This window comes from Alosa pseudoharengus, unplaced genomic scaffold (genome assembly GCF_046254945.1).
Source record: "Alosa pseudoharengus isolate Yale_2024_CS ecotype anadromous, Long Island Sound unplaced genomic scaffold, YU_APseudo_1.1 YU_APseudo_1.1_scf_1, whole genome shotgun sequence".
Lineage (NCBI taxonomy): Eukaryota > Metazoa > Chordata > Actinopteri > Clupeiformes > Clupeidae > Alosa > Alosa pseudoharengus.
Window position 1 is genome coordinate 56,213,030 of NW_027468564.1, and position 144,179 is coordinate 56,357,208.

Here is a 144,179-nt window from a genome sequence, read left to right on the forward strand (position 1 = left end):
TTTATTTATTTTACTTTGTTTTATTTTATTTATAGGCCTAGACCTATACCTATACTTTTTTTCTCTCTCTTTTTACATTTTGTTACTTCATTGTTTCTGTAATCTTGGCTTCATTGAAAATGAGGGCTTCCCTCAATGACCCTCCGAGAATAAATAAAGGTTGAATGAATGAATGAATGAATAATTTACTTTCATCAAAGAACTTTAGACCACTCAGCAGCAGTCCAGTCCTTTTTGTCTTTAGCCCAGGCGAGACGCTTCTGACGCTGTCTCTTGTTCAAGGGTGACTTGACACAATGTGACAGCTGAAACCCATGTCTGGCATACGTCTGTGCGTGGTGGTTCTTGAAGCACTGACTCCAGCTGCAGTCCACTCTTTGTGAATCTCCCCCACATTTTTGTTTCACAATCCTGTCCAGGGGCCCGTTGCACAAAACTAGGATAAGGGATTAAGCCGGGATATCTTGGTTATCCTGGCTCAATTTATCCGTGATCCAGTTGCACAAACGCGGGATAGGGGGCAGCAGGATATGTTATGGTATAAGTTACTATGGCGATATATTCTGTGGAGCTAGCCTGCTCCAGACCAGGCTAAGTTCCAGGATCTATTTAATCTCATCCCTTAACTCAGTCAGCAGTCACCACAAACGGAAACCAATAATTTTTCCACTGCCCACTACACATTGTTATCACATATACCTAGACCCATTGTCAATATATGAAAAAATAAAAACGTTTGTGATCATTAAATAACTTTTACATAACCGACATTCCCGACCTGTCATGCAACAATGTGACGTCACGGGAGTGCCTAACCACTTTGCGCGTGGTGGTCGCGGCACTAGTTGCAATATTCTCCTAAACAGAGGTGTTGCTGTTTGTTACTGTTGTGAAAAGGCTATCGCTACCTACTTCACACCGTAGATGAAGCCGCTCTAGTTGCCATGGTGAATCAGTGAATCTGTGATCGGTGGCAGGGTTGTGGCTAGATGGGATACAGCTAAGAACGGAAGTCACGTAACAGATAGTGAAATCTCCAGTGAAATATCCATAGAAATAAACAGTATCAGGACAGGAAGTCGCCTAACTAAACCCTAACCCTAACCTTAACCCTTAGCTGTATCCCTTCTAGCCACCACCCGGTGGGGCAGGGTCTATTTGAGGGAGCCATGAGCGCGCACTTATAGTCCAGTCATTTTAAGCGAAAATAGGGGTCAAGGTTGAACAAATTGCAACACAAGCAAACTTAACTGATTTTGAATCCTCAATATGTCCTGAGTAAGGGAAAAAAAGCCCCGAAGAATCCCGATAGGGGAAAGTTTTGAAAAAGACCCAAATATACCCTATTCATGCGCCTATTCAGTATTTTTCTCACGTGAATAGGGGAAAAAAATTAACCTTCACATATCACCATGAAAATTACTGAGTTGATTACTTACATCAAGACAAACAAAAAATGTATTATAAGTTTTTTGAAATTGTTTGTTAACATGGGCAAACAGGGCATAATGTAATTACGTATAGTTAATTTGTATAAATACCACAACGGAGCTAATAGTCCAGGCAAAGGTCTAACCCAAAACTAATTGCAACAGAATTTATTTTCACATTTTTATATTTCAATTGGTGATCTTTACACCATAGTAAAAGACCATGAAAATCCAGTTGGTGGAAATATGTTAAAATGAGGGTTGTTTTATGCATTATTCTTCAGCAAATACTGACAAAACTGTAATTAGAATGTTGTAGAATACACATTCTAAAGAATATCTGACCCCATCTAACATTACATGGCATTTTAGAATCTTGCATTGTTGAGGAACATTCTTTTATTTTCAAAGAGTGAATTTCTTTGGCTTATTTCAGACTGGTTTGTTGCAGAATTGGTGTCTATTTTTACATTGTGGCCCTTTGAATCAATGGAAATGGTTGTTGAATCTTTAAATAGAGCCAAGTGTGTTTTTGCATGTAAGTGTTCCACATTGTGTAATCTGTACAAACACATAGTTAAGCATTATTCAGCCTAGGAAAGTGGTTTTGGTGTTTACGTAATCTGATTTAGAGGTCGCTGAAACATACAGTATATCACACTAAAGTATCAGTCCATCATTTTGCAAGTCTTATAGTAATTGACCTCTTGCCCAGGGGTTGACTGATATACTGTCTGTCCAATCAGAGGGGCCTGTATGATGCCCCTTTACTTTGCACAATTTTTGTCTAAAACAATAATCGGACAGCACAGTATGTTTATGTTAGTGAATGCAGGAAAATTGTGAAGGCAAAGTTGAAGATGGACATGATCATGTCCTAATTCGACAGAAGGGTGCAGATGGGATAACTGCAGTTAGCCTCCAAGTGACTCTATTGTTGTGACATCTGGCAAAAATGCTATACTAATAAATATAGTTTAAGATTAATAATTAACAATGCATGCCTATGCATGGGTCATGGTTTTACCAAAGTCATAGAACAGTCAAAACTATACATATTCTAAAAGTATATGCACTGTACATGAAATATAGCATCAATCAACTTATGTCCCATCTTCCTCCATACCATGCATAACACATACTCCTCTATTCTGTATAGGCGAATCAAGTGAACAGCTGATACATTTTGGCCTGCACTATTAAGGGAAACAAATTAAACACCCTAAACTATATATTTTCTGAAAGCATATACCCTCCAGAGGAGATATAACACCATTTAAGACATTTCCCATCTTCCTCCATGCCATGCACAATACACTGCCCTCTATTCTGTAAAGGCGAATCTAGTGTAAAGTGGATACATTTTGGCCTATACTGTCCAGGGAAAACAAATTAAACACCATAAACTATATATTTTCTGAAAGCATATACCCTCCGGAGGAGATATAACACCATTTAAGACATTTCCCATCTTCCTCTATGCCATGCACAATACATTGCCCTCTATTCTGTAAAGGTGAATCTAGTGTAAAGTGGATACATTTTGGCCTATACTGTCCAGGGAAAACAAATTAAACACCATAAACTATATATTTTCTATAAGAATATACCCTCTAGATGAGATATAATACCAGTTAAGACATGTATTATCTTCCTCCATGCCTTGGACAATTTGTTTGTCAAATGTTGCAATTAGTTTTGGGTCACTAGCTTTACATAATTACATTATGCCCTGTTTGCCCATGTTAACAAACAATTTCAAAAAACTTATAATACATTTTTTGTTTGACTTGATGTAAGTAATCAACTCAGTAATTTTCATGGTGATATGTGAAGGTAAATTTTTTTCCCCTATTTGCGTGAGAAAAATTCTGAATAGGCGCATGAATAGGGTATATTTAGGTCTTTTTCTAAACTTTCCCCTATTGGGATTCTTCGGGGCTTTTTTTCCCTTACTCAGAACATATTGAGGATACAAAATCAGTTACGTTTGCTTGTGTTGCAATTTGTTCAACCCTTTCTCCTAAAATGACTGGACTATTATCCGGGATAGGTTTCACCTGGCTTGATGGATCCATGTCCATGCTCATCCTGGCTTGCTCGTTGTGCAACCAATTAAGCCTGTACGCTCTTGTTTTGGATTCATTGAGCGCAGCTCAGTAACTTATCCCGGATGTCTTAATTCTGCTTTTGTGCAATAGGCCCCAGGGTGTGGTTATCCCTATTGCTTGTACACATTTTTCTACCACATCTTTTCCTTCCCTTCACCTCTCTATTAATGTGCTTGGACACAGAGCTATGTGAACAGCCAGCCACTTTAGCAATGACCTTTTGTGTCTTGTCCTCCTTGTGCAAGGTGTCAATGGTCGTCTTTTGGACAGCTGTACAGTCAGCAGTCTTCCCCATGATTGTGTAGCCTACAGAACTAGACTGAGAGACCATTTAAAGGCCTTTGCAGGTGTTTTGATTTAATTAGCTGATTAGAGTGTGGCACCAGGTGTCTTCAATATTGAACCTTTTCACAATATTCTAATTTTCTGAGATACTGAATTTGGGGTTTTAATTAGTTGTCAGTTATAATCATCAAAATTAAAAGAAATAAACACTTGAAATATATCAGTCTGTGTGGAATGAATGTATACATTATACAAGTTTCACTTTTTGAACGGAACAACTGAAATAAATTAACTGTTTCATGATATTCTAATTATATGACCAGCACCTGTATGTGTGCTTCTCTGTGTGTGTGTTTTCGCTTGTGAGTGTGTGGGGGGGTAATGGTAATATGTGTGTGTGTGTGTCTGCTTGCTCTCATGTATGTGTGTGTTTTATGTGTGTGTGGTGTGTGTGTGTTCACTTGTAAGTGGGTGTGTGGTGGTAATGGTGTGTGTGTGTGTGTGCGTGTTTGTGGGTGTGGGTGTATTTGTGCATGTGTTCGTGTACGTGTTTGTGTTTAGGTGTGTGTATGTGTGTGCATGTGAGTGTTTTTTCATCATTTTTTTTTTAAACGTTTTTGTGTTAATGATTTCCCGGACTAAAAGACCAGGGTGCACAAAACTTGGTGGGCATGTACCATTGTTTTTCGGTTTGATATATCAACCCCCCCCCCCCCCCCCTCCCACCATGCCGGACTGGACCCCCCGTAAGGAGGTTAGGGCGGACACAGTGAGAACCGTTGGGCCTAGGATGACCATTTTTTTCAACCCATCCCATATCCACTCATTTGAAGTATAGCGCCACCTAGTTAAAAATGAAAAAGCTAAAACGAGGCATTGTAATCACAGGTTCAAAACTGCACGGAATTTGAAATGTAGAATCATTATGACACCCTCTGAATGCATGCCAAGTTTCGTGGAATTCCGTTCATGAGGGACCAATACAATAAATGAATATATATCCCCCCAAGCTCACTTCAGTCCCTGATCCCCCATATTTCTGCGCCCAAGGGGGCTCCCATAAAAGCTGGCCTATGTTTTCTAGCCTACCACAGAGGACTGGAGTGTGAGACGGTGGGCCAGGATTCCACACGGGGCACCCTTCCATTCTCCATCCGGTCACACCTCATGTGGCTGTTCATCCCAATTAACTCCAAAATGGACTGGGGTGGGGTCAAAAGCTCCGGACTTGTGCTGCCATCCCAGGCTTGGTAGCATTTGTGGCTTGTAGAGTCCAGCAACATTCCCAGTTGGCCTCCAAAAGCTTTGTTTCCACGGTCCGTGGCTCAGCCGCTGTGGGCGACACGTCCTGTCCCCATCCAGGCCTCTCTTGCACTGAAGGCCTATGGTTTAAAAACCCAAGCCCACACCACACAGGTTTATTTGCGTTTATTTGATAAAAGTGTGGATTGTGTGGATGAAAAGAGTGACTTACGAAGAAACATCCAATCTCACTCTCCGAACTGATGATGTTTCGATGCCAATCCCAATAAGAACATCACCATGGTGACACACCATTGACTATCCTACGAATTGATATGGTGGTGCTTCCCTATAGATTACATGCACCAGGCTTGTTTTGGTGTGATGGAAAAAACTCCTCCACCTCTGGACTAAAGGAGACCGGTCAGTGAGAGTCTCTGTCAAGCAGATGTTGCCATGTGTTGCCATATTCTGATCTGCCCCAATCTTGTTAAGAACTGCATATGCAAGAGAAATCCTTAAATTCTTCGTAGAACAGGGACAGAACATTTATGGTGAGGAATTTCTAGTATACGATACTCACACACAATGGTACACATTACTGACGATGCAAATTATTTTTTTTATTTTTTAGGTGAAATGGAAGGGGGGACACAATATATATATATATATTTTTTTTTTTAATTTACGACTGTAATATTTTGAATAAGTTCATTTTCATTAAAGAAACCGCACAGAAAAAAAAGAAGAAGAAAGAGAACAACTCTCACAGCACAGTTCCCCCCACATCTAGGCCCACTCCTTGACCAGCTCCTACAACCAACCATGGTAACATCAAGCTAATTAATGGGTAGATAGGTAGAAAAATGTAGGCTTCCAGTTTCTTACCAAACATACTGTATATGAAACCAGAAACCACCAATGCACATCAAACAGGAATAAAAAGCAAATTCTGGAATAATTAGTTTAATCTCTTGTATGTTCTGTCCAATGCCAAAGCAGTGACCTCAGAGCGGGTGATTCTACAATCTGTCCCAGGCCTTTCAAGATGTCTATTGCAACACCAACATCTAGGCCAGCTCCTATGAACAACCACAGCAATGGTAACATCAAGCTTGCTAATGGATAGATATGGTTGAAATGGAAAATGTAAGCTTCCAGTTTCATACAAAATATACTGTACATACAAAACCAGAAACCACCAGTGCACTAAGGTGGGTATTGTCAGTTTTGTCAAATCACCACTCAATGTGATGTTATTGTATTTGTTTTAATTTGGTAGACAATCCATTCGAATCACCACTGTCTCCAGTCGGCTACAATCAACCGTTCAGGCCAACATGGACAACATGTAGAACCAAAAATGACTGGCTGACCAAACCAAACTGGTGTGTATCTATACAGAAAGAAATGTCGGAAATACCTACATAACTTGGAAGACAATGGGAGCAAAAACTACACTGCACTGTTGCTGTTGGTAATCAGTAGGCCTACTCACTTGTGCATACCATCTAACTACACTATAATTATGGCTAACTATAATAACTATTCAAATCATTATGTACCACTGCCATTCAGTCAAACCACAATTTTCTGTGAAACTTTCAGACTGTTCTTTCTATCGTTTAGCCTAATTGACACAATACTTTGCAGATCCATCACTTAAGCCTAATTGGAGGGGAAAACCCTGGTGAAAAAACTCGGCGTGTATTGAGGGCAGTGGCTACGTGAGGTCAGGAAGACGTTCAGTCTCAAGGGAAAGAAGGGGAAGACACCCCTCATTAACACAAAAACCATATGTCTCATCAAACGGGAGTTCACAAAAAAAACATGTTAACATAAAGTCTATAAAGCTGTATCTCTACATGTTGTTTTACGTGCCTCCACCTACAGTAATTACTGTTTACACTACTACACTACTGTTTACACTAGTAACTGGATTCTGGACTTTCCAACCAATAGATCCAGTCTGTTAGGTTAGATAACCACACCTCCCCCCATCACCGGTGTACCACATGGCTGTGTGCGCTGAACCATCTTCTTTACTACCTCTTCACCTACGACTGTACACCTGTACATGGCTCTAACACCATTGCCAAGCAGACGACACCAAAGTCCTTTTAGGCAAGTCCCTCCACTCGGCGGCCATATTGTAACGCTTTTTGGGCACTTATTGGGCATCTATTTCAGCAGAAATGCTCGTGCACAAGGCTTCACGACACCAACCTTGCTCCTGCGGTGAGATCACAACACATGATTCGCACGATGTATTCACAATCAGGGGCGGACTGGCCATCTGGCACACCGGACATTCTCCCGGTGGGTCGACACACCTTTTGGGCCGACTCAAAGGCTAGGCTATATAATTTAATTACAGAGCTGAGGGACAGAGCAGGTGGTGAGTGGAGCCTAGTTGAGGCTACATGCAACAAGAAGTCAGTGATGGAGCAGGTAGGCTATGTGTGACATGCCATGCTGACGATGATGATTAATTGCGATAATGTAATTACATGGTAATGATAACATAGTAAGGCCGTGCTGTGTTCATAATAACAAAATAGTGCAACTTCAGTTTTCTAAATTAATGATTTACAATTACCTCTGATCAATAGTGTGCTACACAGAGGACAAAAGGTCAATATTGTACTCTGTGGAGAAGGCCCATTCTAAACAAAGCAAGAGAAACGTTAGCCTGTCCAACAGCTATTAATTCCTCATAACTCAGGTTGTTCTAACCTCTGTCAGTCAGCTCTTTATTTTGCTGATTGCAGTCTGCCAGCTGAAGAATAGGGCAGTTGCGGACAGTTATTGGGGTGTGACCCAATATGTATATTTGGTTAAGCAAAGTAAGAGGGCAAGCGGTTATCTGATGAAAAGTCATGCCAACACCCAAAAACGCTTTGTAAGGTGGATTGATGTCATATTCCTTAATTGGTTTGCCAAGATGTCAGTCATCTACTGAGAACGTGAACACCAAATTTTGATTGGATTGTTGCATATAAGAAATAGGAGGAACTTTTGACCCATTTGTGAGGATAAAGGATGGTGCACAGCTGCTCCAGCCTCAGATTTTGCACAGATCTCATATTGGGTTAAATATTCATTCAGAATATACATTCACTCGACTGCTCAGTGTTGCATTGGCTTAGACTTAGTCAGGCTGTGTCACTTTGTTGTGATACAATACTTTGTAGTATTGCATTACAAACTAACCCCATGCATTTCTATGGAGGATTTTTGCTGTGTCTCCTCATTAGAAAGTCTCTGACGACACTACAGTGATTGGTACAATGGCAGCGATGAGACAGCCTACACGGAGGAGGTTCAGCACCTAACATCGTGGTGCACCGACAACAACCTGTCTCTCAACATCAAGAAGACCAAAGAGCTCATTGTGGACAGTTCGAATTATGGGGGTGTTTGGGGGGGGGGGACCCCCCTGATTAGGACCTGGACCTCCCCAAAAGAGATAAACACAACAGTCTGGAGAGGATTGCAATATTCAATATATTCTTATGTAATGTAAATTACACTTCTGTCCTTCCCAAACTACGTTAAAATGGTGTGTTTAGTGTTTAGTGCCCTACAAAGCCAAAGTGCAGTATCTACGAAAATTCCAAACTGAGAAAAACAGCATTGTTGTTTGTCTTTCACACTGTATTCTAGCAGATACTGTAAAATAAAAACCCTATATCTTCAGGAAATGTTTCAGTAGATTAATGAGATTTTGATAGATTGAACGGAGGATATGGCGGCCCACCATTAGTTCTCTTACTGCTAAATCTTGTCAGTGTAACTGTCTACTGTAGGCTATTCATCCTCTATTGATGTACATGCATACCTCAGTATATGTTGATGTGTGTAGACTCATGGTGCTAGATTTGAAACACGGTAGGTAAGTTATATTACGTTAGCTAGACCTCGGGAATGTTTAGGTTTGCGGTTGTGTATAGTGGCGGCGTTAGTGTTAGCAGCTAAGTAATAATTAGCTTCACACTCAAATTGTTAGCCACCTTTCCTAGGGCTAGCTGCCCGGACGAGGGAAATGCTTCTATGGCAAACAGTAACTGGCTGAAACTTAGCCTTTGTTTTGAACTACGTTTGTATGAGTGGTAGGTTGTGGCGTAAAATAACTTGATTGTATGCTTAGCTAGTTTGTTGTTCAGTTGAACATACTTATCTAACAACTGTCTCTTTTTTCCTTCTATTTCTGTTAGGTGCCACTTCACTCTGCTACTGGATGGTGGAGGATCAGGCTGACTGCAACTGGGTGGTCTATGGATGTGGATGTCAGGGAAGCACAGCACATGTCAATGATCAAAGATTTAACGTTGACAAAGTAATGTGGATTTAACATAGATTCAATGACTAATTGTTATCTGGGTGCAGAATGAGCAGCCATCAACACCAACTGAAAGCCCCATTTTGCAGATAGCCTATTGCATTGCATACAATTAGGCTTTCTCTGAACTACATTTTCCAAAGGCCAGCTTTTGTGCTTGTGTCACAACTTCAGAACGGCTTGACGTACATGCTTCAAATTTGGTATGAACACTTGTATGGACTCAATGATGAAGTCAAATGTCAAGGTCAAACCCACCTTAAGTGTGATATCTCAAGAACGCCTGACACACAAGGTTTTTTGTATGAGGGTTTGTATTAACTCAAAGATTAAGTGATTCAATGTTTTTTTTTTTTAGGAATCTCCCCACCAACATTAAGCCAGCAGCTTTCCATCCACTATTGTAATTCCTCTGGCATTGTATTTCTAGTTTGTATAAAATTCCGAGAGTCAGTCAATCAAAACAATCTCAATGCCTTATCCTGCTTTCTCTTTTCCCTCCATCCTATTCCTTTAAAGAAGACCGTTTCTCTGAAATCCCACAGGCCCTCAACTAACAAAAGTGAAAGTGCACAGAATTGCACACAATATCCTGCTTCACACAAGCGGTCAAAAGATGAAGCTGTTGTGTTGGTTTCACTCTTATAACTGGCAATGTGACAGCGTGGAGAGGTAGCCTATGCTTAATGTTAATACAAATGGCATAGGCTACTGGCCAAGGATGGGCAAAACATACATTACAATGTATTTTGATATAAGATGAAAATAAAATATAAAATACAGTAATCAATACATAATCAAATAAATGATAACAAAGAACCATGGTACAGTATTCCGTATATAAAAAAAATACAAAAAATATATTTGATATTTTTTTTTATATATCATCATATCACAAACCTCCACTATAGGCATACTTTATTATTCAATCACATTGGAGTTTAAGTTAAACAAGGCATGTTACAAATCTGTTTTGAGAAAAGAAGCACTGTATCATAATGCAGATCCAAATCAGCTAGGTGACCATATGTCAAGAAGGTTAAAAATGTGTTGTGATTTAATCAGAGGTTAAAAATGTGTTGTGATTTAATCAGAGGTTAAAATGTGTTGTGATTTAATCAGAGGTTAAAATGTGTTGTAATTTAATCAGACAGTGCTTCAAGCAATTTGTGCACTCAAGGACTATTTTGATAATACAGACTGGTCTGTTTTTAAAGAATCATGGCATGATCTTAATGAATTTGCTTAGGTGGTTAATGTTAAACTTTGCTGAACATGTGTGTGTGCCTACTAAGTATGTGACTGTGTACAGTAATAATAAGCCATGGTTTAGCAGAGATTAAACATCTATGGAAAAACAAACAAAACGCCAAACTGACTGCAGGCACAAGCTGCAGAGCACACTTGAGGCCAATGCTAATAGAGGGCTATGGGAGGGTTATGGGAACGCCTGAGGCAAATTGTCAACTACACAAGCACAGTGTCAGTGACAATCCTAAACTGTCTGACAGTCTCAATGAGTTTTACTGTCACTCTGATAGAAAGCATGTCGGCGCCATCACACAACCGATGAGCATCAACACCCCCAGCACTTTTGTAATAGAGGAGGGTGGGGTTAGACTCCTAAAAAAGAATTGCAGGAAAGTTGCAGGTCCTGACCTCATATCCTCCGCCACTATTAAGCATTGTGCAGATGAACTGGTCTCAGTTCTCACAGACATATTTAACTGGTCTCTGAGGGAATGCAGAGTCCCTGCATGTTTTAAGTCTGCTGTCATAATTTCCATCCAAGAAACCCAGCATTAGTTGCCTGAATGATTACAAACCTGTAGCATTAACATCTGTAATGATGAAAATATTTGAGCGAATATTATGTGAACTGTTCCGAGTGGTCAGGCTAGACCCTTTCCAGTTTGAACACAGGGCAAACAGGTCAGCCGAGGATGCTGTGTCCCTATGTCTCTACTCCATTCTACAGCACCAGGAGGCCCCAGGCAACTATGCAAAGGTCCTCTTTATAGATTACAGCTCAGATTTGAATATAAAGTTGCCTATTTTTTCATAAACTTCAACAAATGGGTGTCCATAACTCCTTATGTCACTGGATTTTGGATTTCCTACGGCAGAGAACACAAGTGACCAAAATCAATATAAAGATCTCTAAGGTCACATTAACACTGGTCAGGGTGTTTAGATAGATAGATACTGTAGATAGATAGATAGATAGATACTTTATTGATCCCCAAGGGGAAATTCAAGGTCTCAGTAGCATACAGACATCACACACAACATTCACCAACAGCAGAAAAAGTAATAAAAGTATATAATATAAAAAAACACAACTAAGCAATAAGGACACAGTAGAAGATAAAGAATATACTAAAAAACAAATTATGAATACCACTAAATCTAAATCAAGTCTAAAACAGTATCCACATAGTGTGCTTAGGGGTGATTAAGCATGAGGTGCTTGCAATGACTGAGACAGGGAGTGAGCCTGTGATTCTCTGTGCATATAGTTTCATATTCGCTGTACAGAAACTGCACGTCACACATCTAACTCTTTACATGTGTGGATGACACAACACTGCTGGGGCTTATTCCTGATGCTGCCAATAGAAACGAGGTCCTTTCACTGATGAAATGAAATTCGGGGTTCTCTTAATGGGCCTGTATCATTTTCACATCTCTTTACACTACTTTTACAGAACTCTGGTATTTTTTATGCTACTCATACCAGTATGTTTATCTATTTATTGTACTGTATGTGGATTTGCACTATCACTCTGCATACCTGCACCATGTCACTACTTGACATCTGTCACTTTAGCCTCCTGAACTGCCATCCTGGTTGAAGTATGTTTATGTCATGAGGGTGTTACGCAGATGCTCCTATAGCATTAATATTGCGTTGCCTATTTGCGCTGTGGCGCGTGGGTTGTCTTGTCTTGTTTCTGTCTCCCTCTCTAGGTCATCCCGAGTGTGGGCCGATTGCGGGGCGGGGCAGGGCCTATATAAGACGGCCGCGTCCTAGAAGGAGGTCTCTTTTCGCTCCTCGCTCTCGCCTCTCTCAGAGCGGAAACTGCTGGCAGCGTCGCACTGCGTCGTCCTCTGGCCTCGCCATTTTCCCTTTGTTTGAAACCTACGTTCGTTAAGTTAGCACTCACGTATACAGGCTATTTGTAAAGCACTTGTACTTTATTTATAGTTATCTGAGCGGGTGGTGTTTGGTGGCGGGTTATTGCACGTTATTAAAAACAAACCCTGTGACTGACTGACTCAAAAGAAAACCAAGCTGACTCCCGACTGTAAACAAAAGACAATAAGGATCGGTGAGTCTTCTCGAGTCTGCTTCACTCCCTGGGCCTGTTTCTAATAACGTGCAATAACCCGCCACCAAACACCACCCGCTCAGATAACTATAAATAAAGTACAAGTGCTTTACAAATAGCCTGTATACGTGAGTGCTAACTTAACGAACGTAGGTTTCAAACAAAGGGAAAATGGCGAGGCCAGAGGACGACGCAGTGCGACGCTGCCAGCAGTTTCCGCTCTGAGAGAGGCGAGAGCGAGGAGCGAAAAGAGACCTCCTTCTAGGACGCGGCCGTCTTATATAGGCCCTGCCCCGCCCCGCAATCGGCCCACACTCGGGATGACCTAGAGAGGGAGACAGAAACAAGACAAGACAACCCACGCGCCACAGCGCAAATAGGCAACGCAATATTAATGCTATAGGAGCATCTGCGTAACAAGGGGTATGCCTTCTTTTCTGCCTGTGTCAAGTGTGAGTCTGTGTGGGATACTGTACGGAAGCGGCATGAAGATGTTTTAAGTCTTTTTGTATCTTTGTTGATCATGACCTGTCACATGCTCTCTAATTAGGAGTTAAGAGTGCAACTCATGGAGTGGGAACCCATCAGTGAAATATACTGATAAAGCCAAGATTCGATACAAAGTACAACGATGCAGAACAAGAGGCCAAAGCTGAGTGGTATGACCAGCTACAACATGTCATTTCCCCCAGCAGTGTACTCCTCATCATGGGAGATCTAACTGCAAAAGTGGGAAGTGATAACAACGGATAAAAGTGGCTGCAAGGTGACAGGGTTGTAGGGTTGTAACATCAACAACAATTTGCCTTATTCATGCGATGGCCATTGTGTAAACCAAAAAGAAGCTATGGGGTACACTGACTATATCATTCATGTGTTTTTGCCACTTACTGGCGATTGCATAGAGGACAACAATCCTATGGTTTGTGTGTCTCGTTTTGGTTTATGATGGCCGCCAAGTGAATAAGGCGAATGGTGAAAGGCTGGTAGACTTCTGCTTGTATAACAGCTGTGTGATTGGTGGAACAATTTGCCCCCAAAGTCATTCTCGAGGAAGCGAAAAGCAATTTGCAGTAATGCTACTCCTATTTGTTGGCAAAATTGCGGTGCCCCCTCTGTCACTTGGTGCCCAACACATAGTGCATGATGCGTGTGGTGGGAGAGGCAGCACTGCTTCAGGGACAGGAGGGGTGTAGTTGGGCTCTTGAAGTCAAATATCAACCAGAGTCAAAGATAATCCTACATCACCTCATGTCATGTCATGCCAAAAGGCAATAGCATAAAATGAATGCTGTATTATTTACTTTGAAACAGAGTTAGTTACATGTCATGTCAACTCATTGCAATTAAGATACTTTCTCTCTCTGTCTCAGCTTTTCTCAATTCAATTCCATTCAATTCAATTCAGTTTCATTTGAATTAGCTTTATTGGCAGTTTTAAAGCAATGTTTTGTGATGCCCAACTACACACAATTCTGTAAGATCCTTTAAAACACACAAAAATCTTAGATATAAAAATGCTGTATATGGCATATAATTGCCATGTGTAGGCCTAAATGTAATTCCATTTAGGTATTGCATTGTAAACTCAAACAGTACAACTAACTTGAAATTATTTAACAGGTATTCCAACTCAAACAGTACAACTAACTTGAAATTATTTAACGTAACTTAATCACAAAAAATGACCCTAACTCATGACTATTATTTTTCTCCAACTCAAAAATACATAGTTTAAAGAGCAACCTAACGCCCATGATCGTTTGCAACAACATTAAAATCATCACACTTTTTATGTTTTGCTGATGCAGTTGCACTACAATTTCCATATAGTTTGGTTTAGGCTGTGTGTTGACATGTAAACTTTACTCCCACCATAGGTGAGTCACATTAGTAACACAGTCAACATGAAAGATTTCAGCCAACAGATTTGTTTGGTAAGAATGTGATATGTGTGTATTGTCTGCTCTAATATACTGATACAATGTTGGACAGTATTGTGTCTTTTTAGTGAACTTTGTCATAAGCGAATGGATAGACGCTGTTACCGGTAAATGCTGGTGAATGCTGGTAAATAGTGTATGGTCAGGGTAACAGGTAATTGTGCAGCCTTTGTGCACACTGTCTCTAACTCCATGAATTTAATGTATTAATGTCCTCAACCAGCACATATCCATTTATGGAGTAATCCAACGATCTCCAATTTAGGTAATTACCCAGGGTGTAGCTCACAAAATCATTCTCCATATAATTCTGGATTTCGGATGGTGAGTTGACATAGTCCCAAACATGCACATCAGTGATATGTCCCATGAATGAAGTCCAATTTGGTCCAAGTATTACACTGTTGTTTGCAGCAAGGGAACCTCCAGCATTGGCAAGTTTCCTGACACTGGGCGTCTTATTGACGATCATCTGAGACATCCCAGTGTTCCCATCCCAGGTTGTACATAGTGAGTTCCACTTATTCAAGTTGTACTGTAGGCCAAAGAAAAGGAGACTCTTGTCCTCAATGCGCAATTCATAGTGTGGTTGTTGACTGAAATGCCCAAATATTGTGAGAGCAGCTGGTTGTCCGGTTATGTCTAGCAAAAAGAGAACATTGTCATTTGATAATTGGTCTGTGTAAAAGCGTAAGCAGAAAGTGGCAGAGGAGAGGGCCTTTGAGACTAACGGTGTAAGTCTCACATAAGAGCTGACATATCCCTCTGGAAAAGACAATACTTGTCCTCCGAGACCTCTTTTATCTGTGGGACAACAAAAACAATGCAACACATTACTGTTACTCTCAGGCCTGCTTTCTGCACTCTGCTTGAATGACATTTGTACAGTTACAAATTTGATTGGATTTGTCACTTTGTTAAAAGCATCAGCTGTTGTATTATAAGAGCCATTTTGAGAGTTGTGAATGCAAATAAAGATGTTGCCCCTGATTATTTAAAAAGGGTATGAATAATTTTGGACATGCCATTTTTCATAACATTTTTTAAAAAAGATGAAAATACTTCTTTTTAATTCCATGTTTGTCCCACATTGTCTTAGCCTGACGAGCCAGACCCACATCAAGATGTAGGGACTGGGAACTCACCATTTACAGTGCTCAATCCGAGGGGTGGGATAAACAGTTGTCAAATTCCCTCTGCACCCAATAGGATATCGCTACAACTCGTGTCCCATGCGTTTTCCCACCATCGGAGCTAGTTGGCTAGTTGATCAAACTCTTGCCAACTTAAAAAAAGCTTAAGCTTAAGCTATCCTATTGGGTGCAGAGGGAATTTGAAAGACAACTGTTTATCCCGCCCCTCGGATTGAGCACTGTAAATGGTGAGTTCCCAGACCCTACATCTTGATGTGGGTCTGGCTCGTCAGGCTAAGACAATGTGGGACAAACATGGAATTAAAAAAAGTATTTTCATCTTTTTTAAAAAATTTTATGAAAAATGGCATGACCAAAATTATTCATACCCTTTTTAAATAATCAGTGGCAAGTGCCTTTAGAATAATCAGTGGCAATAGCAGTGCCTTTAGAAAAATGAGTAAATGTCAAAATTCTTCAAACAAATTGTACTTTCATGAACACAGATGCATTGGGGACACAGTACATTCTATTCCAAAGCAAAACAATTGGGCAAAGTCATCAAAACTTAAATAATAATAATGATATTTCATAGAAAGTCAGAAATGCCATGTTCAAAGAAATAGCAGCGTTGCCATCTTTCCTTGGAAACTCAAAAATGTACTGTACAAGCTAAGAAATTCTTGATAAGTGAACTTGGCTGAGTATCCTAAACTAATATTTTGTTGCAAAACCACGGTTTCTGATAACTGCTTCACATCTGTGGTGCATGGAGTCAACCAACTTCTGGCATCGTTCAACAGGTATTGCAGCCCAGGTTAATTGTACTGCATTCCACAATTCCTCTTTGTTTCTTTTTGCCTCATGCACTGCACTTTTTATGTCAGCCCACAAGTTTTCTATGGTATTAAGGTCCGGGGATTGTGCTGGCCACTCCATCAGTTGAATCCTGTTCATCTGGAACCATGCTTTTGCTCGCTTGCTGGTGTGTTTCGGGTCATTATCTTGTTGAAAGGTCCACCTCAAAGGCATTTCCTCTTCAGCATATGGCAGCATGACCATGGCAACGCTGCTATTTCTTTGAACGTGGCATTTCTGACTTTCTATGAAATATCATTATTATTATTTAAGTTTTGATGACTTTGCCCAATTGTTTTGCTTTGGAATAGAATGTACTGTGTCCCCAATGCATCTGTGTTCATGAAAGTACAATTTGTTTGAAGAATTTTGTCATTTACTCATTTTTCTAAAGGCACTGCTATTTTTTGAGCACAACTGTACGTATATGACTCTTCATATCAGCGGATAGGGTACTGGCACTTTTTTGGTCCAATTCAAGCACTGTTTATACGTGTCAAAAGAAAAAAAAGCTTACCTATATCTAATCTGGCATCTCCTTTACTTATCCCCCTGTTAGTGACCACGATGCATGAATAGTTGCCCTCATCTGAGATTTTGGTGTCCTTCACAAGTAAGGATACATCATAGCTGTTCATCCAGTTGGTGTCTGCAAACTGAAATCGTTCATCCTCTGTTTGCATACCACCATCGAATTTCATCACAAGGTCACCATCTTTCCTCCAGAAGACCTGCATTATTTTAAATTCCCGTTGTGCTTTCACCACACAGTTCAGCTTCGAGGACTGGCCAGGGTGACCAGTGCTGCTCTGACACTCCATAGTCACAAAATCTGATATGGGAAGAAACAAGAGCCAGAAATGAAACATATTAAACACACACAAGATATTTGTAATTTCAACTGCTATGAACAATTGCACAAGACCAACATTTTTGTTTTTGCACTAGCAATTTAAAGGCATCTGGTGCAGTTTTGGGTTCCAGGCCTCCCCCTAGACTCGCAGAGTATTTATATTAGTTTACCATGGCAGTATAGATACTCCTCACAGCTTGAGATCTTCCCCCAGACACCGGTACATATGGACATTTGTTTTGGAGCCGAAGGAGTAACATGCGCAGACAATCTCCGAAGATATAGGCCTACTGACCAGGTAATGTTCCACAATTCTCGTGAGGTCACTGGAGCGCCGACAGCCCAATGACAAAAGGGTGGTTTTTCACCTGCATTGCAGCTATACTAGGTGCGCAACAGATCCTGAAGTTGCCTACAAAAAGGATCCAAAGCTTCCATCTTTGCCCATAAAAGAGGTTCAGGTTAACTGAAGCTAACTGCCTATTCCCATAGGAAAAATCGCAAGATACCTTATATGGGCAAAGCTCGTAGCTTTTTTGTAAGCGAACTTCAGAGGTCTATTCTCTCTGTTAGAAGTTTGCTTACCATCAAAATTACACTTAATCTGTTAAGGTAAAAAACTGGCATAGGATGCCTTTAACCATGTTTGTAACCACTGCTGGTGGCCAAAGTCTTTAAAACTCACCAGCAGTTGATGGGACAGTTACAGTGAAAATCCCCATAAGCAGAATTCCAATTGCTGAAGCCATAATCTGAGGATAAACAAATAAACATGAAGTTGATGATAGGAAATAGTTGACCATGCAAGACATGATATGGCACACACTAAAACATGTCCTTTGTAAAATGAAGTCTGATACAGTCTGATCCTGGCTAGATAACACCTCAATTACACATCTGACACCTTAACCATCAGCACAGGCGCCACCCAGGGCTGTGTTTTGAGTCCTCTGCTGTATAACATCTACACTAGCCTATAGAACTGGAATGGCATGTCAACAATATGGCCACGGTGGTGTTTGCGAATAAGCCCAATACAGTCATAACAGAACCTCAGTCAGATCGTGGCCTATTGGTGAATGGAACGCTTTCATTCTGCACTTGGCCAACAGCAGAGGGTGCTTTGCACATAATACAAGTCACAGCACAGTGGGAGCCATGTCTTGACACACAAGCTGGAAGCCAGCACAATTGTTTCTTGTTTGTTTCATTGTTAGTTTCTGCATTGCTAGTTTTATCCTAGAAGTATCATTTACGCCCGTTTGCGTCTCCTCCTATCATATAGGCAACTATATTTTAACAGCCCAATTGAAATATGTTATTTAACATACTTTAATACTATTTGACACACTTCTGTAGGCTACTCATTTCACAATTATTATAACTGATGAAAATCACAAAATTATTGTTCTAGCCTACTTCAAGCCCGACCATTTCTGCTATTATCAGCTCGGCCTGGCTGGAGAGTCGGCATGAGGCTAATAATAATGAAATCGTGTGCATTAAGCCTATTGTCTAATGCATTGAACGGACTATCCGGAATTATTGCCATGTCATTGAGTAATTATTTAAATAGGCTAGCTATGTTTTGCATAGCCTGCTTTGATCTCTATTAAGTTAACGTCCCTTGAATGTTGTTTTTTCTGTGCTTCTGCACTGTCGACCAGCAAATGTATAGCCTTTTGCATGGCGCTTGATATCCTTGTTTTTTAGCTGATGTTAAGCCATCTCCGTCTGAATCACCAGAGATTAACACATTAACTTTGCAAAATGCGCACATTTCATAAAAATGATCAACTCTCATCTCCGTAGCATAACCTTCGCATAACACCAACACCAATTTATTGCACCATCTGTTGGTTGCAGCTAGGCCTACACCAAAAAAAGTTTGGACAATGCATTTGGCTCTTAATGGACAAATACGAATAGTTTCTTGTATACTTGTTAACATACCTCTGGAAAGCTTTTGAGATGATATGGGCTTAAGCACTAGCGGTCGCCAAGTCGCAGTAACACTTTCAGTTTCGTAATGACGACTGTTTATCATAGAGAACCACCGACAGACCCGTTGCAGATTGAAGATAGGCGGTCCCCCAAATAAAGTGGTCTTACGGCTCAGCCATCTGAGAAAACAGCCAGTCCTATGAAGAAGCCTACTGTATCACAATATATTTTTAACTATCAATAACACAATCAGCCATCTGAGAAAACAGCCAGTCCTATGAAGAAGCCTACTGTATCACAATATATTTTTAACTATCATTAACACAATTATAATAAATACAATTAAAGACAATCTTTGATACATATGGCCCTCCATCCCAGTTCCACTGGATATGAACCGATTTCTGTTTCCTGTGATTTCTGCTTGATTTTTGCAGTCAAAATAAATCAGGTGAAATACACAAACTAAAAATATCACTTTTTTTTTTACTTTTTGCAGCATTGTTTTAACCCTCTATGAGTGGACAGCGTAAAGGTCAATGTTTATTACCATTTTTGTCTTTGATACATGTCTGTGTTTCGTTTGAGAAGGTAGACTTACATATAATAAAAACAAAGTCTCATTGTCATATCAATACTTTTAATGTTTTTAGAAATACAGCACGCATAATTGAGTTTTTTGTTTTCCCATTTCCACTGGTAGGGGGGTATGGGAGGGGTGGAGTGGAGTGAGGAGGAACTGAACCTGGACGCCTTGACCAGCAGGCCTGGCACATTACAGCTCAACACAGAACCAGTGAGTGTACAGTACATAAAGTGCTTCGGTCAAAAAAAAAAGTATAAAATTAAGAAAGGCATATCAAAACAATGATGACCAGAGGACAGGGGTTGGGGATGGGGTTTGAGACTCACAAAGACTGAGGATAGGGTGAGGATGGCAGCATCTTTTCATATCTCAATATCATTACAAAAACAACAGAACAAATAAAAGAGAAAATGGAGGCATTTCTGGAGAGGGGACCGGGGGAATGGCACTCAGCCCAGGATGAGGCTGGACTTGCCCCCAGGGGGGTTCCTGCGGCCAGAGGGCACTCCGGCTGCCTGGGTGGAGCCTCCACCAGAGGGCGCTGTCTCCTCCCTCGGCTCACGGGCCTCTGGCTCCTCTGTGCTCTCTGCTGGTCAGAGAGAGAGACGGTCAGATTCTGGCTCAACTGTCCAATAACAATTCCACATCTGTACACAAAATGTTACCATCATCGCTTTTTCACTTGACCCAGTTAGTCACCTCACTCACATCAAGACCTTCTGAAATGTCTAGCTTGCCCACACAAAAGCATACAATGCATTCAGATTACAAATGAACAGAAACATTCATTGCAAGTATGAACGCCCTCATTCCACTCTAGAATATTTTGAAAAAGGGGCAAACAACTTTAACAAGACAGTTCTTTGTAAATTATACCGAGCCATAACCAAAACCTGATATTTAACTGAGCACATATTGGCAGATACTGCGTAAGATATATTAATAAAGATATAATGAAATATAGGTTACCCATTCTTAGAACAGTGTACAACTAACCTGCATTCATCGTGTCATGGTCAACATCCTGAGAGGGGAAAAAAAGTAATGTTAAAAGTTAATAGTAAAGTAGATGTTGATTAATAGAACAGTAAATCAAAATGATTTGTTTCAGTTCTCCAGACAGTAAGCTATCAGGTGCACAGAGAGGTTTATTATGAAAACAGATTAGTGGTATGTTGTGGCTAAAGCCAGAAATGTGTTACAACATGGAAAAAGGCAAATGTGAGAAACAAGCTTTTTTAACTTGTATGCACCTAAAATCTTGCTGAATTGTCCAAGATGATCAAGTGCTATGTTTGTGATTGGTAATGTTCCCACCCATCATGGCATATAATGGCCTTTACTGACCCTGCACTACGTGGCAAGATATTCTTCCTTCTTTTGGAAACATTGGAGCAAACCTCTGCACCAACAGCTTCATACACCAGGCTGTTAGGATGCTGAACTCTCTCCCCCCTCTCCCCCCTCAGCTACATAACATCCTGGACTTGGACCCACAATGGCTGCCTTGCACTACTCCACTTGCACTACTCCAATTGTACACTTGCACACTTTGCAACTTGTTGTTGTTGTCCTGTTGTCCTGAAAACACAACACTTCTGCTGCTCTTACATAACTTGCACCACTATGCCACTTGCTTACTTAGGTCAAACAGAACTACCTCAGCCATTTATTGGCCTGACTTTGCACTATAATATTGACTGTCTATGCACAATTTCAACCCAATTTTGCTGCTCTTATTTCTTCATTGTATGTGCCTTCTTATTTACTTTTTATTGTTGACTTGAATGTTATGTTTGTCTGTGTACTTAATTGGTAAAATATGTCTTGTCTTCACCGTGGGATAGTGAGAAACGTACAGTAATTTCAATCTCTTGGCATGTGAAGAAATTGACAATAAAGCAGACTTTGACTTTTAATCACTGTGGTCATTTATATGTCTATGTATGTAATCTTCACTTTGTGTTGAGTGTGTTTTTTCAATCTGGACTTGTGACTGTGTGTGTGTGTGTGTGTGTCTTCCTATGGATGGACATAATGAAATAACATGCAGAAAGTGAAGTTCTTGGAGTGGTGTGTGGGGAGCATTCCGTTGCTCACCTCAGCAGAGTTCACCTCAGCTGGGCCGTCCTGGTCCAGGTTGTCCTGGCTGGAATGCTGGTTCTGGCATCTCCGCAGGGGAGCCGAAGGTTCCCCACAAAGCACACCAGTTGGCTTCCCACCTGCCAGCACAGCACAGCACAGCACAGTGGATTAAAGTCTGAATCTTTACATCTTAATACATCAGTACATCCAAGACTACTGACAGAAAAAGAAAGTGCTGCAATGCCAAACTGGTTGAGCAACCCATCAAATATCTGAGTTTGATCGTAATTTTCTCAGTGGATTTGTCTGTATTTTTTCAACGAACAATACAGAGCCAACATTGTAGGAGTGGGAAGTACTGACACAAGCTGTTATATGCCAACAATACGGTCATAACAGAACCTCAGTCAGATCGTGTGGCCTATTGGTGAATGGAACGCTTTTATTCTGCACTTGGCCAACAGCACAGGGTGCTTCAGCACATAATACAAGTCACAGCACAGTAGGTGCCATGTCTTGACACACAAGCTGGAAGCCAGCATTGTTTCAATGAACTTGCACATGCTGAGAGCCTCAGAATAAAGGGGCTTACACATAGGAACTACACTGCGCTGGCCACTTGGTTGATCTACTGACCCAAAGATTTGTTTATTGTGCTTGCCGCCAGGCTCAGTGTAAAATGGCTGTGATATACAGTGCGTCATAAAGCTTAGCTCGGCGCAGTGGCAAACCGTTCTTGAAACCGTTCTTGAAAATAATGGCTTTCAGAGCACAGCGGTGCCGTTGCCTAAGGCCTGTCTTTGGCTGGGATCAGATCTGAGGAGCGGTCCACGAAATGGGGTCCACAAAAACCACTCAAAGTCAGACGACTTCTTGGTCACTGCAAATTATTCAAAATCCCCATATTATTTTCCCATAGGACAAATCTCTCTCTATGGCCAAAAATGGCAGTATTTTAAATAGGGATACTGCAACAGTGGTCGGCCTACCGCAGAGCTTTCATCTGTAACATCTTCAGCAGAAGGGCCCCTTTAGCTTGGCCCCTAACTTCATACTACCTTCTTGGTGACACAGCTGAGGGGGCTGCTCTGGGTTCTGTGAGTGTGCTGAGTGTACATGAGTGCTGTTAAGGTGTGTTGCCTGAAGGGGTTGAACAGTACACTTCTATGTACAGTGGGTCCCCGTTAAGTTTGGACGGGTTCCTTCATGAATCACGCACCCCATTTTCTCAGCAGAAATGGCACAAACTGCAGTTGACACAAACAACCACAAGGTGTCACTTGGGTGCCACTACTATTTTTGATGCGACTGACTTACTGCTTCCATGACGCAGCAGTGGCATGGGAACTTAAATTGATCACGGTAGTTTAAGCTTACACTTGACAAAACATTCTAATATGAAAATGTAGATGCAATTGTTGTAAAATGGTGCAGCTCCTTTAAGAAAGCACCGTGTGCAGGGATGGAGAGTAGTGCTGCCGCGATTAGTCGACTTAGTCGACCTAATCGACCATGAAAATTAGTCGACGGCAATTTTTTTAGTCGAAGAATCGTTTTACTGTTGACCGCCTATTTAGTTTTGGTCTCACACGGCTGTAATGTTATATTAACTCTATGTTATTAACTCTTGAAAAGTACAATGTCTTTGGATGTTAAACAGGCTACTAAGACTTTGGCATGTTTTAAACCCCACTATGCACGCAAGTGTTAACGCCAGCAGCAAAGCTGCGTGCCTGCCTGCTTTCAGCGCAATTAATTATTAGGCAGAGCTAAGTGGGGGGAGCTAAGCTAGTAGGTTACGCTAGTCCAGACTCTGACTAATATAGTAGCCTATTGTGGAAATTGAAATAAATGAAGTGAAGTGTCTCACGTTGACAACGCAACGGCGTGTCATTACTGTAATTCATTCATACAAAAAACGTTAAACCGAACATGCCGCCGCCCGTGATATCAACAATCAAGGTGCGCATCATTTCCCATGGTCAATAAGTCACGACGCATATTTTTTTTGCGTTCAAGCCAACTGATAAAGTGAAGTAACCTATGTGGTAAGACGCGCAAAGTGCCTGTAGCCTACTTGTTTTGAACATGCTGATGTTAGGCTCATTTGCAAAGTCCTCAACTCCTGTCGCCTTTCAAAGTCCAGCGTTTCTCAAACTATGGACCAGCACCGGCCGTAACGTGGACATTGCTGGTCCGGAGCCGCGGAGTGAAATTATTCCCGGGGCTTTGTCTGATAATTTGCTGCGCAATTGATCAAGGAACCGCGGACCGACAGAAAAAGAAAACAAACTTTTCTGCAATCCGTATGAATTACTTGCTAATTTGGTGTCATCAAACATAGAGGCATACAATTAAATGGTGGTATGAGCGTTCATTCAATGCGCGAGAGAAACTGAAACCACTTGATAACGTTGGTAGCAAATCTCCAATTCAACCTATTGGAAAGCTATTTAATTATGAAACTACATTTAATAGAATAATGTGGATTTATGCAACTTCCATAAAAACAGAGCACAGACTATAATACACTATCTAGAGTATTGTATAGTCAAATTTGAATAACGTGGCCAAAAGCTTGTGGCATAATTAAATATGTAAATATTCTTTCCATTTGCCTACCAGTATATGATGCTTGCATGAGGGAAACATCCCAAAACGATGACACCCATATAATTGCTGTTGTTTTGAGAAGTATTTATCATGCAACCATGCAAAAGCAATGGAACTATTCTAATTATATTTTACATTAGTAAAGCAGTCCTCTGATGTGCATGTTTTCAAACTTTTTGTGAACAATGTTAGCACTTTAAACACTGGCTGCTTTGAAGTGCATGTATAACAATATGGTTATGGTTATGGTTATGGATTTAGCAGACGCCTTTGTCCAAAGCGACATATAAATACAAAACAACATAATAATATTTAAAAATGAACAGGGAACAGATTAAAATCTAGGTCAAATATAGTAAGGAGAATAGTTGTAGTACACAATAATATCAATTCAATCAATAGCCTAATAAAAAAGCAATGTAAAAAAGGGGAAAGGCAATAATAAAAACAATAATGTCAATTCAATCAATAATATGGTTATGGTTATGGTTATGGTTATGGATTTAGCAGACGCCTTTGTCCAAAGCGACATATAAATACAAAACAACGACATAATATTTAAAAATGAACAGGGAACAGATTAAAATCTAGGTCAAATATAGTAAGGAGAATAGTTGTAGTACACAATAATATCAATTAAATCAATAGCCTAATAAAAAAGCAATGTAAAAAAGGGGAAAGGCAATAATAAAAACAATAATGTCAATTCAATCAATAATATAAAACAATAACATGCTAAGACTACATTAAGGAGAATATCAATAATAAACAATAATGTCAAATTAATTAACAGCCCAATTAAAATAAAACAACATTATATAAACCATAACACATAAGCGCTTAAACAACTAAGTATATGTTGAATAGGAATGTCTTTAGACCCCTCTTAAACGACCCAAAACTACCACAGGAACGGAGACCACTGGGCAGTTCATTCCACCAACATGGAACCACTGAAGAAAAGAGTCTGGAATTAGACCCAGTTTTTATGACTGGTCGACACAACATACGCTCACCAGAAGACCGCAGTGGGCGGTTGGGGATGTAAGGCTTGATTATTGAATTAAAATAACTAGGAGCAGATCTAGTTAGTGTCCTATAGGCCAAAGTGAGAGATTTAAATTTAATTCTGGCTACTATAGGGAGCCAATGGAGAGTAACTAGGAGAGGAGTTACATGTGTCCTCTTTGGCTGATTGAAGACCAGGCGTGCTCCAGCATTTTGAATCAGCTGTAATGATCTTGTTACACAAGCGGGTAAGCCAGCTAACAGTGAATTACAATAGTCCAGCTTAGAGATGACCATGGTCTGAACAAGAAGTTGTGTGGAATCTTGTGTCAGATAAGGTCTGATCTTCCTAATGTTGTAAAGCATAAACCGGCATGATTTTGCAATAGAAGCTATATGCTCAGAGAAGTTAAGTCGGTCATCAATTACAACGCCCAAGTTTCGTGCCGATCTAGTTGGGGTCAGTGAAGTTGAGTCAAGCTGGATGTTAATCTGTTGGGGAATAGCTGTTTTAGCTGGAAATACCAAAAACTCTGTTTTTGAGAGATTAAGCTGAAGGTGCCGATCTTTCATCCAGGCTGAAATATCCTTAAGGCATGCAGAAATCCGGTGGGAAACACTAGAGTCATCAGGTGGGAAAGACAGGTAAAGTTGAGTGTCGTCTGCATAACAGTGATGGTCAAATCCATGGGAGCGAATAGTATCACCTAAGGAAGTGGTGTAAATAGAGAAAAGCAAGGGTCCTAATACTGATCCCTGAGGCACACCTGTGGTGAGGGCATGAGACTTAGATACTTGTCCCTGCCAAGACACGTTGAAAGAACGCCCTTTAAGGTAAGATTCAAACCAGTCAAGAGCTTTTCCAGAAATTCCCAGTTCAGATAGTATAGATAGGAGAATGTCATGGTTAACAGTATCAAAGGCTGCAGATAAATCTAGTAGAATTAATACTGATGACTGAGCAGAGGACTTAGCTACTCTCAATGCTTCAGTCACAGACAGAAGAGCAGTTTCAGTAGAATGACCACTCTTGAAACCAGACTGCATAGGGTCTAGTAGATTATTCTGATGAAGAAAGTCACAAACTTGCTTGAAGACCACTTTCTCCAAAACCTTTGACAAGAAAGGAAGAAGGGAGACAGGTCTGTAGTTCTTCACCTCAGTTGGATTAAGTGTACTTTTCTTTAGCAGAGGTGTAACCCTAGCCTGTTTAAAAGAATAAGGAACTATTCCAGAACTGAGTGAAGCATTAAATACATGTGTGACTGCTGGTAGAACAGCGGGTGAGATAGACTGTAGAAGAGTGGACGGGACAGGATCTAATGGGCATGTTGTTGGACGACATTGCTGAAGCAATTGAGAGACTGCTTCCTCATCAAGAGGAGAGAAAGAGTCAAATGATGGGGTCATACTAACACAAGGCAAAGCCCTCCTTATAGGAGCATCAAACTGAGCACTTATTTTAGCAACTTTTTCAGTGAAAAATGTTGCAAAGTCATTTGCTGACAGTGAAGTAGTTGATGGTGGTGGTGGAGGATTGAGGAGAGATTTGAAAGTAGAAAAAAGTTGTCTACTGTCAGTGGCGCTCTCAATCTTGCTTTGATAGAATGCCTTTTTTGCAAGTGTAACAGTGGATGAAAAGGATGACAGCAAAGACTGGTAGTTACTAAGATCATTTCCATCTCTGGATTTACGCCATTTCCTCTCAGCAGCTCTAAGTTCCTTTCGTACTGAGACTATACTGTTCGTCAGCCATGGATGGCGAGGTTTAGAACGAGTAGGTCTTGAGGAAAGAGGACATGCTGCATTCAGACAAGATGCCAGTGTAGAGCAGAGAGTCTCTGTAGCGTCATTAACCTCAAGTGTCAAGAATGAGCTAGGAGTAGCAATATAGCATAACAATAATAATTGTGATGTGATATAATGATAATTTGATGGGGGGTGGGTTCATATAGGTGGGCCCTATGACCCCAAAGTATGCCATGACCGGGCCTCAGGTCAAAGAAGTTGTCTATGTCGATGGCAACACTGGCATACAAATAAAGTCTATCAAAGGTCTGACATTACTGTAGATCTGAAGGTAGCATTTTAAATGGGTGGGTTTTTTTTTAATACATAATGTTTTTGAACAGTTTACTTACAGTAATACAACAAAAGTAGGGTGATATATATTTTACGTTTTCCCTTTAGTTGAGTTCAAAATAAAACGTACACAACAAAATAACAAACACTTGATTTTAAAAAAAAAATAGTCGTTTAGATTAGTCGACTAATCGAAAAATTAGTCGAAAGATTAGTCGTTAGAAAATGAGTCGTTAGTGGCAGCACTAATGGAGAGAGAGAAAGCGAGAGGGGATATGTGTGTTAGAACTTAGCGTGTGGAAAAAGTACGTGCTGTTGAGACTGGAGTGAGTCATATTCAAAATAATGCAAGAAAAGCAAATTATCCTCATTCATTGCAACCAAAGTATGCCTGCTTGCCGACATTCAAACGAAAAATATATCAAAGCACCTTTGGCGTTTGAATGTAGCACGACATTTTTTTTAAACAGCTGGACAAATTTAGCTAATTGATTATATATCCTGTACACCAGCAATTGTTGAACATTTACTTGTACAAGTACATTGACAGTAGCCCAGCCTAACAGCATGTTGTAGGCCTACTGTAGAAATGTCACTTAAATTTCACACAAATGTTCACTTAAAGTGTTCGCCTTTGTTACACTATTTGGTTTCGTGATGTAGCCTATGATAAACACCATATGGCCAAATATGTGACTCAGCTAATGTTATAGGCTATACAATTGAATTTCCCCTCTTAAAGGCAAGCTGGTGTAGCTTATTAGACTAGGCTACTATTAAAATACACCGACGGTAGCCTTGGCTATGTGTAAAGTAAGCTATCGCATGATTTCATGCACTTAAGTGAAAAGGGCCTTGCATCTGTCAAGTTCGCACAGGCCGCATCCCCTTGCGACGGCCCTGCAGCTCCTCCTAAGACAGCGAGGAAAAAGTTAAAATACGCGATAAACCCGGGAAAAGTTGACAGGTTTGTTTCGGTCCCGGTGATTATTTGTGAAATTGTGCAAACGACAGCCTTTTCAAGGCATTTTAAGGAAGGAGTCGTAGCATGCAAGCTCCCAAATTGACCCAGTAGCCTAAGGCATCAATAAATTGTTGGGACTGGGGAGGGTCATGCGTTTTTTCTCAATCACTTTGGAGGGTCATAGAAAAAATTCTTGCTGGCGAGGGAGGGTCACGTCTTTTTTGACTAACGCTCCCAAAACTCCTCCGGTAGCCCCTTAATTAAATAAATAACGAACAGTCCCTAATTGATTAATAGCCTAGGCCTACACCAGCAATTGTTGAACATTGACCTGTACAGGACATTGACGTTAGCCCAGCCTAACAAGCAAATGTTGCAAAATACATCAAAAGACGCAATTAATTAGAAATAAATAATGTAATCTTCATCGCTTTATTTAACAAACTGCAAGCAACAAGAGCATCGAGTTCGCTGTAAGGCCAAACCCAAGAGCAAAGCCCATCTGTTAAGGCAGTCGATAGGCTATATAACGAGCTGTGTGCCTGGAAAGACGATAGATGACGGCTCTAGTCATCCCATACCCTCCCCCCACTTCCTGTAGCCTACAATTATGAAGGCCTGTAGCCTAAAACGACTCGTTGCCGTTTTGTGACATTAAGCTTTTTCACGTTAAGCCCCCCTCCCCCATCCCCTTCTTCAGGGGCGTCACTAGCTATTTAAAACAGTCGGGGCTAGAGCCCAGAAGTTCGAGACCTTTTTGGTCGGGGGGTTCGGGGGTTTCTCCCCCGAGAGATTTTTAAAATTGGGCTGATGAACATGCAATTTTAAACTACTTTGAGAATGAAAAGGAAGGCCAATTGTAGTGACTCACGTCACGGCATTCTGAATATTTTGATGTTTAAAGACCGTGTAAGGAGAACGTCTCTTCTGCCAAAGTGCACCACATACAACACCCAAAATATGACATTAAAATAGCCTGTAGAATAAACATCGTCATGCACCTCTGTCAAGTGCACAGGTGTGAGCGTTCGTCTCGGGATAAACATTTGGACTTCATCCCCTTCAATTAATGGGCTATGGGTGCCTTGTAAGCAATGCATTTGGGTTGTGCATCACGAACTTTTGCCCCCAAAAAAATTCCATTCTGTCAAAATCAAGCCCAACATGCATTGCTTGGAAGCCCCCTCAAACGAGGTCAGGTTTACTATATTTACTGCTTATGTGATTCAATAATAAATCACGATATATTGAAACTGAGCTGATCGAAATGTCCTCCTGGGTTGCGGGAGATGATGACACACTGTTAGTTTCCACTTTTTGTCCCTGCTCTGCCCTTTTTTTCTCTAAAGAAACTTTTAATATCCATTTGTCCTTCTGTACACTTATTTCGCTAAGGCTAGTTAGTAGAAGAACGAAACAGCAATGTGTAATAGCGTAGAGGAGAATTGAAATTGCAACATTTTGCAACAAATAATTCTAAACCTGCCCAGATCACGTCAGATTTTCTTGCGCTGCTGTTAATGCACACAATGGACACAAAACACAAAAGTCTCTTCTACGGGGCTATTTATTTCATTCACGATTAGAGTTTTTGTTGTTGTTGTTGTTGACGGCCCATAGATCCGGGGCTATAGCCCCGAATGCCCAGGTCTAACGACGCCACTGCCCTTCTTTCACAAGCAGTGGGGGAGCGCGGGGCACAAAGTAACACTTTTATGATTTCATTGCTGAGTTTGCGGCAAAGCAAGATATGGCGAGTCAGTGTCATTTATTTGTCCATGTTAGCCTACAGACCAGTTTCCATAGTGCACCTTATCAACAGTTTGAATGTCGTGTGGGTTTCTGCTCATTGACAAATACCGTTCAGCACAATGATTCATGCCCAATTAATTTCCCCTGTTAAAGTGTTCGCCTTTGTTACACTATTTGGTTTCGTGATGTAGCCTATGATAAACACCATATGGCCAAATATGTGACTCAGCTAATGTTATAGGCTATACAATATCCCCTCTTAAAGACAAGCTGGTGTAGCTTATTAGACTAGGCTACTATTAAAATGCACCGACGGTAGCCTTGGCTATGTGTAAAGTAAGCTATCGCATGATGTCATGCACGTAACTTCATGCAGCTGTCAAGTTCGCACAGGGTCTCGCACCCCCTTGCGACTGCCCTGCAGCTCCTCCTAAGATAGCGAGGAAAAAGTTAAAATACGCGATAAACCCGGGAAAAGTTGACAGGTTTGTTTCGGTCCCGGTGATTATTTGTGAAATTGTGCAAACGACAGCCTTTTCAAGGCATTTCAAGGAAGGAGTCGTAGCATGCAAGCTCCCAAATTGATCCAGTAGCCTACAGAAGACATCAATAGCCTAAATTGTTGGGACTGGGGAGGGTCATGCGTTTTTTCTCAATCACTTTGGAGGGTCAGATTCCAAAAATAATTCTGTGGAAATGCATGGATTACAGTTTCTTCCAGTAGCAGCAACTGGAATCCATGCATTTCCACGGAATTATTTTTGGAATCTGATCCCTTATCATACCTGTTCATTCTTACTCGTCGCTCGACTTATCGTGACTAAATTCAAGATGGCTGCAAACGCTAAACTTCGTGAAGATACTGTCTGTATAAATCGTCTTGTAAGTGAACTACCAGTGCTTTTTCAAAGTTCTCAATGTCTCGTTTTAAATGTCAGGGCCCTCAGAAGTCTACCAATGAAGTGTGGAGATACATTGAGCCTCGTAAATGGTGTAAAACAGTGATTTATTTGCATGGCTATGCCGATGCCGAGGCACCACCATTGACCGCCTTGTTGGTAGCATCGGCTAACTAGCGCCAGATTTCTGAGTGCAGGGGACAAGCCGAGATGGGCTATGAGACATACGTTCACACTCGGTATCATGTTTCAAAACACTTTAGGTCAAAATCACACCGGAATTCTCCTTTAACATTATGTACAAAGCTTAGGCTACAGTGGACTAGCATGTTGCAGGGGCTGCTAAAAACACAGAGAAACGCACTGAAAACTCGGCCAATCACAGCCCTTGCTGTCGAATGCGCCGTCTGGTTCGACCGTGGAATGCCACAGCGGACTATGCTACCCCCAAGCGGCTGCAGTTGTACTTACATTTCACCAATCACCATGATCGCGAATGAAGTGTCAATTTTTAACTGGGTCCCACTGTACAAACCTCATCCACAAGGGGGCATCAGCTTGGTTCTGGCCTATCTAAAGCCAGATTCAGCTTGGCGAGTGGAAGAGAAATATGCTTCTCATTCATTGCTTGACTATTGATGGTTAATGAGTCACAAAATCCAAGACCCTGTGCTTGGATTTCCTTGATATCCCTATTTTGATTTCACTTTGAGTTTGCCACATTTTGTTTACTTTTTTGTTTTGTTATGTGGTATATAATGATCACTATGGTTTGTAGACATCATGATGAGAGAACGAGTTTGAAACTGTAAAGCATGTATTTATATAACCTCAACCATATTCAAGACATACATTGAAGTTATTCATTGAGTGCCAAAAACGGAATATTACGTTTTTAGCTTTTTTTTAAATTACGAAACTAGACACTCTAACACACCTTATATGTGATTTTGGGAACTCTGTGATTAATGGAAATAAAATATATGACAATCGAAAACGCACAATCTGGACATTTTATCATAACTCGGTTGCCGCTTTGGGTCGAATCAGTGACGCATGCACGTCAGGTCAAAACCAGGCCATTTTCGTGGGTCTATCACTAGGTGGCAGTCTCGCTGATCACTTCCCGGAAAGTTTACACAAGTAAGTAACAGGCAACACTTCATATTTCATGAAAGACGTTATATCTCAGAGGCGTGTAGAAATACACGGTTTGCACCCACCGAGAGCTTAAAGTCTCACCTTTTAAACGAGCCATTGTATGTTCATAGCTATAACACAGAATATGCTATGGCTGTACAAAAATCATCAACAATGGTCTAGATTGCTGGCACTCTAGAACAAAGCTCCCGAAAACAGCTTGGCATTCAATGAGTTAACATACTGAAGCTATTCTACCAGAATTCCCCCTATGTTCACTCTGTATCCCTATGTCTTTCTTTGTCATTTTGTGTCTCACTGTGGATGGGTGAAGCCCGTTTGAAAAAAAGCATGCTTGGCCATTCAGCTGCGGAGATAAAGACGTGACCTGTGATGACTGTATAAACCCCTGAACTTTGTGTAAACCTCTGAACTTGTGCTACGGTGAAAAGTTGGTACCCTTGGCAGCAATAGTGCCGACTTGCGGAGATAAGACCGAACAACGATCCTTTCATAACGCCACCTGTGGGTTCGAAGTTGCCAAATGTTGTGTCAGCATCTAAGAAGGGGTATAAATGTTGGTATTCAACAATTGTTCGAGAGTGCGATCCACTCAGGCTTTGCGCTATGTAGTCATTAAAGGAATTTTGCACGGAACTCTGCCGGACTTTTGCGCCTTCTTTTTGGGATAGGTTTTTGACTTCAGCACTTATAATAGCGTATTTTTGTTATGTTGTAGACAAGATATTTGGACTTAATTTCTGGCCCGAGTCTGAATATCTGATAAGAGCGTTACTGGATTTCCCCAGTTAGTGAAAATGGCTGGGAGATAAGCTCCAAATTTGAGCTCTTTGTCAGATAGACATACCTGCTTCAGTAGGCCTAGTGCTTGGAAGTACACATTTATCACACACATTAAGATCAGGGACTATCGGTTTGGACAACTTAAATCCTCTAGACCAGTGTATCTCAAAGTGTGGTCTGCAAGCTATCCCAAGTGGTCCGCGAGCAGACATGGTAAAATATAATATAGATGAGTTGTTTGCAATACTGAACCAACTTGTATGTAAATCCAAACAGTTCTGCAACACTGTCTATGCAAGACATGGCAGTTTAAATCATATGAATCCTCTGACACAATAAGCAAAGTGCAAAGACAATAAGCAAGGTGGTTCTATAAAGAACCTAGAGCCTATAGCCTTTGTTGATGTATATGTAGCCTAAGCAGGAAGTTAATTTGCCGGTATAAGCATATCTGGAATTGTGACATGCAGTGTATAACAAGGAAACACAGAAAACCAAACTAAGGGTTTGTTTCTGTGGTGTGCTGCCGCCATGATGCTTGATGATGCTCAGGGGGGTATTCCAAGTACGTGGTTTAGTGACAAACCTGGGTAAGTTAACTCAGAGTAAGTGGTAAACCTAATAGAAGAGCTGTATGGCTTCATTCTCCTAACAAAACAATGCCATAGGACTCTTGTTGTAGAATGTTAACTACAACTTAACTACAAGTTAACTTAACCAGGTTTGTCACTAACCCACGTACTTGGAATACCCCCCAGGAATAGCATGAAAGTGTCGTTACCAGGCGGGTTGTTCCTCCTGTGAGCATGGGGGTCTTCAGGTTCAGCAAAGATGCTGGAGGCCATTTTGTTCTTGCGGGTGGACTTTTCCTCATCTGCACCAAAGGAGATATTGGAGGCGCCACCTGGAGGACGCAACACCCTGCAATGGACAATACGGTGATCCCACTTAGAAGATACCGAAACATGCACATATGGATTGAGTATGCTAATACTTTACATTTGGAATACTGGCACTGGATACTGACACTATAGATTTAAATCCCAATGAAGAACAGTAGGCTACCTTAACACAATGGTCCTTCCACACCTGACACCACTAACACTTTTAAGCCTTTTCACCAGTAACTAATTTAAAGGCCCCATCTTCATTGTCACTGCTTAATGGACCATCCTCAGTCTGGACCAATCTCATGAAAATAAACAACAAATCTTAAGAGATGACCCATTAAAATTGGGGCCAGTCATTACTCAAGTTGACAAGTGAAATGGCTCGTCTTAACCGCGCACAGAAATGGGAAAGGGAGCCTTTTGGTGCTGTCTGGTTGGTACTCCCACTGTCAGGATCGTTGTGGAGCACCGTCCACAACTACTTATCCATGCCTGTGCCCCGCCTCTTTCTATTTCACGCTATAGAAATACCAGTCTGAATAACCAGCTGACTCGTAATAAGCGGTTTGGTTGAAGCTTCAACAACAACATTACTATAGCCGATCAGAAATAAAGAGGCGATGATTAATGGCCCAAATTTCGAGAACGAGTGAACGGTCTTTCAGCAACCGCAGCGGAGCAGGAGGTGCCTAGTCTGGGAGCGGGTTTTAGAATCCACTACAAAGCGTGGACCGCACCCAACCACAACTAACATACACTGCACACAGCAGTACAAGTCTAACGTTAATGCGCTTCTAAATTCAGACAGTCGACTATGTCGAAGGCATGACTGCTTACTACACCCACAACGACAGCGTTGCATGCCATTGTCGGATATGACAACCATCTGACAGAGTAGCGGTAGCTGCAAAGGGCCAGCAGGTGTATATGCCGCATATAAACTTTGGAGCTAAGATTACAGTACGGGTTTATGGAATAACGTCAACGTTACAAGAATCAAATCACTTAGCAGACATGGTTTATGGATAATGCACATCAGCCTATTCCATAGTAGGGATGTCAAAACATTAATGACCCGGTATGAAGAATGGTAATTCATAGGTTATTCCCTTAAAACCTTTTCGCTCCACCACTACATCAAGGTTGTGTTTGAAACGTTTGGGATTCAACTAGCTTGATAGCATGCTACCCACGTGCTTTCAATTATAGATGTCAGCGAACGTTAGTCCAATAGAAGACATTACATCCAATTCAGATCAGATTATCCAAACCCGTTATCTGAACAAACACTTAGATAGAAGAGGATGGGTCTACTTTTCACATAGCTAACATAAGCTCACCGATCATAGTTTTGCTCCATCACCAGATATTAATATTAACGTTAGCCGCCAAGCGTATATGCTAGAGAAGGGGTTTCCATACCTGCAACGAGCAGGATGAGAGACCCTATCCCCACTCAATAAGAATAACGTTTAGAAACGGTATAAAATGTCCATGGGGTAATAGCGTGATGGCAACAAACACTTTGAGCATGAAATAACGTTATACAACTTTAACAGTAGCAGCTATGCATTAAAAAAGCAGATGATCTCGCAAAAATGGTCAAGAAGATGGGTGTGGAGATGACTGCCACTCCCAACGATTTTAGGACAGCTGTGCAGCTCATAATAATGTTTATTTGAAAACCCTTCAGTGCATTTAATTAAGAGTCCAACCAAACGATAACAATGTTTGATGAACCGCACAATGCATAAAGCAATGACACGACATGAATGTCACATTTATCATAGATTACCACCTGAGGTGGAGATCTGCCATTGTTCAACGTAAGGTGTCGGTGGGTTGTACAGTATGCAGCCCGACGTTACAAAGGGTTATTGTATCGACTGTGCCAAAACGAAATCAGGAATCAAATAACAAAATGGGCATGCTGGCAGCAACATCGACCGTTATTTTAAAACATCGCTCATATGATTTCATAATAAATAACCATATTTCTTTTGTTTGTTAGCATTGTAGCCATCACGCCAAATTCTTGGCAGAACGCTAGCTAGCTAGCTGTTAGCTAGCGTTGCCTCGCTAGCTGAATTACACTATTCATTCAAACCTGAACTTGCTTATTTGTACCTGGAACTGCTTTTGGATCCTGGCTCCAATCCTTTAAATGTGGTTGTCGTCGTCATTTTGTTACTGTCGAAGGGTTGGTGAATGGTCAAGTATTAAATCGCAGATTTTCTTGCCAGCCTTATCCTCTTGATTTCACCGCCTCATACTCGATTCGACTCGGCCCGTACTAAATTGATCAATCTGCTGCTAAATAGTGAGGATGGCATTTGACCATCCGGTTCCCACCCACAAGACCAAACCCGTTTTGATTGGACGAGTATTTGTCAGTTTGAACGGTGATTGGTCCTTTCAGAGGAAATGACAGTTCTAAAAAGGTGCAGCCTCATCATTTAATGCAGATTCGCTAATGAAATTGCTTACCTTTTTGTGCTTGTGATGAGCTCAAGATATCTGCAAATTATACTTTTGTATTTTGTCGCAGTTTGCTGTAGTGCAACAAGCCTTACATTGAGGCATTATTTTTTTCCTCAGAATATGTGGCTGACTTTAAAAGCCCTCGACCAGGCCTGTCAAATACAGCTCCCTGCTCCAGAATTGAGGTCGTTAATTGACTGGAGAAATGTATTGCTCCGACTGGGACTTTTGTGTGTTATCCATTTAGTGCCAGCTGAAGAACAGGATAATTTGCTAAACTTGACCAAATGTGCAGGAAAGACATCAACCTTTCAGACAGTCGATAGTTTCAACTCTGTAATGCTAATGAATAACATAAAGCCTTGACACCACTCTTCTCTTAAGCTCATGTGGAGCTCACCAAGACTAAGGTTTGACAAATGACAAAGATTAACAAGATGGCCTAGAAATCTTCTATTTGATTTTGTCCTAATCAAATGATGTTTAATCTAAACATCAGTTTTACAAAATTACTTTATTCTAACAAAGAACTTATTTGACAACACATTCCACATGACACTGTAAATGTGACCAAATCAGAGTAATACAAGTGACATACAAGACATTACCACTACAATATATAAAAAGATATAAAACCCCATTTTTTGTGAGAAAACTTAAACAGTCCTTTCACTAGTTATCATTATTCCCCACTGTTACAAAAACACTTGGTTCTTACATCTGCCCACAGACTACCATGCAAGCCATACAATGTTTGGCAAGGAGCCTTTGTTGTTCTGTTAAAATGTCTGCCTTGTGGTCAAAATCTGATAACTTTGATGTATAAAAATAAAGACAAAAACGAAGACACTGTACAACCGTATTCGTGTGTAACTGTGAGAATGTCAGTCCGTATGGTTTTGGCTTTGTCGGGAAAAGTGGACAGGGAGGAGAGGCGAGAGGAAGGGACCAGGCGGGGGGGCGACGAGGACACACTGCTGGGGAGTGATGACGAGGGAGGAGGGATGATGTGGGACTCTTGGCTTTACTTAAGACCTCCTGTTTGTTGCTGAAATACATCAATTGTATCTTCATCCTCCATTTCCAACTGCAGAAGAAAAAGCCAAAATACGAAGCTTGTAACTGCATGCAAATGTAACAGCATATCAAGGTGCAGTACTGAGAGATGAACTAAAGAGACAGAACGCCCTATGCCCTGCAGTACAGAATGTGATGACACTTTGACATTCAAGCCATAACACATAATTCCAGAGAACTCATAACTGAAATAGAAGTACATGGACAAGCTCACAAATTGTTACTTAAAAGGAAGAACATGATGCTTTCAAAGACTTTATATAAACAGTCTAAAATACTTCAGTGAGGCATTTTAATTTAAAGACATTTTATATCCTGAATACGTTTGTGGTCCGAACCCTCTTTTAAAAGCACTTAGCTTTGTAAAAGCCCACTGACTCGAACATAATCCTTCAGACAGCACGCTTCCATGCAGCCAATAAATGGTTTTGAATCAGTTTATTGGGAATAAACCAAATATGTGTGTGTCTTGTAACACCTTATTCTGATCGAAATAAACCGAAAAAGGCCATATTTGGTTTACTAATAAACCGTTTGCACATCCTAGCAAAGCTTGTTTTAAACAGAATATTGGGTCATGAAAACAACTTAAACAGAATATACTTCCAGAAGGAAGAGTGTGAAGAGCCTGCACATGCTCAATTCGCACAGAATTAGGATGAAATTCACTAATTGTCTAACACTTTCCTAATCATGGCGAAACTATGCGTACACTTTTGGCAAGACGAGGAGACAAACTTATGTTTTGCAATCTTGCAAAGGTCATGGAGTTCATCGACAGGAGAAAATGTCGTAATAGCGACGTTTTTAAAAAGATTTGTATAAAACGTCAGCGTACACCTGAACAAGTGAAATACAGGTGGAAGACCCTGAAGATGTATTATGCAGCCAAAAGAGGGGAATTCCACCAGCGGAGATTTACGACATGACCTTGGGAGCCTATTTGTAGGCTGCGCTGCCTTATTCGGAATAATGTTGATTGCTATGTAAACAAGAATATGCTCAAAATGTAACATTCTACTTGCTTGTAAACAGGTTAAACAGAATATTGACATAAACAGAATTTGGGCAATAAACTGATTAAAAACTGTTTATTCCCGGCATGAAAACATGCTGACTGACATCATAAAATGAGTAGGAGATGAATAAACCAATATTTAGCCTCAGACAGACAATGTGCAACATTGGACTCTCCCTCATGGACCTTTCATAGAAGTGTCTCTAGCATGGTAGGCCTTCCAACAGAAGAAACTAGTACTGACAAAGGAAATTACAATTATTCTATGGCGATTCATTTTTGAACATGACATAGTACATTTTATTTAATTTCTTTTCAAACATATCACTTTAGAAATGTACAGGTACTATGCATGATGCCAACAAGGAGTTTTCAATTAGTGGACCAGTGGACAAATTCAACAAATGATTCATTAAGAAGTTAAAAGTTAAAAAATATACCTGTGAGGGTGTGTCTGTTTCGTTGATGGGTTGTCCATCAAATCGGAACCGGATTTGCCTCATGGTCAAGCCCTGAAAACAACATGCATAATGATCCATCAAGTGCCTTACAAAACTAAGTCTTCAATGCTCACCTCACCACACACAATCTGAATGATGTCTGATAGGAGATATTTAATTTTGTGACCCCAAAATAGCCTTCAGAATGTTTGCAATAGCCGCCCTGGTTTCAAGTGGATGTCCAGTGTTTCCCACAGAATTGAATTCCATTTGTGGTGGTAGGTTTGCAGAATTAACTTGAATACAACAAGTTTTTTAGCAAATTAGCACAGCGTGGTTATGATGCTAACCAGATTTAAGCACAAATTAGTAAAACCTGGAAAATCATTGTGTGGTGGTCAATGTTGATATTGTGGTGGGCTGCCACAAATAAGTCAATGTATGGGAAACACTGATGTCCAAATAGCTAACCAGCCAAGAAGATACACAATGGGTATTGCAAGGCACAGGACAGATCAATAAAGTGTCAGGAAAGAGATTGGGACCACTGTCATATCACAGTCTCTTTCCTGACACTTTCTTGATCATCAAAACAGAAATCAACACTTTATTGGCTTTATTAGTTCTGTAATGCAAGCTAACTAGCATTCTTTTCTCATAGGAACGGTTGCTAAGGAGAGAAAACTCATGCTTTTAGCTGACAGTGCCAGTTGCGTGAATGACTTGCCCACTTAAGTTCACAGACAACAGGCAACAGACGTTTCGGACCTAGTCCATTTCCTACTGGAGACATTGAAAATGGACTAGGTCCGAAACGTCTGTTGCTCCAGTTTTAGTCTCTGACTTCTTTTGTAACTTTTCGGCTACAATACATATTTTTCCACACAAGCCTTGTGTGCGCCTCCTTGTTTCATTACCTTAAGCGATGGCTACATACAATGCACATTAAAGTAGAACAGTGTAAAATAATGTTTCCTGGACCTGTGCCATTTCTGTCAACAGTACTATTTTTCCCAGATACATTCAGGGCATGAAATTGGCACCCGCCCACACGCCAAATGCGGGTAACTTTTGTGATTGGCGGGTGAAACTGTCAATCTACCTGCCACGTTGGCGGGTAGCCAATAAGACAACACAACACTGAGCAAGGAGATGCACTGTCGGGAAACAGGGCTTCAGAAAGCATTGCTACGTTTCCCCGCGATTATAAAAGTAATGGCTGGCCTATGTAGCCTACTACACAGAAGTAGATGTTCTATATAGCTAACAACTCAATTAACGCAATGACGTCCTGCCAGTTGCTGCATCTTCTGGTGAGGCTGCCAGAGTGCCAACGAGACTAGAGGTATGACATGACACGGAAACTTCCACATATATTCATTTCTGGCCAGCATCGTTCAACAATCACATTGGACAAGGAAAGTAGGCCTACAACTTAATTTACAAGCAAAGCAAATGCACTGGAAATCGAGCATACAAGTTAGAAAAAGCCTAGCATTCATTTATGTAGCCTCAATGTTGCAGGACATGACATGAGACGGTCGGCTGAGAAAACAGATAGCCTGCTCTGTCGCTCTGCCCGAGTGGATATGCCTAGGCTACCCATAATATAGCCATTGTTTTTTAGGTTCCATTGTCTGTATGGTGAAGTTATAAACAGACTTCTAGCAATGCAAAGTAGAAGAATCAGCTGCAATGTATTGGAAGACTGCTTTTCAATCCATAGCCACGTAATGCTTATTCTGGCTATGACAAAGTATATTAAATAAAATATATTTGAATTGGGCTTTTAAAATATGTTTGACTATATGATTAACCTACAGAGGAGGAGAAAAGCAAATAGGCATAAAGGATACTTTTGTATCCCTTTAAAGGTCCATCAAAAATATAAAAATATAGGCCTACAAAAAAGTAACTTGTTATGCCTACTTGAGTAATTTATTAACAAAGTACTTTTTTACTTTTACTTGAGTACTGTAATGTGTATTCTGTACTAGTTCAAGAACCATTCTTATGCATTTTCTGAGTCGTTCACCTTTATTTTGGGCACAAAATAATTTTGGCTGGTAAAAAAACACTGTGGCAGGTGGATTTCAAAATTCACCTGCCACAGTAGCTGGTGGCCAAAAAAGTTAACTTCAGGCCCTGGTAACATTTCTATATTTTCCATTAATTCAGGGGTCAACAGCCTGAGCTTTGAGAATAGGTCTTATGTGTATGTTTCTTTATTGGATCCCAGGCATTCAGTACTACAGTGAAATTCTCTCATTTACATTCAAAGAGCATGTCAGTTCCCATGGACATTGGCAAAATAACAAAAGGTTCCTGGGTAACATACAACACCAGACCTGGAAATCCTGTGAAGCCTTCTGGTGGGCAAGTGCACATGATATAACTTAAAACGTACAAACGTCAGATCCTAGAGCACCCACAATACATCTGTAATACCGTATCACGTGATTAACATCACAGCATCAACCTTACCTGTCTCTCACAATATGCCTTCATGAGTTTGCTAAGAGGTGTATGCCTCTTAATTTTGAACTGCACTACGGAGCCGTCTTGGCCTGCCACCTTGAGGTTGATGTGCTCATTGTTTTCTGTTTTCACGCCTTCCTGCAGAATAAGTTAAAACAATATTTCATTTCATGGTTTACAAAAATAGCTCCAATTGTTTGGACTGTGACCCTTGTAATGTGGTGCCGCCATAGCCTAGAGATAGCGTCCATGCACTCATTTGACAGAGCCAACAGTTTCCAATTAAGTCATCAGAAGAAATTATTTGATTTAAAAACTCCAAAACAATCGCAAACAATCACACCAACCATTACATGTTAATAACAATACAAGTTAGAGTAGTCACACTAGGTTTCTAATGACTATTGAGAGAATCTGCCGACTGGAAGCACTACATGTTAAAAGATAGCAAAACATAGCATTAGCTGCTAACCATTCAAGCAACGGCTAACTTTACCTAGCTAGAAAGCTAAATAATTTTACTTGTAAACGTTGCATGAGTTTTCTAAAATCTATCGTGTTTATTATGCAAGTTATAGCAATAAATAGATATATGTGACTTTGATCAACATTGTGCATGTAAAAATACCAGCCAGTTAAGTGACTAATTACTCTACACATGAGCGTAAGGTTCAGTTAGCCGACAAAACAAGACGAGAACAGGCCTCATGTTAGCCTGACAAATTCCTGGAGCTAATCTTGATAAACTGCCTGGACAAGCAAACATACACCAGAGTTCCCAAGATCAAAATAACCATCTTCCATGAAACAGAATGCATTCGGATGGTGTGCTACTCTGATCCAAATATTAAGCATCGAAATCAACGTTATATTAACAGTTAATACTAACCTGGCTTGCTAAGTTACATAGAGCTGGTTCAGAAAGTACAAATGTTAGCTTGCTAGTTAGCTAACGCTATGATTTCCAACGCATGAAAGGGAACATTAAACATCCCAACAATTACATATTCACATTTTACACACTGGCTGGATTTAAAAAAGAGGTACGCAACAACACCCCTGGCTGCTCGCCCAAAACAGCTTAGTTGCCGTTTAATGACAACGTTACCTTGGGTTTCTCGTCGGCCATGGTTATTCTGTCCTGCTGCCTGACGACGGATAGACCTGAATTCCTCTGATATCTGCCAATCAAATCCTTGTTGAACGACTTACGCGTAACCATTTAACGATGCAAATTTATGTCTGAGGTGGGAATAAATCTAAATTGTTATTGTAGCTAGCCCTTTTCTCCCATGAATATTGTCTAGATCAGTCATTGGCCTTTGCATTTTTGCCAACTTTTAGTCCTACAAATTTGTCAGTGCACACAATTTGCATAGATAATTGCATAACAATTTAAGCTATTTATTCTTTCTTACAGGTTTCTTCCTTTATTGCATTGATAACACGTTTAGCTCGACTAACCAAAACTTGGCCACATTTCCACTTAACAAATCAATCTGGGACATTTAAAATTAAAGTTTACACACACACACACACACAAATAAGACAACAAAAGATATGACTCATTTTAAATGATACTTTAATCGGTCATGCAGTAATTCTCCATCTACCTATTTACATCTTTAGATTAGTTAAGAACCACACATTTAATTAGCATTAAATGTATTGATAATGTCTTGAAAGAAACAGTAGTATGACATAGAGGAAAGTCATACAACCATACCAGTTTGGGCTTCTGTAAGGAGCCAGAAGTGCCTTGAACATAAAAAAAAATATCTGTAGGCATACAATGAATAAATTGCAAACCTACAGACTACAGCATAGTATAAATGGGAGTGCCACATACACTGTATGGCTACCTAGGGTTGCGAAGGTAAGTGTGCTTGTTAACCAAAACATAATTCCATATAATGACAGTCCAACACGTGAGAAAGAAAAACAAACATGCCACTAATGCATGAACAGAAGATACCAAAATGAGATACAACTATAAGGACCAGATTCACATTCACATGTTAGCAAATGCAGAGGTTGTTTTTGACACACACACACACACTACAATGTAAATGCCATTGGTCCAAAAATGTTTTGTTAATAACAAACATGTATTATTGGTGTCACAATGAAAGGGAATATAATAAACCATTACAATGACCACAAATACCCCTAAGCAATTAATATTCACTGCTGCATTAGTATGATCAGTAACAGAAAACAGGCTTCCTTTCCTATATGATAAGGCTACACTGTGTTACCTACCTATGTATACAGCATCACAGTACAAGGTAAACAATGCATTTAAATATACCCAACACTGCAATGACATTAACAAAAGTGCCAAAATAAATATGAAGGTACACATACAGTAGGTAATGAACAGCCATTTAAACACTGACAGCAACTAAACAATTTTAAATAAATAAAAAATCCAAAATGTATAGTTTGATGACCTTCAATGTTGTCCTTGACGAGTAGGACAGGGGATCTCCCAGAAGATGAGGTACTACAAAGGTGTACACGGTAGGTAGAGGCCCAGTCTTGTTCATTACAAAGCCATATTGTCCCCAGCCAGCAACTTCAATGGACTGTGTTTGCTGTCTGGCTTAACAGCTGCAGGCACCACAAGTTGCCCAACATGTGATTTAACGGCACTCTTAGTCCTCTTGACCCATAGTACCGTGACCCAGAGTGGCACTGTGGATAAATGTGTATCTGTTTAAGCATGGATGACACGTCCAGCACCTCTACACAGCCAGACAAGAGGAGTAGGACTTGACATGACCTAGCAAAGGAAGCGACCTCTAGAGGTGACACCTGAACATTACGCCACACCAAGATCACAATTTCTGATGACATGTTGGTTGCTAATAGCACTTTATGGTCTAAGATCATGAGACATTCATAAAAACACAGAGGGGTGGGGTGGGGTGGGGGGTACCCCTTGTCAGCATGGGGACTTCATTGCTCTTCATCAGATGTGAGTGTTCCACTGTGCAGCTGGTGAGTTCAGGAGGAGGGGAGAGCTATAGACTCCCCCACTTCTCTGCAGGCGGGAACTGGTCTACCTCTCCCGCCTCTGTGTGGGGCTGATCTCCCAAGGTAAATGTCAGCTTGTAGCGCATCCTTACTTTCTCCTAAAAAAGAGGGAATTACATAGGAATTACCCATTTTATGCTTATATTTTACAACACAAACTTTGTATACTGTTGCTGCCCCAAGATAGATTTTCACCACTTGCCATGCAATCTAAGTGAACCAAAGCATGTGACAGTATGTGAAGTAGACTGCTACATGCCACCTGCATTTGTACAGGTTCTAAACATTTCCTAATGGTTACAGCACATCACTATTCAACTGCTTATGAAGGCTGAGTTAATTACATTTTTAAAAAAAATACTAAATAGCAGGTAATTTTCCTTCCCACATTAGCTTGTCCTTGAGCTCTGACTGATGTCATCTACTGCACGATTCAGGATGAATTAGAGATCTGTAATTGTTTACTTGTCTAATTGTAAAGGTCTGGTGATCAAAATATATATTTTTTTTAAATGACATCATCTACACTCCAAGTAGAAAGTAACATAAAGGATACATTAGCTTTCCAGAACCACTGATCCATCCAGGGCGGTCCATTGCCACTCTTACCTTGAGCGGGTTGGCCAGCAGCATGACTTGTGTGATGGCTCCAGGCGGGAGGATTGGGTTGAAGGGAGGCAGCTCAGTCCCCGAGGGTGGCTGGAGTTTGACCTTCATTGACTAACAGAGCAGTAAGGACAGACACACACACAACCACACAACACTGATAACACTGGTTGCATCGGTTGTGAAGACACAGCTCTGTGCGCAGTTTTCACGGATCATCATTGCCCTTGGACATTTTCAGCTGGTTTGGAAATTGGTTTTTCCCCTTTTAAAATATATTTTCTTTGTTTTATTTGTTTATTTGTTTTGTTGTCTGTCTTGTATGTCTTGATGTCATGGGTACGCTGGCGACTACGCCGCTCCATCCGGCATCTTTTGTCTTGTTGTTATGTGTCTTGTTTGTGGAGCGCTTTGGATTGCACTATGTGCATGTTAAATGCGCTTTATAAATAAATCTGACTTGACTTGACTTGACTTGATAAGCTTATATCTCAAAACAGCGCAAGGCATTAGCCTGAATTACAATCCATTACGGAGTACCGGTACATATCCACACAGATGCTACTCAAATGAAAGTGGAAAGACCAGGCATATAAAAGAGAGAGGACTATCCTGAAGAAGAGGGGGGGCCTCTGTACCTTGGGCACAGCAGCCTGCAGGACCACACAGCTGACTGGCAGCGGCGCCGTGTTCAGCATGGACACCACGATGACCAGCACGTCCGGCCGGCCTGGGGGGCACTCGCTGGCAAAGTGCAGGAGAACACGCACGCCGTCCTTATCATAGGCCGTCACTGGGCATGCTTTGCCTGTTAAAGGGTGGACAAACATACACTCAGGAGGTCTTAATGGAGTGTAAAAAAAAGAAATCTCTTCTGAATTGGATGACACACTGTCTCAATTAATCTCTAAATGTGGGAATACAGTGTAGTTATGACAAAGTAAATAGTCACTATGAGTTTACTCTGTCTGTCAAGGTTCAACATAATTAAAATCAGAATGACACACTGGGCGGTTACCATTTCCTTACTATTCAGATTATAGCTTGCTAGCAGTAATCCATAGATATGGCAGTGATTATCATCTATTATCATCACTAGATTCTTTCTCTCCTCTTAATGAGGAAGATGTTTCTATACTGCTTCAGCGAAGATGTCTGACAACATGCCCTCCGGATCCCATTCCATCCACTTTTCTGCAATCCATCACCACACATCCACTATTTTGCTGGCAGGGCAGGGATGGGACATATTCAAATATTTACGCTCAAAATCTATCTTTTCTGGCGGCGTTTTCCAGGATCTCCCACCCCATCTCTATCTATAAACACAAATATAAACTAGACAGCCTCCCCTCTGCTGTGCTGGTGCTCTCAACCACTTCAGAGCGCCACCCTGTCCCCATGACTCACTGGGCTTGATGGAGTCCAGAGGGACAAAGACGTTAGTCAGGGAGATTTCCGCGCCCCTGGCAGGGCTCTCCTGGCTCATGGGGAGGATGGGTGACAGAGGCCGGAAATGGGAGCTTCCTGGAGCCGTGCCCGCCGCCTGGCTCTGAACAAAGGCGGCAGCGCCAGGAGCAGGCACGCAGCCAAGGGCAGGACCGGGCATGGGAGCGGAGAAAGGGGAGACCAACGGCGCCGCCGCGGCAGGCTCTCCCATCCCAAACTGGGCGCCCGAGCTGGCCAGCCCAGACAAACTGTGCGTAGAAACAGACGTAGAAACATCAAACCTATGAACATTCCGCAGGCTCATCAACTCACATCAATATAAAACACACAGACTGGGAAGTAACTTGATAAGCCTTGCAGCCATTTTAACGAAAAGAGCCAGACATGCACCTGCTTGGACTTCCCAGGTCAAGCATGGCCAGGTCCTGCAGGCCTTGGTTGAGAGAGACAGACACTGACTGAGCCGCGCTGGGGAAAGGAAAAGGAGCCGCCGCAGAGACTTCTGGGAAAGGAAGCGCAGGACCTTTTGTTGAGGTAGAATCTGAAGACTGAAGAGGGAGCATTGGGTCTGAGGGAGGTGAACTTCCCAGGAGGTCCATCAGTGAAGGGGGATTCTGTATGCATTTGGAACATGTCAAATCATTTTTCAAAACATTCTGTGCAAGAGATTCTATCATTCATTCATTCAATTCAATTCAACATGTATTTTCATTCTCAGGAGTACCACTGGGCCCTTATTTTCAACATAGCCGAGACACGACAGGTAAACGTAAAATACAGAGAGCCAAGCATGGCGTACTATTATACAGGCAACTAACAATCAATAGATCAAATAAATTAATAAAATATTTCTACATCTAAAAGCAAGTCAAATAATACATGTAAACAGTCTCAGTTTGAGACGGTGAGCTTAATGATTAGAGATTTGAAGGAATGGTTTCAAATGTGTTACCAAAACAAAATAATATGACCAAGCAGATTGGTCTGGTGTGTTACACTAATAACACTTTCTGAAGTGTACATAGAGATCATGCATTTTCAGAACCTCTAGGATGATACCATTCATTTATCAACGTATATATCTGTACCTGTGGATTTGTCCATTGATTGTTCAAGTCATCGTCCTTTGGGTTTTCTTCAGTTTGAATGTTGAGACTGCTGACTGGATCGCTAAGGCCTGGAACGGACACATTATAATTTAGAGTTGAATTAAAAAGGTCTTTCAGGACCTGGCTTAAATATGTATTTTCCATGACTCTGGTAGGACATTCTCCTGATAGATTGGATCCTGACTGTGGGAGGTTATAGAACATTTCTTTTCCTTCAGTCTGAGTCTGCAAAGTATCTTTGAATGATTACATTAGTAGCCATCAAGATGTCAAGAGAGGTTTAACAATGTTTTCAATGGAATCCTTAGAATCAATTACCCCAACATGGACTAAAGCTGTAAGAGACCGGCAAAACAACTGATGAAAGGATCAATGACAGTTGTTGTGTCGGATATTTCCTGGGCACACATCATTTTTTGACTTAATAGAATCTTGCATAATAAATGGATGTAATAAGAGCCAGTCAGACCCCAATAATTTAATGATCAATTAATTTGACAATTAATTAATTTAACCATGTCATTTTGAGCAGAAGCAGTGATGTTTTGGAGTGGCCATGTGTACCTAAGGAGAGGAGTTCTTCATCCAATAAGGAGAGAGAGGTGGAAGGCTGAATAGCTGGATGGCTTAGGCTTAGGCTGTGCCCTCCACCACCAGATCTGTACTGCTGTCCAGAAGGCTGGCTGAACAATGGAGGAAGAGTGCACTGGACAGAGGAGGAGGGCATGAGCAGGTCTGGAGGGAGGCCTTCAAAGGAGCCGGGCGGAGGAGCAGGCATCTGCTCCAGAGCGGTCGGGCTCTGGACATCCAGGCCCGCCAGATCAATCAGAATCTCAGAGCTGCTGCCATCAGTTGTCCCTGTCCAAAATGAGAGCACAGCATTTCATTCAACGGATGACAAAAGATTCTAAGTAGCATAATGGGGTTCTTCTCCATCAAGGAAATGGAGAAAAGGCCGGAGGTGACCGTTCTGGTTCTGTAGTCATGCACAGGATTATCCATTTTCTTTCCACTCCATAGTCTGAACTTACGCTCTGACATCGATGATCCAGGGGTATCGCCATTAATGGTCTGCCCTTCCACAATCTCTTTATAAGAGTTGATGACACGTGAGAGATCATCACTAGCCTGCAAGATTTCCCCTGTTGTGGAGAGACCATGGGAATAAAGTGAGGTCTTAGAGAAGACACTAAGGATGAACCAGCTTACTGCACTACTGTGGAGAGACCATGGGAATAAAGTGAGGTCTTAGAAAAAAAAACTAAGGATGAACCAGCTTACTGCACTACTGTGCTGTGCCAAAGACTAACACTAATTCTAAATGGTCTCAAAAGGTGCGCATGCAGCCCAGTGTTAAAAATGGAACCACTTGCATCATTCTTGGCTTCTTACTGTACCTAAACTGTTGTCATTGTCTTCTGTTTCTGTGGCCAATTTAAAAACTTCACGCCTGAGTTTATCACACTCATCATGCAGCTCCTATAATAAATGAAAACAAAATTATTTTCAAATATACATATGAAAAATACCGGTATATTTCATAAGTACATTATGAACACAATCACATCAGTTGTTACTTCATAATGAGCCAGACTACTTTGCAGCATTGGAACAAAAAAAAGTTACATCCATGCTCCACAGAGGCTATTTGCTTCAAACCCCAAACGACTTCTCTCTCAGTATTCAGTTGATCACTTAAGATATGGTGTGAAGGAGTTGTGCTGCTCATGCAAGCCACTTGCCTTGATGAGCTCCTTGTCTGCCTGAGACGACTCATCTTGATTGAAATGACTAAGCATCTCATTCAAAAGCTTCACACTGTTATTAACTTCCGCCAGCATATTGATGCGTTTAGAGGCTCTTTGCATTCGGACTTCGTCCTGAAGACAGAGAAAGACAAACAGGCAAATAAGCTGATGTGCTGAATACAGGTGCAGGGGTTCTCAAACTTTTGTGGGCCGGGGACCCCTCATGGAGTGGAACATTCTCCAAGGACCCCTCATAATCGCAACACATTAAAACTTAAGTTAATCATGTAGCTGTAAAGCCTTTTTTTCTGTTAGATGCTTATGTTATATGTATTCTAAAAACATAGAGTGCTAATACCACAATAGTCATGTTAGCAAACTTTGACAGTATGTAGGATTTTTTTAAAGGATTGTTGTTTCTTTGTCAAATGTAGGCCTATTGTGTAGAACACATAGTGTTTGCTTCACATAACTTTCATTTTGTTGGCGGTTAATTAATAGTAAAGTGTTTTGACGTATTGATGTAACGTATCAGCAGATCAATTGGGCAAATACTAATACTGTAGCATTTTTCGCCATATAAGACCATTTCATATTTTGTAGCAAACTTTTGTCATGGACCCCCTAACAATGTGCTGCGGACCCCACTTTGAGAACCACTGCACTACAGCATGTCTGCAAACGGTATCACTACACTTCAAATCCTAAACTAAGGATGCTTATATAACATTCATAATATCCTGTAGAGAGGGTTAATTAATCATTTATGACAAAAAAAGAGAACAACTGGATGGTAGATAGCTGTATTCACCTCCTTGACCATGTTCTTGATGAGCCGGTTGGCCTCTTGTAAGTCTTCTGGCTTCTTACTCTTCAGAAGCTCTGCTAGTCGCTAAACAATCAGGGAGCAGATGGTTTACTCTTGGCATGCAACCACAATGCAAAGCTATTAGCCCAACCTCATATGCTCCTACTCCCACAGAATACAACCTTCCATCTAAAGCTTGTTATTGGAACACCTAGGGATACATCTATATGGTGTGTTATTGGGCCACCTAGGGATATAGCTATATGGTGTCATTTTGCAAGTATGTGAATGTTAAAGCAGAGCCTGACCTTACTCTTCTCCTCATTTTCAAATACTGGATTCTTCGGCCTCACTGGAGGTGAGGGGATCAATGTTTTGTCCACAGGAACATCAGGGTCTACTGTAACAATACCTGGAAAAATACACAATTTCAGCACCATTTCTTATTTCACAGGAAAAAAACTGTTCAATCTGTAATTTTAGAAAAAGCTAAATAGGAAGAGGGGGGGCACATACCTTGCCGCTTAAGCATTTGGTAGGCCTCACTTATCTTTGCTTCATCTGGTAGAGCAACAGACCAACTGTATAGCATTTCAATAACTTTTATCTTCACCTGTTCTGATACTCTGTCCCCTAAATACTACAAAATGAAAACATTGAGACGATTAATGAGACACTTTATTGCTTACTATCATTCACAACACATTACATATTAAAAATACTTGAAAATGCCTACCTTTGGTGAAACCACTTTGATTAGTTCATTTAAAAACCTAAATTTGCCAACTTCATTATGAAACCTTTTCCCACAATTCTTCATGCAAGCTTCTAAAACCTGAAAAACATTAACACAAAAACATATACATTTATTCTCACAGCTCAAACCTCCTGTATCTAAAGCAGAATTCTGAAAAAGTAAAAATGCATTGCTTTCTGCCAGTACTTACAGTCAATGCTTGTATTGCCTCCCATTCCTGAGGAGATTGTATTTTGTGCGCTAATAACCTCACAGAGATCTGTGGCCTTCAAGGGGAAAATAAGGATTTTTTTTATGAGTGTTAAGGTCAGCCTAAAGGGCTAATGATACTTTATCTGAATGTTAGAGTAGCCTGTGTCAGAAAGACATGAGTATTGCATATAACATTCCAGGACATGAGCATTGCATTGCACCCCATTCAACTATACTAAATAACATTGCAGCAATGGGTTGAATCTTTAAATCCATATTTTAAACTGCCAATAACCAGATTATAACCAATAATCAAAGCACGCCCATCAAGTTGGCAACGCTGTGAGACTTATCTTGTTTGGTGTGGTTTTGATCGTTTTACGAGTTTACACAAACCATTACGTTATATGATAGGTGCATACAAGAAAATAAAACTATTTACCCTTCAAGTTCTTTGTTTATTTGATCACAGAATCCCATAATATACTCCCAGTCTTCTTGTCTGTTGGAGGGGTTGGTGGCCTTGTCTGAGGTATAAAAATAGATTAACAATAAACTATTTTAGGTTAAATTGGACACAAGACATCATGCAGCAACTTTGAGTGGTCGATAGTGTGTGATGTTTAGAGTTATAGGCTGGCTGACTCTGATTTTTCTTGTTAACTTACCCCATAACTGACACGAACTGTTGTGTTAACTGGGTAATTGCTTTGAACTGCTGCAACATTCTGTTTGCTGTCTACTGACATAAGTGTAATGTTAACTAGCCAGCTAACGTTACTTATTTAAGTTAATAACCACTGTTTACCAAAGTACAGTCAAACAATAGTTTGAAAACCAACTACCTCTGGAACATAACTAGGCTACCTAACAATACCTCCCACCATTGCAGCATTTACTACAACGTTCATGTGAAAGCGAGCATGTTCTGGACCCCGTTAAACCTTGTCACTTAAGGCAAGACTATTGAGAGGACAGATACCAGCGACACATGCTACTTCCACTAGAATTATACACAATTCTTTACGTAAGACAAATACACAATCATGACAAAATAATTGCTTGCTAGCTTACTTAGCCATGATTCTAGGGACTCTCCTTCCGGATCCGCCATATTTACTGTGAAGTCACGACGTGAATGCTGCGCACGTGACTAGACGCTTGTCAAACAGTCTGGCTCTTCTTTTACTGTCTATGACTAGGCCAAAAGCCGCTTTCAAATCTTTGACTAGGCTACACATCTGAAAGTTGAAAGCGCATTGGCGTCTAAAATATGGTTATTTTAGTTTTTTCCATTTTTTTTTAATGAAATAGGAGGTGAGCAGAGACAAGGTATGAAAATGTTTTTACTTGAAAGTTCAACGTACATATTGTTTGTCATACAAAAATACCCTGAAACAAACATCCCTGAATTAGCTGTCCTACTCTAACTGCAAGCCAACAAAACGTTTTCTTGAATCTCCAAAGTAAGCCTCATCCTTTGATTCCACTGACCATGGCTCTAGGCAATCAATCATATTTTTTTGATTATCAGCTGAATCTTTAAGTGAGCACATGTCTACATAAACTGAACAGAACGAATCAAACAACATCATTTAGTAGTAACATGGCTAAACATAATTGAGTGAAAAAGCAAACATTTGTCTGCACTTTCACAACAAAGGCAGGCCACTGCCAACAAAATGGAATGTTAAAAACATATTTAGGGAAAACATAAGGAAACATTCTCTGAATTATGTTAAGGAAATATGTCATTAAGTAAAAGAATGAATAAAGCAAATGTCAATGAGCCTAAATGAGAAAAGGCATTTGTTGTACAGGCAGTGGGTATCTGGTATTGTCATTTACTGAAAAATAAAATGTTCTCCAGTGTCATGGTCATAGAAACATCTTATGGAATGTCCAATTTTGGGAACAGTGGCCACTGGATGTTCAGCATTTCACAAGACAACAACAAACCTTTCCCCATACCAAAAGCAGCTACTTCTATTTGGTCTCAAGTGGTCTCATCACGTTTTAACATAAAACACACCATGCAATTCCTCCTCCCCCCCCCCCTCCATCTCAAACAGGAAGTCTCTTAATGCTCTGCACAGCACCCTCAACTGGATTAAGTGGCCTCTGACCCTAGCGTTCCCCAGCGCCGGTGGCCGTGGCGGCTAGTTGGCCACCTCGCTGTAGTAGTACTGCTGGGCCGTGTCGCTAAGTTTCCAGCCGCCAGCGCGGAACTCCAGCACCTCCAGCAGCAGCAGGCGGGCCATGGAGCTCAGACCCTCCTGGAGCAGGAAGCCGTCGCGCAGCGCGTAGAACAGCTCGTCCATGCGGCCGGCCTCCGCCCGCTCCAGCTGCTCCCCGATGCGGTGCAGCTGCATCGCCAGACAGTCCACCTGTGCGTGTGAGTACGTGAATGTGCAAATGAGGAAGAACATGAGAAGACACACTGCTGTAACTATGAAATACTTGCTGGCATCCAGGACTCTTGGTGAATGATTCAAAACTGTACACAGCCAGTTCTGTAAATTATGCAGCAAATTTCTGAACTCAAGTCCGAACCAGCTCACCTCTTCCTCACTGGTAAGGGCATCTGGCTGCACCAGTCTGAACAGACAGTCATATACAGGCTGAACCAGGGCTGCCATGGGTTGGTTGTTAACCTGCAGAATAAATGGTTTCAGCTTGCTGACACAAATTGTTGTATAAAATCTAAATGACACCTGTTGCTGACATTCTCCTGTAGAATAGCTTCTAAATCAATGAGGTGAAAGCCAATAATTTAATGTGCAGCTACATGTTCAGTCCTTCAGTCGTTAAATAAGTTAACCATGGACATCTGTCAATGTTCACAAATTTAATTTGTACTTAAGCATGATATTCTACTCCACAAATATTTAATACTATTGACACTCAGACTAACTGCACACTCCTCCATATGAAATAGCTCTAATTAGAGACTATCTGAACACATTTTAAAACATGACGTTTCAGTAGTGCTGCGAGTACCTTGAGGTAGTCAAAGATGGTACAGATGAAGTTAACGAGGCAGACCCACTGCGACACAGAGCGCTTCCGGGTCTCCTCCCTCACTGTGAATTCCTGCTGCAGGCGGGTGAGCAGGTTCCGTCTAAACACAGTGCTATTGGCATCCTTGGCTTCTTCCTTTATGTAGAACAAAAAATTACAAATGTTAAACTTCTGCAACCAAGGGCACTCTCCCTACACTGACACTAGTGAAACTAATACGAATAGAAATCTGAAAGAGCAGGAGAAATAGACCACTCTTCTTGTTCATGGTGCTGAAAGAAAACAACCTCAAAACAAACATTTTACACTTTTTGTTCTGGAACGGGAGTAGAAAGATTTTAGAAGACTTTATACACTACCTGGCCAAAGGAAACTGCACACTTTTTCTTTGGACCACCTTTAGCTTTAATTCTGTTTGCCAAGGCATTGTTTACAACCTTATGCAACATCTCATTTAAATATTCATCCAGATTTGCATTATTTTTTTGCTGAAATCTTGTATTAACGGCAGGAAAGTCAAACCACTCCATACAAACTTCTCCAGCACATTCCAAAGACTTTAAATGGGTTTTAGGTCAGGACTCAGTGGTGATGAATGTGTGTGATTCCGTATTTTCACTCAACCACATGTCCATATCTTGAGCCAAATTAATTCTGACATTGACTTGCTGGTATAGCCTACAGTACTACTCATGCTGTCAGGGAAGGAAAAAACCTGAACAAAATTGATGGGATTACCTGGTCATCATAAGTCATCTGACTTCTTTTGATAACCACAATGTTGCCGCGCCTAGACATGACCAACTGAGGAGCCCAGACAACAGGACTGCCTCCAGGCTAGTGGCCACTGCATTTCTGTGATGATCCCAACTACATGCTCGATCACTCTGGAATAGGGTAACTTCAGAGTAATCAGACCACCCTTTCCCAGTCCAATCTACGGTCTATCAAGCCTTCTTTCCAGTTAGGCATTCGGATTGTTAAATTGGATAGGCCAGATTAGTTGTTTTTCTCTTGTACGGTCAGTGGGACATGGCATTGTAACGTTAGATGGGTTTGAATAAATAAGATCAACTATCGATTTCTCACCTGGATCAGAGCGTAACATATGCGGCCAGCTTCTTTGCAGAAAGAACTGTCTTTCAATGACAGGTCAACTATTGCAGTTGCCACTTTCTCCAGATCGACTGCGCGAGGATCTGTGAACAATGTACTTCCGTAGTTAAAATGTCATCTTTTGTTTGATTACATATGACACAAGTGAACAAACGTATAGGTAAAATCCTTTGTCTGGTTTAATGGGAAATTCATTTTCAGAAACTTAAGTTCAGTTACCTTTCAGTGCTGCTTTTAGGAGGTTCTGCGCCCCTGCATCCAAGGTCTGAAGTTTATATTCGACACAAACCGAATCCATGATGCTGCAAACTTCTGGGTGGGTGAACGCATGTGAGAAGACTATAATTAAACAAGTGAAATAGATTATTAGAAATCGTTCAAGACGATATTCTCAGTTAACGTTAGATAACGTTAGTCGAAGTAAAATCAACCAGCTATCATCATGTGACAGCTAACGTAAATTAGCTAGGTAGCTATCTCTTACTTCTGTTGGCTACCGTAAATTAGTAGGCAGCGTTTGGGAAACCCGTGCGTTTTACGAAAAAATAGGCTAGTCTAAATAGCGATCACTTTCGACCTAGCTGTGCTGTAAATTAGGCTAATATATTTTGTGCTGACGGTCCACACAAACGCACAGGCGAAAGCCACGAGGAAAACACTCCCACCGTATTTGAATTGTTTGCTTGCCCCGGACGTTTTTCCAGATGCTCGACGTAGTCACAGCACAGGCGTTGGTTAAACACCAATAGAAATGTCACCAGTTTTCAACAGCAATAAGCAAGAGTACTGTATATTAGACATTGATCTCGCTAGCACTTTATTACGCGCGCCAATTCAAATGGATTATGTGTCGTTTCCTATTTATTATTGTTGGTTTAGTTGAACATAATGTATACCTTTTGACCAGTAGATGGCAATAGCACCACTGTTATCAAACTCGTAAATAAAGTTATGAGAATCAGGGCCCACTGTGATGAAGTGAAACATTGGTCCAACATTGGTCTAATTTACAAGCTTTAAACGTCTCTTAGGTTAGGGCTTAAAGGAAACCTCTTGAACCTGCCTCAAAATCACATGTAGCTGGTGATAATATGAATATAATGTAATATTCATGTCAGTATTGTCAGAGCCCATGGAGTTCATCCTTGTGTAATTCAATGCAGACAACAATATTGTAGCCATGTAGGTAGCAGTGGATTTTTAACTTATAAGACAAACGAGAGCATTGTTGCTAAACATAATGCAACAGAATAATTATTATTTCGATTATGTTGTTTTCATAATGATCGGAAGTCATAATTGACAATGAATCGATTCATTTGATTCATTTATTGCATAGCCCTTCCTTAAGGTAGGAGGAAGATAATAGGCTAACAAATAGGGTACCATTCACATATTCTGAGGTAGGCCTAAAAGATGGCTGTTCTGTTCCTTTGCTGTTGCTGCATCATCATGACTGTGATTCTCTACAGGCCTATATGCTCTACTCTCTACAGCACGCCTTCATCACATCTCAACCTGTGTCCAGATCAGAAATATTTACTAGTGTGTTATAGGCAAGATATACGAACTCTGTTTAAGACCGTTACAAGACAAGATGTAGCCTTAGTTTATATGCATTGGAAGATCGAATTCTGCATGCTTCAGGGAAAGAAGGGTTAAGCCTACAGCATGTCCTGAGGTTCAATTATGTGCTTGTTACATCCTCTAAAGTGTGTGTGTTTAATTCTATATTTTTTTTACAAAGGCCCTAAAGTGTCATAGTGAGATTCATTTTTGTATGAGGTGAGAATTTATGTTTTGCACTACAGGAAGGCAAAATATTTGCAAGGGAAGGCAAAACCTATTGCTAGGGAGCTTGGGGGGGAAATCCACCCCCTTGGACCCTGAGAGCTCCTTACATGTCAGTGTTCTCTTGTGATACATAATTACTTACTGAACTGCAAAATAGATACATAACAAGAATTAACTAAAACTGATGATTAAACAAGCTGCTCAGATACACAAAAAAATGTTGCTTTATTTAGTTATCAATCAAGAAAAAGAAATGGTACACATTTAAAGGGATACAGTCCACCTAACTGTGATGCTATTGCACACACCCAAACCATGGGCTCCTTCAGGTAACAACCACACAAATGGCAACATTTAAACATCAGTCTCAGGGCAACGTGTTTCATGTGGAGACTCAAACAAATCAGAAATCATGGGGGCATGGATGCATCAGAATGGTCCTTCGAGCCGGCTTCCACACCATGGACCAGCCTCACTTACCCAATGCTGAAACTGACTCAGACTCATCGAAGGTCTAACAAAATCTCGGAAGGCGGCCACCTATAACTTAAACCTGACAACTAATAACAAGAAGGGAGAGCTACTGATATTCAGAAGAAAATCAACCATTATTCTTTTTTATCAACTTTCATCCTTTGTTATGTGTTCCTCCTTCTACCTTGGATATGCAGTGGGTGAAGTGGCCAATATGGCAACAAAGGAAGGATAGGACACAAAGAATACTAGATGTGAAAATATGGCTTTAAAAATAGTGTGTGTAAGTATGCTGCATAATCTTTTGCCCAACTCATCTTTGAATTGTAACTTTCAACATCCTTCAAACCACTCAGAGCAATGCGTAAATCAGAGCTATCTTTTTCTGTAGTACTTTCACGTCATTAGAGCAACTGGGTTTTATTCGAAAAAAGAAAGGAACTGAGGGACCGGAGGAAAAAAATAGGAAAAATCACATGTTTAAATAACATGGTCTGTCATGCTTACTCCAAAGAACAAATCTATTAGGATCTCTTTTTAACCAATGTTTTTAGTTTTGTATGTGAACTTCTTCAGTCTCTGCTGTTCTCTGTATCATTGCTATTCTTTTGTTGTTGCCGTGTGATGCCAAACAGCCCCCATCGTCTGTAGAAAACAGATAGGGTGAAACAAGCAAGCACTCACAGTTTTTCACTCATGTGCCATTTCATCTGGACTCCTCTGCTCCAAAGGATACAGAAAATAAATCCCCATAGCAGTTGTCTTTAATTATTTTGCAAACACCATTTCAAATGTAAGATAACCGTATAATTAGTAGACCTCTCTTTATACACTTATTCCAAGTACAAATGCTGCAAAGTGTAAAAATTCATACATTAATGTGAAAAAGAGCAACACAGTGATGGCAAGGTGTGATCTGCCACCCCAAACCCACCCATACACTTGACAGTGAGACCATGGTTTTGAGGATGTAGCAAGGGAATGAATCATATTGTCTACATTTATTTCTCTTCAAGTTAAATACCAGCATCATACACGTGTGCACGGTCCCCTGCCCCACCAACTCCTTGGGCTGAAATAGATTTCACAAGAATTTTTTTTGTAATGTTGACCAACTCTTTGTAGTCTTGAGTAAACATACTGTCCATTTGCTTGCATTAGATTGTGTGTTTCTCACATAGACCAGTTCTAAGTCATGATTATCTTGCTGACAGTAAGCTGGGAAGGCACTGAGAAAACACAACTGAGCTAAAGGTCTCCAGAAAACATGACCCACTAATCCAATAACATACGACAGGTTGAAGTACACGCTTAATGTTAATTACAGGCAAGATTCAACATCGTAGGGTTTCATGATTGAACGTCACATCAACATAATTCATTATTAAAGTCAAAATGACAAAGTCATTCAGTAAGGAAAAAAGACGAGGTGAAATCCTAATGTTTAGAGGCCAAGTACACCATCTGTACAATAAACTCATCTCCAGAGCTTTCTGTATTGACCACATTTTGTATACTGTTTCAAGACATAAATGGATTTTTAAGCAAGCATTCTCTCTGACCTATGACATCACCTGGGATCAGGTCATGTCATGTCACAGTTCCCACTTAGACCAAAACTACAGACACAGATGCACGTAAGACATACAGCCTCTAACACATGTAGATTTTTACTCAGAAATTGATTGTTGTCCCTTGGAGTTCAATATGAAGTCCAATTACTTGATGGAAACGAGGCAGACAAAACAGATCCAGATCAAATCCTGGTTTCTGAAGGACTTCTAGAACTACTAAAAAAAAAAGATCTTGTTGAAACAGCATTTGATATCACAGGAGAAGGATGGCGGAAGGAGTGTGATGAGGAGGTGAAGCAGGAGCAGCCGGAGGAGGCGTGCCCCAGTGACTCCTCCCCCTCGGGCTCCAGCGTCGGCCCTTGGCAAACGCTCACGCCAGCGCCGCACCACCCTACGCCTCTTCTCTCCGCCAAAGCAGAGTCTGGCAACCCGCATGGCAACAGTCAGTCCTGGTCCACCCTTCCCCCCGACCGTTTCCACAGCAACCCCATAGAAGTTTGTTTTGGTTCTAGGGCTGGCGTGGCGTGTGGTGCGAGGTGGGGTCCAGTCCGTTGGGTTGTGTAGATGTCTTACATGTTCTGATTGACAGGCGTGACATAGTTGCGTGGGAACATTCCCGTCTGGCCGTGGTACGCCCCTTTCCACCAGTTGGGGTCAGAGTTGTCCAGCACTTGGATGAGAGCCCCTCGACGGAAGCCCAGCTCGCCGTCCTCCTGAGGGTCGAAGTCGAACAGTGCCTGTACATACGTGCAATGCTGGAGAAATAACAAGGAGAGAACACAGTAAGGAGCAGAAACAGCACACTAGGCACATCTTATCCTAAAATGAACCAAGACCAATACTGTAGTTTTGCTTATCGATATCAGAAATGGCCAGGGATGGACTTTAGTAGGTTTCTTAATGGAATGGTAGTCACAGTGGTCAATGTGTTAACTACCTCTGGGATCATAGAATAACAACCGCACACATTCTACTATTTAATTCCTTGCACAGTGTATAATCAAAAGCTTCCCTGCACGCACGCACACATACCTGTGGGACCTGCTCGATGTCTTTGAGGAAGATGGTCTGATTCCTGGAGACGGAGCTGGTGCGGTGGTACTCCACCAGGGAGTTGAGCGAGTTGAACTTGACCACCCACAGGAAATACTTCCCAGCGCCATCCCGCAGGACTTTGAAGTGCTGCACGTCATTGCCAAACCTGAGGAAGAGAGAGAGAGCGAAAGCATCCAGGAATTAGTACTGTCACTGACTGCTTGCTTCCCTACCATCTGGATGTAGCAATCACACAAGTGCGATTCAGTCATCTGGCCCCTACATTAGTGTCCCATCTCCCAGAACCATCTGTGTGGGATTGCATGCATCCACTACAGTTCTCGTCTACCGTAGGCAATACACTCAAAACATCTGTTGGGAAGCTCAGATGTTGATGCTGAAATGTCGAAAAACTTGCATTTTACAGGGATTAGATCACTGATTCAACTGCGTCTGGCAGAGGTTCAGCAGGAAGTTTTAAGGATATGATAAACAGAGTTAAGACCCCCAGATATGAGAGCATCTGTGCTGTGTAATGATGCTGTTGTGATCGCTGTGACGCCCAGATAATGAGCTGCAATTATGACACAGATAGGCAAAAGCCGTAAGGTGCCCTGGGCTAAGCTGTGTGTGGCTAAATCCCCAATTATCCTGATAAGCTGCCTATTGATTTTACAGCATAGGCAGACCTGGACTATGGCTGATGGGGAAGACTCCTGTGTTTACATCAATATGTAGATGACGCATTTTGACATGTTGTGCTGCTATATTGTAAACAAGTGCGGTCATGTCTTACCGTCCTGCTCCTGATCTCATGTTGTTAACAATATCTAACAATCACCACTAGGGGTCAATATTGGGCACCATGAGATGAATTAAAACTGAAAGTATCACTTACGCTGAATGCAGTAGAAATCATACCATGAAATTATAACTGAAAAGTATGTCAAACAGGAGTGTAAAAATAAAAACACAGCTGTTGCCCTAATAAAGTCGTGTTTGTGTATGAGCGTGTGTGTGTGTGTGTATGTGTGTGATCTGCTGTGGCCTTACTTCACGGAAAGGGAAAAGTCCCCTGGAGTACTCTCGCTCTCTCTGATGAGGAAGGCCCCATCCTGTCGCTGTTTGTTAAGCATCTCCTCGGCCTTTGCCCGCGGGATCTTTCCGTAAAACCACCTGACACCAAAGAGGAGCCATTAATCAGCGCAACAACATCAAAAGGGTGTTTTCACAGGGCTTACAAAACAGGACACTGTGTGTACAGGCATGAGTGGAGAGGGAACACACATTGGGTTAATTAATATGGAGGTGGCCTTTGAAAAGGCCAGTGGCTTCACTAGTGTTTATTTATTTGAACAGCCTGAATATCAATACCACAACAAAAGATCTGGAAATGACAATATTTCTTCCCTTGTCCCTTGCGACATAGAGTCATTGGAACCAATGCAAACAGTCCATATGACTCCTTGCTTATTGACAGTATAATAGTTTTTTTCCCTCCACAAACTATGGATTAGTCATATCACTATTACAATTAGATTGCATTACACCAACTGTAAACACTCCACCTGCTGCCACTGATTATGGGTTTAATGCTACAAGTAAGTAAGGGGGAATTTATAATGTTCTGATGAGATAAAAAAAACTGAACTGAGGTCAGTCACAAGCAACAGTAGCCGCAGCATCGGTTGGCGTCACACTTGAGCGCTTCGGTGGAGGTAGGAAAACGGTGCAATCCCAGAGAGGGCGTGTGCCTGCCGGGTCTGCTGACGGAGGAGAGGAGCACCCTGTGGTGCCCTGGGGGACCCGCCCCACCCACACTCTCCTGTCAATCAAACAATGTGCGTAACTGCACCGGAACTGGGCCTCGTCCCCCACAGGGACGCCTTTGTTAGCAGCTTCTGGAATGCCAGCAGAGCATGACCATGAGATGTGTGGGCTTCAGCTCTCCAGACCAACTGCTCCATCCGTCATGCTGGATCTCCACAGTCCAGGAACCCCCCTCCCCCCGTCCCAACACCCAGGGTCTGCCTCACGCTTCAGCTTTAGTTGGGACACACTCCCAACCCAGAGCAGCGGAGGCGGCGAGTCCCTCCTGCCTCATTTCATGATCATGTGCAGCCTCAAGCACAGCTCTGATTGGCTGAGGAGGAGCCACTGCACAGCGACCACAATCTGTCTCCATGCCATCCCTGGGTCATGAATCAGTGGGCGCCAATGCATCACTTCAAAGTCGCTGGGCTCCAGAAATGCACCAGGAAAAAGTAGAAAGCACGCGAGGCGGAGATCACACAACTTTTCCATTTCGGCAACACTAGAAAGGGGCTCGTTCTGGAAAGAAGCCTGCGGGTCTATTTCTACAACACGGAGCGCAGTTCAGGCGCGGGTCAGGGGTGAGTGGGTCTGCCGGGGGACGCTCGGGCGCCTGACTCAGCAGATTGGGCTCCGCAAGCCGGCCACATGATGAGGGCCTTCGACCAGAGTGGGGAGTCGGGCGAGCCAAACCCAAAACCCCTGACCACAAGGGCTCGCCATCAGAGAGGAGGGAAAACGGGGGGGGGAGGAAAGCTTCAGATCCAGGTCTTATATGGCATATCATTTTAAAGAGATGCTTTTGGCTGGCTGTCCTATTAAACAACACTGGGCAAGCCTCCCCAGCTCTTACTGATCTATAATAACAAACTGGTGCTGCAGCGGTCTGGCTCTGTGGCCAGTCCAGCCTCACCGAGTGGAGGTTGCTGGTGAAGCTCCTAAAAGCCTGGGACACACCAAGCTGATGGGCAGCCAATGTCTGGCCACTGGTGAGTGTCTGTCAGCCTAATTTGTGCAATGCGTGCCACACATCGGCACTAGTCGGGTCCTTGTTGGCAGCTTTTCAGCCAATTCAATACGTTGAATCAGCGCTAGAGCCTGCCGGGGAGCGAGATCATTCTGATTGGCTCTCCGCTGAATGGGAATTTGCTATTGTAGCAGTTTGCTGGTTCTCAGGATGACAGTGGCAGGAGGTTTAGCCAGCTTAAGCACAGATGGTTGTCATACCACTTTACAAAACAATCCAATAAATTAGGTTTGTGTTTTTAAGCAAGCCAACGATTGACAGAAAATATTCATTTTATTCTTTGCTCACTGAACACTGACGATGGATAACAAGAAACTGTACAGTAGCAGCAGTGACCTACTTTCATATGGGTGCAGAGCTTGGAGCAGATCAACACTTACGGATGTGGCTTCATTTCAATATAATTCTTGGGGATGAAGCCCTCTCTGCCGTTCACCTCTGCCTTGTACCAGTTTTGGTCACATTCTTCATTTAAAACCTGAAAATGCAAAAAGAGACAACAACAACACATGAGGCTAGTGGTCATCTGCAGTAGTAGAGAACAACAACACATGAGGCTAGTGGTCATCTGCAGTAGTAGAGAACAACAAGACATGAGGCTAGTGGTCATCTGCAGCAGTAGAGAACAAGACATGAGGCTAGTGGTCATCTGCAGTAGTAGAGAACAACAAGACATGAGGCTAGTGGTCATCTGCAGTAGTAGAGAACAACAAGACATGAGGCTAGTGGTCATCTGCAGTAGTAGAGAACAAGACATGAGGCTAGTGGTCATCTGCAGTAGTAGAGAACAAGACATGAGGCTAGTGGTCATCTGCAGTAGTAGAGAACAAGGAAAGAGAATCCCGGGCAAACAGGACAGACACAGAACAACAGGAGGGCACAGCTAGATTGACACATTTATCTACCAAAACTCAGCGAGGGCCACAACAAATGTCACATTCTCTCCTGACAGGTCTCCACAGACAACATCACGAGGCACGGAGCTCGTAAAAAAAAAAAAAGGACATGTGGTTGGCCTAGATATCCAGAGGAAGAGCGGGAGAGCAGACCAAAGCGTCTCCGTCAGGAAACAAGCGTGCAATATCCTTCCTGAGAGCGCCGAGCTCAGCGGGCACAGCCGCACATGGGCGTCGTTGCCATGGAGGAGTCACGCTTTCAGGACAACACACACTGAGCCACCCAGATACGGCCGAGCACCACCAGCCTGGGTCTGAAACAACATGAGCCATTCATATGGCAACACTGGGAGACCCTGCACACAAAGCCTAGAGGCGTATTGGCACACACTTAAAAAGAGTCTGGATAGCATTTCAGGTGAACGCTTGTTGAAAAGTCTGAGCAGTGGAGGGGTGGGGGGTGGGAGTGCACAACTACGTATGGGGCCAGACACTGCTGGTCTACAGTGCAGAGTCCAGCTTGGTCAGCAGCAGACGCTCTACTCAGAGAGCCCATCTGTGCTCACTACCCCAGGCCAAGTGGGAAGAGACACACACACACACACACACACACACACACACACACACACACACACACACACACACACACACACACACACACACACACACACACACACACACACACACACACACACACACACACACACACACACACACACACACACACACACACACACACACACACACACACACACACACACACACACACACGGCCTTAGAGAACAGTGACAATCTTTTAAAGTACACCATTTCTAGGGAATTTCGCTCAAGGTGTCGCAGAACAGAGAACACTAGCATCAGCAACTGGACTAAACCTTTCCACTGCTTATACAGCACACAGTAACAGCGTCCACTCTCGTCGTCGGAGATGTCCGCTGTGCCTGTGGGCCGAGACGGGAGATGACTCCCCCGGTCTCCTGGTGGTAGTGGCCTTCAGTAAACAGCCATTAGTCTTCCCCCTCCTGCCGCCCAGCTGTGGCGCCTTCACTGCCGCGCCACAAAGTAAAAAAAAGACTCCCACTGTAAACAACCGAGGGGGGGGCAAACAATGTGAGAAAACACAAGACCAGAGGTCTGAAGTGACCTATATTGGTGTGGGAATCAAAACCCCATATAAATGACTTCCTAGAATCCCAATGTTGTTTAAAAGGATTAGTTTGAAGGAAATGCCTCAGAAAACTGTGGTGTCTAAACATGTCTTTCTGTTGTGTGTGAACAAGCATGAGCTGGACAAGATCATCAGCCACTGAGGGGCAGTCATTCAAGTTGCATTAACTATATCCCACATCAGCCATCTTTTGTATCGTTCAAGAAAGGCGCTTCACATCTCATGAGTAATGAGTATATGCCACATCATTACTATGTTAAACTCCATATTATATTGTTTCACATCTCATGAGTAATGAGTATATGCCACATCATTACTATGTTAAACTCCATATTATATTATTTCACATCTCAGGAGTAATGAGTATATGCCACATCATTACTATGTTAAACTCCATAGGATTTCACATCCCATCAGTAAAGGGTATATGCCACATCATTACTATGTTAAACTCCATAGTATTTCCAGCAATAAGTACAGTCTTCAGTCACCTATCTATGGTCTACAAGCTTCCTCTGTAACCAACGGCACAAAATGGAAGCAACCTTTGGATCTGCAGCTCTGGTTAAGAGGGGATGAAGCTCACTCTTCTTGTCTGTGTGACCAGAACACACACAGCACGCGGAGGCCACCCTCAAACTCAAACTGCTGGGAGAGAGAGCGTGGCCAGTGGAGAAAAGTGTTTCCCAACCACAGCGCTGAACTACAATTCATCCTCTCATTATCTTCGGAAAGGATTTTAAGCCCAGAAGACAACCCCTGATTGTTATTTGTTCCAACCGCATAGCTTGTGCATTCAGCAGCAGCGAGCCGCAGCGCTGAGCCCACGGGCGTCTACGTGCAGAGCTGCGTTTCGGCAGAGCCGCGCCGAGCCGCTCTCCAGAGGAGCGAGAAATCTCCTCGCAAACTCTGCCCCAGTTTTCGACTCTTTCTAGAAAATCCTCTCAGCGGCAAAGAGCTTTTAGGAGGGGATAAGCAAACAAACAAACACACAAACAAACAGCAAAAAGAAGATGGAGGTGATTAAAGATGTGCGCCTCCCTCTGTTCTGAATGAGGGACTACGCGCCGTGGTGTGGGGAGGAGATGGATCACTCTCAAAGCCATTCTCCCCTTAAACCCTAAACCACACTGAGGAGACAGAGAGAGAGAGAGAGAGACAGAGAGAGAGACAGAGAGAGGGAGACATAGACAGAGAGAGAGAGACAGTGAGAGAGACAGAGAGAGGGAGACAGAGACAGAGAGAGAGAGAGAGAGAGAGAGAGAGAGAGACAGAGAGAGACGGGCTGCCCACACTGATGCCAGTTTGATCCAATATTCAGAGACGTGCGCCAGCAGCCTGCTGTCTCGCAGGAAATCCACTGTTGCTAGGCAGTGAATTACACACAGAGAGAGAGAGAGAGAGAGAGAGAGAGAACCATTGGTGTGTGTGTGTGTGTGTTTGTGTGTGTGCATGCATGCGCGTGTTAGTGTGCAGAGGAGAAATAAATAGATATTGGGTCAAATTACTAAATTAGGTCACTAACAGATGAGCTGTGTTGTAAGTACATATGAAATATATATAGTATTAAATTATTCTTATTTTAATAAAATAAGCCTTTTTTGTTTCTATAAATACAATTTGGGTATCTGTATTTTTGTATAAGACTGTAAAAACCTCTATGTTAATATGCATTTCATATATGAATGCAAATAAATGTAGTTTTTAATTTAGTCAAAATTGTATCAGTTGTACAACGGATTTGAAATATGCCCTTGGCCTTTCCAAATCACACTATGGCCTTTCAGTCATGTATCATGCATAAAATGAAAAGAGCAATCCAAACAACCTTTGGCCATTGTCACTATTTAAAGTTGATAGCTCACAATGTAGCCACATATTGACTTTGCCAACAGCTGGTATCTATGTGCTAGGTCTATTCAAACTCCATATGTCTCACATATACTGTACCAATTGTGAAACCCCATTTTGTCACATCAGTCAGCATATGTGCCTAGTCATGCATCATTACCAGGCAGCACTTGAAATAGGAGGTCATAACCCAGATTATTAATTTTAGTAAGAGCCAGAAGTGTCACATTTAAAAGGTAACATAATGAGAAGTTCCTCTCGAGGCTGGCCTCTCAGGGATGAACCTGAAAAGAGTTCCATTTTTAGGATTGTTCTTTTGGGCCTGCTCTTTAAACTGCTCTTTGCTGCCCTTTAAGGGACTCTGGACAGGAAGTCCATTTTGCAGAGCTCTGTGTGTCCATAGAAGACTAGGGCTGAGTATTAGCACAGATGTCCTGACCTGATTTGATTTGATTCTGATTCACAAGCGAGTGAATCGATTCAGTATAATTTGATTCTGATTCAGTAACATAGGAATGACATATGAGATGTGATACAGTAGCTACAGTAGAGAGATCTTAGACGGAACACGGAATGACTGGTAATTAAATGGATTTGATATGTTAGCCATGTTTGATATGTTTAACCATTACAGAAGCAGCCCTAGGAAAAAATGCATAGTAGCACAAAAATTATAACAAGAAATTTTACAGATCAATATTAAATCAGACAAACAACCCTAATATCCACTGAATTGAGGAATTGGTTTCATTTTGTGGAATCTCTTTAAGCATTATAGATAATGTCAATATTGACTTTATCCTTGAAATAAGGTTTATGTCAGAATATTCACGGTTATACTGATAGGCTTAAAACCAATGCATGGCAATTCTTATGATAACATTGACAAATATGACATGTCTGAGAAACATGGTACTGAGACTAATCATCACTATGAACTCTGCATGACCTCACAGATCCAATTTAAAAACACAGACATGAGCTGCCAGACAAGTGCCGCCTGTAATCCATGGCATGCCTGAGGGCGTCGGGCAGACACGACTACAGATGCCATCAGGACATGAAGTGTCAGAGCGCACGGCTGCAGATCAGACCCTCTGAGTCACTGTATGCGCTTTGATCTGCACAGCACGAGTAGGTGTGTGCGTGTGTGTGTTCGTGTGTATGTGTTCGTCTGTGTGTGTGCCCTTGTGTGTGATGGTGGAGGTGACAGGGGCGTAGTCAGAATGGCTGCCAAGTGAGGAGTGTTGGAGACTGGAACAGTGGTCCGTCACAGGCATTTCAAAAGCCGAAATGTAAAATATCCCTTTGACTCTGTAGCAAGTGTGAGGCCTGTAAACAAATCATCTGGCTTTGTTTACAACAGGCTACTACGGTCTGAGCTATTACCCCCCCCCCAAAAAAAAAGATGGGAGGCACAGATATGATGATGCATAACATTTCTCTGGTTTGGTTGAACCAGACTCGCACCTCAAGAGAGAAAAAAAGAGAACAAGAGAGTAAAGACTGAAAAAGAGTGAAAGGACAGACAGAGAGGGAGAGAAAGAGAAATCTGTAGAGAAAGGAAATGGGGAGCTAATGGCCACCCCTCCCTTTGAGCATGTGCCAGTGTTCAGCAAGGGAGCTGGCTGATAGAAGTCATTAGGCTCTCTCTAGGAAATGAGGGCCAGCCTGACCGAGCACACCAGGGAGGCCAGCAGCACAGCACAGCACAGCACAGCACACAGCACACAACACAGCACACAGCACAGCACAGCACACAACAGCAGCACACAGCACACAACACAGCACACAGCACACAGCAGCACAGCACACAGCACACAGCACACAGCAGCACAGCACAGCACAGCACACAGCACACAACACAGCACACAGCACAGCACACAACACAGCACACAGCACAGCACACAACACAGCACACAGCACAGCACAGCACAGCACACAGCACAGCACACAACACACAGCACACAACAAAGCACACATCACACAGCACACAGCAGCACACAGCAGCACACAGCACACAGCACACAACACAGCACAGCACACAGACGGGGAGGGAGGGGAGAGAGGAATTGGGGACAATCTAAGATTATACCAATGGCATACTAATGGGGTCTCTGGTCCAAATACCAATGGCATACTAATGGGGTCTCTGGTCTACGGCACGAGTCTAGAGGGAGGACTTGACAGGGTCTCTGCCACACAGACAAGTGGAAAGATGTAGAAGAGGATTAACTTGACTACTGTCTAGGGGCTGGTCTGATCCAACTCTCAGAAGTGGCAGGAGGTGAATCTTGAGCACACAGACCGCTGGACCAGCTCCAGGCAGAACTGCAAAATGTACTGAACAAGACGCTACTACAAAATAGTAATTTCTGTGTTTTTTTTTTTTTTGGACAAGTCGCTTGTCTGCAACTGAGTGAATGAAATTGAGTTGAGCATGGACTATGTCAATATCAATCTGATGAGGTCATAATTGTGTTGAACAAGAGAGCAAAGAATCAAATTTCACTAAAGGAACCACACTTAGCTAGGATGGATCGGTGGCAGGGACTGAGCCTTGAACTGAGATCTTTGCTTTGAACATCAGCCCCACTGTTTTTACATTGGACAGTTTTTTTCCCTTTGCTGACAGGCTAGATGTATTCGGTTTTATCCTCAGAGTTTCAGTGTACAGAGGCATCAGGTATGGCAAGCCTTTCAATATTTTACACCCCCTACCATAACTCCACTCCACTCCACACATACATCCTTGATTTAAGCCTCGAATGGTGATGTGACACCAATCACTGTTACAGTTTTTACAATCTGTCCCATTCTTTGGTAGTGATGAATGCCTGATTATTTTCTCATTATACTGTAGGACTGTATCTTGTAATTTTTACAGCCCACATACAATCAGCAGGTTCTAACCTAATCATAGAGAAACTCCTGATTACTTACTGTGTCAGGGGATATCATTCAATTAAACTACTGATTAGCAAGTATTACTTATCAGCCAAGCCAATGGCATGTTTTTGTGTTGACTTGCCAGAAGCTATCCCAACTTCCACTGAAATATTTAAAAATAATATAAAGGAAAAGACAAATATCCTGACCTGGCACTAGAGATGCCTAAAATCACACCCTTTGCCTCTTAAGAATGGCATCTGAAGTCTTAAAACCAGCACAGGTTTATTATAACTTTCAGTGTGTGGAAAGGGAGACAAATAATTATTGGTAACAATGACAGAATTGCAGATAATAACAAAATACTGGATGTGGTGTTTATCATTTAAGTGCAGCTAACACTTGAAACGGACGTCTAGATGTACATGAATAACACAGACTATTTCTGGGTGTTTTTTACAAAAAAGAGAAGCCAAACAAAGTATTTGTTCTGAGAGCAGCTGTGTAGACCTGCTATCGCGACAAACAGACAGAGGTGCGGACAGCTTGTCCTTATGTCCAAGTCCCTCTTATCTTGATGATAGGCTATCTCTGTACAGATGAGAGCTTAACTCAGTCATTTCTTGTAAACTATGTCACGCAAACATAGACTTTCTATACAAGATTAGGGAAGGGGAAGGTCGAATTGCTGACATATGCTATGTTAGAAGGTGCAACATTCTGTTTGCCACTATTGGGTTAATTGGTGTGGCAGTTACTGTACACACAGCTACTTGCTAAGTCATGACTGGCTTGGAAGTAGTGTTGTGGGGTGATGTGAAGATGTATTGAGTCGAACACACCAACCTGGTGAAGCTCCACTCTGACTGAATCAACTTGGTTAGCTAAAGTAAAGCTATCTCTCTCCCTAATCCAGAAGAATAAACACTTGACCTGATTGGTCATCATCGCTATAGTCTCCTGGTGGTTGTAAAAATGACCCTTCAGATGAATAGCACAAAACGCCAGTTTCTCATTCGTTTTTTAACAGAATGGGCAGATTTGAGAGCAGCTGGGTAGAGGTGCTAATGACCAGCGATCTCCACACTTATTCTTCTCCACATCCATATTATACAGGCACATGCCCATTTGTGCTCATTAGCCTAACCAGAAGGTGCCTGTCAGTCAGGCAACAGCATTCTGCCATGGCTTCACTGGATTCCACAAATCCCCTCTACGGCTACGTTCTACAGCCAGAGATTTTCTCACCCCCATAGGTCATGTCCCCTGGGCTCCTGACACGCCCCTCCGCTCACAACCTGCTCTCGGTGCATATGCACACCCACCACCACCGCCATCTGTGGCCCACCATCACACACGTGAGGCCACCCCCCCTCGCCCAGCAACATGGCCCCCACAGCTGAATAGAGTCGATTCGTATGTGGGTGCAGAAATAGTCTGGCTTGAACAGACTGTACCATTCACACTCCACTGCGCGAGCATACCATTGTCATGTGACTTTACAGGGTCGAGGGTGATCTCCATGTTAGGTATTCACAGCAAAGGCATGACCACCATAATGGACTCGGAATAGAAAGCATCTACGAAAACCATCCATTTCAGTTCCAGTTAGGATTTCGGTTTGTTTGTTAAGCTATGATAGAGGAGAGGAAGCTTGTTGATAATCTTAGTTAATTGATAAGATTAGTTACTTGATAAGCTTAGTTAACTTCACAACAAATGTCCTCCATGGAGTTTAGACCGTGCTGAATTATAAACATGGGTTCAGTCCAAGTGTGACAGATGAAGCCTCTTCACAGGGATTCCCTCTCAAAACACACAGTCTCCCTCTTCTCTCTAATAACACAGGGGAATCCAGGGTCTCTCAGAGGCGCCACTGAGCCAGTGTTTGGAAGCTCTGGGGGTGGGGACCAAAGACTGCTGTCAACAACTCAGGTGTGATATGCAATCTGAGGAAAAGGTCTGGCCAAGGGGGAAATTTACAATTATCCCTGGCCAAAAGTACACTCATTCCTTAATGCCGAATGAGTCAGCAAGTCAGCACCGTTTGAAAGACAACACGTCCTGTCAACTTCCAGTCCGCTGTGATGCACAAAGCCGGCACCTCCAGCTAGACGTCATGACTAACGTGCTGCTCCCCAAACTAGACAACACAGCCTGCCTCAACAACTCAGAGCACACCTCACCTGTGCCCAGCAGCGGTACCTTCAGTACCAATGAGCAAGAGCCACAGGCACTGGCAACCTGCCGCCTGAGTTCAAAGGCAGGCCGCAGGCTGGCTGGCGGGGGCTTGTAATGGCCTGTCCAGTCTCTCCTGGGCGGCCTGTGGACTCGCCACGGACCGTTAAGCCATCAGGGTTGTTTACCCAGAGCCTGTGATCAGGAGGCATCATAGAGCTGTAATGCTGGCTTAAGTGGGGCACTTTTAACAAGCCCACAGACAGGCTTGGCAGGATTACAGCATTAGTCCAAGCGCCTGCTTTCTCCCTCGACACCACCGCACACGCTGCCGTGGCAGACGGACCAGCATCAGACACATCACAATCATCATCATCATCATCATCGAAGGGATGAGATCACCAGACGGTGACTGATCCCCTGCGGGCGACAGCACAACCATAGACAAAAACGTTTGGTTGAGATCACATCTGTGATAAACGACCCAACACATGAATCATCTGATATGAGGCTGTAAGCCTGTCAAGTAGCAGCGTGTCTGAGGCCAGTGCATCGGCAGGCCTTTCACTCAAGACTCCCTCTCTTGCCACCCTCGGGGGCCTGTGACTGAGGTGCTAGTGACAGATGGGTCAGCGCTGACACTGATCCCAGAGCTGTCCCACAGGGGACGCGTCACAAGCAGAGTGGCTGATGGAGGATGTGGAGAGAGAGAGAGAGATAGGGGGAGAGAGAGAGAGAGAGAGAGAGAAAGAGAGAGAGTTGGGGATGACTCAGGGCCGTCTCTGATGCGTCACACTCTCATCTTCTTTGTTTGGTACCAGGAGCCACATGCATGCGCAGAATAACTGAATATCAACACAAGAGCAATGCACAGTCAACAGGCTTACTTTAGCATTTCCTCGGGAGGATTTCACGTCCTGTTTGGCTGCCTCTTTGTGAAGCAATCCTAGTTTTTGGTAAGAGCTACTCCCTTGGCGATGAAGAAAATGGAGAGTTGGGGATGAAAAGGGTCAATTATACATTCATAACATTGTGTCTCAGCGAGAAGTGCTGACAGCTTCCTGCAGTAAACACTCATGACTTATGGGGCTGGTTTATGTGAAAAAGAGAAAAAGGCGTCATTAAGAGATTTTTCCCTTTCTCTTCCTGCCTCTGTCTCTTCCGCTGGGAGGATTCTATTGAGTTTCCGCGGCAGCCGCAGAGGAGCCGGGGCCCAGTAAGCGCTCCTCCCCTGCGGGGCAGTAAATTGACACACAGCTCTGATCAATACCCACGGAGGAGGAAAAAACGCCCAGCGTCAACAGTATTCCGTGATATACGAGGAGCGAAACTGCTAGTTTTCTATTACGAGACAAATCAAGCAGAAAACACACTGCATCAAAAGCCAAGAATAGAGGCCAGAGCCAGGGCCTGTGCCTTGGCACACAAGGGAGAGCCTTTGGTCAATATAGCTACAGTGTTCAACAGAACGTAGGGGACAAGTCTATGAACTCTATGAAATAGTGCTTCATCTGTTCTGAGTCATGTTCCTGACAGTGTTGTCAGATTGGCAGCAGATCCAGTCAAATAAAACACCCCTGTCTGATAACACAGTATTGACTTTGTCATTAGCATAATGCCAGTGCTACTGTATGGTAAAAATGAGCACATTTGATACCATGTTACATGTCAGGGATTATAAATGACTGCGACTGTAGAAGCAATAATAAAAGTCACATTATATGGATCTATGACAGGGTACGCCACAGAGCTCATTAACTGCAGCGTTTAGTGGTAGTAAGTGACTAAAGGATCGCAAACTTGATTGTATTCTTGTGCAGCCTCACAATCTAAATTTTGCTGACTGCCACACAGGCGAGGGCATATCCCACTGAGCCGCTATTTGGCACAGTGTTTCCTTTCATCTGAGGATCTCACACTCGGCAGCTCCCGGAAAATCCCAGGTGGCCTTGAGAAAGTGGGGCACACCAAGAGGCGCTCCCATACACATCTCATTTTACCCCCTCAACACCCCGGGAAAAGAAAAAAAGAGAGAGCTAGAAAACTAAGGGTTACATTCCAGACTCCCTTCAAAGAGCGGGTCCCTGAGCTTGCTGCTAATAAAATTGAGGCCTTAGACCTCAAGAGAGTCTCAAGTGAATCAGGCTGCAGAGAAGAAGCCCTTCAAAGCCACAATCAGGAGCAGAACACAAGCCTTCCCCCCTCCAGTCAGAAGTCATGATCCCGTAATTAGAGGATTTCTTTTCCATCTCCATCACAGCGCTGCTTGCCAAAGGGGAGCATCGCTTCATTAAAGTGGTACAGGGCTCTGGAGGAAAATATACGTTTTTTGCGCATACTTCAACATGGCACACTGACAAGGAGACACGCTTGAATTATCAACCGTCTTCTTATCACCTATTTTTGCAAACATTTCTAAAATGTCTTTTCAAAGCTTGCACCATATCACAGTTTTGCACAGTCCAGAAATAAAAAAGCCCAGCAACTTTCACAGCGTTCTCCCATGTCAGCGACTTGTCAGCACGTTTCTCAGCCACATCCAACTGCGTCCCCTCCCTCTCCTCAAACCCTGAAATGCTCCACATTTTTTTTTGCGCAGAGAGCGGGCCGTGTTGAAAACTAAAAACAACAGCCAAGCCCCGGCGACCTTCTGTCACCTCCTCCCTGACCTCCCCTCCCTCGGCCCCGGCACTGAGGCAACACGGCCCAGTCACAGGCCAGGGTCCTGAGAATGTTTTCCTCTTCTCCTGTGTTTACTTTCTCGTCCCCGGGGTGGCTACGGAGGTAAGATTGGGGGGGACCCCGTCAGAGAGAGCCGCCGCTCTCTCTCTCTGGTCCTGCTCAAGCTGCTGGTTTGAGTTTGCAGCTCTCTGCCCACTGAGCTGGAGGGAAAATAAACACCATCACCTCTCCAGAGCCCCCCACTTCCTGCTTCTCTCCCTCTCTCCCACGGCTTACACGGGTGGGGGTGGGGGGGGGGACACTGCAGCTGGAGCAGAAAGATGGAGCAGAGGTCTGCTACGCCTCTCTCCAGAGCTGCCAAGTCCATCATGTGCATATTGTAAAGGAAAACTGTAAGGACCTGCAGGGTATAGGATAGAGACAGTGCCAGCAGGCCAGTATGCCTTTGCATAAGCCTTTCAAAGCAAGAAAACAGATTATCTCCACATATCTGTACAGTGCTGCTCAAATGACATTTCAACTCTATTGAGCCTTTGATGCAGATGCAGATGTTCTTTCTGGACCACAAAGGCCATCAACCAAGGCACTTCACTGCCCCATCTGCCATGAGGTCACTCTGCAATGGGTCCTTCGAGATGGATCCATTATTCTGGTCACAAGAAAGATCTCTGCAGCTGCCTTCTGCTGCCATATAGCCTGTGGCAGAGCTCCAGTTTCAGCTCCTTCTCTTCCCTTTCTGCTGCTTTCAGACTCAAATTAGAGCTCTGCTGATGTTCAGGCCTCCTGTTTGCAAAGAGAAATTACATGCTGAGGGGATTAGTAGTGAATTAGTAGTCCTTGTATGAAAGAACTGGAAAAAAAACAGTCTGTTTCTGTTACCAAAATGTGTCTGGTAAACTGAAATGGTTAAAACTAAGAAGCTTGGCAAATGGCAGATAGTGCTTTTATCCAAACGGCTTAGTTATCATAGAAGACCACAGCAGAATGCTGACAAGGTAGCCATGAGCACTTTTTTCTTCTTCCCTCCCCTCCTCAAAAATTACCATGAAAAAGCCAAAAATTACTATCTTCAGCTGAAACATTAATACCATAGATCTGTGCTTGGAGGGGTAAGCCACTGCATGAGCAAAACACAACCCACACAGACTCTCTGACCCAAATTACAGAAAAGGAGAGGAAATGGCTTCTGAGCGCCGCCTGTGCCGAATTCTGATAATGCTGCCGAGCTTTGCCACACGCTGCCAAACACCAAAGATTGAGTCAGATCTATATGGACGAGGCCAAGACGAGCGCCTGCCGAGGTGGGAGCGAGCTGCTCATGAACACTCTGCTGCTCAACAAGGATTTCTGTGTTTTTGCCAACAGGACATTCAAGTCGGCTGACAATTTCAAACTGAAACAGTTTGCAGAGCAGAGCTGCAGAGCTTTGAAGTGTGCGGTTAGTGTGGAACAGGCTCAAGTTGAGGGGGCTGGGGGCTGAAAAACAGCCTCTTCCACGGTTTCTAAATTCAATTACGCAGCTGGAGAATTGGATGGCAGGCGTTCCTGAATCCCCTTCAGACCCCCTCTCTCCAAACCTCAGGAAGCCGAGCCTCATGGGACCTTGGGGAAGAAGGGGGCGGCGGACTCGGTTTAGGGGCTGGAGCAGTGAGAGCCAGTAGGAATTGGGAGAGTGCTTGTGCAAGCCAGTCTCCTTTCCTCCCTTTTATCTCTTCCCAGTGTACCAGAGCACAGTGGCACAGGCCCAGGAGCGTTACTGTCAATCTGTTGCCTCACATATTTCATATTTATGCTCAGCTCATACGCAGGCAGGCACGGGCCTGTGGGACCATGCTAATTGGCACGCCGCAGCCCAACCTTGTTCACCACAGTAACTCAGGTCTCAACGCCAGTGGTTTTCACAAGAATTAGGGCTCGCTTGTCAGTGAAGAAATAAGGGATTTGTGTGTCTTTTACACTATAGGCAGGGCCAGAACAACTGAAAGTTCACTGAATGGTATTTGTCTCCTAACCTCACATATTTCCACTATACCCTAACTGTAGGTACTCATATCATGTGCCTTGACTCCTTTATGAATATTAAAGGCTGTTAATTTCAGAAACAAACAATACACAAACTATTTTAAAGTATATAACAGATACGCAGACATTAGACATTAAAGTACACTAGTGACAGTGAAGTTGGGTTGATTACTGTGAGGAATGGCTGCTCTATTCAGTAAGGCAGACAGACCAGAGGCCAAGGCTGCCCAAACATAAGAGCAAGAGACTGAAGTGAAGAGAGGTTTCTAAGGACCTTGCACACATCTTTAAAAATGACACAGCGCTGGCATATAGTCCATCTGACAGTGAGCGTGAGTGGCACCGCAATCACCGAACCGAAGCCGTGGCACTTGGCTCAGCCTTCCCTGATGGAGAGGATAAGATGAGTCATTAACTGACAAGCGCTAGTGAAATGGCAGACATCCTGTTCCAAGAACATTTAATGTCTCAACCACAAAAATGCTGGTATCGGAAGGGGCAAAAGTGGAAAACAGAAAAAAACAACATTTAGATGCTTGCTGTAAGAAAATAAAACTGGTTTGAAGCCTTTTCTTCAAAATACCAGAATAGCAACACTCACCTGAGGGATTAATGGCAAAAATGGCCTATTAAAGTGTTAGGAAAGGTAAGAGTGCACAGTGACAGTGCATGCACGTTGTCCCAAAAGGGTGGACCTTGAAGTATAAGGGAACTATCTACTACCTGAACAAGAACAGCATTGCCATGATCTCTTGGGCAGCTGGTGGGGTTGGCTACTTCTATTTGGCTTCCTCCTCTAAACTCTTGACCTCTCACTGGCATGATGGCTTAGCCTACATGGGACATGTTATGGTTACAGTATGTGAATTGATCCTGAGATGTAATTTGATATGCCTGAAGCTTTCAAAAGGGTTGTCAGTGAGTGCAGTTTTCTCTGTGGTAAACTCCCATCAGAGATGCTCAAAGGACCAAGACAATGAACTGTACACAATATGAACACTGTAGGAATCTAGACGGGTGGGTGGAACAGTTTCAAGACATACAACAAATAATAAGCTACTTCAGTATCAACAAAATAATTTACTTAGGGCATGAATCGAAGGCTGCCTCTTTCCTAGCCTATCGTAGCCTAGGCTACATCGACTGCAACTTCAACTGCACAGGCAAGGCTGCCAGAAACTTGAACCACTAACCCAGAATTACTGATGACAAACACTAAGACAAATATTCAGAGCAGTTGGTGTTCCCAGTCGGGCGCAGCACATGCAAAACTCCTTGGTAAATACATTCTGTATCCTATTTTCAGTTCATGACCATGTCATTACAAAGGCTAACATTTCCAAGACACCAAATATACGAGCATAAATCAGCGATTACCTTCAGTACCTCTCCACGCTTGAAACTTAGTTCATCATCTGCAGTCGCTTTAAAATCGTACTTCGCTATGGCTTCCATTGTGCAGGGCAGCTGATAACCTGTTGTTGTGTCCGTGCGGAGGGTAGCCTACACAAACCAGTTGCTGCTCCCCTAATTCCTCGACTTATTCCTTCTGGATGGACGAGAACTGGGATAGACTGGAAAGAAAAAGACCAAGTTGGTTTTACTGCTCCTCAGCCTATGCCCTTGTTTAGAGGAGACGTTTGGCGGAAGGTATGAACTGCAATAAATAAAAATGCGTGTAAATCCGAGCGTATAACAACAAATTTGTGGAGGAAAAACGCAAAACTGCCTGGGCGAAATAGTATTTGATGAAACCGCACCCAGAGACAATAGCTACATTGAAAGACACACGCATGTAGGGGAGGAAGGAAATGAAGGAGCTGACATGTCAAACAGCCAACTACAACTCGCCCACATCCCGAAAACAGCCAATCAGAGATGAGGAACGACCCTCGTCAAATAGGTGAATTTTAAGCGTATGCGATTTTAACATGACTCAGACTGAAATTGTAGAACTCCACAGCCACTATTTAACTCCTAGTCACCATATCGCAATTTTCATCGACACTAACTTTACCACACCGAACAAAGTGACTTTTATATAGCCTAGTTTATGTCGTTTGGACAAAAGCGTCTGCTAAATACAAACTATGGACATAGACATAAGCCTACCAAGCCCCTGATGTTCATGAAGTCACTTATTTGCAATTGCGAGCTGAAAAGCACACTTAACATCTTGAAGCAGAAGTGTGTGAGATTATTTCATGCAAAGACTGCGAGTAGGCATGTCATAAAAAAATGTCAATGTAAGTTAAACATCGTTTCCTGTCACCATTACGCACAAATAAGAGCTTTAGCCTACCATAAAGTAGTCGCAATAGTAGCCTATGTTAACCTATAGTAATAGCCTACTTTATCTTGTTCAAACAAGACACTACTTGCTGGGAAGTAGACTAGGCTACTGCTTGTTTTATTTAATTATAAAGCTTAGTCCTGCCTCGGAAATATAGGCAATCATATGTCTGACCACCTCTTTCATATCAATATGCCCCAGAAAACTATAGCCTACTGAAACAGTCCTCAAGCTCTCAGGGGATCCTGTAAAACTCCTGCTTGATGGCTGGTGAAATGTAACTGCGATATAAAGAATGGGCTGTCAGGATGCTCAGGGAGATTGTGTCTGTGTTACTGCCCCAGCAGTGTTTCTGTCCGTCTGTGTGTGTGTGTGTGTCTCTCTCTCTCTCTCTCTGTGTGTGTGTGTGTGTGTGTGTGTGTCTGTCTGTCTGTCTGTCTGTCTGTCTGTCTGTCTGTCTCTGTGTGTGTGTGTGTGTGTGTGTGTGTGTGTGTGTGTGTACATGCACAGGGCGCTGGGAAAAGTGTGTGTGTGCGTGTGTGGGGACATAGCAGGTGGTTGTGGTAACAACTGTCTCTTAAAGTGTCAGGGAATGAGGTTTGCTCAGTGCACAGCACTGTAGCCAACCCCTGGGTTAGGTACCAGTGGAATACATCTTATTTGATGCCACGACTAATCTATGTTGTGAACTGTGAAAACATTTGTAAAGTGTTAAATGGCAAACAGATTGTGAGTGTCTTAATGTTTACAACCTTCTAGATCTGTTCATTTTGAAGTTTTATCAATGTCAGTTACTGATTTTGTGTGTTTTATGTGTTTGAATTGAATATGTTTTAAATTAAAACCTAGATAGATAGATAGGGAAATTCAAGGTCTCAGCAGCATAGACAACACAAACACATTATTTAACAGCAGAAAGAGTAATTAAAGTATATAATATAAAAACACTACTAAGCAATAAGGACAGAAGATAAAGAATATGCTAAATATACTAAAATACAAATTATACTAACTAACACTTAATCTAAGGGATAAGGGCAGAAATGTAGATTCCTCTCTACATGTATTTCCCTCTTCTCTTGTCATCAACAGTTGGTCTATCTCTGCACATCTGCAGATGTTCAGAAACTAGAAATTATTACATAATTAGTGTAGGCCTAGTGAGCAAGAAGATGCCTAGCTACTTAAATCAGTTCTGGTAAGTCATAAAGCAATGACCCAGGCGATTACATATATACTGTACGTCACTTTATTAATTTATTTGCTTGTTGATGTTTTCTATTTTGGTTTTCACAAGTGGACAGTCAAATGAACAATCTCTACACCTGGTGTTGGGGTCTTGTTGTATTCAAAACCGTGGACACAGTGACATCTGGTGGTAAAAAGTTGAACCACGTATTGATCAAATTGGGTGAGTGAATCAAGTATAGCAAAATTTCTGCGGACTATACTGACAATTGACATTTGACAATTGACAACATCCTCTGAGATTATAGAAGCCCACGATCCTTAATATATAGTCAACAGCAATACACCTCCTCTTGCACGACTAACAAACGTATATTGACAATACATTTCGTCATATGTTTGTCTGTTATTCAAGTAAAAGTCTGTGATATTTGCTAAGAACTCAGAAAATTCATGAATCATTCACAGCGCAGGCGCAAACCTGTGTCCAGCAGCAGCAACTCCAGTTATCCTTGGTAGGACTGCACCAGCGCGCGCAATGAACAGATGCAGTCAGGAATAAGGGTTGCGGGAGGCGATTACAACGTGTTAGTTTTCGATGTTCAACGAAATTAATTGTGAGGGATATTTTTTACTGTAACATACAAAATGTTGAAATTGCATTGTAATTTTAAGATCAAATATAAATATGCCAGAAAAAACAACAACTTTGGTTTACGTTTGAGAGCAGCCTGAACCAACTCATGTTGCACCTTATTTCTGTGTTATGTAGCCTAATGCATGTTTATCAGGACTCTAGTTTTGCTTTTCCTCGTCTGGATCTTTACACACTAGGCTGTGTAGGTTGTTTTTTTCATCCATGGATTTGTACAATACCTCGTATGAAAACTCGTCTCAGTTTTTCAGGACAAATTCTTCAGCGCGCTCAAGTAGAATAGGTAAGCTGTAATTTGATGTTGTGACGTTGGGTTGTGTTTTTTTATATAATTAAAAGTAACCACCAATGAGTTATATCTCTATTTTTAATTAGTTGGGATGTTCAAAGTATGAAACTTACGTGAAATGTTTTTTTTTTAAAAAGAAGACTTTCTTCTTCTGACAACCTATCATAGCCTTCAGTGCTAGAGGACATGATTGTTGTGCAAGGCAAAATTTCGGGTGTAAACAGTGAGAAACAGTAAAATTGAGACAATTATCTTAAGCCATGGTGAGTTTACGCCATGGTCAGTGCATATAACTGCAAATTACAATTATTGATTAAAGGAATACAGTATGCTTTTGTATTTAATTTAAGAGCTTTGAGGCTTAGAATAATGATTTCAATCTGAGCCCATGATGAAACAAATTGCCACCTTTATTTGTCTAATTGACATGTGACTTATTTTCTGGAATTGAAACATAAAAAGATCAATTATAATGATGAATATGGTAAAGATTTAACTAAATTTGTTCCTCTAATATGGCACTATTGTCTGACAACAATAACTAAGTCTAGGCTGTATGTCACACCTACATCCTTTTAGTTTACTTTACAATTGTACAATTTGTTACTATTCCTTGTTTTTCTGTTATGTCAGCTTCTCATATCATTTTCAAAAACCTCTTGAACACCCAGCTCTTAGAGTACCTCCTCACACAACACCACTAACAACCTAACACAACTGGAGCATGCCTGGTCTTCAATCAGCCAAAGAGGACACATGTAACTCCTCTCCTAGTTACTCTCCATTGGCTCACTATAGTAGCCAGAATTAAATTTAAATCTCTCACTTTGGCCTATAGGACACTAACTAGATCTGCTCCTAGTTATTTTAATTCAATAATCAAGCCTTACATCCCCAACCACCCACTGCGGTCTTCTGGTGAGCGCATGTTGTGTCGACCAGTCATGAAAACTGGGTCTAATTCCAGACTCTTTTCTTCAGTGGTTCCATGTTGGTGGAATGAATTGCCCAGTGCTCTCTGTTCCTGTGGTAGTTTTGGATCGTTTAAGAGGGGTCTAAAGACATTCCTATTCAACATATACTTAGTTGTTTAAGCGCTTATGTGTTATGGTTTGTATAATGTTGTTTTATTTTAATTGGGCTGTTAATTAATTTGACATTATTGTTTATTATTGATATTCTCCTTAATGTAGTCTTAGCATGTCATTGTTTTTATATTATTGATTGAATGGACATTATTGTTTATTATTGCCTTTCCCCTTTTTTTCCATTGCTTTTTTATTAGGCTATTGATTGAATTGATATCATTGTGTACTATAACTATTCTCCTTACTATATTTGACCTACATTCTAATCTGTTCCCTGTTCAATTTTAAATATTATTATGTTGTTTTGTATTTATGTGTCGCTTTGGACAAAGGCGTCTGCTAAATCCATAACCATAACCATAACCATACCATGACCTTCTTCTCTATCCTGTCTAGCCATCTTATCTACATCCCTTGACTAAACTTGACTCTGAGCCATTATTCCGCTCTTATTGGATAGTACTTATTGTTGCACTATTGTCTCCCATTCACACTCTACCTTTATTGCTTTTTATTTTTTGTAAGTCGCTTTATTCATTTAACTGTCACTTTATTCATTTATCTGACAAAAGTGTCCGATAAATGAATAATGTTACACTGTTACATGGTTTAATGAACATAACACATTTGGGGTTTTTTTCAGCCAAGGGAAGTCCTCACTACAGCAATGTTATCTTGCCCAGTATATTCGGAATCATCTGCTTCCTTGGGATTGTGGGAAACTGTATTGTTATTTACACCATCATGAAAAAGACCAAATGTCGGGCCAAGCAGACAGTCCCCGATATCTTCATCTTAAACCTCTCCATCGTGGACCTCCTCTTCCTCCTCGGTATGCCGTTCCTCATCCACCAGCTGATGGGTGATGGCTCCTGGTGTTTTGGGGCCGCCATGTGCACGGTCATCACCGCTCTGGACTCCAACAGTCAGACCGTGAGCACGTACATCCTCACGGTCATGACCCTGGACCGCTACCTGGCCACGGTCCACCCCATCCGCTCCAAGGCGGTGCGGACGCCGTGCGTGGCGGGGGCGCTGGTGGCGCTGGTGTGGGCGCTCTCCCTGCTGTCCATCACGCCGGTGCTCATGTACTCGGGTCTCATGCCTCTGCCCGGCGGTCAGGTGGGGTGCGCCCTCCTGCTGCCCAACCCAGCCTGGGACATCTACTGGTTCACCCTCTACCAGTTTGTGCTGGCCTTCGCCCTGCCGCTGATCGTCATCTGCGTGGTGTTCTTCAAGATCCTCCAGCACATGTCCACTGCCGTGGCGCCACTGCCCCCGAGGAGCCTGCGGCTGCGCACCAAGAAAGTGACCCGCATGGCGGTGGCCATTTGCCTGGCCTTCTTCGTGTGCTGGGCGCCCTATTACATTCTACAGCTCATCCACCTTGGCGTTCAGCAGCCCAGCCCTGCGTTCTCCTACGCCTACAACATCGCCATAAGCATGGGCTATGCCAACAGCTGCATCAACCCCTTCCTGTACATCATCCTCAGCGAGACCTTTAAGAGGCGCTTCATTGTGGCCATCCAGCCAGCGCACAAAGACTTCCGGGTCAACCCCAGCACCACGGACGGGAGCGTGAGCTTGCGCTTGGCCCCCGACTGCCCGCAGCCGCCCCCGTCCTCCAGGCTCCCGCAGGATGGACGACCAGAGAGCGGGGACAGCCGCTGAGGACCTGACAGGTGGAGCTGGTCTCACTCATGCAATCAATGGAATTTTTTCACATTGTAAAACTTGTTGTTGTTGAACTGAACAGTTAATATGTGTAAATACGATGGTAATATATATAGAAGTAATGTGAAATGTCTGAAAGGAGAAAGTTCAGTTTATTGTCACACTTGATTAAGATGTCACATCAATACCAGAAATGAAATTCTTACTCAGAGCCTAATCCTTAAGTGCAAAATAAATGTATAATAAGATATACAGTAAGAGACAATGATCAACAGTGCAGACAGTTAAGCCACTGTAAATACCAAGAGGTGTACAAGGTGATCATATGGCATTTGTACGCTTTTAATAGTGAAATGTGAAATCGTGTTAATGACAATTCATTATCTTGATGATTTGTGGATAAAAAAACTGTCTCTGAATCGGGTGATACGGGTCCAAATGCTCTTATGCCGCTTGCTGGATGACTGGAGGGTGAAGAGGCTGTGACTGGGATAACTGGGTTGGGTCAGAACCTTTCTCCTGCAGTGCGAGCTACTGGTCCTGGATTGTTGGAAGCTCCGTTCTTGTGATTGGGTTCACCACCCTCTGCAGAGCTTTGAGCTCATGGGCAGTGCTGCTGCCGTGCCATGCTGTGATTCTAGGATATGATTACATGAAGACAGATCAAAACCATGAAATTAATCATTAATAAACATTAATAAATCATTCAATTAAAAAGAAAAATCAAAGGAACAGAGAGAAAGTAATGGAAACATGTAGTTTGCTTGCTGTGGTATCAGTGAGGGTTTGTATGTATTCCGTCTGTCCTCTGGTTATGGATATATCTGTGGGTATGTGATGTGTGTGTGCATTTGTTTCTTGTGCTAGTGTCTGGTTTAGTGAAAAGTAATGTTAAATTTGTCTGTGCGTGTTTTGATATTCAGATTTTAAAAAGTACTGAATTGAACTGAAAATGACTGGGGAAATACTGAGCTGAGTTAATGTATTGATGTATATGTTGACATCTGTTGAAATTACTTAAAGAGAGATGGATATTTATTATTGTTAGGATGATGTAAAATTGTCTTGTCACATTGTCCGTGTCAGTGTTTTTATAGTCGACATTGGTCTGTAATGAAACATTCACTGTGATTGTTTAGTGTTTTTGAAGTCTAAGAATGGTCTTAATTGTATCTTGCATAAATTAATAAAATATATTTAATTGAGGCACTATCATTTTCATGGAATACAATTACTCAATGCTACCATCTGTTTCCATTTAGATATGACTGGTTGCTAGCAGTAGGGATGCCAGTGCTATTGTCCTGATTGCTGCCATTGTCCATGTTGTTTGTTACATGTAGCATAATTAAAACCTTCCATACTCTGCATGAAAACCAAGCATTCCTTAGTGCTTATCAGTGCTTTGTAAGCCTCCTCTTATCTCTGTAAGAAGAAAATTGAATGTCAGGCTTTGGCCTTATGTATTTCCTCAACTTCTCCTTCAACTCCTTGCCATCCTCATGATGTAATTATATGTACACCTCCCCCTGTGATTGCTGAGCTGTAATAATAGCATTGACAGCTGAGGTTTCTGCAGGCAGATGCCCCCCCCCCCCCCCCCCCTAGTTTCCCATCATTCACAGGGATGGTTCCTAATCTACCATACACCCACCTCTACATTCTACCAGATAGAGTCAATATTGGAAACGTAGGCTCCTCATCTGTTCCCTTGCATTCACAGAGCTTTACATTAATTCAGCACAGCACAAGCTGCAGCCTTGCTCTTTGCCATTTTCATTTATGGAATATCGATCAATAATGCAATTTCCCCTCATAGTACCGAAGCACTACTACCTCCAGGATGGCCATTTGAATTTACTGTAGTTGCTATGATGGTTCTGATGGGCTAACATCTGGAGAGCTATTTTGTAAATAAATTCCAACCATCATCAGATGACTTCTCCGTTCAGGAGGCACATGCCTTTCTCTCGTCTTTGCAAGACTACCCTTGCACTGTTGTTCCTCTGTGGATTGACCATGTAGCAGCAGGGGTCTAATTAATCCATTTTTGTGTGCACCTAGGTGAGGTGTCATGAGTCTCTAACTGGCTCTCATTTGACCCTTTTGCACTCTCTCTCTCTCTCTCTCTCTCTCACACACACACACACACAGTATACTTTATGCCCATGCGTACCTGCCAGAAGTAATTTTTCCTTAATTAAGTTTGTTTTGTTTAGTTGAAACGGGCAAATGACTGTTTAGTTGAAAGTGGCGAATGACTCTCTTCATTAACAGGTTAAACAGCAACACAGCTGGAGGTAACTCCATGTGGCTTCATATGTGGGGGGGAAGGCATGTCTGTGTTGAATGATATTTGCCATCAAAATTGGCTGTCTCCTAGCAACACCGAATCAAAAAGTTATTATAGAGGGTGTTTTTCAATCTGACAAAAGATATCTTATTTCCACACAGGGCTGATTGCAAATAAAGACCTATGGGCATCATCACAACTTCTGTGTCACTAAAACTGGAAATAATTGGGAGATCTCTATGATCCTTAAGTAAAAAATGAATTAATGAATGAATGAATAAATAAATAACTTAATCTGACTTAATCCACTTAATCCGAAGGTACAGCATACCAGAAGGGAAACATCAGTGGTTTGTTTGTCAGTTGCCAGACAGTTGTTGAAAAAAGAAAACATTTAATTGATGTGATGTTTGCACATAGCAGGCTGTCATGCCCAACTTTGCACCAGTCAGTCATTCTAGACCCATTTAATTCTAGACCCATTTGATTTTGTATTCACCCCTTTTTGTAAATACTGCAAAACATTTACTGAGGTCCAACAGTAAAATTATAGACCAATTCCAGTCCATAAACCTGAATACACAAGTCAATTTAACTTGAATGACCCTATAGGTTTCTGATGTCAGACACATAGAGACAAGCATTCCACTGAGATGGATATCATATAATTATTTTAGGCCTTCTTTAATCCTCTGGCATTGTACTGCAATGATACATGTCTCTAACTAGTGCTGTCTAGCCGCATACCCCTTGAGTCACAGAGACATGCAAACTATGCAGATGAACTGAGTCATAATCCCACTCTAAGCATTAATTTAAATTCTCGGCAGGTAGCCATGTGTACTGTGTGCTCAAAATGGGATTATGAGTGAGTTGATATGCAAACCGCACACTGAGAACAGGTGGGAATACCAATATTTGTTGATGTCTTGTCATGTCGTAGGGTGCCGTGTGGCAGAAAGCGTTACATTTAACACCTGGATAAATATGACAGAAGCCGACTTTGTATGAGAGTTTGTATAGGATTTTTGCTGATAGAAATTTCATGGAAATGGTGTCACTTCAAAGTGAATTCACGTATGGAGAATTTCCTTGTCTATGCACTGGCATTGTTGTCAGCTTGCATGTAGCACTTTTATAACTGAGCAAAACAAATTGCCCAGTTTGTTAAATTAGCGTTTGTTCTGTTGGTATTGCATTGCGCATTCATGCAAATTAGAGCCCACTGTCTTATCACGCAACAATAAACAATAAACTCAAATTTGGCTGGCATGTTACTTTTTTGCATTTCTATTTTGTATCCCATGTGCAATGCCAATTTGAAATGTATTTCTGAAGTGTAATAAATCTTCCACAGTACATGCAGGTTTCTTTTATTCCTCTTTGGCCAATCAGACTAAGAGATACTGCAGAGTACCCGAGCACTGCAAGCAAGTAAGGACCTGCTTCATCAACGAGCCCAAAACACCTCGTGTACTTGTGAGTAAAACGCTGAAGTAATTAGGAGCTCCAGAGTGTAGGTGCTGCTCGCTGGGGTTAATTAGTAGGCGGAGGGGTGAGGATGATTTAATTGGAGCTGTGGCTGAAGAGCTTCCCAAGTAGCTTTACTGATAGTTATTATCCTAACTAGATTTATCCCTAGGAATAGCTTTGCTGTCTTCTTCCAGTGTGAAGCAACTGGTAGCTTGCAAAACTATGCTTTAAAAATAACTTGCATGCCACATATTTTTTTGAAAAACAAGTGATGTTATCCAACCACTTTACCGACCATTTCATTCAGAATATAACTTTCCATTTGATGAAGTACTAAATGAAAACAGTAATCAGGCTTCTTTTGAGTCCGATACCCTCATGCTGTTTCTGTAGAGAAAGTTTATGAACCCTGTTGTGGAAAAAATCACTAACTTTTAACTCTAACTTAGCACTCTGAACAAAAAAACAGCGGAGAATGGTCTGAGATGAGAAGTGGCCGTTGTGGCCTTTTATTCACAAGTCCTCCTGGTACAGCTCTGAAAAATGCACAGAGACTAGTGTCGCCAGGCAGGAGTTGCGAATGATGGATGTCCTCTGCAGCGGAGACTCCACGACCCAGGCCTTGGGGAGAAGGTGCGCACGTTCTGAGGATTTTCCTCTTGGGGAAAGTTTTTGTAAGTTATCAAAACACCTCCTTTTTTCATATGGCCAACCCTGGCCGGGCGCCTGCCCCCTATGTAAATGGCAGACCCCCTTGTAGCCAATCAGTATACACTCAATAAATTATATTGGTGGATGAGCTCACCAAGCTGTCACAAATATTATTAAATAATTTGCAGTAGGCCTGTGTCGTGTCTGCGCATGTGCACAACACCATCCTTCGGCTTCTGCCTGACAACACATGGGATCTTCATGAAAATTCACCACAACCCCATAGAGCCTACACAGTCCAATATTGTGCATGTTGCTTTTAATGGAGGTCTCTCATTGTGCATGTTGCTTTTAATGGAAGTCCTCTCATTGTGCATGTTGCTTTTAATGGAAGTCCTCTCATTGGCATGACTGAGATCCCTGCGGAGGATTTGATGTGAGGACGGTGAAATGTTGTGTTGTGTAAAGCCCAGTGCTGAAACACACTGATTGGACACACTGATGTAGTGGCACACTGTTATGGACTGTCCCTCATGTTGTCCAGGCACGTCCACTGTGGCTTGATGGTTTCACTGATTTTTTGGACTTCTTGGAACAAATTGAATCAGTCCTCATCAATCACAAGTAGACTTGGTTTGAATGACAAGGAATTAAGCAAAGCTGAAAAAAATACCATGTCATTGCACCTGATGAGGCATATGGTTGCCATAATAGATATGTGACGCCTCACTTACGGAATACCAAGAAGTTCTGATTTTGATTGAAAGTGCAAATTGCATTTCCAAAATGTCCACAAGAGTGAAATAATGCTGTGATGTTCACACATCAGTAGATTATATGAAGATTGAACCATTTTGAGAACTGTCTGAAGGAAAAAACGATCAGCTTGTCACTGATGACAGCCCTTTCTCCACACACACATCCAGGCAGTTAGTGCAGGTAATCATGCTAAGCTCCATCTTAAGAGGCCCCTGGTGGATCACTCAGACACTCTTCAGCCTTTGCAGTGCACACGGCATCCACAGCTGCTCTGATCTCCTACAGAGTTCATCTTTATTCCTGTCTCATGCATGGGGATCCTTCAGAACTACTTCAGATAGATGTGCAGACTGTGACAGGAGTAGGGCACCTAAGTGGTATCATGACAGAAAACTGCAACTGTAACAACTTTATTGCTCATGTAGAAAACTATTCCTTAAACGCAGAGAGATTGGAAACATTTGGTTGAAGTTTCATCTCCCTGTGTTTATAGTAACAATCAATATATTTCTCCATGCATAACCACCTACGCATGACTCATAGCACAGACAGTGGCAACCGGCAAGATCTGAGGTTCACGGGTTATGACATGCATCTAGGATTACTTCTGTAGGATGACAATGACATATTAGATGTACCACAGCGGTACATGGTATGACCACCGCATGGTGTTGCCACCTGCTACGTAAAGAAGATATAGCAGATTTTCCGACTCCTGCAACTCCTTGGAAACTGAAAGTCACGCTTCATAAGTCTTCTCCATCAACTCTTAGTAAACATCAACACCTACATAGTCTCCCCTTGGTTACTCAATCAGTATTCAGCCATTCAAGACAACAATATACAGAGTCCAAACTGTATTCAGTGTGCGTGTGTGTGTGTGTGTGTAAGAGATAGAGAGAAAGAGAGGGGAGAGAGAGAGACAGATAATGTGTGTGTGTGTGTGTGTGTGTGTGTGTGTGTGCGCGTGATTACGTATGGATGGATTATGAAATCAAGTGTCCCAAGAGCCTCCTTGACACAAACAGCAGCAAGTGACTCCAACTACCCTGTGTGACACACCTTGGCTGTTCTCACAACACGATGATCTTGCCCCTCTGTTTGCAAGGTATTCCGAAAACAGGACAGTATTACAGATCTTCTGGGGGTCAGCATGGAATCTGACCACCAGTGTTTACACTCAGACCAAAATGTAACATTGTAACCAGGGCTTAATTTGAGCCGGAACGTTCCGGCACCTCCGACGTTGGATCCGGAACCTTTTTTATTGGATCCGTCAACTCCTACGTCAATATAAAAAATAAATCGCCTAAACGAAAAATAAATAAATTACTGTTTGTGTTGTGTTCAATGTTGATATCTTTCTTATTAGTCTTTAGAAATAGCGGAAAGACCAAACAGGATACAACAAGCTAATCGAGGATTTGAAAGTGCTTTATCCACAATATTGGCCACAGGAGGGTGACGCGCTGTTCGGGGAGAGAGAGGTTGAGACGCTCTGCCAGCAGTTTTGCATCGATAGCCCGCGGAATGTCATCAGGGCTTTCAGGAAATAGGCTACCACCTCTACCATCTCCTCCCTACTCTTCATTTGCCTTGTCGGCCCGCCGCTTGCCCGGTTCAACCCCTTTCCTTAGCCTACGTGAGGTCATGGATTTCAAAAGGACATAGGTGTAGATAAAGAAGCAGAGTAATGGAGGCCGGGGGTCTGGATGCTGTATGGGCCATTTTGGACAAGTAGGCCTAGGCTAGGCCTAGGCTACGGTAGGAAGAAATCCCGCTTCCACACTGTATCTAGTTGATCATTGATTACTGGGTGTGGGTGGTCATCATTGCAATATACTTTAGCGCCGAGGCTATTAGCCCCTTGTTGGACTGTTTTGTTGGTTCCCTGTATCTCCTGTTTTCCCGGTCTGTGTGTGTGTGCGCGTGAGTGTTTGTGTCTCCCGCTCCCTCTCTGTGTCATAGTGTGTCAGTTCCGATGTGTTTTGATTGGGGGGAATAGGGGTTCAGATCTTGGAGGTATTATAACTGGAGAGAGTGGCTAAGTCCCGCCCCCATTCATTTCAATGACCCATGCTAGGCTAGCTACTTCAGCCAAAAAAGTTTGAAATTGACCGCAGCCATCTTTACGAAAATAGCGTTTCATGGGTGTTCGTTTCCGGCACCAGCTAGAATTAGCCTATTAGATTCCACGTTACAGACGGAGACAACGTAAGGTACAACGGTATGTCGTTGATGAAGATTGGACATTCCCTCAGAGTAAAAGAAGCATGGAGGTATTATATATAACTGGAGAGAGTGACTAAGTCCTGCCCCCATTCATTTCAATGGCCCATGCTAGGCTAGCTACTTCAGCCAAAAAAGTTTGAAATTGACCGCAGCCATCTTTACGAAAATAGCGTTTTAATGGGTGTTCGTTTCCGGCACCAGCTAGAATTAGCCTATTCACCTTATTCCGCGCGCATACATGGGGGCGCTAGCTTTGCCCACATTGTCTCCGAACTTCCGTTTGAGCAGTAGCATCCATTGCGATACATTGAGATAGCAGAGCTCTATCGAGATGACTGGCATCATATGTTATGGGTCATCCTAAAGTTAGGAACGTTTATTTAGGATTTTGATGACTTAAGACATTTCTGTTATACACCTTTCCTATCTGAAGTTAGGAAAACACTGACTTTGGAGCGGCTGTTCTGTAATGCCTTTCTAAACTAGTTACCATAGTTACCAAACAGATACGGATTTGCGAGTTTCTCGATACGATACAGCGGCCACTGCCGCATATCGTCTACCCACTCCATAGGGGTGAATAGCCTTGGGTAGCGAAGTACAATTGCAAATCTGACCTCATGATGGCATTTGTCGTTTTCCTCCCAAGTTAGCCTCTCTATCCTCTTCTGCTGTGTTATCCCAATGAAGCTAACTAGACGTAGCTAACCGACCGGAAGTTTAAAGACAATGTGGAATTGTAAAAAATGGGCGGGGCTGAATAAGGTGAATTAGGGGTTTGCACGGACGTCACATTCTGGCCGGTAACCATGGTAACCCAGCACGCGCGGCCATATTGGCGGTACTCTGTGAATGAAGTACAATGGAGTATTATGCACTTTGGATATCTTACGTGATTGTAGCCGTGTCTAAACAATAGAAAAGCTAATCAAAATCCGTCTAAGATGCAAAGGCATATAAGGCAGGACTTGGACCACAAGAAAAGGTGCGATATTTCGAGAAATTACGGTTTATTGGCAGCGCAGATCCATATGAGTTGGGTGAGGGAGACGAAGTACCAAGTTCAACCACAAGCGCCCCGCTTCCTCCGATAACTTCTGGCATTATTCTCCTTTCTCCCTGTTTTTTTAATAACTTTTTGAAGTCGATACCTACACCAGATGTTTTTTTCTCAGTCGGATCTATTGGTACACCTAAAACACGGCAATAATTAACCATTTTCCTTGACGATGTTAGGGATTTACTTCAGTGCCTAATGCTTTCTAATGAGGCGAGTATCTCCAATATGGCAACGTCCAGATCTGATGACACGCCGTGCAAACCCCTAATTAGATTCCACGTTACAGACGGAGACAACGTAAGGTAGCCTACAACGGTATGTCGTTGATGAAGATTGGACATTCCCTCAGAGGAAAAGAAGCATGGAGGTATTATATATAACTGGAGAGAGTGACTAAGTCCCGCCCCCATTCATTTCAATGGCCCATGCTAGGCTAGCTACTTCAGCCAAAAAAGTTTGAAATTGACCGCAGCCATCTTTACAAAAATGGCGTTTCATGGGTGTTCGTTTCCGGCACCAGCTAGAATTAGCCTATTAGATTCCTCGTTACAGACAGAGACAACGTCAGGTACGACGGTATGTCGTTGATGAAGATTGGACATTCCCTCAGAGGAAAAGAATTTGTTCGGGAACGCGCTTCACTTCACCTCGTTATAAGCGCAAATTTATTTCATTGGTTGGGATAACATTTTGGGAATGGTGGTAGAAGTTTGCCCTGTCTCTTAAGTCCTAGGTTATTTAATGTGATGTTCATTTGTGATAGTAAACAATGCAAATCAATATTGAGTCACTTTAGGCTACACAAATATTGATTCCTAAATGCTATATTTGGACAGGTTGTAGGCCTATTACGCAATAGGCTATCCAACGAAAATGACTATAATTAAGTAGACATGGGATTTAAGAAACTTGTGGATAGCTGGGATTTTTGCTGCACCCAGTGTGAATTTGCAGCTTGTTAAACCTACAGTAGGCTACATTTGCAGGTAGACGAAATGAAGCCAACGCAAGTTAAACTTACCGATAGAAGCACATATCCCTCAGGGATTGTGGTTCGAGCAGGCATTTCAAGAGTCTGCAACTTTTGGTTTTTGCCTCGACTGGAAGCCTGGCCATTTAAATCAAATGCATAGCCTAATCATATCAATGTTGCAAGAAAGCAAACTAAATAAGTCATTGACATTTGTTTCGTTTTAAATCACTTGGGAACACAGGTTACATGATCCAGACGTTGCGTTGTCATGGACTAGGTAGGAATACAGGCTACGTTTTAAAATAGTTTTCATACACAACGCAATGAGTAGGCTAATAATTGGATATAGGTCATTGCTATGCATCTGCTAAAATGTATGGTCATAGTCAGTTACCTTGTCAACCCACACATAAGGCAAATAATATCCTGATATGACAACATTTACTTTTTCTTTTATTTACCACAAAGTCCGGTATAATACAGCCTAACCATGTAGGCATTAAGACAAGTATCAATAGCTTAATCCAAGTAGTTAGTTGTTTATTTGTCGTCTTCCAGAAATGCAAACCAACGTGGATGCGCGAGGACGCTCGTGCCCAACACTAAACTCGTGCATGAGCTGTCATCTACCAATCAGCATGTAAAAACTGGTGCCGGAAGTTGCAACCATGTAACGCCATGTTTTCAAAAATGTCGGCGGCCAAATGCCATGCTAAGTGGCTGAAGCTAACCCTTCAAATCCTGACCCCCTGGTTGCAACCATGTAACGCCATGTTTTCAAAAATGTCGGCGGCCAAATGCCATGCTAAGTGGCTGAAGCTAACCCTTCAAATCCTGACCCCCTGGTTCAGATAGGTATTCAGATGTGTCAATCAGAAATTACTAATCATTCTACGCTGTATCTAGCTGATTATTGATTACTGTGGTCATCATTGCAATATATAGCATACTATAGCCTATATGTTTTTATTTCGGCCTATGCTAGAGTGTTTGTCTAGTTTTTTTCGATAATTTGATAATGGATAATTGCTGTTTTTTTTTGTTTCTTTTACATTTTACACCCATGCAGTGCAGTGTGTTAATAAACATTGCCCTGGTGTACACACCGCGTTGTTTAGTTTTTTTAGTCAGAGCTATGTAGGCTACGCAGTTTTTTTTTTGTTGTTGGTCCGTAAACTCAAATCCCCGTTTTGAGTCGCCGGATCCACCCCGCTTTTGCGCTCCGGCACCTCCCACTTTACAAATTAAGCACTGATTGTAACATACAGCACTCATTACTGCTATGAATAAATTAAACTCATTGACTAAAGGGCGTGAAAGGTGAGTAAAGGGTCTTAACTGGAGGGGACATAGCTGGGGTCAGAGAAGGTCAGGTTTGGAGAGATGGAGTTGAAGGTGTTAGTCTTTCGTCCACACTGTGATGATTAGTCATCGGGTGAGAAAGACAGGTCGGTATCAACCACACAACATAGTCTGGACCAAACGTTGAAAAAAGGCCTCAGAAAAGAGGCAGTAGGCATTTTTGAGGAAAAATTGTTATACAGCATTTTTAGACAGTTCAAAGGGTCCTAAATACAAATCCACCATATAACATTTTTTTTAGGTCACAAGTTTCTCAGAATTTTCCTTCAAAAATGGATGCCTTGCTCTCAGGCGAGAAAATACTGGTAGATAGGGTAAAAATGTAAACCTTTATGGATCACCACAAAACTTTCCCAGTTTGTCACTTACATTAAGACAAGTATTGTTTGTATTACAAGTTTTCTGAAATGTAATGTTTAAATATGCAAATGAGGCTTAATCTACTGAAATATGCGCTAATATGCACACATTTCCAAACTTGACACGTACACATTGGACGAAGCATCAATTGCATTTTGCAAATTGTTATACAGCATTTTTAGACAGTTCAAAGGGTCCTAAATACAAATCCACCGTATAACATTTTTTTTAGGTCCCCAGTTTCTCGGAATTTTCATTTAAAAATGGATGCCTTGCTCTCAGGCGAGAAAATACTGGTAGATAGGGAAAAAAAAATTACTTCTATGTATCACCACAAAACTTTCCCAGTTGGTGTCTTACATTAAGACAAGTATTTTTTGTATTACAAGTTTTCTGAAATGTAATGTTTAATTATGCAAATGAGGCTCAATCTACTAAAATATGCGCTAATGCATTTCCAAACTTAGGCTAGGGGTACTACTATGATCGCATCAAAATGGCTAGTTTTAAAATACTAAGGCGGCTTGACACAACTGGACGCTTTGCTTGTACTATTATCAGGCTTCCTACATAACTCGAGCATTATTCATTCGTGCACAGAGGGATGGAATCTGGGATCTGCACCTTTGTGCATTCCAGAAAATGTTGCCCTTTTTCATGCGGTATAACCACATCAATTATGCACGGTGGGGCACTATCTACCTGAATGAAATGCACCAATTTCCTAAATAAGTAAAAACAGAGTTTGATGCTGGAAACTTTGCAGTCACCGCTTCAACCAAGTGGACCCTGATCATAGTCAGGAGTGGCTATGGTGTATTGGAAAGAAAGGCGGAGGCATTGTTGGAAACACAAAGACATCCTCAGCACTAAGTAGGTGGGCTCTGTCTTTCAACCTCCGGTCTTGCCCATGACACTAAAGTTGCTTTTGGCCAGGGACCAGATGATAACTACATCCATAGTGAAACGACAAAAGTCCGAATGAAACGGGACAATGCAGATGAAGATGCTTTGCTTGCAGTCTTGCAGAGGTTTGGCCTTTTCTTTGCCAACCTGTCCCAGACCCTGCAACACATTGCAAACAAAGACTTGGCCACGCAGGATATTGAAATAGAGCTGTTGACAGCACCACAGAAAGGTCAAAGTCAATTAGATACATTTGTTGTTGAGAGGCTGTTGCCATCTGGGAGAGGGGGGAGGGTCTCGTTCAGGGACAAACTTAAAAAGAACAAGTATTTAACGTTTGCGTCTTTGTTTGAAGTTAAGAAGTCAGATCTAAAAACTGGAAAGGTGAAAACTGTCAAGGCAGACCGAAACATTCTGCAACGCCTCATTGCTGCATATGATGCAGGGCGCCCAGTCAATCTTGACAGCATTATGATGCATGAACTATTTGTTGTGCCCTTGTCTCTGGCAGATGTAAATGGACAGCTTCGTTCAGGTTCAAAGGCAGTGTTTACTAAGATTCTAGCTACTGGCATTCCATGTCCTAACCACCTTGATAACAGAGACCTTCGGGATGAACCAATGCTCATCATTGATGGTCAAGCTCTGGTCATTGCCGTTGGAAAGCCACAAGCAGCAAAGAGTTTTGGAGACCTGTTCTCAGAAGTGGAGCACAATTCCAGCGAATTGATGTTTTGTTTGATCGCTACCACACACATTCTATCAAAAGTGGAACACGAAAGTGAAGAGTGGAAGAGGCTTGGTGGCAATCAGAAGACCAATTGAGAGCAGAGATTTGCCTCTTCCTGCAAAGTGGGAGAACTTTATTGCTCATGCAGACAACAAGGCTGATCTTGCACACTTTTTATCCCAACAGCTGATTGTTGGAGCTCCAGCAAATAAGATCATAGTTGCTGCAGGTGGCTTCAGTGATGAAGAGAGAGTTGAAGCCTCTAATTCAACCTTTAACACTGACTGCTTGGAAGCCAAGCATGAAGAAGCAGACACAAGAATGGTTCTTCACTGCATTAGAAGCAACGCATCAAATATTGTTGTCTCAGCAAGAGACACCGACATCTTGGTACTGCTGATTGCCCATTTCCACATGATCTGGATGAAGGCAGGTACAGCAAAGGACAAAAAGTACATTCCAGTTCATGCCATAGTGGAACATTTGCAGATGGAACCACAGGTCCTCGATCTGCTTCCAGGTTTTCATGCGCTTGACTGGAAGTGACTTCGTACATTGCTGGATGCACAAAAAAGTCATGTTGGGATGTATTTGTACAGCATCATCATCTGTTAAAGGGGCTTGGTGAAGGTCCTGATCTTAGTGAACTCACCATTCAGAATGTAGAACGTTTTTTCTGCAAACTGTATGGAGCAATGAATGTTGACAAAATCAACGACGTTCAAGTAAGCATGTTTGTGAAGGGCATGACAATAGAAAGACTGCCACCAACTTCTACATTCAGCGTTCTCACTTCCAGGCTTTGGTCTGGTGGCAGGCCCACATGCAGCAGCCAATTCTGCCACCCCCTGAGACCATGGGATGGAAAATGGAGGAAAGTTCACTCGTTCCTCAACTCATGTCACTACCTCCGGTTCCGGATGCTTGTGAGGAGTTTATCTCCTGTGGTTGCACCAAAGGATGCAAGACAGCTAGATGCAGTTGTAAGCCTAACCCATGTACTGCTGCTTGCAAATGCAGAATGTCATGTGATACTTGTATGAATCAATAATAAGTAAAAATAACATTTCAGAAAACTGAGTTTTACGGTGATATCTATGTTTTTTTTTTTTTTGCCCCATTCATACGGTGGTGTTTTGAAAGTGTCGCATATTGTTTCAGTACAAAATATTAAGAACTGGTACCCTAATGAATATGTTATATAGTGGATTTATATTCAGGAGACATTGAACCTTCAAAATATCATGTATAACAACTTTTACCCTCAAATGGCTTCATCCAATGTGTACGTGTCAAATTTGGAAATGTATGCATATTAGCGCATATTTCAGTAGATTAAGCCTCATTTGCATATTTAAACATTACATTTCAGAAAACTTAATAAAATACTTGTCTTAATGTAAGTGACAAACTGGGAAAGTTTTGTGGTGATACATAAAAGTTTAAAATGTTACCCTATCTACCAGTATTTTTCTCACCTGAGTGCAAGGCATCTATTTTTGAATGAAAATTCCGAGAAACTGGGGACCTAAAAAAAATGTTATATGGTGGATTTGTATTAAGGACAATTTGAACTATCTAAAAATGCTATATAACAACTTTTCCTCAAAAATGCCTACAGGGTTACAGAATCCTGAAATCTGGTCCTGACTAACAGTGATAGGCAAGTCTGTGGGAGCGCTCAGCTAAGGAAGTGTAAATGGAAAACAGAGGGTACTGGTCCCTGAGGTAGGCTGTGAGATTTTCATACCTGTCCTTGCCCAGACACACTGAATGAGCATCCTTTGATAGGATGCAAACAAACCAATTAAGAGCTTTCCCAGAAATTCCAAGCTCAGATAATGTAGAGAGGACAATGTCATGGTCCACTGTTCCATCAAAACGGATGGAAAATTAGAACAGATGACTGAGCAGAGGCTTTAGCTACACTCAATGCAAAGGAGCATTTTCATTAGAATGACCAGACTGCTTATAGGGAATCGGAAGCTTACTTGAACCCCAGGAACCAAAAGCTTCAATTTGTTATCGGCAGTATTATGGGGCTACATGTCAAAAAATATTGTGAAAAGTGAAATAAGAAAAAGAAAGAAAAAAAAAAAAACAGAAAAAACTCTGCCAAAACGTATAACTCCACTAGTGCCAGTTGTGGCCATAATGAAGGTCAAGAGTCAGTGTTGTGTGTGCTGCACATTCACTTTCTGTTCTGTTTAGGTCCAGGGTCTCATGTAATATTTATGAAGTTGATTGGAATGAATCATACACCAAGATGTGCCGAAATCTCAATGTCTCAACTCAACTCAACTCAACACATTCTACCCAGTGATACTGCTCTAAATGGGAAGAAAATACCCTGTGCTGTGCTTATAAAAGCCTTTAGTTTTCTGATAGAAATGGACGTCTCTGCATGCCATATGCGCGCCAGCAGGGGTGGTGGTGCCTGTTTGATCCAGATGCCATGTTTCCTGTAGAAGAGCACAATGGGGGAGGCTTTATTTCCACCCTCCCAGTGCTCCTGTGTCCGTCAGCATGACACATCCCAACCCCTCTGATCTTCGCACAATGAAAAGGCAAAAAAAAAAAAAAAAGGATTCAATATTTGCTTCAAACAATCGTGTATGCATTTACACGGTCCTATCTGCTGCTACAAAAAGAGATTGGCATCCATGAATAAAACATATGGTCATCTTTTTTACAGTTTGGAGACTTCTAGAGATGAAAGTGACCCATTACCTCCTTTGATTCCGTGCTCTGTTATTTCTTACACTTTATCATTAACATGCAGTGGCAGGATCTGAGGGAGAGAATGGCATGTGTGTTATTAGAGGTGCTGAGTGTGGCCTGGAGTGTAATGGAAGGTCAAAGGTCATTATGGATGGAGTTTTGCTGGATATGCTAGCAATTTGAAATCCCATCTTCCCAAGAGAACACAATTACACAACCACTTTAAATGGTTAATGCATCAGTTCAATTGCACACACACAAAGTGCCTCCATCTGTCTTTGAATTAATCAGCCCAGATGTCTTTCACTTACAGCTGCATCCTTGACATGTTGATAGTCGTGCACAGAGAGTACCATACATGTTGATAGTCATGCACAGAGAGTACCATACATGTTGATAGTCGTGCACAGAGAGTACCATATTTTGGAAAAGCTTAGAGCACTAATAATTGGGTCCAAAAAGCGAGAGCCCTACCTATAACCGTGAGAGCCCTACCTATAACCGTGAGAGCAGATATCCATGAACCAGTTTTGCCATTCGTCAGCTTTACTTGAATAGAATTCACATCACATAGCTACTTATTAATCAATAACGTGACAGGCTCAAGAGTGTGGGATGGCAGTTGGAGATGTCTAAACATCTTATTCCTTATTTCTCCTTCTGGGGAGACTAAATAGTCGCTATGAACGGTTTTTGTGTTGGCTTGTGCTTTTTTTACTACATTTATGCGTAAATCCCCTCTCTTTGACTCACAAGATCTTGTGGTCCAGTGTGGATACCCTGCTGACTATAATCGAGGAAACATTTGTTGCAACATTAATGGAAGCCACTGAAGCTCCCGTTCCATAATAAATGAATAAGCCCTTGCTTCCTACAGCCCATTCTCCTATAAATCCATAAAGGGCCTCACATCTTCCATTAAGCACAGAGCTCTCAACAGTGAGGGTCCATTGCGTCTCCGTCACCATAACTTCCATTTACAGGAGGAGCTTCACACGTACACCCTTGTGCAAATGAAGTGAAACAAGAAATGGTTTCCCTGCATTATAATTGAAGCCCATGTCATATGGCTCTTATTTTTTATTTACAAGCCAGGGTTGAATCAATAAATCACTTCTGCCTGAGGTTAGGTTTATTTGTTTGTCTGTCTGTAAACAGTATTACAGAAAAACCTCTGCCTTTTGCATACTGAGATTTTCATGAAACTTCAGAGAAAGGAGCAACACGCCCCAAACAAGAACCCAATGCACTTTTGACCTGAATCTGAATCACTCGCTGGATGAATTCCTGTTCGCCAAAGGTGTGAGATACAGCATTTGGGTTCGGTGGAGGTCTGTGCTTTCCAAATGCTTCTACTTTATAGTGATCTTATGCAACTGAAGTGGTCAAATGATATCAGAGCATATCTATGATGTCATCAGGGCTGTAGTACTCGAGTCCGGGCTCAAAGACGTTTTTTTTTTTATGGTCTCGGACTTGTCTTGGACTCACTGGTATTTGGACTCGGACTTGTCTTGGTCTCGGTCACTGGTCTTGCCAAATGTTCTACTTGGTCTTGACCGATTCTAGGCCGGGCTGTAAATCATTGATTATCTGACCATAATCAGACAAAATAGATGTTTAATTTATTCAAAATCCATCTATAATGGCTGTGCCTTGACATTACAGAACTCATTGCTTTTACATGAATTCCAGTAATTCAGAAAACAATTACATAGTGGTGTTGAGATAGATAGATAGATAGATAGATAGATAGATAGATACTTTATTGATCCCCAGGGGAAATTCAAGGTCTCAGTAGCATACAGACAACACACACACACATTCACTAACAGCAGAAAAAGTAATTAAAAGTGTATAATATAAAAACACAACTAAGCAATAAGGACAGTAGAAGATAAAGAATATACTAAATATACTAAAATACAAATTATACTAACACTTAATCTAAATCAATTCTAAAAACAGTATCCACATAATGGTGATTAATCAATGAAGAGGCGCTTGCAATGACTGAGGCAGGGACTGAGCCTGTGATTCTCTGTGCATAGTAAGGTAAGGTAAGGTGCTCTGTGTGAGTGAGTGTCATGGTGATAGTGCAAATGAGTAAGGGCCAATCTCAATTCTCGAAACCGAGTGGCAAGACATAGGGGTGAAGAATATTCCCCTTGGAAATTTGATACCACTAGCCAACCATAAGGGATGATTGAAACACTTGTACCACACAAGCTAATATTTTGTCACTAGCAACATGTCTTCTGTGAAATAGGGTATCATTGCATTTTCAGCTCGGAATAAAACAGTTCAGGAATTATTTCAAAAGCAGAACGCGCCTATGTTCGTTCGTAGCCTACCTCCTGGTCCGGGTGAATGAAACAGGGATGGGGGACAAAATAAACATGCAGTTTGTTATGTAAACATCCCACAACTCCTTCGATATTTTACAATAATATCCAAATGGTCGTTACTTACTTGACATCAGAAGCAATCGCTGCCTGTAATAGCCTATGCGAGGAGTCGGCAGCAGTAGGCCTATGCAGCATTCATGTCAGACGAGCGGTAAAAAAGTTCAGCGAATTTAGCTGCTGTTGGACTTTACATTTCTGACATGGGATGCTGCCAATTCGCGGGGGTAGGCTATATCAGACATGGAAATATGTAAAATGCAAGACATTCGCGCAAATAATGATGTGCTGTTAACATTCACAAAACAGTGATTTTTGAAAACTTCCTCATGAAGAACAGGACCTTCAATATATGGTTACAAGATTGAATGCAACATAAAACAATTACCATTTTAATTTTATAATCCTTATTAATGCCAACATTTCATGTCAATGAATCTCTCGGTGTACTTGTTTTTCCGGTGTGAGCGGTGTATGTTGGGTATTTCTCTTACCCCTCGGTTTTAAGTAAGCTCCCGATCTTGCTTGGTTTTAAGGGGTATCTACCATGGAGGTATTATATATAACTGGAGAGAGTGACTAAGTCCCGCCCCCATTCATTTCAATGGCGCATGCTAGGCTAGCTACTTCAGCCAAAAAAGCATGAAATTGACCGCAGCCATCTTTACGAAAATGGCGTTTCATGGGTGTTCGTTTCCGGCACCAGCTAGAAGTAGCCTATTAGATTCCACGTTACAGACGGAGACAACGTAAGGTACAACGGTATGTCGTTGATGAAGATTGGACATTCCCTCAGAGGAAAAGAAGTTGTTCGGGAACGCGCTTCACCTCGTTATAAGCGCAAATTCATTTAATTGGTTGGGATAACATTTTGCGAATGGTGGTAAAGTTTGCCCTGTCTCTGAAGTCCTAGGTTATTTAATGTGATGTTCATATGTGATAATAAACGATGCGAATCAATATTGTATCACTTTAGGCTTCACAAATAATAATCCCTAAATACTATATTTGGACAGGTTGTAGGCCTATTACGCAATAGGCTATCCAACGAAAATGACTATTAATTAAGTAGACATGGTATGTAAGAAACGTGTGGATAGCTGGGATTTTTGCTGCACCCAGTGTGAATTTGTAGCTTGTTAAGCCTAGGCTACATTTGCAGGCAGACGAAATGAAGCCAATGCAAGTTAAACTTCCGATAGAAGCGCACATCCCTCGGGTATTGTGGTTCGAGCAGGCATAGAGTCTGCAACTGTTGTTGGACATTTGGCTTTTGCCTCGACTGGCAGCCTGAACATTTAAATAAAATGCATAGCCTAATCATGTCAATGTTGCAAGAAAGCAAACGAAATAAGTCATTGACATTTATTTCGTTTTAAATCACTTGGGGAGACTATATGATCCAGACGTTGCGTTCTACAGAACAGCCTGTGCTTAAAATAGTCTTCATACACAATGCAATGAGTAGGCTAATAATTGGATATAGGTCATTGCTATGCATCTGCCAAAGTGTATGGTCATAGTCAGTTACTTTAAGGTAATTACTTGGCATATACGGCAAATATAGCCTAATATGACAACATTAAAATTTTTCTTTTATTTACCACAAAGTCCGGTAATACAGCCTAAACCATGTAGGCATTAAGTCAAGTATCAGTAGCTTAATCCAAGTAGTTAGTTGTTTTATTTGTCGTCTTCCAGAAATGCAAACCAACATGGACGCGCGAGGACGCTCGTGCCCAACACTAAACTCGTGCATGAGCTGTCATCTACCAATCAGCATGTAAAAACTGGTGCCGGAAGTTGCAACCATGTAACGCCATGTTTTCAAAAATGTCGGCGGCCAAATGCCATGCTAAGTGGCTGAAGCTAACCGATCAAATCCTGACCCCCTGGTATCTACCCCTTGCCCTTATCCCTACCCCTCGATCGAAATGAGAATTGAGATAGCCCTTCGTCTCGCGTGCACGCGCAAAACTAAGGGAAAGGGGGAAGGGGTGAAATAGAGAATTGAGATTGGCCCTAAGTGTGGCCACAGTTCAGCTGTGGCATGGAGGGAGGGGTTATGCATATGTGCTAATGTGCTAATATAGCATGCAAACAGTGAGGCAGAAAGACAGTGGTAAAAAGTGGCTAGTGGACAGACAGTATCCAAACATGGAGGGGGTGAAGAGGCAGACAGACTATGCAGAGAAGTCTATCTCTCCTCTTCCCTTAAGTGAAGCATTGAACAGTTCAATGGCCCTGGGGACAAATGACTTCCTCAGTCTGTCTGTTGTGCAAGGCAGTGAGCGAAGTCTCCAGCTGATCAGGCTCTTCTGCTTAACAATAGTGCTGTGGAGTGGGTGACACCAAAGTCCTTTTAGGCAAGTCCCTCCACTCGGCGGCCATATACCAACGTTTTATGGGCACTCATCGGGCACAGTCTTTGGGTCGAACTGCGCGTGCACAAGGCTTCACGACACCAATCTTGCTCCAGCGGCGAGATTACAACACATGATTGGCACAATGTCTTCACAACACACCATATGATTGGCTCAATGTATTCACATCACACCACATGATTGGCTCAATGTATTCACATGTCGACGTTTTGCAGAGCAAGGGGTGGGATATGTGTAGACAACGGCCATATTGGCGTGACAAACTAGCCCCATGCATTTCTATGGAGTATTTTTTGAGTGCTGTGTCTCCACATTAGAAAGTCTCTGGTGACACTCATTGTCCAAGATGTTGATCAGTTTGTTCAGGGTCCTTTTCGTCAGATATTGAAGTGATGCACTCCAGTTCAGCTCCCACTACAGAGCCAGCTTTCCTTACCAGACTATCAATTCACCCCGCATCCTTCTTCTTTGTGCTTCCTCCCCAGCATACCACTGCATAGAAGAGGACGCTGGCAACAACAGACTGGTAGAACATCCTGAGGAGCTTGCTGCACACATTGAAGGACCGCAGCCTCCTCAGGAAGTACAGCCTGTTCTGCCCTTTCTTGTAGAGTGCATCAGTGTTGGCTGACCAGTCCAGTTTATTGTCCAGGTGGAGACCCAGATACTTGTAGGTGCTTACCACCTCCACATTGACCCCATCAATGGGGACTGGTAGCAGAGTGGGCTTAGACCTGAGGAAATCCACCACCATCTCCTTGGTCTTTGAAGTGTTGAGTTCAACCTGGTCTCATTAGGGAAACGTTCCCCTGGGACCGTTTTGGCAAACCCAGCCAAATGTTCCACCAGACACGTTTCTGAGGTGCAAACTAGCCAGCAACCCAGCGGGGGTGCTAAAGAGAGACGTTTAGACGTTGTTTACTACAGTTAGGTCTGGTCAAACTAAATTGTAGCTTACACAAGCTCAGCAGTATTCTTTGGTTACCAAACCAAAGTTTTGGATTAATAGTGCCTATATCTCGCTACGTTTCACAAAATATATAAGGGCACAAACCCTGAACTGCCGTCTATGAGTTAGCTGCCACATCTTGGTGGGTTTTTCTTTTTCGCGAGCCCCCCGGGGATTTTAGCTCAATTGTCAACACACTCGACTTCCGCTCCGAGGTGCAGCTGTTCGCAGGTTCGAATCCGGCTGTGTGCAGGGCCGAGCCGTGCAATTCAACCCATAGACTGTATAGAACTGGACAGTGTGCCGTCTGTTAAGAGTGATGCGAGCGCTAGTCCAGAGCCCCCTGGTGGCTGGTTGCAGTACAATGTGTAACTCCGCCCATCCCCATGTATTTCAATGGCCAAGTAGCCAACTTTCCGTGTCACTTTTCTCACCTAAAACTATTTTTGTATCTACAACTTTTTATTCGAAAAAATAGTTTTTAAGATGCTTCAATACACACAATTTTTCTTTTCTCGCTGAAATAATTTTTTTTAATGTTATATTAACAAATCTAAAAAGGGCGTGTTTACACCAATGATTGACAGCTGGCTGGCTGCAGACACGACGCTTTGTCCATTATGTTTTACCGTCTAGGCTGCAGACACTACCACGTCATCGCTCACTCGACACCTGATTTCGACACATAATCTAACCTAAAGAAGTGTTGCTGTTATTATCATTAGGCTATATCTTATCACAGTCTGACTAAATACATATTGATAGTCATACATTGTGTAGTTGTTTGTAAGAGACATCGTTGTTAGTTGTGACCGATTCTTTGTGAAAAAAGATGTGCTGTTCTTTCGTAGATGCTAAGTATATTAGCTCATAGCATGCTACATCATGCTAGCGTTAGCCAGTTGATAGGTAAAGTAAAAGGGCTCTGCTTGCTATATTGATCCGAAGTGACGTTAGCCATAGTCACCATCATTTACAGTCCTACTTGTTTCAAATGGTACAACGTAACCAGTGATTGCCGCCATCATCGTTGCAACTTCATTTGAATACACTTTGTCACTGGAGAAGGCGATGTTAAGTTTCATTAACGTTAACTCTTGCTTAGTTTTGCGAATGGCAATAAACGCCACCTAGCCTGCTAGGTCGACAACCTCGGTATGCCCATTTATGTATCAGCCCGACAAATAACGTTACTTGTGTTTTAGTGAACACATTATTGGACCATAGCTTAACGTGAGGAGGGATTCAAAGTTACAAATGGCCAATTTGCTTAGTATGCTCAGAACAGCGGTATCTGAAAATGCGTTAAGGTATCGTTGTTACCTGCGATTGCACTGCTGGAGAAGCATTTTGCATTGGTATGATTTGATCAGGTCTTGCCAGTGATGTGTAAATCCTCCCGTAGACGTACGTCATTTCAAAATAATACGTCTAAATTGAAAACTGTGACAACTCATTGATAGGCTCTCTCAATATGTCTGTAATCGTATGCCTCTACCACATGCTTGCTAGTCTTTCACCAGAGGGTGCTCCATTATAAATCAAAAATGTAATACTGCAGCCCTCATGTCAGCTGTAAAAATATGAGAACATAGATCTACTAACGTTACATCAGGATACTCTGTAAACATTTTACACATAATCAGGAAGCTACTTTGCTGTTCAGTGTGGGGATGTATCTTGATCATTGAATTCAAATAACAAGGAGCAGATCCAGTCAGTGTCCTAGTGAGAGATTTAAATGTAATTCTGGCTACTGTAGGGAGCCAATGGAGAGTAACTAGGAGAGGAGTTACGATGTGTCCTCTTTGGCTGATTGAAGACCAGTCATGTTGCAGCATTCTGAATGATATATCACACAAAAGAAATAAAAAAAAAAAAACATTCAATATTGATTTAGTATCAACCAATAATTATTCTGATATTAATATTCTTGTAATGTCTACATCTTTGTGTAGGCTACAGTTAAATACTAAGCAATGGCCTCGGACTTAAATACCAAGGCAGTTAAATGGCCGTGGTATGGTATAGTCTATGTAATACACAGGACTACACAGTAAACCCATTTAAAAAGAATCATCATCTCAGTATACCCATTTAAAATAGGCAAGGATACGTATTTAATAACATTTGGGGTTGCTCACAGTATTACCCACCACTACAACTAACTATCTAGAATGTATGGAGTAAAACTTGTGCCACCTTAAACCGAATTTGAATATGTTGTATTTGCATTTGAATTGCTGAATTTGAACAATTGTATTGGAAAAACGAATTTGAATAGTATATGTTGAAACTGAATTCATTACATTGTAACTGAATCTCAGTCAACTTGAAATTGAATATAATATTTTGAAATTGAACTCATTTGCTCTGATACATAAATTATCCTGACTGAAAATTTCGCTCTTAGAACTTTCACATTCAGTTCTCAAAATTCAGTTTCAAAACGTGAAATTCAATTTCAGTCTACCGAGACAAAAACAGCTGGTAGCTCAGGAAAAGCAATCGAGTGCAGAGCTATTGTGATCGCGTGACTAGTTCCGAGCGCGAAGCAGAGCATAGTGGGCACTTGGTTTGCACGGTTATTAGATCTGCACGCACGATTCATAAAACACATTCCGATTGTAGGCCTACTGTCTCACCTACCGTTTATGTAATTTTAAACAAATAAAACATTTGTTGCAGTATTATTTCAAACTTCTAGCTTGTCAATCCTTGAAATACAGAACTAGCCTAGGCTACCCAGCCATCAAACATCGATGTAGCCTAGGCCTACTTACCTACCGTTTTTGTAATTCTAAACAAATATTTATTTTTTTGCAGTATTACATCTAAAACTTCTAGCCTGTCAATCCTTGAAGTACAGAACTACCCAGCTAGCCATCAAACATCGATGTATGGTCTTACCTACCGTTTTTGTAATTTTAAATAGGCTAAAACATTTTTTACAGTATTACATTTCAAACTTCCAGCCTGTCAGTCCATACAGAACTACTCAGCTAGCCATCAAACATCAATGTACTGTCTACCAATTGCAGTACTAAATTGCAAACTTCTAGCCTGTCATTCTTTAAAATGTCATGGGCATAACTTTCTCTCGTTTTCGTTTTTCCTACTCAACTACTGCTCTATTTCTTATCCTGGACTGCCACCTACTGGATAGAAAAGGCAACAACCTAGTAATTATGTGAATAAAAATCTACATGTTTGAATGACCAAAAAAGGACAAATCATTACCGTTTTCTTACGTTTAAAGCCACTCTTGTAATACTATGATGTGTAGGCTACCTTTATTTGCTTCCAATTACATATGGTTATGGTTACGCTTTTGTCCAAAGCAACATAAATACAAAACAATATAATACTTAAAATTTAACAGGGAACAAATGAAGATTTTGGTCAGACTATATAGAATAGCAATAATAAACAACCATGTCAATTCAATCAATAGTCTAATGACATAAACAATGATAAAAAAGGGAAAATAGTAATAATAAACAATAATGTACATTCAGTCAATAATATAATAAAAATAACAATAGCATGGTAAGACTACATTATGGAGAATATCAATAATAAACAACAATGTCAAATTAATCAACAGCCTAATGAAAATGAAACAATACTATACAAACCATAAGTGTTATAATGAACTAAGTGCATGTTGAACAGATACGTCTTTAGACCCCTGTTAAAAGACCCAAAACTATCACAGGAACAGAGAGCACTGGGCAACTCATTCCACCAACATGGAACCACTGAGGAAAAGTCTTGAATTTGACTTATGTCTGGTCGACACAACAGACACTCTTCAGAAGACCGCAGTGGGCAGTTGGGGATGTACGTCTTGATCATTGAATTAAAATAACAAGGAGCAGATCCGGTCAGTGTCCTATAGGCCAAAGTGAGAGATTTAAATTTAATTCTGCCTAATAGGGAGCCAATGGAGAGTAACTAGGAGAGGAGTTACATATGTCTTTGGCTGATTAAAGACCAGGCGTGCGGCAGCATTCTGAATCAGCTGTAACAATCTTACTACACAAGCAGGTAAACCAGCTAATAGTAAATTACAATAGTCCAGCTTGGAGATGACCATGGCCTGAACAAGAAGTTGTGTGGAATCCTGTGTCAGATAAGGTCTGTTCTTCCTTATGTTGCAAAGGATAAACCTACATGATTTTGCAATTGCATCATATCTAATATCAGCTGATTACACACATAAACTAAAATTTAGATTGCCCATACATTTGGAAATCCATTTGGAAATCCATCACCACCAATGGCAAACAAATCAATTCCAGAGAAAACAACAGTGGACATGTTTATTAGTGTGTAAAGTGTTTTACAATATGTGTTGCATCTTGCAAAGATATTTATTAAGAGAAATCAAGCTTCGGTGTCCATGTCTGATCGGTGCCAGTCCAAAGGTCCATTGTCCTCAGTCTATCTCACTGTCCACTGTTCATTGAGGCCTCTCAACCTATGAAAATAAAACCAACAAACAATCAGTGTTTAGCTTAAAGGTCTACTGTGAGTCTTTCTCGTTAATTGTTTATTCATCTCTGCGCAAAGAGGTCTCATAAGCATCAGGCAATCAGGATACAGAGACAAGTCTGTGCACCTAAGAGACAATCAGTTGTTTCTCACACACACATTCATACCTTGCATCGTATACATCATAATAAATATCATTACACCTTCTCTGCACACACACGACTTGGTCAATACAATGAGTTAATTAAGAACCAAGGACATTTCTATCGTCATACAACACATTATTTGCAATCTACACACACATTACTGAAACAGAAGTATCAAGACAACACACAGTTAAAGTATAATAATTAGGTTATTGTAATATACTGTGTCTATTTCTCAATAACTTTTACAAAATCTGCATGGAGTCGATGAAGAAGCATAAATCAGCCTGTAGAACTAGGGTCTCTTGAGTCTTGATCATATTATCGATATAGAACATATTCAGTTTGAAACTCTTAGAAGCTAGCTAGCTACCATTTGCTAACAAAGTTATCGCAATCCAGTTGTCTGGCAACATCACGGCACGAAAAAATTGCCCCACGTAGCATTAGCTAACAGACAACACAACGATGAAAAAAGCTTAACTAGGGGGACATATCCAGTTTTCCATGAATGATACTGTTTAACCTGATATTGTAACGTGTTCTTACAGGCCTAAAAGGCACAATGATATGACAATGACCAATCATATTGTTCTATCAAAGAGTAACGTTATAGTAGTCTAACTGGTTCTGAACTATGGAAAAAACTTTAACTTAGTCGATGAAACTATGCTGGCTAGCCAGCCAGCGCTAGCATATAATGTACATTATATACAAAGTAACGTTAACAGACATGGCATATGATATCAACTTACTTGGACGTTTTCTGATGTGCCAGTCGCTTCCATCTCTTCTTTCTCTGTTCCACACTGTAAGGAGGTTCAGGAGACAGCTTGCTAAGAGGGTGCTAATGCTCTTTGCTTCGCGCTCGGAACTAGTCACGCGATCACAATAGCTCTGCACTCGATTGCTTTTCCTGAGCTACCAGCTGTTTTTGTCTCGGTAGACTGAAATTGAATTTCACGTTTTGAAACTGAATTTTGAGAACTGAATGTGAAAGTTCCAAGAGCGAAATTTTCAGTCAGGATAATTTATGTATCAGAGCAAATTAGTTCAATTTCAAAATATTATATTCAATTTCAAGTTGATTGAGATTCAGTTCCAATCTAATGAATTCAGTTTCAATATATACTATTCAAATTCGTTTTTCCAATACAATTGCTCAAATTCATATTCAAATTCATATTCAAATTCGGTTTAAAGTGACACAAGTTTTACTCCATAGAATACACCACTGGTTAAATGGCACATTGCAATTTACAATTTGTGTGAGTTCAGGGGCATACAGAAAGTTGAAGTTTGGGTGACATCAATAAAGAAAATAGAAACGAAGGGATGTGTACAGCCTCAAGTATGAATGATGTCACATTAACAGAAGGTTCAGAGCAGCGGCAGACCTTTCTTGGTGCCACGTAAGTTATTGAAAGTCATGTGTTTTCAGAACGTAGTGGTGCTGTGCCATGTCCCATGTATAAGGGGCTTCAGGTTGATCCAGTGACGGTGGGTGATGATGTCAGGGAGATGGATGTCAGGGGACTTAGAGAAAGGGGGAGGACATGCCACCTCAGACGACCCCAGCCAAACCACTTCACGTAGGCATTCCCTTGCTTGCAGACTAATGTAGACCATGGAGACCACCTTGCCGCCACCTCCAGTACATTCAGCCATCTTATCTGCAAAAAGGAAAGTTACAATAAAGTTAGTCAGACAATTTTACAACATTACAAAGCATCTAATCAGGCACTCAACATCACTAGTAATACCAATTAATTAAATATATGTGTGCAATAAACTTCACAACCTACCTAATGTTAACTACACATTTAAATATGCGGTGGGAATGTTATTAACTTGCGTCAGCTTGAAAAATAACGTTATCAGTATGACTGATCATGGACGTTAGATGACAAACTAAGGTCTTTCTCAAATGTTCACCGATATCCCTGGGAAGTGACTGGTTCTTGGCGTAGTGTTTAATGCAGGCGTTTCATTTTTCTACAACTACCGACCTATCGATCTATTTTTTACAGTCTATGCTACCGACCTACCATCACAGAAGTAGCTCTAACAGAGGTGTCTGTCGTTAACGTTAGAAAAAATGCAACGCTGGCAAACTGGCTAGTAGTTACATTAACATGACGGGTTGATGAGGTTCATGCTTCACATTACGTTAACGTTAACTTGCATTGCTTTATCACATCATACCGTTGCTTTATCACATCATATACTGTACTGACTGTCTAGTGTTATTAATCCCCATGTACAGTCAATGGTTACTCCATGTTGAGATGGCATACATTAAGATTGAGATATTTGAAAACAGCAACAACTAATAAAACCAAGTATATCATGCATCGGGGCGGTGGTAGTGTAGTGGTTAAGGAGCTGGGCTAGCGTGCAGTAGCCTGAAAGTTGTCGGTTAAATTCCCGGCTTCCACCGTTGTGCCCTTGAGCAAGGCACTTAACCCCAAGTTGCTCCGGGGACAATGTGATCCCTTGTAATATAGCTGACATATGTAAGAAGTCAAGAAGTGTCTGCTAAATGTAATGTAATGTAATGTAATGTAATGCATCGACTGTTACGGGAGCTGTGTCCTAATCTTCACTTCAACGACTAACTTAACGTTAATGTAGCTGCTAACGTTAGCATGTAATTCGCTGTCCGTATTTCTGTTGTTAGCTCATTAGTATTCACCATACTAAATTGTCACAGTCTATAATCAACATAATAAGCTCTCTTAGACGTATTTAAGAACAATAGACAAAAAAAAAACTTTTCAGTTGATACGCAACACTTACCAGACAAGAACAAACCGATTGTTGTTTGTACTGTTTAGCTAACTCACAGCCGCAAAATTCATCCAGCCAGCTAGCCTTCGGCGCCATAGACAGTAAAAGAGTCGACCTGCGTTGTGGAAAGGAGAAGGGGGCGGGTTTCACTTGACAAGGGGCGTGTTTAACTCGCTGAGTGGCAACTGAGTGGGCGTGCCTGACTGCGCATGCTTCAACTTCTGCTGCACAGTAGGCCTGTTAAACTCGATTCCTTTTAAGGATCCGGGTTATTCTGAGTCACTCACTAAACTGATCCGGGTTGAACGAGTCACTTGAGTCACTTGAGTCAGTATTGCTAAATCGCAAAGAAATTCAGTCCTACGTTCAAGCAGTGCAGTGGGGTGCTTCATTTCGTTAAGTGCCTTCTCATGTTGGATGTGGATCCTCCATGATTTGAAACCAGGTTTTTGCAGTACTTGCATTTAGCCTAAGAGTTTTGGTCTCCTGGTCAAAGTGCATCCACACATTGTTCATCTTTTTGGTGCTCATGTTCAGAAACTTTGATCTTATTGACAGGGAGGGTAGCCTATATTATAATAATTAATTATTTGTTGTTGTTTTGTTAACAATAGAACATTTGCCTAGGTCTAATGCTACTCTGCTACAATGTTTATTACCACTAATATATACTAATAGTAGGCTACTATGAATCTATTCTAATAGGTATTATAAAAGCAGCTAATACTAGGCAACTAATATTATTAGCCTATTAATCATAGCTATATATATATATATATATCATGTTAGGTAGACTAATATAATATCATATATAATATAATATAATAAAACATAATATAATATAATATAAAATAGCCTAATATAATAGCATCAAAACCTCCACCCACTCATGGGAAAGAAAGCAGTTTGAGCCAGACTGTTTATTTATTGTCTTAGCCTAAGCAATTGACTTTCAATGTAGACATAGAAACAGGAACATAGAAATGCCCTGCAGTGACTAAATTATTATTATTATTATTATTATTATTATTACTACTACTACTACTACTACTACTACTATTCTCATTAGGCCTATTATTATTATCACCTTGACACGAGTAGAAACTAGGCTACTTGCTCGTCTACAGATCCACTCATGACAACTAGCCGGCTGATTCGGCTGACTCGCACTCATAACAACAACGTAACCGGCCCGCTTGGCTGATCCGACTGGCTAGCCTACTCTCCATACAGAGCTTGCAATGTTTCAGACTGTCTTCGCGACCTAATTGCATTTTAAAGTAGGCTATGCGTGCAGAATATATGTTATTTCAGAAGTGAACGCATGGCTTTTGTTGTGGATTTTCTTTTAACCTTGACGAGGAGTTACTCGCTCCTCTAAAGATCCACTCATGACAACGTAGCCGGCTGATTCGGCTGACTCGCACTCATAACAACGTAACCGGCCCGCCCTGCAGATCCAACTGACCCGGCTAGCCTGAGCAGCTCCATACAGAGCTTGCAATGTTTCGGACTGTCTTCGCGACCTAATTGCATTTAAAAGTAGGCTATGCCTACGTGTAGAACACTGTATGCTATTTCAGAAGTGAAAGAATGGCTTTTGTTGTGGATTTGCTTTTCACCTTGACGAGGAGTTACTCGCTCGTCTACAGATCCACTCATGACAACGTAGCCGGCTGATTCGGCTGACTCGCACTCATAACAATGTAACCGGCCCGCCCTGCAGATCCAACTGACCCGGCTAGCCTGAGCAGCTCCATACAGAGCTTGCAATGTTTCGTACTGTCTTCGCGACCTAATTGCATTTAAAAGTAGGCTATGCCTACGTTTAGAACATTGTATGTTATTTCAGAAGTGAAAGAATGGCTTTTGTTGTGGATTTGCTTTTCACCTTGACGAGGAGTTACTCGCTCGTCTACTGATCCACTCATGACAACGCCGGCTGATTCGGCTGACTCGCACTCATAACGTAACCGCCCGGCCCAGCGATCCGACTAACCCGGGTATACAAAGCAGCTCCATTAAGAGCGTGCAATGTTTCGGACTGTCTGCGCGACCTAATTGCATTTTAATATGCTACACATCTATACACCAAATCTAAAGTATGCCTAGGCTACATGCAGAACATTGAATGTTATTTTAGAGGTGAAGAATGGCTTTTGTTGTGGAATTGCTTTTCACTTTGAGGAGGAGCTACTCGCTCGTCTACAGCCACTCATGACAACGTAGCCGTAGCCGACTCGTACTCATGTAGCCTAACCGGCCGGCTGATCCGACTAACCCGGCTCTGCGGGAAGTTAACCAGTTATCTCAGACTGCCTGCTCACTCAGTCGCTTGAGTTGATTTGTGGAGTTGTGGTTATCCTACTTACGAAATGGTTACATTTTTGGCAGATATGATGGCTAGTAGGCTAGCTAATGTTGCAAGAGGTTTGTGTGTGGCGCTGTTTATCGTTTTAGATTGAATTGTAGTAGGACTCAACTGATCCGAGTTAATGATACTAGAGACTCGCGACTCGTGGGTTAATTTAAAGATACGGGTGAAAGATCCGAGTGAATCACGACTCAAACAGGCGTACTGCACAGCCGCACTTCAAATTGGTTGCAAATTTTCCAAGATGGCGTTGCCTCGGCGGCTTCAATTCCATAGAACACTGCTGAATGCAACCACACTGTCCAGTTCTATATATACAGTCTATGATTCAACCCAACGCACGAAGACCAGACTCAGCACACAGGCGGATTCGAACCTGCGCACAGCTGTAAGAGGGACTTTACGATGCTCTTAGGCTTAGGATGCTTTCGGGGCCCAGTTCCCCGATAACGACGGAGACACGCTCTTACGAGGGTTTTCTATGATTCATCTTACGATCGTTCGTTTGGTTTTTCCGACTGTTTCCCGAACATGCTCATAGCGTGAACTGCTCTTAAGGGGAGCTGTCCACGTTAATAGTTCTGAAATATCCTCTGATTTGACGGTGATGTCAGGTGACTGCACGTCACAGCTATAGGCCTACCATTTAAACTTCGGATCTACACATTAATTCACATCAATACGAAAATAGAAACACTTTGACATCTGCATGTAAGCATCCCAAGTAGGTTATATACCACACAGAGACATAAATAATTGTAATTATTTTAAGATTAGATTGTTGCACCATGCAATAATTTTTCGCGGTGTCAAGAACACATTTGAAGATAAGAAAGAAGTCGAGTAAGAAAGAGAGGAAATGTGTAGGCTTAGATTTTGATGCAGTTGGCTACAGACTAAACCACATGTTGCTTTCTCTGCTTTTTACCTCATAGGCCTAATTAAATATAGCCTTCACTTAGCAAAGATAATGTCAAACTATTCTGGCAACGTCTCGTTTAATAACTTGATTGTATTTTTGTCCGCTTTTCATCACATTATTATGACCATTAAATGTAGGCTATTTTGCACGCTAAAATCTGATTCATCACAGGTAAACACAATAAAGAATGGGAACGTAAGTTGGATTATGTATTCTAAGTTGTAATTCCTCTGTATGTCCTGTTGGTGACCTCAGTGAGAAGTACTGTTAAGACGCTCTTAGCCGGTAACGAGTACTCTGGAGCACTCGTAGATCTACGAGTGTTTTCACGACGCTCTTAAGCTACGATGGTTTCGGGAAACAGTCGGCAAATCTTAAGACGTTCGTAAGAGGGACTTTACGACGCTCTTAGGCTTAAGATGCTTTCGGGGAACTGGGCCCTGGGGTGTGTTCCCCAAAACCATAGTTGCTAACTAAGTTAGCAACTTTGTTGGTTCCAATGCAATTTTCCCATTGCCAACCAATGAAGTTGCTAACAGGTTAGCAACTATGGTTTTGGGAAACGCACCTCTGGATGTTATATATTTATATATTTACAGTATATAGTAGTAGTAGTAGTAGTAGTATATTAGGTAACACTTTATTTAAATGTGTCGCTGTTACAGTGTACCTACCTAATTAGGTACAGTGGTACAACCTGTGTAACAACATGTACTATCAGGTACTATCATTGTAGCAGCCCTTGGAACCGAAATGAAGAGGAGTCTCGAAAACGGGTGCAATGACGTTTATTGCCGCTCTTCCAGCACCGTGAAACTAAAGTATGATACACACAAGAGCAAGTAAATAAAAATACAAATAAAGTGCATAGTTTTATGCAATTATTAACTGGATACTCGAAATGATAAATTAAGAATATGCTCGTGCAAATGCAATAGGCTACAATAAAGCCAACTTTCACATTAAAATCACCCGTGTGGACAACTCATAACCCAAGAAAACGCTGCAAATATCATTTAACACTTTACGTTACAAGGTTCACTTGGATAACTGAACATTATACTTAAAGATTTCATACCTCGCTCCACTTTCCAAGGGTGTAAGGTAGCTCACAAACAGACTTAACACGAACATATGTTAAATGTAATCCGAAACGGTGATGTGCACATAAGCTTCAAGTAAAACAATGAGAAACAAAATGTTGAGTTTATATCCTGTGCGTATGTGGTGTATGTTTACGCAAGAGAGAAAAAATGTGTGACTTGGTTTGTCGTGTGCTGATATCTCCTTACCCCTGTCATGTGTAATTTCAAAATAAAAGTCTCTTAAACTATTGTCACTTACAATCATTGTACTTGCATTATGTATTTGTGGGTACCTACAGTACATATAGTTGTTACATTGTAATACTGAGTGCTTTTACAAAACTTTGCCAATTTGCCTAAATTTTCTGAGACCTGCTGGATGGGGTAAATCTGGTCATGAAAGACATGGGCATAACTCAGAATGATCCATAGACAGTAAAAGATATGGACAGAGTCATCACGTAGACGTCAATCGAGGCGGGTGAAGCAAATTTCAACCGTTTCCTGTTGGTCGACGAGGCTTTCTGTGCAGGCTCAGGGGACGTAAATGTAACGTAGGCACGTAGTCTGACTTGTGTAACTCTTGTGATAGCTGCACCGAGAGATTGGGTATGTAGCCACTTACTTCGTTACCACCAGTGTTGGGAAGAATACTTTTAAAATGTAATCAGTTACAGAATACAGAATACATGCCCTAAAATGTAATTTGTAACGTATTCCGTTACATTACTCCATCTAAGTACCGTATTCTAAATACTTGGATTACATAAGCGCTGTTTTACATTTCATCAAGTGGGAAATCATGAAATTCATATGAGAAGGATTCTAAAAGTAACCCCTTAAAATGGCCAAAGTAACTGTATTCTGAATACCACTCATTCAAAATGTAACTGAACTAAATACAGTTACTCATATTTTGTATTCTGAATACGTAATCCCGAATACATGTATTCAGTTACTTCCCAACACTGGTTACCACCATGTCTACATTACTGTTCTAAATGTCCTAGTTGTTCGTAGATAAATGTGATTTAATATAAACAGCACTCGCCACATTCATAGCCTAGGCTACTGTCAATCCATCAAAACTTTGCTGAAATGTTGTGCTCCGATGCTTTCGTTCTTATCCAGAGAATACGGTTATTTTGCTCCTGTGCGATGCTTTCACCCGCTCTGGCTGTATGCTTATTACGTCACTTTAGCATTGATTTCGGAAAAAAGTTTATTACTCAGTCTGTAAGTCAGTTATGAGGTTATGACCTTAATCAAACAATGTTGTATTACTCCGGAAATAGAAAAAGTTCATATAAAGGCTTAAAACGCTTCAGCTGTAATGTTATTTGATGTCAAAGTGGCGGCAAAATTGAATGGGCTTCAATGGGGATGGCTAGGTGACCTGGTCTACTATTTAGCCTCAGATCCGCCATAGTGTCTACGCTCTCCGAACGTTCGCCTGCCCCCTTGGAATGATCTGATTCAGGTCACTATAGAGCTGCACAGTCCCGCCCACAGCCGATGCCGGATGTAAAAATTCAATGCAATTTCTCCATTGACAATTGCGGTGTAAGCCATAAAAACTTAACTGCACGTGGTAGACTTAAAACCAGCTACGGTTGTACTAAGCGATTGTATATGCTCCTATAGACACCAAGAGTTCGTGGGGCACTAACCTTGTTTTGAGATAAGGGTGATTCTCCAACTACAGGCACTTTTGTGTCCTTGTTGTTGTTTATGTGGAAAAATATAATATTTTTGTTTCAATCATGTCAATTTGCAAAGGCCAGATCACCAGCATCCTATAAAAAATTAATCATGCCTATATATTCTGATTTACTGCTCTTAGAGGGGCTTTTATCAGTGGATTTGGCTGTTTTGAGCTTGTCCCCAACCCAGACTTGTAACCTTTAACTGTTAAAATACACTAAAGACAAATTAAACCTAGATGATTTTGTACCATGTTTGTTGCAAGAAAGAGTTAAATAAACACATACCATTTCAATTTCTAATGCAAATAATATATTTATACTATTTTTTAGGGAAAACATCAGTGTCCCCAGGTTTTCCGTCATTTCCACCACACAAACTATTTCCAGTAATATATACTTTTTTACCTAAAAATGTTTATTTGTTTACCAGGGGAAAACATAGTGTTACTAAAGAGGAAGGTTGATGGCAAATATCAGAGACATATGGTGATCAGAAACTGAAGAAAAATCATTGTAACCATCACTTGAGAATAGAGTATTTCTGTCAGGTCCATTAAGTCAAGAACAACACAGGCAATAAAAATTCTTTAGGAAATTTTATTGAATATATTACAAATTAAATTTGGCGGTATGGCTCTGTTCAGAGGGGTCCCCAGACCTTTCATGAGCACCATGAAAGAGCAGTGAGCCTAGGGACAGCAGGAGCATTAGGGGGCGCTCACACAGTTTAACACTGAGCGAGCTAAACTATTCCCCCCAAACAGACCATACCTGGCAATCCTCTTGTGACCAATCAACACAAGATGATGGAATTAAGTAGCCTTTAAGCACAGGGGAGCAGAGCACATAGGTCAGGAAACAGAGCAGGGAGCAGAGCACATATGGCAAGAAGCAGATCAGGGAGCAGAGCACATAGCTTTCTGAGCGTCAAGAATGGCGCGAACGTCAGGACGGTAACGTTCGTATGCAGTAGAGGTCCATCGGCCCATGGCTTTTAGGGTTGAAACAGGAGCAGATGCCGCCGCAGTAGTTGCGGCCCCTATGCGCAGAGAATGGGCTGTATAACGGTCTGGAGGCAGTCCGCAGAATTGGCAGAGGAGGCGTAGATGAGATGCAAACCAGGCTCTGGACATTGGTTTCCCCTCCTGAGTGACAAACAGCGGCTCCTGCGGACCAGCACGAGGACGGCTCCTCAAGTAGGTCAGCATGGATGATAGAGGACAAAAGACAGTATTAGACTCTGATATATAAACAACTACACCTTCACTATTTCTATCTGATTTGGAGTGTTTGAGAAACAAGGTGAAATGGTGATCATTAATCGAAACATCAGAAATGGTGAGATCGTGATTTGGGTCAAAGAAACACGTGCGTGAAGAGATTTCGCCAACCCTTAAGAACCCAAAGAAAGCTGTGAGAATGACTGTCTCTAACATTTGATCTGTGTAAGGCCCAAAACACCCTTCCCTCAAACGTGATATAATTGTATTAACTAAAGGTAATGTGAAGGGGAGACGTTTATCATTGCCTCGAGGTGACTCCTTTTTGAAGCCGTTCAGCAGGAGGCGTATGGATGGGTTTTCCAGAATGCTGGTAACGGATGGATCCAGGCAGCGTAGATGGAATTGGATGCCAGCGACAGTACTTTTGATGGAAGAAGGCTGCATTTTTCGAGACTCAAAGCAATGGACTATAAATGCACTAACACAGGATATATTCACAGGCAGAGCGGCTACAGATAAAGTAGCACAAAAAGTGGTGAAATAAGACCAAGCTGAGTTGTACGCTTTTAATGTAGATTTAGACAGACCTCCACGCATGTACTGCGCAGCAGCGTGCACGTAAGATTGCAGCGGATCATTTAATCTAAAATGGTTTGGCTGAACGGGGGGCATTCCAGGCTTGACTGGGCTGCTTCTGGACACAGGCGATGGAATTTCTGTAAATTAAATCGAGAGAGAGAATCGGCCACTTGATTATTTAAACCAGGGATATGAGCTGCGCGAAAGGTATAATTGCCCAAATTGACAGCCATGTAAGACGTCTCATGAATCTATTAATGATTGGAATAGATGAGCGCATCTTGTTAATGATGTTAACAGTTGCCTCGTTGTCGCAGAAAAACAGAATTTGTTTCCTAGCCCAATGTTTACCCCAGAGAATGCAAGCTACAACAATAGGATACAACTCTAGTAGGGCTGTTGAGGATTCATTGGCAGGCAAGTTGACTAATTCTTTCGGCCAAGCGCTTGCAAACCATTCGTTATTGAAGACCCCCCCAAACCCTACGGAGGGCGCAGCATCCGTATACAGATTGAGCGCTGGAGACGATTCCAGAAAATCATTATGAAAAATGAAATGCCATTCCAATTATCCAAGAGCAAAGACCAGAATTTTAGCTCTGATCTACATCCTGCGTCTAAAGAAACAACGTCATTGAGATCTTTAACTGATTTGGATAAGTCAAGAAGCCTGGATATGAATGACCTTCCTTGAGGAATAACTCTCATCGCGAAATTAAGATGGCCTAGAAGAGAGAGCAGTTCCCTTTTGGAAAATCTTGAGCTTCATGCATGTCTTATGCGGGATAATTTCTCGAGGGGAAGCGAGGCTTGCATTAGGTCGGAATTCAGGGTGATGCCCAGAAACTCTAGAACCTTAACGGGACCTAGGGTCTTCTCCTCTGAGAGAGGAACACCCAAATCCGAAAAAGTTCGCTTGAGTGCCGAGATGGAAAAATCTGACTTGGCTGATGGGAAGTCTACCAGAAGAAAATCATCTAAAAGATGAAGTACGAACTGTAATTTGTCGTTATTGAGGAGAATCCAGCACAAGGCTTCGGATAAGGTATCGAAAATGTTTGGACTACTACGACAGCCAAACGTGAGTCTAACCGAGAAATAGGGTTTGCCTCTCCATTTAACGCCAAACAGATGCCACTGAGAAGGATGCAATGGCATCACTTTAAAAGCGTCTGAAATATCCGCCTTAGCAAGCCAAGCTCCTCGTCCTGCCTTTTTGATGAACTTGATAGCATCGTCGATGGTGCTATAGAATAGGGAGAAAGGGGCTAAAGGAATGAGGCTATTGATGCTATCAGCTGAATTGTTATGGGGAGCCGAAAGGTCAATGATCAATCGTTTTTTACCTGAATATTTCCGAGTGGCGATCCCTATGGGGTTTATCCTACAAACCGGGAAAGGAGATTCCTCATACGGTCCGATCATAAAACCTTTTTTGACTTCCTTCTCCAACAAGGCATCCACTATCTCAGGCTCCTTTGACGCAGACAACAGGTTCCTACAGCTGAATGACACGGCAGGGAAATGCAACAGACCAGCAAAGAAACCTTGAACAAGACCAGTCAATAAATAATCCACGAAACAGCGGTTAGGATGCTTTTTCAACGCCCGACCCCGCTTAGGGACGTTGACAGGCGTTGATGGTTTTATTTCTTTCGCTCTTTCATGAAGCGAGTTCTCCTCGGACATACCGACTTGGGGTGGGCATCCCCGCAGTAGCTACAGACGTGAAGATATTTACAGTTATACATCCTGCAAACATTCTCATTAAAATTGTAACAGAGAGGAGTGCTATTCACCTGGGAGCCAGGATTGCGGCTCGGGCCAGGATGGGAAGGGCGAGAGGCAGTTTTTGGACACAGAGAAGAGGAGTGCGCAAGAGAGCCACAGATAGAGCAAGACAGGACTTGGTGGCCTGTGAAGTGCCTACTTATCAGCGCGAGGTCGACCGCGGACCAGTCCAGTCTTTGATTGAAGCGCTGGATGAACATTGCGGCCTTTGCAGAGAATGATTTGTGGTACTCATAGAACAATGTTCCCCCATAGGAGAGAGCTAGGTCGGAAATAATTGCAAGATAATTATCGAGTTCAGCTCTACGAGCCGGATAGACTTCGCAAATTACGTCCCTGTATACCCCAAAGGCTACGCAGAACTCCGGAAAGGTCAGAGTCTTAATCAGTCTAGGGTCCCCATCCTTTAACGCGACTGATATGTCGCCACAGTCTACGACACGCCGCTCGCACAATTCAAAGCCCAGCAGAATTTTCACGAGATTAATATCGTTACCTGCTAATATTTGGCTCCTCAAGTGATAAGGGATGGCAGAAGACGGTGGGAAGGAGGGCGAGCCCGTGGTCAGGGGTACAGCGGTGGCCAGGGACCTTCTGGGAATGAACTCTGGAGCGACGTCATCACGCTGAAGCTGGTGCTGGAGGTGACGCAGTTCAGGTGCGGTGGAGACTCCTGATGCGGAAATGACGGTCGGTGAAGACGAAGGTCTGATGAGTCGCTTTCCAGCGTGGAAATCCTGGCGGTCATGTCAAGGAATGAGGCTTGGATGTTAGACAGCGCTGCAATCACTGGGTCATTGGCTGGAGGTGCGCTTGGGCCCGGACGAACTTGGCCACCGGCCCGTTTGTGTGCAGTACCGGCTGGCTCGATATGTTTCCTTTTTTGAGTTTGCTTTCTTCCGGATGTTTGGGGAGGAGGAAGCCCAGGCAGGATGTCGGCAGCCGGTGGGATGTCTTGGGAGTCGCAGAGGAGGACAAATAGATCCTCATGAGAGGCGCCGATCGGAGGCTGGATGTTGGCCTGAAACAACGTCTCCAGGATCCTGGACACCGGCCAGTCGCCGATGTTAATGGCACTCGGGGTTCTATTCGCCAACCGGGAGCTTCGACGGACGGTGTTGTTGTCATCCTCGCCCTGGCCTGGTTGAATCTGCGATGGCTGGGTGTCGTTGATGACTTCAAGTAAGGTTAGATCCTCGTCGACAGTGGTGGAAGTCATGGCCGTCAGAAAGGTGAGTAAGACCACACAGATTCTAGATAATGACAGTAGCATGAGCTTGGTATGCATTAACGAGTTGAGTTGCATAAATGCGAGCAGCAAGCAGTTAGGAATAACTAAAGCAGCTTTAAATAAGCCCTGTTTGGATGTAGCCATTTAGAAGCGAGGGGAGTGCGAAGGGAGTTGACAGCTGATCAGCTGACGCCCATAGTGGTTAGCAACGCCTTGACTACTTGGCCTGCCAGAACTGACGCTGACGCTCAATTTTTATTCGATGTCATTTCCGCCACAGCTGTAACTTTGTCAAAATATGCAAAAGAAGTGAAAAAAAGCATAGTTGTGTGTATTTTGGATACATTGTGCCCTATCTTCAAAAGTATCTGGGTATGGCAATGGAATGTGATTATATATGGCTGAAAACTGTGAGAATGTCATTTCCATCACAGTCATTTCCACCACAAAGTGAGGTCATTTCCACCACAAAGTCAGCAAGACAGTAGGCGTGTTCGACTTCGGCTGAGTCTGACTTGGTCTGGCTTTCTACGTAAACGTGATCTTCAGAGGCTAGCCGGGAGGAGCTACAACAGAGGGCAGCTCATCCCGGACAGGCAGGCTACAGTCTGCCTGACGTGACTCGCGGGAGACATCGCGGAATTTTGTTTGCAATAAACACAGCAGAACTTTCATTCCTACTCATTAAAATGAGCATGATGACTGACGAAATAAATTCTTATGATGTAGTTTAAATAAACCACTGTTGTCATACAGTTAACAGGCCTGCATTGTAGCACATACATTCAATATCAAGTGTTTTCCCTATATGTGTGTCTATCTATTTAGCCAACAGCAGAAAATAACAGAATATCCAAACGTTTTCAGTAGGCTAGCCTACCATTGTTGCAGAAATCACATATAAGAAGGTATCCCTTCGATTTCTGTTTATTTTCGCATATTCCAACATAAGGAAGCAGCATGAGACTCCAGTCAAAATGGTCATGAGGGGATTCCTCCCAAATGGCCCTATAACGTCTTTGAACTGACGTCATGAGGGCGTGTTTTAGCTCTTGCAGCTCGTGGAAGGCAATTGCAAGATCTGTCTGCAGGCTAAGACTCCTGCGATATTTTAAGGCCATGTCACATGGTGTCACGGTGGTAAGTCCCTCCCTGGCTGACAGAAGTCGGACAGAATTTCTAACCAGCAAGCATTGCGTCCATCCCAGTATGCATTGTGTTCAACCCAGCATGCATCACATCAAGTCAGATCTGCACAGATCTGCCGCAAGTTGAACTCGCCTAGTGATGAAATGTCATTTCCACCACAGTCCCCACAGTCATTTCCACCACGAAATGACCATCACAACATATGTTTTAAGGGAATAAAACATAATTCCAGGTGACATAGACTTATACTATTTTCAGAAACTATAATCCATACTTCATTATTAATAGAAAAACATGTGAGTGACTTTAATAATTTATGTATACTTTAAATAAAGAGTATTTTTGATTATGAAAAACATAATTCATTGTACCGAGCAACTTCAAGCAATATACATTTAGTTCACAAAGTCTTAGGATTTGTTATGTGGTAAGATTAGGTAGTCATAGACATGGTAACTGATATATAATGTAACATAATGAATTATATTGTATAATCTGCAAATAAAGGACATAATTTGAGGTGTGGTGGAAATGACATTTTTCCCTTACGATTTAGAAAACTGATAAAAAATAACAATATTCCATGTCATGCAATTGTGCCCAGTATCATACTTTGTTTCAAAACATATTAATGAGTGTATCAATGATTTTGAATGTGTGTTTGGAGATAATTATTTTTCTAAAAGTTGAAAGGCCAAAAGTGCCCGGAGTTGAAGAAACACCCATAAATGCATTTTATTCGCGATCTCTTGGATAAGTACTTCATTACCCACAATCCTGAACAATCCCACAATCCCACAGTGATGCCTCTGATTGGTGGAAAGGCCGTTATGGTCATAGTTTGAAACTTTCTCAGCAAAAAATATTGACAAAGATGCCGGAGTCTTTTACTGCCTATGGCGAAAATCTTAATGTGATTAAAAACTTTCTTGACGAATATTGGTACTTGTATCAACAAGGGATTGGGGTTTATACATCACACAAACTTAGTCAGGGCCAATACACTATCAAATAGACCAGTGTTTTTCAACCACTGTGTCGGGGCACACTAGTGTGCCGTGAGAGATCATCAGGTGTGCCGCAGAAAATTACCCAATTGTCACTCACCCGTCCAGAAAAGCAACTGTTGCATCAAAGAATTTATAACCACATGCTCTAATTGATTGTATGATTGCACTATTTGTGGTATGCAGGCATTGTACAACGGGGGCCCCATATCCAGTATTCACAGAATCATCACATATCCAGTTCATAACAACAATTAAAATAGATATAGTCACCTACAAATGAAACAGAGGGTGCTTGTTTTATTGAGCAGGTCTTGCATAGAAGCCATAATAAGGCCATATCGTGTATTTTTTGAAATTTTAGGCTATGGTATGTTTATTTTTTCTTCACACAGGATGTTAGTGTGCCGTGGGACATTTTAAGTGTCAAAAGTGTGCCGTGGCACAAAATAGGTTGAAAAACACTGAAATAGACCACTGTAAATGTTAGTTTAAACACTCAAACTTTTTAGGTAGCACTAGCCGACAGGCTAACCTTTAGCATTTCCGACATTGTATGTCATTACATAATGCAGCTAACATTAGCCTACATGCTGCAACACAGGTATGAAATATATTATGTTTTAGTGAGTGTCCAAAGGGGTGAAAGCCACTTTAAATCGGGTCACATTATTGACTGTTGTGTGTCCGAGAGTCAGTTTGTGGGTTTTGTAAGGGCCAGCATGAGGCACAAGACCTACAAAGTTGTGGTGAGTTAAGCAGGGAGGTTGGTAACGTCAGAGAATGTCTAATAAGTGGAGAACCGCCACTCTCGGGAAACTTCCGGTTTCTGAACTGGTTGCAGTTCCTTTTCTGGTTCCACATGAGGGCGCTCACGAATAAGTGCAGAATGAATGGAGGTCTATGGAGCTATACCCCTCAAATCCACTTTTCTCTGGATATAATTTTTTGCCCAGAAATGTGAATTTTGCATCCGAAAGAGGGGACAGAGAAAATACAGACCGCTGAGTATTATATTTTTGAGTCACTTATTTGATCTAAAAAGCCTTTCAAATGCGTCAATGAAGTCATTCATTAGCAGAAAGCTAGTGTGTTCTGGGCAACAACGACCCAACCTGTAAGAAATCGAAAGTACGCAAGTACTCGTTCATTCAACTTTTGACCTATAATCCATATTAAGCTTGCAGAAACCACAATCAAATCTTCGATTTTTCAACGACAACCAGGTGAAAGAGACACATTTAGCCGTCTAGCTCCACAGACCCCCATTGTTTTTGCACTTATTCGTGATCGCCCCTAGCGGAACTACAACAGATTGCAGGTACAATGGAGTTAATAGGGAGTGATCCGGCTCTCCGTAAACGGGCTCTGGTAACGTTAATGCTGCTAGCAGTGCTAGTTAACATTAGCTAGGCTACTGTAGCCTTCATACTGTATGATTCATATCAATCATTAACCTAGGAATACTTCGTGCATTTAATGAACATTTTGTGTAATAATTCACGGCAAATTAATAAACTGAATATGGTGGTCCAAGAGCAGACCATGCACCAGTCCATGCATCAGCCCGACTGAGCAGTGATGACAGCATAGGATGAGTCAGGTAACATTATGAAGCACTGCCGTTAACGTTAACCGCTTTCACACACACGATATAAAATACACGATGATAAATATAAAATTCAATATCAAAACACTATTACACGATTACTCCTTAAATAACTGCTATTAACTGCACATTCACTATATAAAAATCACTGTTTGGAGGAAAGGGTTCGCCTGCTGTCACCGGTTGGAAATGATTTCGCGCTGGTTCGTGCATTGCTTATATATTATTCAGTGAGGCCCGATGGTTTATGGGATGAGTAGTTCCTTCGCTCGGAAATGAAAATATGTACACAGTCTTGTACCTTTGACTTTTTTTGGATTTTCTCTTCGTTTTTTCACTCGAAATGATATGTTGTATGCTTATGTGTTACGCCGTAGCTGGTTAGCCTAAGACATGCTGTAAAACTCTTTAGATACGGATTTTTCCAAACGTCAATGGGACAAATGAATGGGAATCTTACATCCGGCACCTAACCGCGTTTTGGCTGTGGGCGGGACTGTGCAGCTCTATGTACCTCAAGGAATATAGGAAACTAGCATCGGAGCCCGTTCCTTAGACATTCTCTGCTAGCGTGCTCCAAGCGTAGACTCCAAGTTTGGTTGCACCCACACAACTAGCCACGACGACGGCGCTGCTCCTGCTCTGTGATTGGTTTGTGAACTGAGATTCATGGTTGGCTAGCCAAACCTGAGGATCGCCATTGGCTATTCAACAGGAAGCGCCAGAACAGTCTCAAAAGTATTTGTGTACTTGTAGAAAATACTTGTGCGAGCAGCAGAGATTTGTAATGGCAGAAAAGTTTCGTAATTGAAAGACAGCAACTGTGGAATATTTAATACCTGTGGAATATATTTGTAAGTGAACGACATATGAGTAATACTTAAAATTGTTCGTGTTATTTTTTTGTTAAATCACAAATCATTTTTACAGTTACAAATCCTGTTACACACACACACAATACATATGAGACACTTCTCATCCCTAAGGTGGTGCAAAAGTCTGTACACCTGTAGAAAAGATTTGTAACTGTAGAGCAGCTTTTTGTGCGTAGAATATTGATGTGTAATTGTAGAATATATTTGTAATTGTAAAATATTTTTAACTGTAGGATTATTTGTAGCTGTAAAACCGATCCGTACCCGTAGAATAGATTTGTAAGTGTAGGGCATATTTGCAGTGTTGGGGGTAACAAGTTACAAAGTAACGGATTACAGTAACGATATTACTTTTTTGGGTAACGAAGTAAAGTAACGCATTACACTAAAAAGATCGGTAACTACACTACTTTACTAAACTAAAGGAACGCGCTTTTTGGCGTTACCCATGCCTTGTTTGCCTGTGTGTAGGCTAAAGTTCTGATCTGTTTAGGTGGTGTGTGCATGCCTGCTGCTTGTGTGTGTGCTTGACTGCTGGGCACTGTTGTCATAGAGATCGATTTGAGTGACGTAGCTGCTGGTGCGTGCGAAGGAGGGAAATGGAGATGGATATGGAGACGCCAGAGAAGGATATAGGGGGTTTCGGCCAGTGGCGGTATTCACATTACTTTCAGTTTATTGCTCGAAAGGACAAAAATATTCGTGTGAAATGCACTCTATGCCCAGGCGACAAGTGTTTTTCAACTGCTGCCACATCAATGAGCAACCTGTCTAAGCATTTGTCAGCCCAGCATGGCAATACAAAACTTGTGGCTAAAGATCCTGCTCGTCGGTCATTTGAAGGAGTCACTCAGCAGCCGACCCCGCCTAAACAAGCTAAGCTTTTGTCAAGTCTTGGAGCACGGCAGGTAACACAAAACGAAATGAACAGGCTAGTTGCAGGGTTCATTGTAGAAGACATGCTTCCCCTGTCGACCATTGAATCGGCAAGGTTTAGAAAAATACTAGATAAAATACCCGCGACTCGCAAGCCAACATCCGACAGGAAAACATTTCCCGGTACCTCGACAAGTGTTACTCCGACATGGAATCGAAGCTTAAAATAACTTTCGAGTCCCTGGATCATGTGTCTACTACAGCGGACATTTGGTCCGCCAACAACAAAAGTTACTTGGGAATGACGGTGCACTGGATAGACAGCATTAGTTTTAAACGCGAGAAGGCTGCTGTTGCCTGCAAGAGGGTGAGAGGAAGACACACGTACGATGTCATAGCTAGCGAAATAGAACAGGTGCATTCAGCCTTTGGGCTATCACATAAAGTAACAGCATGCGTCACCGATAATGGCAGCAATTTTGTTAAAGCCTTTAGAATGTTTGAATCCCATCCTGATGATGAATCTGACTCTGACGAGCCATCTGATAAGGAGGAGGAAGAGGAGGTCACTTTTACTGATGTTGCCGAAGCACTCTCCACAGAATCAGACGAGACATATTCACTGCCACCTCATCTGCGCTGTGCATCACATACACTTAATCTTATCTCAAAAAATGACCTGGAGAAATGGCTGACCAGTAACAATGAATGTAAAGCAGTTTACAGAACTGCTCTCGCCAAGCTCTCTGGACAAAAACTAGTCGCTCTACCGTGGCTTCAGACCAGGTTGAGGATGTTCTAAAAAGAAAGCTCATCATACCCACTGCTACACGCTGGAACTCGACTCATGATGCCTTGTCTCTCATCACAGAAATCCCAATCAGAGATTTAAACACCATTTTTTCCAGACTGAGTATAAAGGGCATCACTGAGAGAGAGTATCAGTTCCTGAAAGAGTATTGTGCAGTGTCTAGGGATGGGCATCGTTAAGAAATTATCGATATCGATGCCATTGTCGAGTCTGCTTGTCGATGCGATTCCTTATCGATTCCCATATCGATTCCTGTACCATTTGCTGAACACTTTCAGGACGGCTTTGAGAGTTGTTGGCTTTGAATGTTTAATTTAAAGTGTTTTTAGAGAAGGAATATCAAGTGTGCAATAACAATACAGAAGTTGAATACTTAAAAATCTTTAAAAAAGTATACATTTGTAAAACAAAGCTTTGTATTGGAATCGTTAGTGGAATCGTTAACGTTTGGATGTGTACGATTCCGATGGATCGGAACATTTGGAACCGGTTCCCAAGCCTAGCAGTGTCAAGACCTCTTGCTGCCGCATTAGATATTCCACAAGGAGAAGATGATTGCTACTACGGCACCCTCCTGCCAACCTTGGAGATTCTCATGTCGAAGATGCTTGCAATGAAGGATGGCCTTTCCCAGATGACAGCTGGCATGCCTGGTGCTGTTGTACAGGTAAACACATATAATAAAATAAATAGGCTCTAGCCCTTAAACAATAGCTTGCAGTGTAGGCTGTGTAGGCCCACAGTTTAATATAGCTGATGTAGCCCAAATTTATGAGGCTGTAAAATCTGTTAATTGAACTGTATGTCTGTCTAATGTAGCCTACTATTTCATATCACAGATGATCAAAGACAGATTTGCATCTGTCTTGGACAGCAAGGATGCTCTGATGGCTGCTGCCACAATGCCCAAATTCAAGGTCCGCTGGCTCAAAGATGAGAAGAGAAGAGATACTGTTAAAACCATGCTAATTTCTGAGTGTCGTGCCCGGATTCCTGAAGAGCCACTGGGGAGACCAGCAGTTCAGAGCCCTGCAACCTCTAGTCACAACGACTTTTTTGAATTTGAAGAGGAGTTTTCCTACACAGCAGAGACTGAAGTCATGGAGTACTTTAAATTGCCCGGATCTGACTGGGAGGTTCTCTCCAGGTTCCCCAGGATTAAAGAAATTGCAAAGCAGTACAATACTCCAATACCATCAAGTGCACCGGTCGAAAGGCTTTTCAGCCTGGGCAGTATTGTTCTGACCCCAAGGAGGAACAGGCTGTCCGATAAAAGATTTGAAAGACTTTTACTTATGCGGTACAATCGATATTTCGAAGAATAGAGAGAGAAATGAATTGAATGGGATGAAGTTTGAGAGAAACTTTCTGTTGCACTTTCTGTTTTCACTGTTGCACTTTTGTTGAAGAGAGCTAAGGGGAAAGTATTGTTTTAGGATGATTTGATTTTGAATTCCGTTTATTTAATTAATTGCAATTTCTGTTTCCTTTTTATGGGCTTAAGTGCATTTCTGTTTTAATTCTATGAGGTAAATTGACCTTTAATTTTTACATTTTTAATTGACCACTTTCATTGACGCCTGTGTTCTGAAACTTGTGTGTTGCTGATTGACCCCATCATAGCCTCCTTTATCCTGTTGTTTGTGGATTTTCCAGTGAGGCATATTTCTTCGTGCAGACAGGGATATTGTTCTTTCATATGGTTTTACATGCCATTTTGTATACATTTATACAATAAACAGTATGTGGGCAGGCTAAGTGATGTTTGTCCATGTATCTACACAGTAAATTAAGAAACAGGAAAGTAAAGTAATAAGTAGTGAAGTTACTTTTCAAATCCAGTAACTAGTAAAGTAATCTCATTACAATTTACAGAAGTAACTAGTAACTAGTAACTGATTACTTTTTTTGAGTAACTACCCCAACACTGCATATTTGTGATATTGACAATTACTTGTACAGATCATTTTTACAGTTACAAATAATTTCTACAGTTTCAAAACGTGATACACACGTACAAAACTTTTGAGTCTAATATTCTTCCATAGAAACTGGGCCCTGCTCAGTGAGAGAAATTCACTCTACCTTCATCAGTGGAGGAATCCTTAGGAAGAGCCTGATGGCTGAGAAATGTAAGCAAAGCACCTTGAGGGAGAAAGAAAAGATATGTTAGCATTTCCATATTTTGATATTTAGAAGGGATGCCCCATTTGGTAAATAGATTATCACGGTCGAATAGTTAGTATAGCAGAGATAGTCTGAGCGAATTAGCCTAGAAAAGGGTCAAAGGTGGAAGTAAATACAGCAAAAGCATATTTGGTATCATTTGAATCGTAATTTTCTGTAGATTAAGAATTTGTGGTGCCTACAGCGCAGATTTGTACCGAAAAAAATATATAGGGCTTTGAATGGAGCATGGCACAATGAGTTTTGGGCCAAAAACGTATGTTAGTACATCTTGATATTAGGTGATATCTCTTAAGCCAATTGAAAGATATTCATCAAACTTGGTCTACTTACCCACTATAAGTTTTCAAAGAGCTGGCAAGACAATTTAGGTCTTGAGGTCAAAGGTCAAGGTTACAAGGGGTCACACAAATAACTCACATGCAGTATTTGGTTCATATCTCCAAAGCAGACTAATGGATCTTTATTAACTCTAGTACATTTATTGTCTATACAAGTTAGATGAACTTAGGGACTCAGGGCCATGGGGTCAAAGGTTAAGGTCAGTTTCATCCCCTGACATACAAGGTTATAGATGGTGGAGACATGCTTATCAACATGCCATGTTCAATTCAATTACTGTAAATATAGCATTTTTTTTATGTTGCACAACATAGACTTGGTTGTTTTTGTCATGGGGAGTGCCTATCTACAGCACAATGAGTTCAATACCCCTCCTTTGTATATAAGAATCAACATTCTGATTGCAATTAGTGTAGGCAAATGTGCTTAGCAGTTACATAGCAGTGAAATACTTCCACTAGCATAGTCATGACCTGACCAATATCTCTTTCAAAATTGCCCATGCAGTCCTTTCTACAGTACAAGCAGTGCTACTTCCAGCTGTAAATTATAGCTTTCTGTGCTGTGGTGACTTTCCATAAGTTAGTATGACTGTTAACTGTGGCCCTTGCTATTTTTCCCTTCATGGACAAGGTGTCCACTTTCTCCTGGCAATTTCTGTAACCCTGAAGACTAGCATTGTCTTAAAGGTTTTGATGTTAGTAATGTGGCATGTCCGTTGTTATCTGTTCAGTTGAAGTTACGGGTGGGCAAAAAAAAAAAGTAAATATTTTGGAAGATTTTGACGGTAGATATCAATAATATAATTAAATACGAATTTGTCAATCTCTTAAAAAATGGGATTTAATTAATTAGTTACAAGCCACCTTATAATTTTTTACAAAGCACATTAAGGGACACAAAGTATTAAGATAGAAGTTCATTTTCTAAATTTTGTTTCTGAAAGATGAGACTGTTGTAAGAAGCAATATTTTCCCCTGGGATGAATATCAGTATTTAGTTGTGCTCAGTACTGTCTTGATTCATTATTTTCCATTTCACTGCAATGGATGATGAGACAGCACTTGAAGAGGAACTTGGCATATGCGCAGATCTTTGCGTTATCTGCCAAGGTGAGCTATCATCTTGTAGCACTGGCTTCAAAAGCTGATTTACTATAGCATTGCTATAGGCAACAACACATTTTTAAAGGGTGGTTCAGGATATTGGACAAAGGACCTAATTTCCAAGTTAGCATGTGTGATATTTATCAGTGGAGACCGTTTTCAACACGTTTCATCCAGTCCTTCTAGTTGCAGAGTTTGCAGGTGCTAAGCTGGCGCAAGTAATCAGTATGTTAGCCTGCCACTAAAAACAGTCTCACCCACTCCAGAGTACACCCAGGCAAATAAATTATAACGGCAGACAAATAAATTATAACGGCAGACTGTCGATGTAAATGTCTGTGTGTTGATAGTTTTATATTTCTAACATTATTCTATCCTTGCATTTCAATGATTGCATAACATTTTGAGGGAGTAGTTTCTTAGCAGTGGTTAGTAGTACTGCGTCGAAAAGTAAACAGAGAAGCGCACTCCAATCAGGATACTGTCGTGGAAAATGTCTACCCTGGAAATCCAGAGTTCTCGCGAGAGCACAATGGAATGAGCAATGATGCAGGTTACTTTTAGCCCTTGCATCCCGGGGAACCAATCAAATCGGCGTATCTGATATATGCGGGCCAGAGGCGAGCTAAACTGATGACGACAGCGCTGCAACGTTGGAGTTCAGTAAACATTGGTCATAGTGTTATCCAATTGTGTCGAATTCCGGAATCATTCAGAGTAAACATTGGTCTAGTGTTATCCAATTGCATGCAGTGAGATTTTCAAATGCATGCTTGGTGCCGCCCCTCGAGTTGGGCCATTACATTGTTCGTGGCCAGACCCTTAATCCATCTATATTAACAGGGTCTGGATTTTCCAGGCTAGAAAATGTCTCCTGGTTTCAGAGAGGCTACTACTACAATACTAAAATAAGATGTGGATTTTGAAACAACTGTTTTTATACAGAAAATAAAGTTTGTTTTGCTTTAATAAATGTCTTAATCTTTTTTAATGTCAATTCAGATAGCGGATTCTATGCCTCAGCCACCTATAGCCTCATGACCTTTAACCTCTACCTGTGACCCCATGATCTTTATTGCCTTATCAGTTAATTTAGGCTTAATTAACTGTGTTGGGTTTAATGAGGATCCTTCAATCTGCTTGAGAGGTATAAAACAAACATTGCATGTCAAGTATGACCTCAAGTGACCTTGACCTTTGACCCCAAGACATTAAACACCTACTAATTTCATCAAGAACTTATGGTGAGTAATGGGCCGTTCTTTTTGTCTTCTAATCGCGACTTGCATCTCGATAGTGACGTCACGTCTGTATCGGAAAACAGGTAACAGCTGTTTTTTGCGTTCTGTTTGTACACAACACGACGAGTCGGAGATAATGATGGACGCCCCCAGGAAAATCGCTCTTGCATTAGCTCTGAAAGAGTACAGAGAGCTACAATCCAAGTATGTGGTTCATCAGCGAAATATGGAAGAAGATGATAGAAAACGGAGAATGTAAGTACATGTTTCAGCTAATTTGAAAGTAGTCTATGAATGTTTTAACCGCTGTTTAAGTGAAAATTCCGTTGCTACGTAACGTAGGCCTAACTTGTAACGGCTTTTTATGTGTAACATTGTAGCCTAACGCTTGTTGCGACATGCAGATGTCCAATCAAAGGTTAAATAGCGGAAGCGGGGGTTGGGCTACTCATTCACTGAGACATCATTACACTGGAAACACAAGGGAAGTCAATTAATAAAACAAGCGCGATACACGAACGGGGGTAGTCACATACAAAACACCGGGTAAAACACATGATGTAGGCTACAACCTAAAGAAAGACTCTAGGCCTACAAGCTAACACATACATGGCAAGATATAGGCTACGCAATTACACTCACAAAAGATGCAGTTTTTAAATGCAGCCTACCTAAGATGTTGAAAGATATTAGTGGAACTTTATTCTAGGTTTTCTAAGCCGAATGCTGTAAGCTACTCCGATACGTTAACCTGCAACAAAGAAAGGTGCCCCAGTCTGCTCTCTTTGATAGACTTGCCTGATTTTGCAGCCTCAACTGGATGATGGAATATCCCACTTTAATTACCTATAGTCTACCTACTTAAGTCTACCTATATGTTATATAAGTTTAGAATGCCTATTCTGTAAAGTTCTTAAGATCTATTGCTAGTATAAGCAATCAACCCCTTTTTACTGCCTTAAGAAACAAAACAATATAACAAAGCAATAGATTTTAAACAACATTTATTAATTTTAGGTTTTCTCTTTCATCAGGGCACTGATCTCGATTGTATTGCGCTCCAGACATCAAATTATCCTCAAGACAGGAACTGAGTGGGAAATAATGCTCAACTGGAGTGATGCCACCTTTGCTCGTCATCTGAGGATCTCAAAACACCAGTTCGAGTACCTATTGACCAAGTTACAGGAGGATTATATGAACCGCAAGGCATACTATTCTGTTCTCCTTCAGGGGATTGTGGATGACCGGGCCCGCTTCATTGACATCTTTGCAGGACCACCAGGCAGGGTGCATGATGCCAGAATGCTGAGGAGTTCCACCTTCTTCACACAATGGCAGGAGAAGATGGGGGAGCACTGTCTGCTTGGGGATAGTGCCTACATTGGACATGCCTTCCCATTCATCAAGACTCCAAGGCGTGACAATGGAGCTCTAACGGTGGAAGACCTTAGGCACAACTCAAAGATCAGCCAGGGGAGGGTTATTGTGGAGAATGCCTTTGGCAGAATGAAGTGCAAATGGAGGCGTCTACGTGACCTCCAGAACACCCGCATTGACATTGTGGTCATGATCATTATGTCTGCTTGTTTCTTACACAAAATGTGTATCGCTGCTTCAGCCGTATGTCCAGAACACCGACATGGCTGCCCAAGGCAGGATGATCACAATGAGTAGACTCATTTTTACAGTTGAAAAGCTTCTAAATATATTTACTCTTACAATGCATTCGCTTTCTGTTGTTATTGATGTTTACTTGTTATATTCTGTGTGTACTAATGATAATGTTTTACCTAAATTGAATGCTTCACCATTTTCTAGCCCACAGTATGGTTTTGAGTAATTAAATATTTATTTTCCATAAAAAAAAAAATACTAAATAAGAAACATAGAATAAAATTATTACAAAATATATTATACATACATACACACACACAACTTCACTTAACAAACTAAAGATTTTGAATAAAAAAAAAAATATATATATACAGCTTAACAAACAAATATAATTATATTAAATAATAACATATATTAAATAATAACTTATAATAATAACAAATATAATTAAATAGAGGGAGGATCAAATGTCACTCAGAATTTATCTATCAATCGTGTAATCAGGCTTTCAAAGCCCTGCTGTGAAGTCCTCATCTGGGCCATGGTCTCCTGGTGGCGTTGCTGGCTGGCCATTTCTGTTTCCCGGAGGAAAGTCAAGAGGTCATCGTCCCTTGGACGCTTGCGTGGCATTCTTGGGGTGGTACAGGGTGTTTCTGGTGGGTTGGAGTTGTATGTTGGGCTGGGTGTTGATGTGCGTGAGGTGGTGGCAGAGACAGTAGTGTGGGAGGTGGTGACTGTGGCAGTGGCAGCTTCACTGCAAACCACTGCTTCCTGTCTTCGGACATCCACCCCATCTTTCGTTCCTACAAAAGGGAACACCACATCATGTTGGGCCCCAAGCAGATCGTCCATTTCCTTATAGAACTGGAAACGCATGGGGCCCTTCCCTGTGCTGGTGTTATTATCTTTGACCTTTTTATACCCCTCCACTAAGGTGCACCACTTCCTGGCCACCTTGTCAGGGCAGAATGCTTCATTGTATTGTTCGGTTAGTTTTGAGGCCATATCTGCCCACAGCTCCTTCTTATTTTTCCTGCCAAATTTTAGCCGGCTGTTGAGGTCCCTCATAGATTTTGGGAGACCCTCTCCCTCCCTCTCCAGATGTAGCCTCATCAGGTCAACCAGGAAGAGGGTTTGCTCCCTCGTAAAAAAATCATGCTTCCGCATGGGCAGCGCTATGGGATCGTCGGCAGAGGGTGCCTCAGGGCAGCTGCCTATATAACACATAAAAGCAATATGCCAGTAAGCACAAGGTTATTAACATCCTTACTAATGGTATTAATATGATTAAACTATGGTCATTATTTCCATTATCTTACCAGCTTCAACGAGGTTGACCTTAATGGATAGGTCCCCATCAGCATAGAATACTGTGGGGTCGGCTTCATGCTGGTACAGAGGACCAGGGAACGGCAGGGTCCTCTGTGAATTGAGGAACAGGTCCGTGTTCTCTCCTAAATACACTAAAACACACACATACACGGCAATTACATTATAGCCATGATTTAGCTTGAGTAAACATGTAATGGTACTGACCACAATTGGCTTGTCAATCCTTGACCTATGTTTCAGGTCTCAACTAATTATCACACATATAACAACCCTGAAGAGGTTTCCATTGTGTTCAGAGTGGGTGAAGTGCTTTGCTCTAACCAGGCACATTAAGGATTCACCCATTTAAGGCCTATTCACACCAAGAACGATAACTATAATCATAACGATAAAAGCGTTCACAACGATAACAGATAGGCCTAGTTTATGTTTGAACGTCGTCATTCATATTAATTAACGCACGATATATTTATAGTTACCGTTGTCGTTCTTGGTGTGAATGGGTTGTAACCTAATATGCTTGAACAATAGTATCTTTCTGTGTTTAAACGTTAATCAAATATAGACACATGTTCATTACATATTGCCAAACATATTTCACAGTTTGATATCTGAATATTCCGTTATTATTAACGTTAACGGTAACGTTATGCTACTGCTCTGACTCGGCATTGTTGACATAGCAACAGGAGCGTCTCTAGACAATTTTAACGGCACAAGCTACAAAATAACTTATTAGGCGGCACTTGACACATAAAAAGACTGTAGCGACATGCCTATAGGTAACAGTATACAGTGCTGTGTGTACGACTTCTTCATTTGGTTACAACAAAGACAAAAGTGCTTTAAATAGCATAAAACCATAATTTTAACTTACGTGTGATGCTTGTAGTAGCCATCTTGTAAACTGAACTCGGGGTCCTCTGAGTTCAGACGAGTTGACGAGTTGTTTAAACAACCTCGGGAGCATTCTTTTTGCAACGTCTGTTTCGTAACCCAGGTAACCGGCTCGCAAATCGAGTTCGGTGGACAAAAAGAACGGCCCATTAGTACATCAAGTTTGGTAAAGATCCTTTTACCAGTATGGGAGATATCAGCTAATATCTATATGTGATAATATAGATATATATTTTGGCCCAATAATCATTATACCATGGTCCATTCAAAGCTGTATATCTTTTTTCTGGTACAAATCTGCGCTGTAGGCACCTGAAATTCTTAATCTACATGAAATTACGGTTCGATTGATACCAAATATCCTTTTGCTGTATTTACTTCCACCTTCAACCCTAATTCGCTCAGACTAAGAAGCTATGCCACTTTCATCAAAACCTATTACAAAGCTATAGCAATGTTATGTGATTAAATACGATAAACAGTGATTCTGGAACAGGTCTGCGTCTTCCTTATCCCGTTAACACACATATTACAGTATATAACCATATTCTGTCCGTTCGGCAAAAAAGGTTGTGCTAACTGTTCTAGTTTGTTACAAGCAGCATGGGCCGTCAGGCAGCTAGTTAACATAATTTTTTTTTGCTAGGCTAGCCTTCCTGCTGTGACATTACACCATTTGTACAAGACAAGTAGAGCTATTTTATCCAGTGTAATTTATCACTTACCACTATCTTGTTTTTTCTTGTCATCCTCTTCCTTTCTCTTCTTTCTTTTCTGGCTTCCGGACGCATAACTCCGCTTCATTATGACTGCCGATGTTTATATTTTAGCGGCAGCAGAGATCACGAACCTGGCTGGCTGGCTGCTGTCAGCGGCTACTGAGAGGGGCCCCCTTGAGGGGGATCCCGGTATTGCCGGTAACAGTGTCGTTGCACTTTACTGCATTGACTATCAAAGCGGCGCTCACAGTTTGTCGTTGCATTTTATTCTTAACCAGTCGTTGTCTTGGGGCCCCTGGCAAGCTCGGGGCCCCAAGCAATTGCTTGGTTTGCTTGCCTTCTAGCGACGGGCCTGGCTCCGCCAATGAATGTCTCTGAACGAGTGGTGAAGAAACCATCATATGTTTCATCTGCAACAACAGGACAAATGCAAAATCAAGTGGACAAATGGAGGGGAAGATCATCAGTTACAACACAGCATGAAAACAAGACGAATATTTCTTCACCACATGCAAATTAGTCAACAAAATGATACCCATATGCAAATTTGCTCTCACAAAATAATGGACAGAGTGTATATTTGCATTAATTCTACGCAAAAAAGTACTATAGAATCAATTGAGAAAAGTTTGGTAGTGACCTTAATCAGATCGTTCTGGGTTTTTCCCTGTCTATGATAGATTTGATATACAAACCATTCTTAGCTCCAGTCAAGGCTGTCTACAGTGTACATGTAACAGCTGTGCTGCTACAACCTTGTTACTCTTTGATACAGTGGAATAAACCTATTAAGTGTACCAGTTAATTACCAGTAGTCTTCGATGTCTTGGAACAGGTCTACAAATTCACTACATAGTACATATCAGACATGTGGACTCGAGTCACATGACTTGGACTCGAGTCAGACTCGAGTCATGATTTTAATGACTTCAGACTTGACTTGATAAAATTCGGCATGACTTGCGACTCGACTTGGACTTGAATACTATTCACTCGAGACTTGACTCGGACTTTGCCTCTTTGACTTGTGATGACTTGACATGTCTCGAATCAAAAACTAAATTTCCTGATCGTGGACCTGTCACCCCAGAGACGCTTTCCCTCCGCGACTAAAAAAAAATAAATAGCGGAGACAAGCGGCCAGAGCACAGTTCAGTGCTGCCGCTACCCCCACACGCGTTACACACTGTGTGTAGGGCACCAAGAGACAGAGGAAGGACCAACATTTAGCCAATCACTAGTAGCTTTAATGCAAACTGATTTGCACTTTTGTTAGAGAACGTTTCATGTCAAAATGCACCAACAGCATGTTACATAAAGATGATACTTTTCGAGTCCTCTCCATTAAGATCCAACTTGAACTTATGCTAGCCTATTTGAGAACGCATCTAAGCACGCACGAGAGGGAGAGAAAACTAGTAGGTTCCAGCTGGCTTGTCATTGTTAATGATGATTGATTTCTTGTTTTAAACATAAGAAACGTATAAAAGGAAATCGTGAAGTCAACAAATATGAGATTAGAGGAGATTGCGAATTTATCCGGTTCTCACTAGCCTACTGTTATAAACTATGAGATCCAGGTCACTATGACATACTAGCAGCACTCACTGTGATTTGGAAAGTGGACAAGAATTCATACTTTGCACGTGACGTCACAACCACTGGCTGGCGGGCAAAAACGTCGTTCTCCAGCATCGAAATCCAGTAAATTAGTCTAGGATCTGGCCAGGACGTCGCCAGTTTTACTATACAAAAGTTGGTGTTTTGAGGTGTAAATAACATGCCAGATAGTTGTTGTGCGATTGGATGCACTAGCCGCCGAGGAGATAAGCCGGGGTTGTTTTTACCGGTTCTGATAAGAAGAATTCTATGGATACAGGCTATCAGACGTGAAATCGTTTCAGGAATGGGACATGGCAACCTTCACAGTATAGGCCCTACACGTCTGTGCAGTGATCATTTCATCAAAGGTAATTTCAACATTTGTTTGAATACAATGGGTGTATGATCATGTAATTAATCGTGTCTTAAATTACCCTGTAGTTTCGTTAATCAACACCACCAGCTGGTTCCGCGAGTCAGCTGTTTGTGTTATGAGTCTAAGCTAGGCTAAGAGCTGTCGTCTTTTGCTAACAACAACAAAAGTTGTGTGATAGGTTGTTTTGAGGTTTGTGATATCTATGGTTTTCAATAAGAACCAGAGATGACCCAACAACAGTAGAGCTAGATTATTTACGGAGGAATTATTACTGCTCGTCTTGTCTGCTTCACACAATTTAGCTAGTTACAGTAATCCCAGTCCCTTATGCAGCTAGCTTGCTAACAGACTTGATAGTTACTAGAAAGACCTGGAACTAACGTTACAGGACTCAATGTTGAAAATACCCAAAACTTTGTGTGGCAATAACGTGTTTTATCTATTATATTATCTTATTTTATTATTTCAGGTGCCAAATCTGATGATCCGCTGTCCCCTGATTGGGTTCCGTCTGTCTTCTCTCACACCTCTGCCACCAAAACGAGGAAAAGGGAGAAAGACATGGAAAGCTTGTCCCATCATTTTTATTTTGGCCACAGAGAGAAGAGCTTCGGCTGTCAATGCCCATGATATTTAGACAAACTTACCCTAGATGTGCCTGCATAATTGATTGTTTCAAAATTTTTATAGAAAAACCCAAAGACTTAGAAGCAAGAGCACAAACATATTCAACCTATAAACATCATCACACCATAAAATACCTAATAGGCATATCCCCACAAGGAACAGTCATATTCATATCTAAGGGATGGGGAGGCCGAACAACAGTTTTAGACAAAGTAGTCCATGTGTGTTGTGCCCTTACAAATGTGGCACCCTCAATCATTCCTTCTGGTTAAATACTACAATAATACAATGTAAATATGCAATGATTTATTTATACAAACACACACTGTAAATAATAATAATAATGAATATATGACATTTTGTATATTACAATAATACATGTATTACATTTTCACTTTAAATACCTTTGTGCATTGTATTTATTTGTATTCATCTGTTTTATTTATCTATGTATGTGCATTTTATTTATTTATTGAATAAATCTGTAATTGTCTGTCTTACAGTGCAATTCAAAATGTAGCACTTTTCATTTGTTTTCTTTGTGCACGCTTGTGTTTTGCCAATTCCTGTTTGCAGACACCACCTCCAATTCAAAACACTAAGATCAGTAGTCTGCAAACAACTTCTGTGCATGTACATACAGTCTCTTACAGATTCCTGATGTACACTACATGTGAGCACACTTCACCTAACCCGGCCATACAGGTGCAGTGGCCAAATCGAATCAGTCCCTCCTTTTCCACAGCAACCCAAGTTGTCAGAGGTGATTCATTCAAGCTGTAGGAATGATGTACCTAACATAGAAAAAGGATTTAGTTAGATAAAGTATATCATTCACAAGCACAGTAGCCTACAACATATTTTTTAAAGCTACACATTTCTTTCCTTTTTTTACCATATATGTTTACATGTGGCATCATGTGGGTAGACAAATCAGACGAACTGCAAGCTGTGCGTCCTGCTGGGTTTCACTTCTAAGTGACGGTCATGAAGTCTCCTGTCATAGAGACAGTTGACATAATGGATAATTTCAGATTTATGATTCGCTGATGTTGTTTCATTTATCTTAACTAAACGTGCTTACACGTTCGCCAGTAGGTGGCGAGAACGCGTTATCATCTGTACGTGATTTGATATGAAGAAGAGTACATGGTGAATGAATGACACGTTACTGTTTTACTGCGTCTACTTATTACTTACAGTTACTTTGCATGCATACTATCATACACTTATTACCACTACATTACAACCTAACAGATTGCTAACAGGATTTATACGCATTTCGCTGCCCCAACTGCTCTTGTCTGTTGTCTGATGCTATGTGGAGTGGATAAGCAGGTAGGCTACAATGTTGACATCCTGCTAGCCATATATGATACAGTTGGCATACGTTTTTTTTTTAACTACTTATCAAGCTGTCGTTCGCCGGCAGGCAGGGTGTGCATATTCAGATGAAGACTTCATCACACGATGGAACAGATGTCACTTTGTGTAATTTATAGCTACAAACATGCAAACATTAGCAAACGGGTAACGTTAGCTAACTAGTAACACTCACCTTTTATGAGGAGTTTTATTCAAGATATTCCTGTTTTTCACCGCCCATACGACAGCGTTGTTAACCCACCCACTCTTGATAAAAAGATAGCTATCTGTACTTTTGTAGGCTTTCATTTTTTGTGCGGTGTAAGGTGACGGATTCTCTATAAGATATGTAAGTTAAATATCTCCAAACTCCAAGTCTGGTAGAGACTTTGCCACCTTCAAAGCAATGAAAACATCAGCGGGTGCTGTGTAACGTTATGGATCACACGTTCCGAGTATGTTCATCTTTTCTTGATATCTATTTGAACATTTGGTGACATATGGTCTAAATAGTTAATTGATTGTAGTATTGGAAATCTGCAATTCCCCTGGCTGGCCACTGTTCGTCGCCATTTTGTTAGCGTTTCTTGCCCGCCAGGTAGCCATGGTAGTCAC

At 41.7% G+C, this 144,179-nt stretch overlaps 7 protein-coding genes and 2 long non-coding RNA genes across 16 annotated transcripts; 2 read left to right on the forward strand and 7 right to left on the reverse strand.

Moving 5' to 3' along the window:
- Positions 1 to 14,150: 14,150 nt before the first annotated feature.
- LOC143134066 (female protein-like) lies at positions 14,151 to 19,607 on the reverse strand. Of its 2 annotated transcripts, XM_076294156.1 has the most exons (5): positions 19,483 to 19,607; positions 18,215 to 18,281; positions 17,194 to 17,508; positions 15,431 to 15,489; positions 15,237 to 15,327 (listed from the first exon to the last, which is right to left on the reverse strand). In XM_076294156.1, the coding sequence occupies exons 2-5, from the start codon at positions 18,276 to 18,278 to the stop codon at positions 15,322 to 15,324; spliced, it is 444 nt and encodes a 147-aa protein (XP_076150271.1). In that variant the 5' UTR covers positions 18,279 to 18,281; positions 19,483 to 19,607; the 3' UTR covers positions 15,237 to 15,321. The 2 variants fall into 2 exon arrangements, with proteins under 2 accessions (XP_076150261.1, XP_076150271.1); XM_076294146.1 differs by having other exon boundaries at positions 14,151 to 15,489.
- A 489-nt stretch (positions 19,608 to 20,096) lies between these two features.
- jpt1a (Jupiter microtubule associated homolog 1a) lies at positions 20,097 to 36,615 on the reverse strand. 2 transcript variants are annotated; one of them, XM_076294226.1, is made up of 5 exons: positions 36,424 to 36,615; positions 34,188 to 34,327; positions 22,160 to 22,281; positions 21,056 to 21,083; positions 20,097 to 20,645 (listed from the first exon to the last, which is right to left on the reverse strand). In XM_076294226.1, the coding sequence occupies exons 1-5, from the start codon at positions 36,477 to 36,479 to the stop codon at positions 20,509 to 20,511; spliced, it is 483 nt and encodes a 160-aa protein (XP_076150341.1). In that variant the 5' UTR covers positions 36,480 to 36,615; the 3' UTR covers positions 20,097 to 20,508. The 2 variants fall into 2 exon arrangements, with proteins under 2 accessions (XP_076150341.1, XP_076150332.1); XM_076294217.1 differs by having other exon boundaries at positions 20,097 to 20,648.
- A 661-nt stretch (positions 36,616 to 37,276) lies between these two features.
- sumo2a (small ubiquitin like modifier 2a) lies at positions 37,277 to 42,975 on the reverse strand. The gene is made up of 4 exons (XM_076294239.1): positions 42,899 to 42,975; positions 41,797 to 41,928; positions 39,313 to 39,384; positions 37,277 to 37,864 (listed from the first exon to the last, which is right to left on the reverse strand). The coding sequence occupies exons 1-4, from the start codon at positions 42,917 to 42,919 to the stop codon at positions 37,802 to 37,804; spliced, it is 288 nt and encodes a 95-aa protein (XP_076150354.1). The 5' UTR covers positions 42,920 to 42,975; the 3' UTR covers positions 37,277 to 37,801.
- A 380-nt stretch (positions 42,976 to 43,355) lies between these two features.
- Positions 43,356 to 52,640, reverse strand: gga3a (golgi associated, gamma adaptin ear containing, ARF binding protein 3a). Of its 2 annotated transcripts, none has more exons than XM_076294250.1 (17): positions 52,573 to 52,640; positions 51,941 to 52,025; positions 51,497 to 51,572; positions 51,286 to 51,384; positions 51,066 to 51,189; positions 50,858 to 50,961; positions 50,553 to 50,633; positions 49,736 to 49,873; positions 49,391 to 49,472; positions 49,025 to 49,135; positions 48,558 to 48,851; positions 47,973 to 48,061; positions 47,275 to 47,498; positions 46,846 to 47,132; positions 46,074 to 46,243; positions 45,439 to 45,549; positions 43,356 to 44,927 (listed from the first exon to the last, which is right to left on the reverse strand). In XM_076294250.1, exons 1-17 carry the CDS (start codon positions 52,610 to 52,612, stop codon positions 44,817 to 44,819), a joined length of 2,226 nt encoding a protein of 741 aa, XP_076150365.1. In that variant the 5' UTR covers positions 52,613 to 52,640; the 3' UTR covers positions 43,356 to 44,816. The 2 variants fall into 2 exon arrangements, with proteins under 2 accessions (XP_076150365.1, XP_076150373.1); XM_076294258.1 differs by lacking the exon at positions 52,573 to 52,640 and adding an exon at positions 52,167 to 52,565.
- A 186-nt stretch (positions 52,641 to 52,826) lies between these two features.
- Positions 52,827 to 56,468, reverse strand: mif4gda (MIF4G domain containing a). 5 transcript variants are annotated; one of them, XM_076276015.1, is made up of 6 exons: positions 56,301 to 56,468; positions 55,855 to 55,947; positions 55,609 to 55,718; positions 54,499 to 54,654; positions 54,060 to 54,152; positions 52,827 to 53,885 (listed from the first exon to the last, which is right to left on the reverse strand). In XM_076276015.1, the coding sequence occupies exons 2-6, from the start codon at positions 55,931 to 55,933 to the stop codon at positions 53,658 to 53,660; spliced, it is 666 nt and encodes a 221-aa protein (XP_076132130.1). In that variant the 5' UTR covers positions 55,934 to 55,947; positions 56,301 to 56,468; the 3' UTR covers positions 52,827 to 53,657. The 5 variants fall into 5 exon arrangements, with proteins under 5 accessions (XP_076132130.1, XP_076132052.1, XP_076132212.1 ...); XM_076275937.1 differs by having other exon boundaries at positions 55,855 to 55,974; XM_076276097.1 differs by lacking the exon at positions 56,301 to 56,468 and adding an exon at positions 56,120 to 56,293.
- A 1,167-nt stretch (positions 56,469 to 57,635) lies between these two features.
- Positions 57,636 to 78,825, reverse strand: grb2a (growth factor receptor-bound protein 2a). Its single transcript, XM_076294271.1, has 5 exons — positions 78,415 to 78,825; positions 63,732 to 63,829; positions 61,566 to 61,688; positions 60,510 to 60,678; positions 57,636 to 60,232 (listed from the first exon to the last, which is right to left on the reverse strand). The coding sequence occupies exons 1-5, from the start codon at positions 78,490 to 78,492 to the stop codon at positions 60,047 to 60,049; spliced, it is 654 nt and encodes a 217-aa protein (XP_076150386.1). The 5' UTR covers positions 78,493 to 78,825; the 3' UTR covers positions 57,636 to 60,046.
- Positions 78,826 to 83,162: 4,337 nt separating this feature from the next.
- mchr1a (melanin-concentrating hormone receptor 1a) lies at positions 83,163 to 84,221 on the forward strand. The gene has a single exon (XM_076281157.1). The coding sequence runs from the start codon at positions 83,163 to 83,165 to the stop codon at positions 84,219 to 84,221; it is 1,059 nt and encodes a 352-aa protein (XP_076137272.1).
- Positions 84,222 to 109,793: 25,572 nt separating this feature from the next.
- LOC143114602 (uncharacterized) lies at positions 109,794 to 111,000 on the reverse strand. The gene is made up of 2 exons (XR_012984966.1): positions 110,881 to 111,000; positions 109,794 to 109,965 (listed from the first exon to the last, which is right to left on the reverse strand). It is a non-coding gene; the product is annotated as an uncharacterized LOC143114602 (long non-coding RNA).
- Positions 111,001 to 141,469: 30,469 nt separating this feature from the next.
- On the forward strand, positions 141,470 to 142,718 carry LOC143114654 (uncharacterized). The gene is made up of 2 exons (XR_012984976.1): positions 141,470 to 141,564; positions 142,042 to 142,718. It is a non-coding gene; the product is annotated as an uncharacterized LOC143114654 (long non-coding RNA).
- The last annotated feature ends 1,461 nt before the right edge of the window (positions 142,719 to 144,179 follow it).

Coding starts and splice junctions, on each gene's coding strand:
- LOC143134066 (XM_076294146.1), bottom strand. CDS start 18,278: ATGGCTTCAGCAATTGGAATTCTGCTTATGGGGATTTTCACTGTAACT. Junction 17,509..18,214: donor AACTGTCCCATCAACTGCTG/GTGAGTTTTAAA, acceptor TTCCCATATCAG/ATTTTGTGACTATGGAGTGT. Junction 15,490..17,193: donor AGATGCCAGATTAGATATAG/GTAAGCTTTTTT, acceptor GTTGTCCCACAG/ATAAAAGAGGTCTCGGAGGA.
- jpt1a (XM_076294217.1), bottom strand. CDS start 36,479: ATGACGACGACAACCACATTTAAAGGATTGGAGCCAGGATCCAAAAGC. Junction 22,282..34,187: donor CAGGAGGAACAACCCGCCTG/GTAACGACACTT, acceptor CTGTGCTGGCAG/GTGGGAAGCCAACTGGTGTG. Junction 21,084..22,159: donor CTGAGGTGAACTCTGCTGAG/GTGAGCAACGGA, acceptor TTCCCCTCTCAG/GATGTTGACCATGACACGAT.
- sumo2a (XM_076294239.1), bottom strand. CDS start 42,919: ATGGCCGACGAGAAACCCAAG. Junction 41,929..42,898: donor TGGCCGACGAGAAACCCAAG/GTAACGTTGTCA, acceptor CTTATTCTGCAG/GAAGGCGTGAAAACAGAAAA. Junction 39,385..41,796: donor AGGCATATTGTGAGAGACAG/GTAAGGTTGATG, acceptor TGTTGTTTTCAG/GGCTTGACCATGAGGCAAAT.
- gga3a (XM_076294250.1), bottom strand. CDS start 52,612: ATGGCGGATCCGGAAGGAGAGTCCCTAGAATCATGGCTAA. Junction 49,874..50,552: donor TCAAGAACATGGTCAAGGAG/GTGAATACAGCT, acceptor CTCTGTCTTCAG/GACGAAGTCCGAATGCAAAG. Junction 47,499..47,972: donor ATCAATGGACAAATCCACAG/GTACAGATATAT, acceptor AAATGCATACAG/AATCCCCCTTCACTGATGGA.
- mif4gda (XM_076276015.1), bottom strand. CDS start 55,933: ATGGATTCGGTTTGTGTCGAATATAAACTTCAGACCTTGGATGCAGGG. Junction 55,719..55,854: donor CCTAAAAGCAGCACTGAAAG/GTAACTGAACTT, acceptor CATTGTTCACAG/ATCCTCGCGCAGTCGATCTG. Junction 54,153..54,498: donor CCATCTTTGACTACCTCAAG/GTACTCGCAGCA, acceptor TTTATTCTGCAG/GTTAACAACCAACCCATGGC.
- grb2a (XM_076294271.1), bottom strand. CDS start 78,492: ATGGAAGCCATAGCGAAGTACGATTTTAAAGCGACTGCAGATGATGAA. Junction 60,679..61,565: donor GACTTTTCCCTTTCCGTGAA/GTAAGGCCACAG, acceptor TCTCTTCCTCAG/GTTTGGCAATGACGTGCAGC. Junction 60,233..60,509: donor ACATCGAGCAGGTCCCACAG/GTATGTGTGCGT, acceptor TTATTTCTCCAG/CATTGCACGTATGTACAGGC.
- mchr1a (XM_076281157.1), top strand. CDS start 83,163: ATGAACATAACACATTTGGGGTTTTTTTCAGCCAAGGGAAGTCCTCAC.